The sequence below is a fragment of the Colletotrichum destructivum genome, chromosome 1 (genome assembly GCF_034447905.1).
Source record: "Colletotrichum destructivum chromosome 1, complete sequence".
Lineage (NCBI taxonomy): Eukaryota > Fungi > Ascomycota > Sordariomycetes > Glomerellales > Glomerellaceae > Colletotrichum > Colletotrichum destructivum.
In genome coordinates this window covers 7,080,653-7,184,490 of record NC_085896.1, presented here as the reverse complement: position 1 = coordinate 7,184,490, position 103,838 = coordinate 7,080,653, and the positions used below count along the sequence as shown (strand labels likewise).

The 103,838-nt window shown below is 52.5% G+C and overlaps 36 protein-coding genes across 36 annotated transcripts; 16 read left to right on the top strand and 20 right to left on the bottom strand.

The window, feature by feature from the left end:
• Positions 1-2,085: 2,085 nt before the first annotated feature.
• Positions 2,086-3,066, top strand: CDEST_02133 (Putative Homeobox-like domain superfamily, ribonuclease H-like superfamily, transposase IS630; the record flags this gene model as incomplete). Its single annotated transcript, XM_062918292.1, has 1 exon — positions 2,086-3,066. One exon carries the CDS (start codon positions 2,086-2,088, stop codon positions 3,064-3,066), a length of 981 nt encoding a protein of 326 aa, XP_062774343.1.
• Positions 3,067-3,098: 32 nt separating this feature from the next.
• Positions 3,099-4,455, bottom strand: CDEST_02132 (uncharacterized protein). Its single transcript, XM_062918291.1, has one exon. It carries the CDS (start codon positions 4,390-4,392, stop codon positions 3,124-3,126), a length of 1,269 nt encoding a protein of 422 aa, XP_062774342.1. The 5' UTR covers positions 4,393-4,455; the 3' UTR covers positions 3,099-3,123.
• Positions 4,456-4,887: 432 nt separating this feature from the next.
• On the top strand, positions 4,888-8,486 carry CDEST_02131 (Putative nucleoside phosphorylase domain, NACHT nucleoside triphosphatase). Its single transcript, XM_062918290.1, has 4 exons — positions 4,888-5,057; positions 5,131-6,374; positions 6,420-6,567; positions 6,618-8,486. Exons 2-4 carry the CDS (start codon positions 5,291-5,293, stop codon positions 8,395-8,397), a joined length of 3,012 nt encoding a protein of 1,003 aa, XP_062774341.1. The 5' UTR covers positions 4,888-5,057; positions 5,131-5,290; the 3' UTR covers positions 8,398-8,486.
• A 6,274-nt stretch (positions 8,487-14,760) lies between these two features.
• Positions 14,761-16,151, bottom strand: CDEST_02130 (Putative short-chain dehydrogenase/reductase SDR, NAD(P)-binding domain superfamily; the record flags this gene model as incomplete). The annotated part of the gene is made up of 1 exon (XM_062918289.1): positions 14,761-16,151. One exon carries the CDS (start codon positions 16,149-16,151, stop codon positions 15,288-15,290), a length of 864 nt encoding a protein of 287 aa, XP_062774340.1. The 3' UTR covers positions 14,761-15,287.
• Positions 16,152-16,982: 831 nt separating this feature from the next.
• On the top strand, positions 16,983-17,495 carry CDEST_02129 (Putative prenylated rab acceptor PRA1; the record flags this gene model as incomplete). Its single annotated transcript, XM_062918288.1, has 1 exon — positions 16,983-17,495. The coding sequence occupies one exon, from the start codon at positions 16,983-16,985 to the stop codon at positions 17,493-17,495; it is 513 nt and encodes a 170-aa protein (XP_062774339.1).
• A 6,877-nt stretch (positions 17,496-24,372) lies between these two features.
• CDEST_02128 (uncharacterized protein) lies at positions 24,373-24,996 on the top strand (the record flags this gene model as incomplete). The annotated part of the gene is made up of 2 exons (XM_062918287.1): positions 24,373-24,728; positions 24,771-24,996. 2 exons carry the CDS (start codon positions 24,373-24,375, stop codon positions 24,994-24,996), a joined length of 582 nt encoding a protein of 193 aa, XP_062774338.1.
• Positions 24,997-26,676: 1,680 nt separating this feature from the next.
• CDEST_02127 (Putative ankyrin repeat-containing domain superfamily) lies at positions 26,677-27,597 on the bottom strand (the record flags this gene model as incomplete). Its single annotated transcript, XM_062918286.1, has 1 exon — positions 26,677-27,597. The coding sequence occupies one exon, from the start codon at positions 27,595-27,597 to the stop codon at positions 26,677-26,679; it is 921 nt and encodes a 306-aa protein (XP_062774337.1).
• Positions 27,598-29,983: 2,386 nt separating this feature from the next.
• On the bottom strand, positions 29,984-31,203 carry CDEST_02126 (Putative alcohol dehydrogenase, zinc-type, GroES-like superfamily, NAD(P)-binding domain superfamily; the record flags this gene model as incomplete). The annotated part of the gene is made up of 2 exons (XM_062918285.1): positions 29,984-30,750; positions 30,822-31,203. The coding sequence occupies 2 exons, from the start codon at positions 31,201-31,203 to the stop codon at positions 29,984-29,986; spliced, it is 1,149 nt and encodes a 382-aa protein (XP_062774336.1).
• A 1,095-nt stretch (positions 31,204-32,298) lies between these two features.
• CDEST_02125 (uncharacterized protein) lies at positions 32,299-33,516 on the bottom strand (the record flags this gene model as incomplete). Its single annotated transcript, XM_062918284.1, has 1 exon — positions 32,299-33,516. One exon carries the CDS (start codon positions 33,514-33,516, stop codon positions 32,299-32,301), a length of 1,218 nt encoding a protein of 405 aa, XP_062774335.1.
• A 741-nt stretch (positions 33,517-34,257) lies between these two features.
• CDEST_02124 (Putative cytochrome P450) lies at positions 34,258-36,110 on the top strand (the record flags this gene model as incomplete). The annotated part of the gene is made up of 5 exons (XM_062918283.1): positions 34,258-34,456; positions 34,515-34,714; positions 34,775-35,121; positions 35,251-35,923; positions 35,988-36,110. 5 exons carry the CDS (start codon positions 34,258-34,260, stop codon positions 36,108-36,110), a joined length of 1,542 nt encoding a protein of 513 aa, XP_062774334.1.
• A 605-nt stretch (positions 36,111-36,715) lies between these two features.
• Positions 36,716-38,166, top strand: CDEST_02123 (uncharacterized protein). The gene is made up of 2 exons (XM_062918282.1): positions 36,716-37,433; positions 37,482-38,166. Exons 1-2 carry the CDS (start codon positions 36,890-36,892, stop codon positions 37,601-37,603), a joined length of 666 nt encoding a protein of 221 aa, XP_062774333.1. The 5' UTR covers positions 36,716-36,889; the 3' UTR covers positions 37,604-38,166.
• A 231-nt stretch (positions 38,167-38,397) lies between these two features.
• CDEST_02122 (uncharacterized protein) lies at positions 38,398-38,910 on the bottom strand (the record flags this gene model as incomplete). Its single annotated transcript, XM_062918281.1, has 1 exon — positions 38,398-38,910. Exon 1 carries the CDS (start codon positions 38,701-38,703, stop codon positions 38,398-38,400), a length of 306 nt encoding a protein of 101 aa, XP_062774332.1. The 5' UTR covers positions 38,704-38,910.
• Positions 38,911-41,076: 2,166 nt separating this feature from the next.
• On the top strand, positions 41,077-41,694 carry CDEST_02121 (uncharacterized protein; the record flags this gene model as incomplete). Its single annotated transcript, XM_062918280.1, has 1 exon — positions 41,077-41,694. The coding sequence occupies one exon, from the start codon at positions 41,077-41,079 to the stop codon at positions 41,692-41,694; it is 618 nt and encodes a 205-aa protein (XP_062774331.1).
• A 1,134-nt stretch (positions 41,695-42,828) lies between these two features.
• Positions 42,829-43,995, bottom strand: CDEST_02120 (uncharacterized protein; the record flags this gene model as incomplete). The annotated part of the gene is made up of 1 exon (XM_062918279.1): positions 42,829-43,995. The coding sequence occupies one exon, from the start codon at positions 43,993-43,995 to the stop codon at positions 42,829-42,831; it is 1,167 nt and encodes a 388-aa protein (XP_062774330.1).
• Positions 43,996-44,837: 842 nt separating this feature from the next.
• CDEST_02119 (uncharacterized protein) lies at positions 44,838-45,113 on the top strand (the record flags this gene model as incomplete). Its single annotated transcript, XM_062918278.1, has 1 exon — positions 44,838-45,113. One exon carries the CDS (start codon positions 44,838-44,840, stop codon positions 45,111-45,113), a length of 276 nt encoding a protein of 91 aa, XP_062774329.1.
• Positions 45,114-45,757: 644 nt separating this feature from the next.
• On the bottom strand, positions 45,758-46,165 carry CDEST_02118 (uncharacterized protein; the record flags this gene model as incomplete). The annotated part of the gene is made up of 1 exon (XM_062918277.1): positions 45,758-46,165. One exon carries the CDS (start codon positions 46,163-46,165, stop codon positions 45,758-45,760), a length of 408 nt encoding a protein of 135 aa, XP_062774328.1.
• Positions 46,166-48,714: 2,549 nt separating this feature from the next.
• Positions 48,715-48,999, top strand: CDEST_02117 (Putative cyanovirin-N; the record flags this gene model as incomplete). Its single annotated transcript, XM_062918276.1, has 1 exon — positions 48,715-48,999. One exon carries the CDS (start codon positions 48,715-48,717, stop codon positions 48,997-48,999), a length of 285 nt encoding a protein of 94 aa, XP_062774327.1.
• Positions 49,000-50,368: 1,369 nt separating this feature from the next.
• Positions 50,369-52,177, bottom strand: CDEST_02116 (Putative major facilitator superfamily, MFS transporter superfamily; the record flags this gene model as incomplete). Its single annotated transcript, XM_062918275.1, has 4 exons — positions 50,369-51,085; positions 51,140-51,575; positions 51,640-51,953; positions 52,007-52,177. The coding sequence occupies 4 exons, from the start codon at positions 52,175-52,177 to the stop codon at positions 50,369-50,371; spliced, it is 1,638 nt and encodes a 545-aa protein (XP_062774326.1).
• A 624-nt stretch (positions 52,178-52,801) lies between these two features.
• Positions 52,802-54,556, top strand: CDEST_02115 (uncharacterized protein; the record flags this gene model as incomplete). Its single annotated transcript, XM_062918274.1, has 1 exon — positions 52,802-54,556. The coding sequence occupies one exon, from the start codon at positions 52,802-52,804 to the stop codon at positions 54,554-54,556; it is 1,755 nt and encodes a 584-aa protein (XP_062774325.1).
• Positions 54,557-55,323: 767 nt separating this feature from the next.
• CDEST_02114 (uncharacterized protein) lies at positions 55,324-56,074 on the top strand (the record flags this gene model as incomplete). Its single annotated transcript, XM_062918273.1, has 2 exons — positions 55,324-55,440; positions 55,487-56,074. The coding sequence occupies 2 exons, from the start codon at positions 55,324-55,326 to the stop codon at positions 56,072-56,074; spliced, it is 705 nt and encodes a 234-aa protein (XP_062774324.1).
• Positions 56,075-56,420: 346 nt separating this feature from the next.
• Positions 56,421-57,077, top strand: CDEST_02113 (uncharacterized protein; the record flags this gene model as incomplete). Its single annotated transcript, XM_062918272.1, has 1 exon — positions 56,421-57,077. The coding sequence occupies one exon, from the start codon at positions 56,421-56,423 to the stop codon at positions 57,075-57,077; it is 657 nt and encodes a 218-aa protein (XP_062774323.1).
• Positions 57,078-59,170: 2,093 nt separating this feature from the next.
• On the bottom strand, positions 59,171-60,759 carry CDEST_02112 (Putative ferric reductase, NAD binding domain, FAD-binding domain, ferredoxin reductase-type; the record flags this gene model as incomplete). The annotated part of the gene is made up of 5 exons (XM_062918271.1): positions 59,171-59,337; positions 59,386-59,728; positions 59,790-59,857; positions 59,913-60,600; positions 60,667-60,759. The coding sequence occupies 5 exons, from the start codon at positions 60,757-60,759 to the stop codon at positions 59,171-59,173; spliced, it is 1,359 nt and encodes a 452-aa protein (XP_062774322.1).
• A 1,030-nt stretch (positions 60,760-61,789) lies between these two features.
• CDEST_02111 (Putative serine-threonine/tyrosine-protein kinase, catalytic) lies at positions 61,790-62,538 on the bottom strand (the record flags this gene model as incomplete). Its single annotated transcript, XM_062918270.1, has 2 exons — positions 61,790-61,945; positions 62,002-62,538. The coding sequence occupies 2 exons, from the start codon at positions 62,536-62,538 to the stop codon at positions 61,790-61,792; spliced, it is 693 nt and encodes a 230-aa protein (XP_062774321.1).
• A 1,417-nt stretch (positions 62,539-63,955) lies between these two features.
• On the bottom strand, positions 63,956-64,252 carry CDEST_02110 (uncharacterized protein; the record flags this gene model as incomplete). Its single annotated transcript, XM_062918269.1, has 1 exon — positions 63,956-64,252. One exon carries the CDS (start codon positions 64,250-64,252, stop codon positions 63,956-63,958), a length of 297 nt encoding a protein of 98 aa, XP_062774320.1.
• Positions 64,253-64,424: 172 nt separating this feature from the next.
• CDEST_02109 (Putative cyclin) lies at positions 64,425-65,048 on the top strand (the record flags this gene model as incomplete). The annotated part of the gene is made up of 1 exon (XM_062918268.1): positions 64,425-65,048. The coding sequence occupies one exon, from the start codon at positions 64,425-64,427 to the stop codon at positions 65,046-65,048; it is 624 nt and encodes a 207-aa protein (XP_062774319.1).
• A 3,593-nt stretch (positions 65,049-68,641) lies between these two features.
• CDEST_02108 (uncharacterized protein) lies at positions 68,642-70,130 on the bottom strand. Its single transcript, XM_062918267.1, has 2 exons — positions 69,609-70,130; positions 68,642-69,541 (listed from the first exon to the last, which is right to left on the bottom strand). The coding sequence occupies exons 1-2, from the start codon at positions 69,837-69,839 to the stop codon at positions 68,903-68,905; spliced, it is 870 nt and encodes a 289-aa protein (XP_062774318.1). The 5' UTR covers positions 69,840-70,130; the 3' UTR covers positions 68,642-68,902.
• Positions 70,131-74,296: 4,166 nt separating this feature from the next.
• Positions 74,297-74,882, bottom strand: CDEST_02107 (uncharacterized protein; the record flags this gene model as incomplete). The annotated part of the gene is made up of 2 exons (XM_062918266.1): positions 74,521-74,882; positions 74,297-74,465 (listed from the first exon to the last, which is right to left on the bottom strand). Exons 1-2 carry the CDS (start codon positions 74,787-74,789, stop codon positions 74,297-74,299), a joined length of 438 nt encoding a protein of 145 aa, XP_062774317.1. The 5' UTR covers positions 74,790-74,882.
• Positions 74,883-76,223: 1,341 nt separating this feature from the next.
• Positions 76,224-77,406, bottom strand: CDEST_02106 (uncharacterized protein; the record flags this gene model as incomplete). The annotated part of the gene is given in 3 exon segments (XM_062918265.1): positions 76,224-76,922; positions 76,939-77,000; positions 77,026-77,406. 3 exon segments carry the CDS (start codon positions 77,237-77,239, stop codon positions 76,224-76,226), a joined length of 975 nt encoding a protein of 324 aa, XP_062774316.1. The 5' UTR covers positions 77,240-77,406.
• A 1,177-nt stretch (positions 77,407-78,583) lies between these two features.
• CDEST_02105 (uncharacterized protein) lies at positions 78,584-79,655 on the top strand. The gene is made up of 4 exons (XM_062918264.1): positions 78,584-79,024; positions 79,076-79,126; positions 79,173-79,265; positions 79,317-79,655. The coding sequence occupies exons 1-4, from the start codon at positions 78,684-78,686 to the stop codon at positions 79,420-79,422; spliced, it is 591 nt and encodes a 196-aa protein (XP_062774315.1). The 5' UTR covers positions 78,584-78,683; the 3' UTR covers positions 79,423-79,655.
• A 621-nt stretch (positions 79,656-80,276) lies between these two features.
• On the bottom strand, positions 80,277-81,360 carry CDEST_02104 (Putative chromo/chromo shadow domain, Chromo-like domain superfamily protein). Its single transcript, XM_062918263.1, has 2 exons — positions 81,119-81,360; positions 80,277-81,067 (listed from the first exon to the last, which is right to left on the bottom strand). The coding sequence occupies exons 1-2, from the start codon at positions 81,294-81,296 to the stop codon at positions 80,490-80,492; spliced, it is 756 nt and encodes a 251-aa protein (XP_062774314.1). The 5' UTR covers positions 81,297-81,360; the 3' UTR covers positions 80,277-80,489.
• A 915-nt stretch (positions 81,361-82,275) lies between these two features.
• CDEST_02103 (Putative glycosyltransferase, DXD sugar-binding, nucleotide-diphospho-sugar transferase) lies at positions 82,276-82,638 on the bottom strand (the record flags this gene model as incomplete). The annotated part of the gene is made up of 1 exon (XM_062918262.1): positions 82,276-82,638. One exon carries the CDS (start codon positions 82,636-82,638, stop codon positions 82,276-82,278), a length of 363 nt encoding a protein of 120 aa, XP_062774313.1.
• A 3,873-nt stretch (positions 82,639-86,511) lies between these two features.
• CDEST_02102 (Putative flavin monooxygenase, FAD/NAD(P)-binding domain superfamily) lies at positions 86,512-88,283 on the bottom strand (the record flags this gene model as incomplete). Its single annotated transcript, XM_062918261.1, has 1 exon — positions 86,512-88,283. The coding sequence occupies one exon, from the start codon at positions 88,281-88,283 to the stop codon at positions 86,655-86,657; it is 1,629 nt and encodes a 542-aa protein (XP_062774312.1). The 3' UTR covers positions 86,512-86,654.
• A 982-nt stretch (positions 88,284-89,265) lies between these two features.
• On the bottom strand, positions 89,266-90,210 carry CDEST_02101 (Putative ankyrin repeat-containing domain superfamily; the record flags this gene model as incomplete). The annotated part of the gene is made up of 2 exons (XM_062918260.1): positions 89,266-89,817; positions 89,872-90,210. The coding sequence occupies 2 exons, from the start codon at positions 90,208-90,210 to the stop codon at positions 89,266-89,268; spliced, it is 891 nt and encodes a 296-aa protein (XP_062774311.1).
• A 1,430-nt stretch (positions 90,211-91,640) lies between these two features.
• On the bottom strand, positions 91,641-91,988 carry CDEST_02100 (uncharacterized protein; the record flags this gene model as incomplete). Its single annotated transcript, XM_062918259.1, has 1 exon — positions 91,641-91,988. The coding sequence occupies one exon, from the start codon at positions 91,986-91,988 to the stop codon at positions 91,641-91,643; it is 348 nt and encodes a 115-aa protein (XP_062774310.1).
• Positions 91,989-92,262: 274 nt separating this feature from the next.
• On the top strand, positions 92,263-92,682 carry CDEST_02099 (uncharacterized protein; the record flags this gene model as incomplete). Its single annotated transcript, XM_062918258.1, has 1 exon — positions 92,263-92,682. One exon carries the CDS (start codon positions 92,263-92,265, stop codon positions 92,680-92,682), a length of 420 nt encoding a protein of 139 aa, XP_062774309.1.
• A 2,917-nt stretch (positions 92,683-95,599) lies between these two features.
• Positions 95,600-96,833, top strand: CDEST_02098 (uncharacterized protein; the record flags this gene model as incomplete). Its single annotated transcript, XM_062918257.1, has 2 exons — positions 95,600-95,818; positions 95,886-96,833. 2 exons carry the CDS (start codon positions 95,600-95,602, stop codon positions 96,831-96,833), a joined length of 1,167 nt encoding a protein of 388 aa, XP_062774308.1.
• Positions 96,834-103,838: the final 7,005 nt, after the last annotated feature.

Below are 103,838 nucleotides of genomic sequence, written 5' to 3'. Positions count from 1 at the left end.
CAGAATCAGCTCTGAGCATAAGGCTAATCATCTAGAACGTACTTAGGCATTGCAAGTGACCAGTCAGTAGGACGTGCCGCTCGGAGCAAGTATGGCTTCCTTCATAGCAGATCCTCAATGTCCAAAGCTAGAAACAGGATCTGTCATGTCCCATGTTCCTGCGCCTGATCATCATCTATCGAAGGAAACCCATCGCAACACTTTCTCCAATGCCTCTACTTAATGTTGTCGACTCCAACGTCCTCAACCAACAGACGCACGTTCACATACCATACAACGAACACGAGTCATCTGCAAAACAGCTTGGGTGGTTTATAAGACTAGATCGAATTTTGTATTGTTGGGCATTTCAGCGAGAGAAGAATTAGAAAAGTCTGCTGCTCGAATGCGTCTGTAGCAGCTCGCTGGATGTCCTAGGCACGACTCCCTGGGCCAGATTACTTGTAAAAGTTTCGTCCGACTTCAAAAATCCCTCACCCCAAGTCCGATCTCACAGTTCCACACCTGCAAACGTTCTGCGTAGCGCTCGCCAGCACTCACACTCGCACGCCGTCACGTCTCTGCACTGGCTCTATCTCTATCAGAGATAGGTTCCCAGGCGGCACCACGGGGAGGTTGCAGAGTCCGAATTTCGCCGCCCCATCACATAGTGGCATCGCTGGAAAAGCATCAGCGGGAGGTAGATAGAATCATGCAGAACCGTTGCGGCGGCATCGTTGGAATGGCATCAACGGGAAACAAAGGAAATCGGGGCTGGAGGCCCAGCCCGACAAGAGAAACCCTCAATCCAAGCCGGACAAGACGTCCCTACTTATAGTCTTGAGCATCCGCATCTGGCTCTTACCAGAAGCCAGTTCTGGCCCGTCCTCCCAGCCACACACCAAGGACCTTACCGACCACTCCATTTCCCAGGTCGAAAAAGTTGGATCTGGCTCTTGTTGGGCGCTATTCAGGGTGTCTCCAAAATCCATTTCCAGTTCCCTTCAAACCGGCTGAGTTTGGAGCGAGAGCATCCCCAGCCACACGACAAGGATCTTGCATGCTGAGTTATGTCCCCTGCTCGCAAGATCCAAATCTGGTTCTTTTGGAAGGCCATTTATCACTTTTTGGTTCCGGCTTTGGGAGCTTTGGGAGACAACCTGCCCAGCCACGCGACTAGGCTCTTGCCCTGGTGAGTAGATATGGATGCCCAGACCTAGAGATCCAGTTCCAACATCGCCGCAACGATGAGGCAGGTGCCAGTTTTGGCCTTTGGTGGAGGATGTCCCCAGCCACGTCCCCAGCCACGCAACAAGGAGCTTTCTTCCTCTACTACTTACGGTGACTGTAAGATCCATATCTGGCTCCCCATTGCTATGTTGAAAAGTGCGGAACATGCTAAGAGCCTGTTGGGCTCGCAAGATCCCAAGGTGAGTCATCCAAGCTACACAGCGAGCACCTTGTTGTGCCGTGTATGGACCCCGCAAAGATCCATTTCCGGCTCCTATTAATATAGTGGAAAGCCATGGCCTGGAAAGCCAGTTGTAGCGCACCTGCGATTGGTCGAGAGTCTTCCCAGCCATGTAACAAGGCGCTTTCTTGCTCTGACACGTGTTCTATCTGCACAGTCCATATCCAGCCCCTGCAGGAGCAGGTTCTGACCTTTCATGGAAGGTGTTCTCAACCAGCCGACAACGACTTTAACTGCTCTGCTACAGTAGAAGGCGAATTAAGCGTCGCTAAAATTACAGTTAACATCTTTAGTGGTGGTGGTGTGGGCCTGTGGCTCATGCGGCTTGGCAGATTGACCCTGAAGGGACGAAGTTCTCAAGGAACAATCACTAACAGAGCCAGAAATGGACGCTGACCAGAACCCCACTGGTAATCCGTTTAGGGGACCACCGCAACCGAAATAAGATGTCTTGCACACATTTGTGCTACTGTATCCTTCCTCCCGCAACAGAGCCAGAAACGGATGCTGACCACAATCCCACTGGTAATCCGTTCAGGGGACACCTTAGCCAAAAGGTGCGCAGCACCCATCTGCTGCCCTGTCTGTTGTTCCTCCGTTCCTCGTCGTCTTCCACCTCCCCAAAAGCCACGACCATGGCGCCGCAACTTGATGCTGCAACGCGTCTTCTGGTTGAAACTATGCTGGCGCAAGGATACGATACCAAGCTAGTAGCCTCAAAAGCCTCATGCACAGTACGCACCGTCCAGAGAATCCGTCTAGAAAGACAACATTCCGAAATGCACACCCGAAGAACAGCCCGCGTTGGCCGCCGAAGCCGCATGGCATCGTCCATGCAGAAGGCCCTTTGTGACATGTTAATCAAACAGCCGTACCTGTATCGATGCGAAATGGCAGACTTTCTTTATCGTAACTTCGGGACACGTATATCGGAGCGATCGATCGGTCGGACCCTGCGGTCAATCGGCTGGACTAGAAAAACGATCCGCCGTATTGCCCAACAACGGGACGACGATCTTCGAGACCACTATCTACATAGGATATCGCAGTACAAGTCCTACCAACTTGTATTTGTAGACGAATCTGGCTGTGACAGACGGGCGGGCTACCGGCGTTGGGGGTGGTCTCCGAAAGGGTCCTCTCCGGTGGAGGTCACGAAGTTCGGCCGCGGGAGAAGATGGCACATTCTTCCAGCATACGCCCAAGATGGCATCCTGCTGAGACGAGTCTACCAAGAGTCAACAGACAGTGACTTGTTCGAAGACTTTATCGCTCAACTGCTCCATCACTGTGGCAGACACCCAGAGCCCAAGTCGGTAATCGTCATGGACAATGCTTCGTGGCACCGGTCAGAGAAGATCATGCAGATGTGCCGAGATGCGGGTGTGGTGCTGGAGTTTCTATCGCCGTACTCGCCTGACTTCAACCCTATTGAGGAGCACTTTGGAGTACTCAAGAGGTTTATCAAGAAACAGTGGCATGAGAACGAGGACTTCATAGCAAGAGGGTTCCAAATGTTTTTGGAGTGGTGCGTCGACGTAGTCGGCGACGATGCAGACATTGCGGAGAGTCACTTTCGTCATGCGGGGATATTCATTACACAGCCACCGAGATAAATGCAAACACAGTATTATGTAAGTAGAGTCTAGGTACGGGAAACTTCCTCCTGCGCTTCAACGCCTCTTTGCCTCTTGCTGAAACTTCTTAATATTGCTCACAAATTGCAGTGCAATGCCTGGTTTCACACCGCCCTTGACCATCAATTCGGCCGCGACCTTCGGGTGCTGTAGAATGGAGTTCAGTTCAAGAAACTGATCTAACGCGAACTGATTCGCAGTTTGCAAAGCCCCTCTCCATCGGTCGCTTTTGACTTGTTGCAGAGTCCAATTGCAGTACTCCTCGAGTATGTCACTTCTGTCCCCTTCTACGGGGCCAAGGTCTTCAGTAAGGGTCGCCTCGGCCGCATTACGATGCCTGCCGTGGGCCGAGGCATGGGCCTTGCAGCTGCGACAATCAATGGAGCTCTCTGCCTTTCGCTTGCGGCTGTCATCCAATACGTCTCGCAGGATTGTCGATGGGATCTCGATACCAACGTCGACCTCCTCTTCGTTCTCCCCTTCCCTCATGTTTCCTTTTATATGACGCACAATCTCTTCTAGGTGCCTTGACAACAGCTTGTGGTGGTTTCCTCGTTCGTCCGGCCAGCAATGTGGTCCTTGCTTGCAGTGTCTGCCTCTGCAACGATGATGCTCGTAGACTCGGGTCCAAAGACCAGCGTCGGCCGCTCTCTGAAGCTTTTGAGCCTCGGTGGCATTCGGCTTCTTCCGCTTGCCCTTGGTGGTCGTGGAGTCACCCGAGGCCTCCTTATAAAAAAGCTCCAAACTGAAAGTTAATTTCCTTCCCTTGCTGAACAAGGGACCTAGGCCTTCCATATGATTGTTCACCGTATCCCAATCGATCTCCAGGCCCTCGAATCGCTTCTTCAGACCGCGTTGGCGGCTTCGCTCGACGGATATGTCGATGATCGTTTCTTCGCATGTGTACTTATCTCCTGGGAATTTATTCTTGTCTTTCAATAGGGCTTCGAGTCGTGGCTCGAAGTCGACGTTCCAAAAGTCGCTCGGAGCTAGGACAAGATCGGGGTCTGTGTCTGAACAAACTTGCCTCGCTCGGATTTTCTCACGCTGAGAGACCTTCCAGCGAAAGTCATAGTGAATGCATATAGGGTTATTCTTATCATACTGAGTCGTGCGTTCCCAGTCACTCAATCGGAGGAGGGGCAGTGCACGTTCGTCATTTGACTGGTCGTTGGCCTGTTCGGCAACTAAGCTGGCGCGTTCAGCTGCTGGGCTGACCCTCGTAGAGTCGGAAGTCAGATATTGGGGGGTTCCATAATGTATAGCAAAATTGCTGTCGGGCCAGTCAAAGTTGAGGCTTTCCATGATGGTACATACGCCTTCCGAGACGAGCGACGTTGTGGAAAGATCATGGCCACATCGCCTCGCTACTTGTCGCTGGCTGCGCAGAGGCTACGTGGCCGCTTCATAGACTTTCGAAGGGGTTCCACAGGTTTCTATGGGTCCGTCTGTTGCCAGTTTTTGAACCGCCTGTCCAGGACCACATGAGCGCAATTCGAAGCACTTCGACCAGGATGCTCTTCGCTACGCCCAGCACAGGACTGCATAAAATCATGTTCATGAAGCGTGGTCCGATGCATCCCCTGGTTAAGCTGGCGTAGCAGTTGCTCGTGCATAAACCGAGATCTGAGGTGCGTCAAAACAAGCATAATTTCGTCGTCACAAAATCAACGGAACTTTCCCAGCCATGATTGGGTCTGGAGCCACTCCCGCTGTGGAACCGGATGACGGCATCAGTGGAGGCTGCCATTTGAGCGATGCCTGCCCTGACCATTCGTTACATCCCATTCACATCGCGAGGAAATGCTGCGAAACGTCCCAGCAAAAAGACTCATTCTCCTAGGTCGCGAAGGTCAACTAGCCCTCTTCAACGATGCTTCGGACAATCTCGACAAGCTGCGTGCAGAAGGGCAACGCACGATGCAGTCAGGACAACCGCGACATGATAAGCAGCGTGGGTGGTGCAGATTGTATGAACCAATTGCCGTCCTTACTGAGGCGCCAGCCTGATCTTACGTGATGCACAGCTGACGCCCAGTCAAGACCATGTCCTAATGCCCCCGCAACTGTCACAACCATCGATAACCATCGACAACCATCGACAACCATCGTCAACCGTTGATCTTTTTTTGGTCTGCGCCTGATACTTACCGGCAGCACTTGCACCATAATCCAGGCCACTACCGATCGTTGACGATTCGCCATGAATAGCCACACTCGACGTCGCCGCCGCGAAGACTTCCAAATCGCCCTCATATGCGCCCTACCCCTCGAATACGATGCCGTTGTCTTCGCTTGCGATGAGATATGGGAGGAAGATAGAGCGCAGCTAGGAAGTGCACCAGGAGATTACAACACGTACAGCACCGGTCGGATGGGAAGCCACGACGTCGTTCTGCTTCTCCTCCCTAACATGGGGAAAAGCAGCGCAGCGAGCGCGGCGGCTAGTCTCCGATCGAGCTTTACTGGGATCAAGCTGGCCATCTTGACTGGCATTTGCGGTGGAGTGCCTGGAATCGGTACGAGCAACGAGGTTTTCCTTGGGGATGTGGTCATCAGCAAGAGCATCATGCAATACGACCTGGGCCGAAAGTATCCAAATCGATTCGCTCCGAAAGACACCGTTGAGGACAGCTTAGGAAGGCCTAACAAGGAAATCCGATCGCTTGTTGCGACATTTATGACGCTTCATGGCCGCAGTGTTCTGCAGCGCCGAGCTAGCCACGTCCTGGGGCAGATTCAACAGAGGGCAACCGACGAGGGACATCAGAACCTGTACAGACGCCCTCCCGCAGCCGAAGACCGCCTTTTCAAACCAGGCTGTCTTCACAGGCACTACGATTCTCCCGACTGTGGCTGTAGTGAATCAGATGCATGTGAAATTGCCCTGACCACTTCTTGCGAGGTGCTTCAATGCGACTACTCGTGTCTCGTTCCTAGGAGCCACCTTGAGACAGTGACTTCGCGAGAGCAGACACAAGATGGCACCGTGACGCGGGAGATTCGAGTGGTAGTTGGACGTGTGGGATCGGGCGACACCGTGGTGAAGGCTGGCTTGGATCGCGACAGGATTGCTAAACAGCATGATCTTATTGCCTTCGAGATGGAAGGAGCCGGCGTTTGGGAGGAGATTCCGTGCATCATCGTCAAGGCAGTCTGTGACTATGCAGACAGTCACAAAAACAAGAAGTGGCAGCACTTTGCTGCAGCAACAGCAGCTTCAACAACAAAGGCACTTCTCGAGCATTATGCACACATGGACAGTCCTCCGGCCCCTCACACATGGTGTAAGTAGCTAACCTATGTACGTGGACTGAACTAACAGACATTAGTTCTCGTTCCGTATAACGAAAACCCAGACTTCGTTGGACGATCCGATGTTCTCAATCAAATCAAACGGCTTTTTGGGGACGAACAACAACTAGGACAGTCTCAAAAACTGCGGTCAAGAGTTGCGATTTATGGGCTTGGAGGTATCGGGTACAGTAAGCTGGATCCTCAGAGGCCCTACGCCATCTAACCTCATATAGGAAAACGCAGATTGCGCTCGCTTATGCGCTCTGGCTGCAACACGAGCGCCCAGATGTCTCCGTGTTTTGGGTTCATGCGAGCAATGCAGAGCGATTTCGTCAAGCGTACTCCTCTATCGCTCAAGAGTGTCACATCCCTGGATACGACGATCCCAAAGCTGATATACTTATGCTTGTTAAAACCTGGCTTGAGAAGACTGTGCGAGGCCGGTTGCTTATGGTAATCGACAACGCCGACAACACGCAACTGTTCTTCCCGCCGTCATCTCAGGGAGATAGCATCGACACACATTCGACAGCCGAGACACGAGGTGGCTTAGCACGCTACATCCCCGAATGCGTTCACGGATCCATTCTCATCACAACAAGGAACAAGCAAACTGCATCGAGGCTTGTACGAGGGAACTCACTCCTCGAAATCGGAGGGATGAATGAGAGTGAGGCAAGTGAGCTACTTCGCTCAATACTCAATGACGAGGTTTCCACCGAGGAGGCATCGAATCTCTCCATCCGGCTTGAGCATCTCCCTCTGGCGCTTACGCAGGCCGCTGCATTTATGCAAGAGAACAGCATTTCCATCTCCAAATACATTCGGCTCCTTGATGAAAGCGATGAGAGCCTAGTGGACCAACTCAGCGAGCCATTCGAGGCAATTGGTAGAGACTCAGAGACACCGCACGCACTCACAGCTACATGGATTGTCTCTTTCAACCAGATCCAGCAACAGGAAGCTCTTGCCAGTGACGTGCTATCTTTTTGTAGTCTGTTAGACCGCCAAGGCATTCCCGAGCAGCTTATAGTTAGCTTCTGCGACCAGAGAAACGAGAAGGGACGACAGATCAGCACAGGCAAAATCATCAAGGCCCTTGGGACACTTAAGGCCTTCTCGTTCGTATCGGAGGCAAAGAACAATTCAATTGATATGCATCGGCTGGTGCAGCTGGTCACACGAAAATGGCTAGAAATTCAAGGGGGATTGGCTGGTTATGCGGAACAAGCGCTACGGATAGTGTCAGACCTATATCCGTACGGTCGACACGAAAGTCGACAGGTTTGCCAGGATTACCTTCCCCATGCTAATGCTGTGCTTCAAAACCAGGGGACTGGTTCTGGCGATGAGCGACTTGCGAGAGCGTCCCTGCTACTAGATATGACAGGCTATTTTATATATCGCGGTCAGTGGACACAGGCAGAGCAGGGTGCAGATCAATCCTTGAGGCTGCGGAAGGAAATCCTCGGGGATGAACATCCCTCGACGCTCACCAGCATGGCCAACCTGGCAGCGACGTATCGGAACCAAGGGCGGTGGAAGGAGGCGGAAGAGCTCGAAGTGCGTGTGATGGAGACGAGAAAGAGGGTGCTTGGCGATGAACATCCCGACACGCTCGGCAGCATGGCCAACCTGGCATCGACGTATTGGAACCAAGGGCGGTGGAAGGAGGCGGAAGAGCTAGAAGTGCGGGTGATGGAGACGAGAAAGAGGGTGCTTGGCGATGAACATCCCGACACGCTCGGCAGCATGGCTAACCTGGCTCATACATGGAATAGACAGGAGCGGCAGGTCGACGCAATCCAGTTGATGCGCGACTGCCTCCGGCTCCTACAACGCTGCCTCGGAGTTGATCACCCTTACACTAGATCGTCCCTTTCAGATCTTGAGGAGTGGGAAAGCAATCTAACACAAGATAAAGGGCAGGCTGTAGCTGTGAAGAAGCGATTCAGCTTCAAGGTTCCAATACGGAACAAGCGAGTCATATTTAAGCGCGATTTTTATAGATAGTAAGAGATCAGCTAGACATTGACAAATCCAGGCGATTATAGTGTCACTCTGAATGACCTACTATGCCGACTGATCCAGACGATCATCATGAGGTGTAAGCTGAGACGGCCGGAAGGAAGGAGAGCACAAATGCGTGCAAGACGTTTTTTTTTTTCGGTTGCATTGGTTCCACTGAACTGGTGGTTGTCAGTGGGGTTTGTGGCCAGCTGCCAGTTCTGGCTCTGTTAGTGATTGTTCCTTGAGAACTTCATCCCTACAGGGGTAATCTGCCAAGCCGCATAAGCCACAGGCCCACACCACCACCACTAAAGATGTTAACTAAACTTTCAGCGACGCTTAATTCGCCTTCTACTGTACGTCCCCGTAGTCGAAGATTAGGCCTCTGAGAGAAAAACCGATTTCGGATTCTGCTGTCCGTCTTTTACTTTTTTGTCGTTGGTTTATTGTTTTGAGAAGTTGGTGGTGTGAGTGGAGGTGTCCTACCCTCCCGTCATGGCGGAACCAATTGAGGCGGAGATTGTGGTGGACCCGGATGACGCCCCTTTCTCGACGCCAAAGCGCCCGATTCGAGTAGCGAAGCCGACCATCAAAATTCGAACCACGACCCGACAGGACGAAGAAACAGTGCAGGAACCGAAGCGAACGACCAGGAACACGACGCGATCAGCATCAATCGAAGGAACGGCGGAACGAGTGAGCGAAACTAGGAGAAGCAGTGGCGGCGGCGGAAGTAGCGGAAGCAACGATGGAAGGGCAATGCTCCAGAAAGCGTTGGAGATGCTGGGTGAATCCCGCAACGAGTCCCAATGGCTGAAGGAAGCGCTCAAGCGGCAGATGGAGGTGGCACAGAAGCAGGAAGAAATGATACGCGACTTGAGCTTGAAGTTGGATGAAACCACGAAACAGATGAACGAAGAACTGAAGCTGGTCCGCGAGCAACTCGAAACGATCGCGACAAACGCTACACACTCCCCGCCCATGTCGTACGCCGACGTTGCGCGATCAGCCCCATCTTCCCAACCGACTAACCTCCGCACGATTTCGTCATTCAACACAACGCCGTCCAACCTCTCCGACACGCTGTACTGTACCATCGATACATCCCATGCTGAAAGCGAAGCAGCCGAGCAAATATCGGTCGGCTCAATCCGAACGATGGTAGAGAGCCAGATCCGTGCGAGCGAAGGTGACACCGCGTCTTGGCGGTGCCGAGCAGTAACGAAGGACCCTAGGAACCCCCATCGAATTAGGATTGCTTGCAGAAACGACGACGAACACGCGATGGTGAAGCGTGTGGTGGAAGCAAACCTGGCGTCAGGTGCCCGGGTCCTCCGAAACGACATCTACCCGATCCGAGTGGACAGCGTCAACCGCATAGCTGTACTGGATGAGAATGGGGACATTCGCGCCGGAGCAGCTGAGGCTTTTGGCGTGGAGAACGACGCAACGATTGCGAAGATAGCGTGGCTCAGTGATAGGAGCGTTGCGAAGGCGTACGGATCGATGGTGGTGTATCTCGGGAAAGCGGCGGATGCACGCCGGCTGCTCGGCGAAGGCTTCTTCCACGCAGGAGGAGAGTCTGGCTACACCAGGCCCTTTGAGCGCCGAGAGCGACCGAAACAATGTTACAACTGCCAGGAGATCACCGACCACAAGGCCTACCAATGCATCAAGCCCAAGGTATGCGCGAGATGCGCCGCGGAGGGGCATGGCCACCACGAGTGTAGTGCGACGATCCTGAAGTGCGTTCCGTGCGGAGGACCACACGAATCGTTCAGCAGAAACTGCAGGAGACTCTTCCCCACTCGACATGAGTAAACGTTTTCGAATGATGCAACTTAATGTGATGAAGCGCGGCGAGGTACACGAGAGCTTGATGAACGACGAGGCAGTTCGGGATGCAACGGTGTTGGCCATCCAGGAGCCGCAGGCGAGGGTCATCCAAGGCCGCCTCCTCACAACCCCGATGGGGCACCAGGGGTGGACGAAGATGGTCCCGTCAACGTGCAGAGAAGGTAGATGGGCGATCAGGAGTATGCTATGGGTGAACAAGGAAGTGGAAGCGGAGCAGGTGCAGATGGAGTCACCCGACGTGACGGTGGCAGTGGTCCGGCTCGAGGAGCGGCTGGTGGTGGTGGCGTCGGTGTACGTACCGGGTGGTGAGAGCCATGCTCTGCGGAGCATATGTGACAACTTGCGACGAATCGTGGTGGACACGAGACAGCGCGCGGACAGGGTAGTGGACGTGGTCATTGCCGGCGACTTCAACCGACACGACCAGCTCTGGGGAGGAGACGAGATCTCGATGGCCAGGCAGGGCGAAGCGGACCCGATCATCGACCTCATGAACGAAGTCGGCCTCAGCAGTCTACTGCCGCGTGGCACGAAGACGTGGCAGAGAGGGGAGCACCAGTCGACCATCGATCTCGTATTGGCGTCTGAAGATCCGACGAACTCGCTAGTCAAGTGTGCGATACACGAGACGGAACACGGGTCGGATCACAGGGCCATTGAGACGATTTTCGACGTCTTGATTCCTACACCGACACCACGGGAGCGCCTACTGTTCAAGAACGCACCGTGGAAAGAGATCAACGCTAGGATCGAGAGAGCGCTGGAAACGACAGCTTGTGAGGGAACGGTGCAGCAAAAGACGGACAGACTGATGGCGGTGGTGATGGAGGCGGTCCATACCCTAACACCGAAGGCCAAGCCGTCGCCGTACTCGAAACGGTGGTGGACGGCCGACTTGACACAGCTTCGTCGGATTTATACGTACTGGAGAAACCGAGCGCGTGCAGAAAGGCGAGCGGGACCCGCCAGGGCGGATCTGGAGGAAAAGGCAAAGGGCGCGTCGAAACAGTACCACGACGCGATTCGTCAACAAAAGAGAAAGCACTGGAACGAGTTCCTGGCGGACAACGACAACATATGGAAGGCTGCCAGGTACCTGAAAGCAGGCGATGAGGAGGCTTTCGGCAAGGTGCCGCAGCTGGTCAGGACAGACAAAACGACGACGACGAACCACACAGAACAAGCAGAAGAGCTACTTACCACCTTCTTCCCTGTCCTCCCCGAAGACATTGACGAGGAGGGTGACAGACCGCAGAGAGGTGCGGTGGACATGCCGCCTATCACGATGGAAGAGGTGGAACGCCAGCTGTTTGCGACAAAGCCGTGGAAGGCACCCGGAGAAGACGGGCTCCCGGCGGTGGTCTGGAAGCAGATCTGGCCGGTGGTGCGGGACTGGGTCTTGTCGATCTTTCGGGCATCGTTGGAAGAAGGAACATTGCCCCACCAGTGGAGACATGCAAAGATCATACCGCTCAAGAAACCGGGCAAAGACAACTACACGCTGGCAAAAGCATGGAGACCGATCTCGCTGTTAGCTACACTGGGAAAGGTGCTGGAGTCGGTGATGGCGGAGAGGATATCGCATGCGGTCGAGAGCCACGGTCTCCTACCGACCAATCACTTCGGAGCGCGGAAGCAACGGTCAGCCGAGCAAGCACTCCTGCTTCTTCAAGAGCAGGTATACACGGCATGGCGAGGCCGGCGCGTGCTCAGTCTGGTCAGCTTCGACGTGAAAGGAGCGTACAATGGCGTCTGCAAGGAAAGGCTGATCCAGAGGATGAGGGCGCGAGGGATTCCCGAGGAACTGCTCCGGTGGGTATCGGCCTTCTGCTCCGACCGAACGGCAACGATCCAAGTCAACGGACAATCGTCGGAGAGGCGAAACCTACCCCAGGCAGGCCTGCCTCAGGGATCGCCGCTGTCCCCAATTCTGTTCCTCTTCTTCAACGCAGACCTAGTGCAACGACGCATCGACAGCAACGGAGGAGCGATGGCGTTTGTCGACGACTTTACGGCATGGGTGACCGGACGGACAGCTCGGGACAACCGCGCGGGCATCGAAGCCATCATCAGCGATGCGCTCAACTGGGAGAGAAGGAGCGGAGCGACGTTCGAGGCGGACAAGACGGCCATCATCCATTTTACCCGCAAAGACTACAAGTCTGACCCGGAACCGTTCACGGTCAGAGGACAGGCCGTCCATCCTAAGGAGCACGCAAAGGTTCTCGGCGTCATCATGGACGCTGGCCTCAAGTACAAAGAGCACATTGCGAAAGCGTCGTCCAAAGGACTGAAAGCCGCACTCGAGCTACAGCGACTGAGGGGCCTGTCACCAGCGACGGCGCGACAGCTATTCACAGCGACGGTGGCGCCGGCGGTGGACTACGCCTCTAACGTATGGATGCACGCGTACAAGGACAAGCTCATAGGGCCCATCAACAGAGTACAGAGAGTATCGGCAAAGGCGATAGTCGGCACGTTTCTCACGGTCGCGACAAGCGTGGCAGAAGCGGAGGCTCACATACTCACCGCGAAAGAGCGCTTCTGGAGGAAGGCAGTCAAGATGTGGGCGGATATCCACACACTACCAGAGACGAATCCGCTCCGCAGGGTGACATCCAAAATGCGAAAATTCCGGAACTCCTACCGCTCGCCTCTCTTCCAGGTGGCGGAGGCTTTGAAGGACGTGCCGATGGAAAATATCGAGACCATCAACCCGCTTACGTTGTTGCCATGGGAAGAGAGACTCAAGGTTGAAATCGGTGAGGAGGAGACAAGAGAGTCCGATACGACTAGCACGGTCCGTGTCGCGGTCAGCAGTTCAGCAAGAAACGGAGTAGTAGGTGTTGGCGGTGTCGTTCAGAAAGGGTCGGAGCGGCGAGACGGCCCCGAACTTGAGCCTTTCTCCTTCACGTTAGGCCCGAGGTCAGAACAGAATCCCTACAGTGGACAGCTGGCAGCCATGGCATACGCGCTGCGGAGGTCACTGTCAGGCCTCACGAGCGAGAGGATCACGGTGACGACAAGTAACAAAGCGGCGGCGCTTACGCTGAAACGACCGCACCAACAGTCCGGGCAGGAGTTTATACGGTGCATCTACGATTCTGTGGAAGAGCTTCGAAAGGACGACAACGCCATCACAGTACAGTGGAAGGCCGCTAGTGAGGAAGACGAACTGCTTAAGCAGGCAAAGACACTAGCGCGCGAAGCGACCAAAGAGGGAGCCACTCCGCAGGCACGTTTCCCAGCGGCGAAGTCAACGACGCTCAACGTAGCACGATCAAAGTGCTCACCAGAAAGAGTGCTGCCGGAAAAGATCGGACGATTCTCCAAAAGAGTCGACAAAGCGCTGCCAGGGAAGCATACCCGCCAACTTTACGACAAGCTTACTTGGAAAGAAGCGACCACGCTTGCACAACTCAGAACCGGAATGGCGAGACTGAATTATTATCTTCATCGGATCGACGCAGCGTCTTCGCACATCTGTGGATGCGGACAGGCAGCTGAAACGGTTGAGCATTTTCTCTTCCGATGCACCAAATGGACGACACACCGCAGAGAAATGCTCGAATGCACAGAAACACAGAGAAGCAACATATCCTTCTACCTAGGAGGCAAGGGTCCATCGGACGACGACAAATGGACGCCAAACATGCAAGCGGTCCGAGCGACGATTCGATTTGCGCTGGCAACAGGTCGGCTAGACGCAAGGTGATGGGAGGCGGAAATAGAGATCAACCCCCTAACACATCAAACTCGACATAAACCTAACTACATAACAACCCGTGCCACAGACAGCAGGCACCGCTTCAGCCGCCGTAGATAGGACGCTGAACACTTGGAGAATAGGCTTCAAGGTGGCATGCTAATAATACATCTAAACCACGGGAATCCGAAGCGAGACGGCAGATTTGGAGGTGCAAGCAGGAAATGGAGACATCACTTATGGGCTTCAAGGAGACAAGGACACAAGCTCAGCAAGGTACATGTAATCAGCTTAGGTGCCCTTTCGGCTTTGCCGCCGGGCGTAATAAATTGTGTGTGTGTGTGTGTGTGTACGTCCCCGTCTGCAAAATCCATCTCCAGATCCCAATTGTTACCTTGGAACCCGTGACCCACAAATCGCCTTTCGACGCCGCTGCAATTCCATCTTGAGAGCCGGTTTTTTTTGTTAGGAGTCACTATCCCTGGCCATACAGCAAGCACCTGACGTCGCCGTGTATCCTGTCCGCTGGATCCTCTTCCGACTCCTAGCCTTCGTCACTCTAGGTCGGGCCCCGAAAATCCATTTTGACAGCGATTGTGCACATGGCGGGCAGCAATGAAGCGAGAGAGTCGCCTTTTTCGCTCCCCATTCCTCCAGTTGTGGCAGTGCCCGCTCGCTTACAACATGGGCTGAGTCATAGCGCTTGACGACAGCACTAGCGAGCAAACAAACCTTATCACTGTAATTGAAATGCCCATTTCCGGCTCTGCTCGCCAGCTGGACCATCATCAATCTTCACAACCAGAGGTGTGCGGAGTGGCTTCTTTCGGCAGTAACACCATGTGAAGCGGGTCCACACACTCGGTGCGTATGTTTGTAGGGGAAGCGATGTATGCTCAGAACTGAGTGGCCCTCAAACATGCCGCAATGATCATGGTGTCACGGTCAAACTGCCCAGAAGCATCATGAGCTCAAAGCTTCACTCAGTATTCTCACATGGTGTCAAACGGTGTGTCACATTTCTGAATGACTGAATGACAGGGGTCGCTCGTGGGCAATCTCTGGGCTAAATTCTGCTCTTCTATGTGCGTCTTCTTTCCTGCATCAAGAAGGCTGGCCTTGAGATATGTGAGAGCGTACGAATCAACTATGGGTCGGAGTAGACACTCTAAGAGACAATCGTGCTTATGTGCTGTGTAGGGACCAAGGACGTCGACCAAAACAGCCACGCATCCATTATACCAGTGACAGCAAGGCTGCAGGAAGCAATCTAACGCGTGCTGAGGCTTGGTAAACACCGCCCCTGGCTATATATCCGAACCTTGGTCTATCACTCGTGCCCACCTGATGATAGAACCTCGTGCTTCGATTCCGCGACGGTTCCAGGCCATCGGTGCGTCGACAAGGCGCCACCATCGATGACCAGGTCCGCTCCAGTGATGAACCCTGCGCCCGGCCCGGCCAGAAACGCAACGATCCCGGCGATCTCATCAGGCGTCCCCGTCCTGCCAAGTGGAGTATTGTTGATCATGCTTTGCGCAAAGGGTCCCTGCTTCGATCGCAGAACTTGACCAAGCATAGGCGTCTCGATGGCCCCGGGGCTAACGGTGTTGATTCGCACTCCTTTGCGTCCCCATTCAGCAGCCTTGTACTGAGCACGGACGATGCAACCAAGCTTCGAGACACCATAAGCGTGGCTTGAGTCCGCGTCGTGGTCCAGCTCGTGGTGCGTGATGAGGGAAGCTGTCGGGGCTGTTGCCAGATGAGTCTCCAAGTCCGGGTTGGGAGGGAGCAGGTGACCGGCAACCGAAGCTATGATGGCCAGGGAGCTTCCAGGAGGCATCAGTGGAAGAAAGCTGTCAAGAACGAGAGCGGTGCCAGTAAGGTTAGTGGCGTAGATCAGCCGGGTGTCGTTTGCGGCGCTGGATACACCAGCCGTAAGGATGACGGTCTCGATAGGACCGAGCTCAGCGGCAGTCTTGGCGAAGGAGGCGACCGATGTCCCGGAAGAAACATCGATATTCTTTGTTGTTACGAGATGACCGGCGGGGCCGAGCGAGCCCTTGGCTGCGGACAGGGCAGCGGGCGAATGGTCTCCAATAAGAATATGGTGCGATGAGCCAAGTCGACGGGCGAGGCAAAGTCCCATGCTGCCAGCTCCAATTACGACGAGTAGGGGGCGTGGCTGTGTCATGACGTTGGTAAGTAAGAAGTAATGCGATGTGTTCAGTAGTTGTTGATTAGATATAGTGTTGGTTCAACTGACACTCTGTAGGTAACGGCTCGACCCTTGTTTGACGGGAAACTGAGCGCTGAGTGAGATCTCCGGCGTTACTTATACTGTGTTGATTCTCGTTAGAGCAGAAAGAAACAGAAGTGCTGCAAAAGAGCCATATTCTGATATTGATCACTTAAATGCTCCAGCCCTGGCATGCTTACGCAGGGAGCTCAGAGGTGGAAGCAGCTCCATTAATAGCTAGCGTATAGTGACAGACGATCGGGGCGCGCCCCAGTATCAGCCGATCAGACGAGATGCCGACCTGTTTACGTCAGTACTTGAGTTCTCACAGGCATTAGAGACAGGAACCCCAAATGGAACGCCTGTATGATACATCTATAGCCACTTCTCGTTGCGTACGTGGGGACTCAGCTCGGTCTGGCTCCATACCTAACTATCAGAGTGGCATCGTCTGTTTCCACCCTACCTTCATCTCCTTCACCACTTTTATCTCCTTCACCACTTTTATCATCATTCCCAAAATTGATATCTGTGTTTTTCAAACAGAATGCCAGGTTTGCAAGGTAGCGCGTAAGAGACCATGTCCCTTGATCACTGTAGCTACTAATTGCCGTGCTGCTGTTATGTAGCTCGGAGTACCGAATACATATCGTGCTTCGAAGTTGGTAGTAGCGACAAGGACAGGCACAGTAGCGGGGCACTTTTTTGCGATCATAACATATATCTTACAAAATTCTGCAAGTTGGATTTTCCAAGTTAACTATACCACTTCACGCCTAGCTTGACATGCCATCTCTCGAAGACCTTCGGGTCATTCTTTCTGTGTTGAGGGAAAACTATTGGCCTTACGTCGCTCGCGTACTCGAGGATTCAGCTAGTAGTCCGCTATTCGACCTTGTTAACCCCAACTGCCTTACTCTTCCTACATCCTTCAAAGACCTGCAACAGCGCATCAGGCATAATTTCATTCGATTTCACGCCGCCTACATCGTTATCGTTACTTTCGGTCTCTTTGCCAAGCACTGGCATGTAGCTGCTGCTGCGACGATCATCCACAAGCTAGGCACTTTTATGACCAGTTTTGGTCGTGGAGACGCTTCTCTGCAGTCCGATACTGATCCGAGTGGAATTCCCAGATATGCACATAATCTCGTGCGTGGTATCTGGCTTTCATCATGCCTGTGGTTTTTTTCGTCATTGTACAGCATGATGACTACTACGCTGCAATTTGCGATGGTATTTACGGTTCACGCGGTGATGCTGAACTCGAAGGCAAGGCTGGTGGAGAAGCAGTCTTGACGAGAGCGGCTGTCGATGAGGTCGGTTGATAGGTACACATGTCGTTCTGAACCAGAGCCTCGAGCAATGCCGTCGCTACGGACCATGAATTGGTGAGTAAGTGCTTTCCAAGTCGATTCTGTCAGAATCAACTAACGATGTCTGATCACAGCAACGTAGTGCCCCGTCCGGGCTCATACGTCTCGAATCACACTGCAAAAAGCTTGCCCCGCGGTAGCTCAACTGTCTTACTTCCTAATGGGGATTTGGTTCATGGAGATAGCGAACAGATGCTGGATTGTAGCGGGCTATTCTCATCTTCAGATTCACCCTTGCTGGAACCCCCGAAGCCAATCCTCCCCTCGGTTTAGTTGTTGGCAAATTAGTATCTTAGCACGCTATGGGTCTGTGTGCACAAAATCGTCGTGATTGATGCTTGGGGTTCGTGGGTTGCTGAATAGTCGGTTGGGCGTTGGCGTGGAAGTCTTTGCCATAGATGAGGGGGTTTACGTGAAGGGCCACACGCTGTTTTTCTCGGATCACGCGATAGCGGTTTATGACACCGAGAGCTCTTCGGGCCAGGCTCGGGTGAATCTCCCGTTAGAAGCTGGATAGTGTAAATCCCAACGATAACTCGGACAGTCTTGGTATTCATCATGCAATGGCTTCCTTCCACATTGTGATAATAACTACCCCACCAGCACCTTCTTTCGAAACGTTAAGGTCCATATCCTACGTGCAGCTTGGCGACCAGGTGAGCGTCGATCTCGCTCTTCTCAGTAAGTGACACCGCCTATCCCCATGCTCTGCAAAGGTGTTGTTGACCTCTCTAGTGAGTTGTCCTTGGTCATTATTGGAGCCTGAATTGAAGCCGACGGAGCCGCTACTTGACATTCAAAGGCTTACTAAGGTCAAACCTTACATTGCATTCTGTATCCATTCCTCTTGTTGTGCACGTTGAAAGTGTCACAGTGCTCAGCCACAAAATGCATAGCGAGATGCAGGCTCGGGTGGCTTGCTCCTGAAACGGCTCCGCAAAGAGGATAAATATGTCTGAGAATCTGCCTGTTCGTCTTCACCTTACAGGTACTACTGGACTGTTGTTGTTGTTGTTGTTGTATTTAACGCCATGGCGGCAAGGTTGGAACCCTTGTCGCAGACCTCCCGAAGGGTATGTGGCGTGGAGAGCCGTGGGCTAGGACTATGTACTTCATACATCGCCCTTCCTTTCGTCCTCCAAATCCTGCCTGATGGCTACTATGCCTTCTATCTGTCCCTGGTTCCCGCTGGTTCCCCAGTTTCATTGCTTCCCGTCTATTTCCCTTTAGGGGTTGAGTTGGCTGTCTAGATCCCGTGCCGAAGCCCGTTCCCTAGTAGCGTGGACAGATCTTCCGGAAGAAGTTTGTCACGTGCAGGAAGGCCTCAAAGCCTTTTGGGTCAGTCATTAGTCCCTTGAAGTATCGTTCAAGAGACCCCATAGGTCCTATGGGGTCGAGCGGACCAGTTGGGTAGAGGGTGGGCCACTGCTGCCTCCTCGCCAGGGTCGCTGGGCAGTAGACCAGATGATCTACTTCCTTTGCCTCCCCGCAGGAGCAGGTTAGCAAAGCTTCGGTGTGGTTAAAGCGTCGGTGATAGTGTTCAAAGTCCCCGTGGCCCGACCGGGCCGCTAAGAGGTGGTGAAGGGTGCTCCGTGGTAGGGCGAGTTCGGGAGGGCAGGAGAAGTGTAAGCTCAGTCCAAGCTGGGTGTAGCGTTCTGTCGCCTCTTTACCCCACCACTGTCTGTACTGGTTTCGCAATCGTTCTCTACCAAGCCTCTTGATCCCGGAGAGTGTAGCTAGTTGGCCTAGCGGGACTGGCAGCGCTGTGCCCTCCTTGGCTAGCCGGTCCGCCTCTTCGTTGCCCTTAATCCCCTCGTGCCCTGGCGCCCAGTGGGTGTGGATGTTGTATATCCTAGCAGCAGCTTGGATCTCGAGAACCGCTGCTTGCGAGGTGTCTGGGGCCTCGCCCCGTATTCCTTGGATGACACTGGTGTTGTCGATGCAGATGTGTATGGGTTGGCCTTGGGAGGTTAAGAGGGCCCGCCGGAGTCCTATCCTCGCCCCTTCAGCCTCAGCGTCGAACACCTCTGCTAGACCGAGTCGGCCGCAGCCCTGGGCCACGCGCCTGTTGCTGCGGTAGATGACAAACCCATATCCTGTGGCTCCGTTCGTCGCTTTGGAGCCATCGGAAAAGACAACCATGTGGCTGTCTGGTACGGTCTTTAGCCAGGCCTGGAAAGCTTTGGCTGCTTCTTTCTTAGTCTGCAGGACTATGAGGTCTTGTGAGCCTGGGAGGTGCTGCGGTTGGATGAGTGCTGGTCTCGGGCATTTTGGTGCAAGGTCTGCAGTCCGTTGGAGCTTCGTCTGCTGCCGCCCTCGTTGGGAGAGCCTCGGGACAAGAGGGCGTTGTAGATCGACCTTCTTTAGACGTGCTGCAAAGCGTAGGCGGACTCCTTCTAGAGCCACCTTGCTTGGTGGTAGTCCAGCATCCCTAAGGAGGCTGCGCGTTGGGGTTGTTTTCCAGGCCGGCAGGATAGCCCTTGCTGCCGTCGTGATGACCCTTTCGAGCTTGATTGCAAGACCCTTCTGGCCTGTAGTGACTTCATCTATCGGGAGAGAAACATTGCGGCCGCTATCGATGGCTCTGCCAGGGGCTGGCTTGGTCATGCCTCCATACCAGGTCTCAGCCCCGTAGAGGGCGATTGGCAGGACGCAGGAGATCACAGCCTTGCGTACAGCAGCGGCTGGGAGCCCGCCTTTTGTGTTTGTCAGGTGTCTAAGATGTTGGGCCGCCTTCGTCGCCGCAGCCAGCTTTGTTTCAACATGGTGTCGGAAAGAAAGCCTCTTGTCGAACCAGACCCCTAGCCAACGTATGGGCTTCGTTGATGCTACGATTCTAAGGTGTCTCGCCTTGATCTCTGGCAGATCTCTTTGCTGATTATGTTTCCTTGTGAAGTGGATAGCCTCGGACTTCTTTGGGTCAAAAGCGACCTTGTTCTCCGTTCCCCAGTCGAGGATACGTGTGATCTCTTGGCCGAGGCTCGCAGCATTACTCTCAAGGGAAGGGCCCATAGCCAGAAGGCCGATGTCGTCTGCGTACCCGAACCGAAGCTTCGGGTCTTCTGCTAAGATGTCTGCGATGTAAAGCAGGAAGAGAATAGGAGACAGCGGGGAGCCCTGGGGCAGCCCGCAAGCCAGGGGGAAGTCCTCTGTTGTTGCGTCCTCCAGCCTGACTCTGGCTGTTCGGTTTGAAGCAAAGTGGAATATCAGTTTGGCCAGGCTGTGAGGCCAGCCTTGTTGGCGTAGCCGGACAATCAGCCGGTTCCGAAGGACAGAGTCAAAAGCCCCTTGGACGTCCATCGTCACCAATGTAGCTGTGAGCCCTTTGTCAAGGGCCATTTCGATGTCGTGGGCGAGGCAGGTGGTTAGGTCAACCGCTGACCTGCCAAGTAGAGCCCCTATTTGTTGTGGGCTGGTCACCCCTTCTAGGATGGTAAGGTAGGACATTCTTCTGGCTATCAGCCTCTCGAGACCTTTCCCAAGACAAGATAGCAGGGCTATTGGCCGCCAAGATCCGGCTTTTGAGAAGTCTGCTTTCCCTACTTTCTGGATCATAGCGACCTCTGCTCTGCGGAAAGGCTGGGGGAAGTAACCCGTCTGTATGCAGGCCTGGAACAGTTGTCTGACAGGCTCGGATACAAGGTTCCAGCAAGCCTGAAGCAGCCGTGTTGTGATCCCGTCGATGCCAGGGGTCGTGGTCTTTGTCAGGGTAGCCTCCCTCAGCTCTTCTTTACTGATGGCATCATGCCAGGGTATCCGTCGTCGAGAGACCGTAGGGACGTCGAACGGGTCTCCGGGCAGGTCATCCTGTGCACTGAACCTCTGTAGGAGGGCTCTTCGGAGTGCCTGGGCCTTAGCCTGAGTGTCGTTGATCGTCTGGCCCTCCACTACCAGAGGGGGGGCTTTGAGCCCTAGGCTAGCCTTTCGCCAGCCCATAATCTTGTAGAGTTCTTGGTCCGAGGTAACTCCTTCGATCTTAGCAGCCCAGTAGGCCCGCTTAGCTTTCCTGACTGTACTCAAGAAGACCTTCTGCTCTTCGAGGGTAGCGAGACGTGGGGTCTGCTCTAGTTCTTGGGCTTGTCGGCAGCAGGCCTCGCGGTACGTTCGGTGGGCTTCTGCGCACTCTTGTGTCCACCAAGGGGCCCCCTTCCCATGCTTTCCTCGATTCTTTCCTACAGCCTGGACAGCCGTGGAGAGAAGGTCGACTAGTCGTTCCGCTTGGGTGTCCAACTCGGCAGGGGTAGGTGCGTTCTGGAGGGTAGGTAAGACTAAGACTCCTGCTCTGATCAGGTCTCTAAACCGGGGTAGGGCCGAGTCTGGGACTGATAGTGACCGTGGTTGATCTGTCTGTTGTTGTCGGTGCCTATGAAGCGGGATTGTTGAGACAATTGCTTGATGATCGGCCCCTGGGTGAAGGTGTGGGCTGACCACTGCGTGTGCGAGCGGAATGTTCGAGAAGGTAAGGTCAAGTACATGGCCTTGGGCATGGGTCGCAGTCCCTGTCTCGCCGATGAAAGACAGGCCGTGGCCATCTGCCCAGTCTGCTATGTCGTCCCCCCTATTCCTGTTCCTCGATCCGGGCTCCCAGGAGTAGTGATGAGCGTTCACGTCCCCTGCCACAAGGACTCTTTCTGGCGGCCTGTATCCTAGGAGGGTTGTGGTCGTGTGACTGTGGGGATCTCCTGGTTGCCTGTATACGTTAACCACAGTAATTTCGTTGTTAACTGTGATCCATAAGATGTCCCTTGTCTGTGCGGGCCTCTGCTGCTGGGCCTTCCACTTCCTCCCTTTCCGTATGTAGGTCATTACCCTAGGTCTGGTCTCCCTGTCCTTCCAGGAATCCACTGGGACGTAGGAATCGAACCCTGGGTGTGTGTTGATTTGCATTTTGTCAACATAGCCTATCCAGGGTTCCTGGACCAGTATAATGTCGATCAGCTCAGCCCAGCAGAGCTCCAGGAAAGCTGTATGTGCTGGCGACTGCTTCCCTACGTTGCACTGAGCTATGCGTAGCACCTGTGGAGAGGCCTGCTTCGGCCTACGTCTCCGAGTCGAGTTCCAGGTGGGTGTAGGCATTAGCAACGTTGTAATCCGGTTTCTGGGCTACCCTCTGACTCTCATGCTGCTACTATCGGTGTCCCTGTCCCCGAGGCACACAATTGAGCTCTCGGAAGGTGTCCTTTTGCGTGGCCGCTTGGAGCCGGGCGGTTGATCCTGGTCGGTGGGAGGGAGATCCCCAGGCTGTTGGGTGCTGTTCCGAGAGGCGCTTAGGCCGGCCTCATAGAGGGCGTCATAGGCCTTCTGTCCAACCTTGCGGATCCGAGCCCGCTCCTTCCGGTCTGGGAGGGCAGGGATGCCGTTCATCGTCATAGGCCTAGCTGGGCAATTCTTGTGGCTAGCCTGGAACGGGCCGCAACAGTTCGCACACTTCGGTTTAGCTGTACAGGGCCCAGTCTCGTGCGAGTCTGAAGGTCTGCTGCAGTTGTTGCAGAGCGGCTGTCGGTTGCAGTAGCTGTTTGAGTGGTAGCCCTGGCAGCCGGGGTCGTGTCTGATGAGCGTCTTCCTCTTCTGAATGAGTTGGGACCTGCTGCTTTGGTTGAACAGTCTGAAGGGCTGTACCTCTGTTAGGAATGAGATGACCCAAGAGACTTCGTTCGTAATGGGGTTCGGCCCAAGGCGGGATTGCCGGGCCCGGGTGGGCTTCAGTCTTGTCTGGGCAAAGACCTCGTCTTCGATCAAGGTGGCTGGGTCCAGGGCGTCCCCATCAACGCTCCACAGTTTGGCTGGGCAGCGCGGGACGACGTAGGTAAACCACTTTATCGGGGTCTCTATCTTGTAAGCCCCTAAGCAGCCCGCTAGTTTTTGCTTGTCCGCGAGGAGGCCTTGCTGGATCTGCTTGTTTGACGGCCTCAGTGAGTATCCGGTCGCAATGTGGTAGATATGAGGGATATCTGCCAGTTGGAGGTCGAAGGTTCGGCAAACTGTCTGGCGGAGGGCAAAGGGAGCGTTCTTTCGGGCAGCCGACAGGCCCTCCTCCGGGATGCGGGCGAAGACCCGGAGGTCCTCTTTCGGTTGAGGTTGGGGCTGGGGTGGGGCCTGGGATCTTGTCTGGGGTCTGGCCTGCGGGCGGGTCGGAGCCCGGTGGGGGTCTGGAGCTGTACCTGGTGCCGAGGCCGTGACGGCGGCCCAGCTCCGGCTCAGTGGCGGAGCATGTTCCTTGTTGATGAGCTTCTTTAGGGCTTGGATCACATAGGCCGTAGCCTCTTTCGCGATCTGCTTCCTGGGGCCCTCAAAGCTGGAGACGACATTATCAACAGACTGCGCGATGGTTAAGAAGACGTCCTTGCGGGCCTCATAGTGCCTGGCCTCCTCGTCCAGGGCGGACAAGACAGAGCCAGTGGCGGTCCTACCAGTGGCTGGAGTTGAGATCGGAGTCCCCTTTGCCGTTGGGGGGGCTGGATTGAAGGTGTTAGGCTGGCTTCCCGCGAGACTGGGCCGGAGTGGCTGAGTCTCGGTATTGCGGCGGCGTTTAGCCCTTGGTGGAGAGGTTGGCTCTGGAGGTGGCCCAGAGCCCCGATCGGGGCCGGCCGGTGAGGCCGGCAGCGGTCCGATGCCCGCCGGAGGCTGTGAGGCCATCGCGGAAGGGCTCCGGAGCAGAGAAGTGAAGAGTTTTCGGCTGTTAAGGATTCTAGTGGTTCATCACCTGATTCACTAACAGCGGATGCCAAGAAAAATTAGGCGAGAGAGAAGTTGTACTACTGGACTGTATTGTACTGTAATAGCGACAGGAAACGAAAACAATGATGCCAACCAAAAATGAGCTAAGAAAGCGACCGACACAGCTCACTATCTCCAGGTATGACCAGATGGTCTTGGAAAACGACAAAGACATCGATTGGTGGTGGTCGCTGCTCGCCAAGATCTTTTCATGGTTGTTGCTCGCGGGCTACATCGTCTTCCCTTCCACGTTTGCATCTTTGCGGCGATCGAGGGCCCTCGAAAGCATGGGTGTGGTCGGGTACATAGTGTCGAGGGGACTGAATGATTTCTTAATCTCTCTTGCGTCCATACTCTCAGGCAGTGCGTCTATCGGCCTTGCCTGGTTATGGTTCAAGTGGCGCACGAACTACATTTGGGTAAATCAGCAAATCATAATGTGAGTCCTGCGGCCCACGTGGTAGACGCCGCTAACAATCAGTCCTACGCTGGTGAATTCCCTGATGGGGTTCTTTTCCACTCTGCTCAATCTCTATACCGTCCACGGCGGCGAGTGGTCCACAACGGCGATCGTCACCGCGACGGTAACAGCTTGGTGGCTATTTGCATCTTGCGTTTTATGCCTCATTTATCGATACCTGCTCAACCAGCTACAATGTGTCGAAGTGAACGACGTAGACCAATCGAAACTTCCAGATAAGATTTGATGGCTCTGGTACTATAGACTTCTAGACTTCCTGCAGTTTGACACACTGCTAGTTACTCATCGGTATTGAATAGGTGGCTTCCTACTAGCTTTAGCGACTATCAACTTTTAATCGAAGGCTGCTCGGTAGAATCCACCCTTAGAAGTAGTTATCAAGTTATATGATCACTGCTCTTTCTTTTCGAGTCAAGAAACTGTTGGAATCACAGGGGATCGATACACCGTATACGGTAGCTTGAGTGACGAAGGGGATAACTTTTTTTCGTTATTATCCTCGATTCTGCGTGAAGAAGGGAGAAAGCCATCTGTGGGCTGGTGGCTGAGCTGAGGTTGATAGGTTGAGGTCCTCCCTTTCGGCCATAGCTATCCCGGGCCCGAATCGGCCCGACCGGCCGAGCCGCGCTGGATCACTGGCATCAAGCGATATCATATTCCAACAATCACGTAGGGGCTCTCAAATGAAAATACAATGGCGTCTGCCTCATTTACCTTTTGGTTGTATTGTACAATTCCCCCAATCTATGCCTCCATCAGAAGCCAAAGCAGCACACAACTCTTGAAGGAGGTCTGACGTGCCGTGTGGGGATTGTGTCATGCTCCCGGCGTACAGTCAGCAGTACAGCCTTTACAAAGGTCTTCAGGCAGTACTGCGACGTTTGTACAAGAGCGCAAACTCTCGTCAAAGTCACTTGAGGCCATCGCAAAGCCGGTGATGGTTCAACATGTCGTAGATTCGTGATTATGGCTGTGGCAGCAAATGTCGGAATAGGATATCACTGGATACAGCCATCCAGCGCGGCTAGGCCGATCGGGCCAACTCGGACCTGGGGTAGCTACGGCCGACAGGGAGGACATCAACCCATCAACTTCATCTCGGCCCCAGCCCCTAGATAGCTTCCTCCCTTCAACACGCAGAATCAAGGAAAATAACAACAACAGTATTATCCTCTTCGTCACTCAAGTTACCGTATACGATATATCGAATCCCCTGTGATTCCAATAGTATTAGCTCAGATAACGACAATAGCTAGGCGACCACGGGTAATCAGTTCATAGAGAAAAGACACGCATTCATCAGCAAGTAGCGTACAACATCGTGAAGCCATCCCTTCGCAATAGCCGGATGAGAGAGTCGTTCTTATGAGACGTCCGAATAATCACGATATAAGGCTTTCATTCACGTATGCAGACAAGTTCGACAGTTGTATATTGTGATTAGCTTGGTCGGATCCGGCGAAATTGTGTGGTAGAATGCAGAGTTAATACGCATAGGAGTTCAGCGCGTGAGGGGGCGTTAGTCACTTGATAATCGCTTTCGAGGAGTCTGGCGAATGTACGTGTAGCTAATAGTCTTCTGGGGGTGCTGATGCAGAACAGCGTTTGAGACTGTGCGGGCAGAGGAATCGTCTAGAGCAAGAGGCTTCACATGTTGATATTACGAGGATCTTGAAACCTCAGAGTCTGCATGTCACCAAAAAGTTCTTTTAGCCCAAAGAAGCTCTTCCCCGCATCATGGCTAAATGTAGCTAAAAAAAGGTCAAATTTTCGGGCACCATAAGCTAGATGGTCTGGAAACACACGACGTGCTCATAGCCTGGAAAAAGACGTCGAGTTCGCAAGGAATGTTTATAAACTCCTTGTTAGACATCTACACAGCCATATGAGGTCGGCACTTGGCCATTCAAGAGTAGCAGGACCGCTTTACTTCCTCTTCCATCGCGGCCCAAGATAGGGGCGTTTGGCCAGAGTTATCGCTTAAGTAGATTGGAGCGCACCCTCTACTAAGAAGCAACTTGACGGTTGTTTTACTTCCACTCTCGGCGGCCCAGGATAGTGGCGTTTGGCCATCAATATCCTTTGAGTCGATATCAACCTTGCCGGTATCGACAAGCATTTTGACAACTGCCTCGTTTCCGCTCTCCGCGGCCCATGATAGTGGCGTTCGGCCGTCGTTATCCTTCGAGTCGACGTCAACTTTGTCGGTGTCGAGGAGCAACTTGATGACTGCCTCTCTTCCATACCAAGCCGCATGTGAAAGTGGCGTTCGGCCGTCGTTATCTTTCGAGTCGACATCAACCTTGCCGGTGTCCAGAAGCATTTTGACAACTACATCATCGTGATTCTTAGCGGCCCATGAGAGTGGCGTTCGGCCGTCTTTATCCTTCGAGTCGACGTCAACTTTGTCGGTGTCGAGGAGCAACTTGATGACTGCCTCTCTTCCATACCAAGCCGCATGTGAAAGTGGCGTTCGGCCGTCGTTATCCTTTGAGTCGACATCAACCTTGCCGGTGTTCAGGAGAATCTGGATAAGTGTCTCGTTCTTACTCATGGCTGCATAAGAGAATGGCGTTCGGCCGTCGTTATCCTTTGAGTCGACATCAACCTTGCCGGTGTCCAGGAGCATCTTGACGACTGCCTCCCTATTAAACAAGGCTGCCCATAGAAGTGGCGTACAGCCATCGTTATCTTTCGAGTCGATTTCAACCTCGCCGGTCTCGAGGAGTAATTTGACGATTGCCTCGTAGCCATTCATGGCGGCCCATGATAGTGATGCCTGACCTTGCTTTGAGCGGATCTTAATCTTGCCTGTGTCGAAGAGCATCTTATCTTTTGAACCGACCTCAACCAAGCGTGTGTTGAGGGTGATCTTGATGGGGTTGGAGATGTAGCCTTTGTTGTTCTTAAATACAGTACGCACACGCACACACACACCTTTAATTACGCCTGGCGGCAAAGCCGAAAGGGCAACCCAAGCTGATTACACGTACATTTCTGACTTTGTGTCCTGGTCTCCTTGCAGCCCAGACTGCCTCCACTTTCTGCTTACTCCTCCATTTTCTGCCTTCTCGCTTTGAATGAAGTACACTTATGGGCATATGTCACTTCACGTATTTGTCGAATCTGATGACTTTGAGCTGCTTGCTAGGGCCAAAATCGGATCTCAGCAAGTACAGTCGCATAACATTTCTGCTCACTCGCATTGTCGCCCAGCACGTTGACTCCATAGTTCGTCTAAATCAGGCAGCCATCGCTATTTTTGGCGGTTTGGGGAGCACATTATGGCTGTTCTTGGCTTTCGAAACACTGAGAGCATGTTCAGAGGAGGAAGCAACATATCCCCCAACTGCAATCAAATTCATGATTTTGATCCATCTCAAAATTCGCTGATGCATTATTAGCAGCCACCCGCTTGCCGTCATGGGAGACCGTAAAGTCGAGGCTGCTCCCGTAACTGATTATCTCTGTGTCCCATTCGAGTCGATAGAAAACTCTCCCGATAGGGTTAGTGAAAGTTGGTAAAGACTCAAAAATCAATCTTTCTGTTCCAAGGGATGGTATAACACAATTGTTTGACTCTTGAGTCTTTGCGATTAGGAGCAGGTGATGAGGCGGAGTAGTACAGTATCTCGGTGAATCTTTTGGGAGGATCCTCAGAAAGGCAGTAGTAGCTATGACGGATAGCCTTGGTGTCACTGACATCGGTGCTCTACTCATGTGTTTAGAATAGACATTATGGCACCAGTCATCCATATCATACCTGCATTAGGAGCCATTGCACTTGGTTGTGTGCTTTTCACTTCATTTCCTTGGTGTTTCACGTTCTATCAATCTTCAAATGGACTTTTGCGTCGTAGATTTGATTGGCAACTGTTCCATAGGTGAGCCGTGCGATTTTTGACTTCACTGCCATTGAAGGACCTGTGAATATACTACGCCGAGCCAGCCCTTGCATCACAGCACCCCGACATATGTGCATTCCAGCTGTATTTAGCAGCATAAATTCTCACAGAGTGTTGCAGTTCTTACGGCCTAGACCCTTGCGATTGTAGAACTTCTGCGTCACTAGTGGCAACTTCTCGAGCAAGGTGGTTGCAGAGGTACGGGCAGCGGCCAAAGCCTCCCACGAGGATGTACTCGCAAGCGTCAGTGATAAGTCTCGCAAGGCTTTGAGATGGAATGTTTCTTTTGGTGTCTTGTCGTAATTCAGTTCAATTTCTTGGGCCTGTTCTTTGACTAGTTCCTCAACTTGTTTGGCGATCTTTCGAAACACTGGGTTCAAGTCCGCATGATTTGGTATCAGTGTTTGTTTCCGCAAGATGCTGCTGTTTCCGTTGGTTTGGCGAAATCCTGGTTGATTGAGTAATGCATTCAATAGAATGATTCCAAGGTTGGACTTTACCTTTTCATTATCTGAGCGCGTTTGCCGCTCTCCCGCACTCATTCACTTCGCGCCTACGTCTCGCCAATGTTCAAGCAAAACAGATACATCCACATCACAGAACATCGACTTTAAAACTCTTGAATCCAGGCTGACAGCTGTCACAAAGACCCTCAAGGGATAATGCAAGAACCGTTCGGTAGGCCAGACCTGCGCCCGCAACAAACATCAAGTTGGGTATCCTGGCCCTCCTTCCAGACGACAAGGCTGCTCTTGTGTAGATAAACAAAAATGGCTACTCTTTTGGCGTTAGTGCGTATAGATCGTGGGTGCTCACGCCGACTAGAGAGCGCTTTCGCTTCTTTTGAGTGGGTGGAGGTAGAGGAGTTGGTCCAGGACTCCAGACGTCTTGGAGATCCCGAGAGCTTAGGTTACCGAGAAGGACCTATGTAGCCAGATAGTGGAACAATCGAAAGGCTTTCATCGGAATTAGACTGTTTACTCACCACCCTTTCCAAAAGTCTCAAATCTCTTTCACATGTTTACATAACCTCTCGGCAAAGTAAATCTGGCGTAGTTCGTGTTGACTGGCTAGGCCTGGACTTACCACGTAACGCAGCAGGTTCGGCTTTCCTTGGTGAACAAGATCATTTGGCTGACAGGAAATTCCAACGAGGTTCATTCACAGCGATACCAGATTCACGGCGCGATGCCAATGTGAGCCAGAATCCCACCGCTGGGTCGTTTCTTGGCTAATTGTGGATTATTGTATCGAAGATCGTGATGCTGCTTGCATTCATAATCCAAACCTCCACGTACTCATGCCATATTACTCCGCAAAGTAGATGGCGACCTTTGTCTCATTCTTGCCATTGAAGCGGCTGTAGTATTCTGGCGCATCCTCAATGCCAACGACGGCACTGATCACGAAGCTGGGATGGGCTTTACCGCTGTTGATAAGGTCGATCAGCAGGGGAGCGTACTTCTTTGGATCTACAGCTCCCGCTCGGAAGCTCAACCCCTTGGCGAAAAAGGTCGAGATGGGAAAAGGGATCGTGGGCGACATGGTGCTACCGTACGGCGCACCAGGTGAGCTATCCTGAGACTTGTAAACGCCCAGCTGACCGATGCCTCCTCCGAAGTGAACCACATCAACCATCTGCTGCACGACGACGCTCTCGTCCATCTCAAGGTTGGTGTTCAGAGCCTCCATACCAACACAGTCGACGGCGCGCATCACCCCGCGCGGTTCGCGCGCCAAGATCTGGGAGACGGGATCGTTCTTTGCGAAGTTGATCGGGACAGCTCCGATGGGGGCAGCAAGCTCGAGGCGTTCCTCGATGTGGTCAACAACGTAGACCTTGGAAGCCCCACGCAAGATGGCCGAGTAAGCAGAAAGCAGCCCGACGGGACCGGCCCCGAAGACGGCGACGGAATCACCGGGCTGGAAGCCGCTGTAGTCGATTCCGGCCCACCCCGTAGCGAAGATGTCCGATACAGTGAGGTAGTCATGCTCGATCGTCGAGTTGGCGGTTTCGTGGGTCGGAGGGATAGGGATCAAGTTGGTGTCGGCGAAAGGGACCCTCGCATACTCGGCTATGTGTCCTATTGTCAGCACATTGCGATCTGGCGCGCCGAGAGGAGTTGTTCGGCAGGGCTGCTCGCACCTTGGAGCCCACCGAGACCCATTACGCTGTTACCAAAGCCAAAATACTCCTTCGACGTCGGCTCCATGTCCAGCTGATCGGGAGACACGGTGTCGGGAACAATGACATAGTCTCCGACGGCGAAGGAAGACACGGCATCGCCAACCTCTGAGATATAGCCGACGGCCTCGTGGCCCATCGTCCATGGCACGGCACCGCCCATGTAGCCACGGTAGATGTGCAAGTCGGATCCGCACACGGCCGAGGTTGTCACTCGCACAACGACATCGGTTTCGTTGAGGATTGTTGGCTTGGCGACGTCTTGCACGGTCATTTCGAAGGGAGTGCCATGGTAAACGACGGCGCGCATGGTCGCACTGGGCCACGAAAGATTGAAAGACATGTCTGTTTCGACAACGGGTGTTGGCACTTTGGCGATGTAGGCCCGACTGCGCTCTGGTCTTTGTGGTATGTGTAGTAGTCTGCTGATGCTCTTCTTTCCCACATTGGATGTACATGAGGACTGGAGAGAGCCAATATATAGGCATGTAGACGTGCTAACGTTTTCTTTCTCTATCGGAAGCCGTGTGCTACAGTATTGTTGCGATGTCACGTACGCAGAAAATGCAGCATCCCCAGTTCCTACGGCGGATGACAAAAGCGACAAACGTCAGAAGAGCAGTTTCTGGCTCGCACGCGGCGTCGATACCGTACGTGTCGTCATACTCGGCCCCTTGGATTTTGAGGGCATGGTTTTGGCACCCCAAAACCCACACCGGCGTATACGTTGTCACGGCAAAAGCGGTTCCTGTTCCTGTTCTTCGTCGTAGTGGGTATGGGAAACGAAATGGTCCAGAGCCGTTTTTGGACTCAACTGTTGACAAGTTGCGCTTTGGCCTCTACACCCCTCTTATCAGAGGATAGCAACACCCATCCCACTTGGAAAGGGCCAGAACGAGGCGTGCATTTCCCGTGACAACCAAAGCGGCGGTTCTGGCTCTCGCCGTGGGTGTCATGGCTGGCGATGCCACAAGCAACTGGACGCCGGGCGTCAAGGCCGGTGGTTGGATCTCATCGTGTCAGCGTCACGTATGTTGTGCATTTCGACCTTCGAATGCGTAGCTGCGTACACTCAGCAGGCGAGGAGCAAGATCCCTGGTCGGCATTGCAAGACGTCCAATTTTGACAAACAACACGCTGTCATGTCATCAGGGCCGTGGGAGGAAACGCAATACATACACAGCGTTCATGGTCTATGGGTGCAAAAGCTTCCATGAATGAAGGGCAGTACAGTAGTAAAGGCCCCGAGAAGACATCCAGCAAGTACATCGCAGCACTTTGTGGCTCATGATTGCCCGCACTCCTCCCAGACAGCTGTAATGACCACGCAACACGTGCTTCAATTCTCCTCCCGTCCCGAAAAGCACCATTTCGTGACGAGTGACTGTTCAAATCACACATCCCCCACACCTTGACGGTTGCTTCGTGCCGCTTCGTCTTAGGCATCTTGACTCAGCTGGACATACTCAGGGCCAGGTGCAATGCCCGGCTTTTGGCAAACGCAAGCTTCCATATCTTCGCGCATCACTTGAGAACCTCCTGAGCCATACAGGTCGGCCTCCGGCCCTCCCTTTGCTCTACCTCGGTCAATGACGGGGTCCACGGATCCTAGCAACAGCTTTGGGCCGAGCAGCGGACCCGGGCCGCGTAGTAGCATCTGGCCTGAGTCCAGGTGCAGATGGTCGATAATATCCATGCCGGCCTGCCCGAGGTCATCCAGTTCTTTCCACTGCTGGCCGCCCTTGCTATAGGCGGACCCGAGAGAGACTAGCTGCATGGTATAAAGGTCTTGACGCAGGGACTTTTCGGACTCTTTCACGCGCTTCGCCAGCGGAACGAAGACCGACTTTAGCTGCTTTTTGATGTTGATGAGCGTGACGTTGGGAATCTCGTCAGGCAGAAAACTGATGGCGACAGTAGGCGTCGCTCCGTTGTCGCTGGTCAGACTTGCCTGCGCAACTTGGGCTTGCAGAATGAACTGGGCCTGCAATTTCGATACGCCCGCGGCAACTACGGTCGGGGACTCGCTCATGATCTGATCGTGCGACTCAACGAACTCGCCTAACTTCCAGCTTTTCGCAAAGCGGGAAAGACCGGCAACAACCTCGGGCTCGATCTGGATTTTGAAATCCACATCGCCTATATCCCTGTTCCATCGGACCTTATCAATGACGGCGCTTATCCGCTGCTCGGCGGTTGTGGTCTCTTCGAAGCCTTGGTGAGCAGCTGGCGCCGGTCGTTCGTCCCACCTACGGATGACGTCTGCTTTAGATGTGGCCGCTAGCATGTCCAAATACAGTTCTTTTTCCTCTGCAACATCCGGATCATCGTCGTTGTCGGACAAATAATCGAGACATTTGACCAAAACTCCAAGTCCATGAATGGACGCTAGCTGTTGCATGTGGCCCAGTACTCTCGCCTGGGCCAGCGCTTGCGACTTGTCGAGCAGGTTGTTGTTGATGACATAAACAACATACGTAAAGCTGCGAGACTTTCCGCCTCGAGCTTCCCATAGTCGCAGCACACGACACGCTTCGTTGTGTTCATTCAAGGAGTAGCGGGGCGGATGGGTGATGTTGAGCGGATAGTGGATGGATGGGCCATGGCCCAGGTCCAGTTGTGAACTGTCCGAAGGCCTTGAGGGATTGCAGCCCATTGTTACAGCGTAGCGAGGGGATGAATCTGCGTCGGGCTGCTAGACAAGTGGACACCGGCGGGTTAGTTATCTCTGCGTATTTATACCGACGATGGAAAGATCCAAAAATGGCGCGGTGTATGGAGAATTGGCGGCCATTTTGTGTCTCGTGGTCATGAATACGCGATGAAGCTGGAATGGGGACAGTTATGCGACACGTATGTATTTGGGAAAGGAGGTCGTTTGGTTTTCGGTTTCTTCCCTGCTCTTCCTTCATGCAGCATCGGCACGCGATGCAGTAATTGCGGTGTCGGGTGTTGCTTCACATTCTGCCATGGACTGACTTGGCCTCCCAATCGGGGACTCTTGAACGGCTGGAAACGGGTCTGGAGATTTCAAGCATGCAGGGGGCCAAAATTCGCCATGATGAATGTGTCGCACTTTGCAGCACTTACCTCACGCACACCATGTTGAAGTGGAGTTGGCCGCGCGCGTCCAAAAGCAGCTGATGAGTTGTGTTCTATAAAGCCGCAACTGGCGTCCGCTCAATGGTTCGTAAAATATACCTGGTTCGTCACAAACACCGTGCTATTACGGCATATTTGTTGAGTCCCATCCACCTCGAATGTACAGCGTCAACGCCAACAAACACCACTCACTCAACCTCTGCTTGTCATCCAGGTCTTCGATACGAGAGCCAAGCAGTTCCTGCCACCCATCCACGTGTCACGCAACTGGCGCGACGACCGGACCAACTGCACGATGTGGCATGGCGCCGTTTATATAGCTCTCTTGGTGTGGGGTCCAGTCTTGTACGTCGTGACACAGATCGTTCGTCAGTATGTACGGCTGCGACACATACACGGTCCTCCCTGCGCAGGCTTCTCTCCCTGGTGGCTTCTGCGAGCGGTATACAGCGGCAACATGCACCTGAATTTCTATGAGGCGAACCAGCAATATGGTGACTATACGCAACGGATTCAAAGCCTGTTCGTGGAAGTTGCTGAAGAATCTCACAGGCTCTCTTGTTCGGGTCGGTCCGAAGGATGTTGTGACGAGCGACCCCGACCTCATGAGGCACATGCTCGGTGTGCGCACAAAATACACGCGTTCGGACTGGTACCACGCCATGAGGCTGGATCCCGGCACGACAACGTGCTATCCACCCGAGACGATGCAACGCATACCAAACTTCGATCCCAGATGGCGGGAGGGGTGGGTTACACCTTGCTCTGTGCCGAATGGCTCGTCTGATGGAGCACTGACACCTGCGGCATAGTATTCCGGCAAAGAAGTCACCAATCTCGAAGCCAAGATAGACGACAACATTCTTCGCTTCATGGCTCTGATCGATACCTATGCTTCCGAGAACAAACGGTTTGACTTTGGCTTGAAGACGCAGTATTTCACCCTCGACGTCATCTCTGACCTCGCATTCGGCCAGCCGTTCGGCGACCTGACGTCCGATTCGGATGTTCACGACTACATCCACACGACGGAACAGAACATGCCGAACATCGTCGTTGCGGCCGTCCTGCCCTGGCTGCTGACCATGCTATCATGGCCTTTGCTCCGGCGGCTGTTGCCTTCGGAAAGTGATACCAAAGGCCTTGGGATGCTGATCCGGTGCGTTTTTCCCATGCCGTGTACTAATCAAGGGTTGGCTATTTGTGCCGTTTATTTGCGTGCCGTTCATTTGCGTGCAGTCTCTATTGCACGCTCTTGAAGAGCATCATTGCTGATGACCATCGGCAGGATGGCCAAAGAAATTGCGGGTGAACGCTTTGGGCCGAGCAAGAAAACACAGCAGGATATGCTTGGTGCGTTCGTGGCGCACGGGCTGACACAGGAAGAGGCGTCGTCGGAGATTCTCATGCAGATGTGCGACTCATTGAGTTTCCCTACGCGTTGCTCCTCAAAGACCCCGCTGACTCCGCTTGACAGACTAGCTGGATCGGATACGACGGCCACGGCGATACGGGCTACACTGCTTCACATCATCACGAACCGACGCGTGCTCACGGCTCTTTGCGCGGAAATCAAAGAAGCACGGCCGTCCTGGCCCGTCGTGACAGAAGCGGAAGCGCGCAAGATGAGATATCTGCAAGCTGTCATCAAGGAAGGCTTGCGGATCTTCCCAGCCGTCGTAGGTCAGATGTCGAAAGAGGTCCCAAAAGGCGGCGACACTTTCAAGGGCGTCTACTTGCCAGAGGGAACCCGGATCGGGTACGGGGCGTGGGGGATTTTCCGTCGAGCTGAAGTGTGGGGGCAGGACGCAGACGAGTTCCGGCCAGATCGATGGCTTGAGGCAGATGCGGAGCGGTCGAGGTTGATGGAAACAACGCTGGAGCTCGTGTTTGGGCATGGGAAATGGAAATGTCTGGGCAGAAATGTGGCGATGATGGAGCTACAGAAAGTTTTTGTCGAGGTACGTTGCTGCCGTGTCCCGGTGAATGATCTCCGCGAAGACGGAACACTAACGCTGGACGCAGCTGCTGCGGAGGTACGAGTTAGTTTTGTGTGACCCTACAAAGCCGTGGAAGTCATTGAACTATGGGATCTTCTCGCAGTCCCAGTTCTGGGTCAGGGCATACCAAATAAGCGAACAAAACTAAAGCCAAGATGGATCTACAGAGAGTATGTATTGTTGCGCTGCCTACAGTCGTTCACCGAAGGCGTGAGACTGTACAGTGCCGACCCGGAATTAGCGGGACAAGATTTGTTCCTATTGAAGCTTTCTACTGAAGCTTTTCTATTGTGGTGCAGTTGGCTGCCCCGACCTGCTCAGAACACCGAACCGAGCTGCGGCGAAATTCATGAGCTTGCGGCCGGTGACCTGGGCGCGTTCGGCCAGTGTTCTTTGCATGGTAATTCAAAGTAGGGTGGGGCTCGAACGACAGGACTGGACACTGCTCCTGGTAGCCACTTGTCGCCGAGAGCCCGACCGAAGGGCCCAGGCTCGGCCAGGCTCGTTCGTTCACGCAGAGCAACAAAAGCCTCGGAGGGTCTAGGCGCCCTGTCGTTTGGCCTGGCAAAAAGCGTCCATCGTTTCTGGTTGATCGACTGGTCCGTGCGGACGGAGTCAGTTCTGGCTTCGTGCAAATTTGGCCCATGTACAGAGCATGCAGGAGTCCCAACCGGCTCCTGCGCAGAACAGCCCGCGGGGGCCACCGGAAGCCCGCGCTACGACGTCAGACCCTTACAGCGCCGCAAGACCCAGCCGTTGCGTGCTCTCTTCACCTCAGGTCGCAGCCGCCGAGCCACTAGTGAAGGGCAATTGCGTCTCGTTTGCACCACAACTCCTTAGTGCGATGCAACACCGAGACTACGAACCGCATGATCAGCGGCGCAAAATAGAGTCAACGGCTGGCACACAGTTGACCTACCACGAATCATGGTCGAGCGACAGATCCCCCCAACGAAGACGACGCAACTGGTCACGCCTCAGCAACCCGTCCAAACGCAGCTGGTGTGCAAGAACGAGATCACCGATTGTGACGTTAACACCAAAGCTGAATTGCCAGGCACTGTCGAGGTCCCCGTGAAGCCCTTGTGTGCCGCCGGTACGCCTGTGGTCCATTCGAAACCACCCGTCACCGAGACCGAGAGAGCTGCTGCCGACTCCGCCAGCCCGCGTCCTGGTCTTCTTGCGTTGGTCAAGACCTTCTTTTGGAAGATCAAAGACAGCCTGGCTGACATTCATCATGGCTCTGCCGCCATGACGCTATCCGCCCAGCCCAACGTGACCAGTCCTAGCCAGGGTCCGCAGTCCAAGCACGACAACGCGATTCTTGGCATGGCAAAAACGGCAGTCGACTCCTCATGCGTTGCTACACGCGCTCATGTTGACGCAACGACTTTCGCTGATCAGCCGCAGGAGCGTCGTGTTCTTGATCAAGCAAGCGTGCCTGTCAAGCTTATCAAAGAAGATACGCCAGGTCAATTCCCTCTTCCACGGTTTTGGTCCGCTGCTAATCTTAACATAGCGACTGCTCGAGAGCCGCATCTGCGTTTGGCGGTCACCACAAGCCTCGAATATCACGAACAGAAGCTCAGGTGGCAGTCTGTCCAGCATGACTGTTTTGCAATGATGGAAGGTATGGTGTGAAAAGAAGAAGAGGTATGATGACGAGGTGTCGAGGGACTGCTGGTCGTTGTCGACCACGTCCTGCTTATATATATGTATACTGTCTTTGGGAGCACGTGGGGACATGTGGTGCATCAGGTTTCGTGGGCCCATGTCGAGCAATACAGGCATATCAATTCAATCTATCACTTTGCTACCATGTCAATGCTGCGAAATCCTTGCTACTTGGTCACCGAGAATCAGCACCCCATTGAGTGTCTGCGGTTACATGGAGGCCTCATCGCCAGTAGGCTCGGCGTCCAAAATGCCCTGTCTTTGCATACGGAGGGGCATGTGCACATGATAGGTCGATCCTCGTCTCCATTTCTAGTAATCTACATGGACAGGTGCCTGGAGCCGGTCGTATGGCAGATGTCCCCATCCTCCCGAGCTCGGCTCGATTGTGTCTTGGTTAATAGTTGACGAGATTGGCCATGTCTCCCAGTTCCAGGTCATCCGTCTCCAAGCCCTCCGGCACAACTGATGCTCCAGCTGACTCGAGTATCTTGAGGTAATCTTCCATCCTAGCAGACAAATGGCCGATTCTAAAAACATGTCAAACGTTACCATACATCACCAACAGTAACAGCTTTGCAAGTAGACATACTGTTCGGTGAGGTCGAACAGGGCGTGTTGGATGGCGCCGAATCCGTCGGAGATGTAGGTCCTAAGCCGCGTTTAGACATTGGCGAGCGGGTTCAACATGAACATGAACATGAACATGAACATGGCTCGCGAAATGGAGATACCTCAATTCAGGATCGTCTTCTTGCGTCTCAGAGACTTTTCGAGAGCTTGTTCTGGAAGTATTCGGTAAGCATGGAACGGTTCGGGAGGGTAGGGTTTCCTGACATGGAGGACGCTGACAGCATTTGGGGGTTGATGGAACTGCTGTTGGGGCTGTTTTTGCCTTGCGCCGCGGACGTGACCGGACCTTGTCTCTGTGCTCTCACATCGCCACCAGCAGCTTGTTGGTAGCCACTTTTATAGGGCATGCGCACATTGCGCAGTAGGTAAGGAGACTGGCGAGGTATCTGGCGCGACAGTCTAGGCGGAGCCCTCCCTGTTTGAGGCTGATACATCGTCGAAGGCGAAAATAATAAGAAGGGCACTGTGAGAGGGGCAGGGCAGAAGCGACAACTAGCGCGGCTATGGGGCAGGACTCATTCTGGAAACGTCTTGCGACTGTTGGTCGGGGATGTCCTAAGTAGTCAACGCAGTTGGGAGAACAATCGGTCGTTGTGGCCGCAAGTCATGTTGGTTGCGAATTGGAGCTTATTTGGACGCAACGCGCATAACGCACACTGATCCAGAAATGGAGTTGGGATTGATTCGTGCTTCGGCCACCATTCTGGACCACCATTCTGGACCAACATCTTGTTGTGGCTCAACCTGTGCCGCAGATACGTACTGACCCTTCCAGACGTGGTGAGTGGAGTGGCTGGAACGCCAGGAGATCTAGACCGATGGCCCAGAGCGGCATCTCCACAGCGTTGGAGCATGAGAAACGATTCTAGCCAAGAACGAGGTGGAGCTGTATGAAAAGCCTGCGGGGGTCACGATACGTCACAGCATCCAGGAGCCAGAATCGCCCGTCGATTGAAAAGAAACTACCACAGAGGCAGAAATAGCTCCGGATTGACTTATTGTGCATGTCGGCGTGTTGATTTGGATCTATGTGCAGAGCCGATACTGTATGTCTTGAACGCGGCCTACTGTACCATGTAAGATTTATGGTCAGTTAAGCACATAGGCTCTCTTGACAGTACAGTGACCGAACCTCAAAAGTCGGTTCTCTCCGCCAGGCGCGACCAGGCGTATTGTCGTGGCTGCCACTCTCTAAAACAGTCCCTTCCAGCGTGCACCGCGTCGTAGCAACACCAACGCAATACGAGGATCTCTATGGCTGGTAAAGAAGCGTCCATGCGACGCTCGTGACCGTCCTCACAATACCTAGCTCGCTACACCTATCACCAGCGAAGCGCTGAGCGTCTCTGAAGGCCTCGAAGCCGACTTCCAGGGTTCCGCTCTGGGGATTCTACACTTACAGGTGCTTGAATATGTTCATTTCGACAAGCTACATGACGTTGAACTCGTAGTACCTGGAGACAGCTGAACGTCCATACGGTGAAATGTAGATGACCCGTCAAAGAAGTAGAGCTCTTTTGACGGAATCGTTGTTCTAACCGCTTATAGTACAGTGCAGTTCCCTCATCTGCTTTTAAGCCTTGCCGGCACACAGCGACACCAGAAGATAGACGGGAAATCAAAAGCTTCCGTCTCCTGAATCTTGGACCACCAGGCTTGATGCAAGGTATGCTCCCCACAAGGTTTCCAGATCATGTTATATCCTTCGAGGAATTCTTCCCCACAGTACATACACTTCTTTGTACTTTCAGATATGCTTTCTGCGAACTTATCCGTGGCGACGCAAGGGAATAGCTGCTTAGGATCGAGAGTCTTCCTGTGGATGTGGATCTCGGAAATTATATCAATAACCTTTGAGTATACGTCGGGTGCCCGTTCCCGCATTTGCTGAAGAGCTTCTGTTCGGTATTTCTCTGGGGTGTCATTGAGGGCTAAAGCGAGTGTGCCCAAGTCTCCTCTCGATTCACCCTGCAAATATAGTTCATTCATCTTGACAACGAATTCCTTGAATGATGTGCAATAGTTTCGTATGATGGAGGCCAGGGTCATCTGATCAGTCATTCTCTCCTGGTCGGTGGCCCATTCTAAATGAGACGGGTTTTCGTCGGAGTAATTCATTACTATGTAGGATGTATGATTGGGGAATGATTCCGAGCTTTCGAAGCCTGACGGCCGTAAGGCGAAAGGGCTCTGTTATGTATACTAGCGCTGGCTTTGTACTCTACGTAGCTTAGAAGCTGAAATGTGCCTCGATTGTCTCGTCAGACAACAGCCAACTTCGGAGCAACACAAGTAACGCATCTATTGACATACATCTATGTACAGCAAAAGTCGTAACGGGCTTCGCCAGATTTCAAACTGAACATCTTTTGTAGTGGTGGTGTGGGGTCATGGCCAACGTGGAGGAGCAGATTACAGCTGTACTTGCCAAGTACTGAAAGAGCAGCCGCTACCAGAGTTAAGATGTAAAGGCCAGAAATGGCTTACTGGTACTCCGTCATTGTTCTCGTCCATTACGGTTTTCAGAGCCGGTTCAAACCGTCGTTTGTCGGATTCGATTCTGGCTCAGGTAGCAAAGGCCCCACCAATGGCTTAACAGCCGAAAAAGGACTTTTTGCGCCGAAACTTTCATCGCCTGTAAGTAAATCATCAGACCGCCTGATTAGGCTGCGCTTCGCAAAGCCAGTTTCAGCTTCATCCGTTTCAACTTCTTCCACCATCACGCAGAGGTAATTATAAACCGGTGATCGGCCGACGGCTCCTACTGCTGAAGCCCCAAGAACAACCAAATCATCGTATCAACAACCATGGCCACCCTAACAGCGAGCAACGACAGCAAAGACAGCAAGGACTGGCTGAAGATGAAGCAGCTCATCTTCGCGAACGACACCTATCTCAGAACGCTCTCCAGCAACGGTCTCTTTCTGTTCCTGATCGGCATCGACCTATATGACATTCTCGATGGGGAAACCGGACGCGATTTCCACTTGCTTCTTACACTTGCACACGGCAAAGAGAGATTGTCGGAGCGGTTCCCGAAGACACTTGCGGCCGACGATGAGTTGATGCTTTCGCTCAAGACCTCGTTGAGAGATGGCGATAAAATTGACGAGACGAAAGCCGTGTTGAAGATCGATGCAGCTGGTACCATAGTTCATTTGCATTTGCACGGCCTTCTCCACCCCGGCGCCGCCCAAGGAGAGATGAGCGTTTCTTCCGACGCTTTCGCCACCAACGAAGGGGGACACCCAGAAACCGTGTTCTTGTCCACGCATGACTTATCGAAGCCCGCCGATACATTGGGTTTTTGCTGGACGTGCTCAGAGACCAGGTCGAAAGATGGAAAGTCCGTCGATGGACTTGTTGTAGAGCTGCCGGCGGATGTTTGTCCCGACCACAACAGAACTTGGATCTTGAAGAAGTAGAATGTAATTACGACGGAAAGCAAGTCGTCACGAAGTAGACAGGAAGCTTTGGAGAGGGTGGCCCACTACAGCAATGTTTACATCCATTCATAGGTATAGGCATGGCCAGGTTCTAACAGCATGTTCTTTCAACTCGAGATACGCACCAAATGCATGAAACGATTGACAGGCCCCCATTGGCTTTGCTTTGGACGTCTTGACCTAGTGAATGATGAAATCATCCGGCATTTCCATCCCAGATCAAGGCTGGGCATTCCAGCGTGCTGCGTCCATGAATCTCTCTTCGTTCTTCTTCTGGTAAGAGGGTTCCGATCTCCGAACAGCTTACATTATGGCGGGCTAACGAGTGGCGTATTCACCGGGCTTTTCATAGAGTCTCTAGAAACACAAGCTGCCATTTGTAAATTAGGATAGACCACCCCGGGCTCGAGAAACCATGCGTGCTCTCTTGCTCATGGCTGTTGTCCGGTTAGTCCACAGCTACACGTGACATAGGGATCGCATGCCGTTATCCATGCGATGGAGGGATGATCAGCGCATCGGTGCCTAGTGAGCGGCTTAAAAAGACCGATGATTGATCATCAGGAGGCCAGAGCAAATGTACTCGAACCGTCGCGCTCTTACGTGATCTATGTCGATGCTTCAGCACTCCCAGCACCGTCCAGTCATCCCTCTAAGCCGGCTTTCTTTGGCAGTCTACGCTCTGCCAGTGTTTGGTGCACACAATCGGTGACAGATCTTCAGTATGGTCAGCAGTGGCATAATGAATGGGGATAAGTGTGGTTGTATTGCTTAGAGTAATCTGCTGGGCCTGCAGTAGATCTATAGAAACGAGTGGCGTCTATCCCTTGTAAAGCAACCCTGGCCCGACTATGCCGTTTGGCGAGTAATGAATGTATCGGGTCGGTTTTACTAAAGCGAGGGTATCCCAGGTTCTATCAATCGGCAAGTCGTTACTGAGGGAGGTTTGGAAACACAGTTTCGCACTTTGAATCAATTCGATCGGGACTAGATATCTAAACTAACGAAACAAAGGATACAAAAGGTCATTTTATTGAGAATGAGACGCATCCGGCGAGAAATCAAGCTTCATCAAGTACATTCCTGCATTCTTGAGTCGGGGCCGTCTCTTCATCACTTGGCCGCTCGTTTCGGACCGCGCCTGGTTGGCGTCGGCCGGAGGTCTTCATCCGGAGTGGGACTACGGTCCCTTCCCATACTAGGGTCATTTTTCCACTTCTGGTGACGGTCCCATGAGATGATGGCCGCAGCGAAAATTGCCAAATCTGCAGCCGGCATCCACGTTCCCTTTTCAAGAACGACTCGATCGCCAATTTTGTAGTCCTGTTGAGCGGCCTTGGGTTGTTTGCCATAAATTGAGCGCACTGTGGACCTCGTCTCAAAGGTCTTCTCGACACTTGTGTCGCCGTTGTCATCCGTAGTCACCCATTTCAACTTGATCGAGGTGAAGGGGAACGTCTTGGGTCGCTTTTTGCTTTCGGAGTTGCTTTCGGACTTTCTTTTTTCCCAGTACCTTGGATCCATCAGGACGATCGGGTCTTCAGGGGCTTCGGATGTGACCCAAGCGACGCCTTGTATGTCCACTTGCATCTTGACGCCGTCCACTCTGATTTTGTTTCCCTTGTCGTCTTGAAGAACTTTCCGATTCCGCGTGAGGTTCCTGGGCGAAGCTTTTTCTCCGGCTCTGTGTGACGGGACAAGTTCTAGCTTTTCGGCATTGGCTGGTCCTCGACCTATGACGTCGTAGAATCGGTTAAATCCTGCGCAGAGAAAGCCGTAGTCCTTGGTGTTTTCTTCTGCGTCATGTTCTCCAAGGTGTCCGAACATGTCCTTCCATCTAATTAAGCTGGCCTCATCATCGTTCTCATCGTTTGCGACAAGAAGTGTGGTCCCCCCCGTGCTCTGGGAGACGAAGAGGCCCTCATCTTGCGCTTCTGTCTTGACGTTCCCTCCTACTTCGCCGTCGCTCTCGTCGACAGACATATCGTCTAGGTCCGACTCACCACCATTCGATATGCCAGCCTTTTGCAGGTTTCTGTAGGCTTGCGCGTCGACCTCGTTCTGTTCAACACGCTGCGCCATCTGGGCGATGACCTGCTGGACGTCCTCAGAGTATTTTTGCATGTTTCTTTGCATGTCCTGAGCCACTATCTGTTGTTTTCTGACATACGTCTTCCTGGCCTTTCGTATTGGGGCAGCTGGGGCTTTCGCGACTTCGGGCGTTTGGGCGGCTCCTTTGTCTTGGAGGTCTTGGATCCTCCGGCTTCTGCGTGGTTCCATGTTGTTTGTGAGGTGGCACGACCTACCAAAACTTGGAGGATATGAGAGGGATTGTGTTCCTCTGGCTTAAATACTTTTTCTTTTGCACGAGAGAAAGCTGCTGTCTTCGTGCGGTCTTGAAATGGCTTTTGATCAATGCCAGGAACGGCGGCAGCGGAAATCGATTCCATGAAGGCAGCAGCAGAAACGTGACATGTGTACGCGGCACATTGAAGAAGACCGTAGAGCGTCAACCAGTTACACTCTGTGAGACGAGAAAAGCTCCATCGCCATCTATGGAAGAGGAAGACGAGACTGCATTGGAAGGAGCGCACCAAGCGACAGAAATGGCCGAGACATTGCAGGCGAGATGGTGCTGTGTCTGGTGAGACATTTGCGGACTCGCACAAGAGACAGAATGCTGCGTTGCACAGCTCGTGGAGCACCAGTCACGGACTGAAGCCTGTGAAAGATATTGGCCGGCAGTTGACTGCATTGTACAAGCCGATTGTTGCTTCGTTTTCACTTGCTCTAAGTGATCAGAAAGCCACAAGTGACACCGACCACGCAAAGGCGGATGGTTATCAGTACCTATGTGCACCACTTCAGTACGTACAGGACTCCATGCTCGTCTGTTGTCCGTGGTCTCGGGTGAGCGAGACTCTTGCGGAGACCAGTCTGAGCTTTCGACAGCTAAATAGGTGCCACTGTTGACATTGATCTTATATAGATGCGTAGATGGCATCGCTTTGGGCCCTACATACGTGTGGACGCCGCCGTACGATGCAAGACTTGACATCTGCAGTTTTCAGCTCGAAGCTCAACGGTTTACATATCTCTCATGCGGTCGACAGAAACACAACATGTCCGCCGCATCATCAAACCACGAAAGGGTCGCGCAGTATAACGCTGTTCAACAAGCGATGTTAGAGGCACGAAACAAGAGACGAAAAGTTCAAACACCAGAGTTTCAGGCCCAAGTTGCCAAAGCAGAAGGCAATCTGCAGTTGATCAACATGGTTCTGATGAGCTTCTCGGCCGAGCAGAACGCCTGCGTTGATCAGCGAGTGAGCCTCAGCCATCATCAGCATAGGACAGAGGAGGCTTTACGCGCCATAGTGTATGAAATGAGACAGTAGGGATGCGAGCACGAACACCGTGTCTGGTCTGCCTGCCGTTCTCAACGAGACATCCTTCAACCAGCAAACTCGTCCCAGCTTGTGGTGAGTGGTCCCGGCAGCATCACTACGGCGTGAACAAGATCTTTCTATTTCACAATCAACGAGTCTGGCCAAGGAGTGGCATAGCTTCAATGGGATACTATGGATGCCGAAGACAGGCTTTTCAGCCTTGACACGTGGTTCTATCGATTGATACGACCATCTACTACGCGTTGCTGTTCAGTTGGTTCGTTATACCGTATGTAGTAATAAAAATGCTTCTTTACAGGATCTGAAGACATGTTTATCCACATGGTTGTGTAGTTACGCTATTAGTTACCACCACACGCCGGATTGGTGCAGGTTCATCATATTTGGTGTCCCATTTACTCACTTCGTTTATTTAATTTCAAACTACAAATGGATTCACAGATCTTGTAGACTCGCGGGTCCAATTCCCCGTTTTCCATGACACGTTTCACTTCTTCCAAGTTTCACTTCTTCCAAGTTTTTTCCCTCATCCTCTACTGTCTCTTGTGGCTTGATCAGAGTGACTGCCCAAAGAATATGGCCTTCTGACCCATGGGAGAAGCTGAATTGCAGTGGCACTTGATATGTCGACTTCACAAACACCCGTGATCTTTTATTTCCAACGTTTGCACCGACAGCTTCCCTCTCATGTATACAAGAGCCATTGTTGTCAAAACGGAATTACTGAGATGGAACAGCCAGTCAAAGCCGGTGACTTGTGTAACGCCATGCTTGGTGAGGCATCCCGAGATGTTGATGGTCACGTCGCCAATGCGGTGTTCTTTGCTGTTGCGGTCGAACTTCTGATCCGGACTTGTGAGGCATTCGTGTAGTTCGTAATATGAATGATTGTCCGAGAACTCCAAAGACCGCAGAGCCACGTAGCTTGGCGCGTTTCCGTTTTTGAGCAGACCCTCGAGATCCTTACCAAAGACGGCAAATCCGTTTCTTCTTGCTTCGAGGCATGAGAATGGAGAGGATGTAAAGTCCATCACTGCCATTTCCTGTTTCTTCGTCAAATTTCGGGAAGTCGTTCATACAGTATTGTATACAAATAATGATTTGTATTTTGTGGATTTCGCGAGCAACAGCCAGCCGGAATCTTTCTTACTTACATCAGCTTATGCCGCTCGGGCAGCGTATGCATCCAGAAGAAGCTCTCCGCATGGGTGCAGCGAGACGGGTATTTGACAGCTGCCTTCTATTCAGCCAAGCTTCATTCGCTCGACTTTCTTCGTTTGAGAAAACTTTGGTATGTGGAAAAGTCCGAGGTGACTATGGTATTTTTGACCCGGACATGAGTTTCTGTCATGGCACCGTCACGGTGCTGATGATGGAGTCGAACGTTTAGGCCCTGGTTCCTCGTCGCAGTCTTCAGTAGAATTTTGCAACCGAAATCGGATTCTGGTTATTGACTTTTGGGGACTGGACAACGGCAGCTGTTTGTGGATCTTCTTGCTGACAAGCAATGTTGAAAAACATGGAACCCCTGCTGCATGGCTGACAGTACCTTCTCCCAGAGCAACAATCAGTTCTTAGCACAATTCGACTTGGGCGACTAGAGTGGTGATGAAGCTGTTTCTGGCTTTCACGAAGGGATAGCGTCAGCTTCCTACGAGTAATGCACGCTCGTCTTTGCGTACTATGTCAGCAGCAGCAGCCAGAAATTGCGGCGTCAAAAGATTTGTTGATTCAATTCAAGGGCTAGAACCCGGCTTTGGTTGTGACTGTACTAATTATATCTTGCGTATCGACGCATACACCCGGCTTGGCTCTAGATTCTTTGTCCCTCGCCTTCGATTTATCCGCGGAAATTGGCCAAACGTCGTCCAAAGTCAAAACAGGAATGAAACGGTTCAGATTGGCACCCTTATGCCACCGCGTCACCATTTCTTCGACCATGATGATGGAATTGGAGCAGTACCAAGTCCCATCACTATAGTGTGATGCCGAAGGCATTTTCGGCGAGGATTTCCAAGACCTTGGACCGTGACCTTGATTCCGGCACATCCACGTGTACTCGTAAAAGGCTTTGGGGTTGTAGTCATAGTAGTAGTCGCCAGGTTTACCCCGCAACGAATGTCCTTCTTCTCTACATCGTTGGAGGTAGTTGAGTGCTTGAGTCGTCATGATAGCGCATCTTAGCCATCGGGCCTGCAGACCAGCTTCCAATTGTGGCCAAGCTGCCATTCTTTGCATCCTGCTGGTATATTCTTGTTCGCTCTTGCTGGGATGACGCTGTCGCTCCTCTTCGTCTTCGTTATCATCTCCACTGGCTTGCCGGTTTGCAAGATGAATATTGTGGTCAGGCCAGTTCCAATCACTAGGAATATCTGCCATGACGGTCTGCATCGCGTTTGCTGTATCTTCTGCTTCTTCGAGGTCAAGCAGGACGTCGTCAAGCCTCATGTACGACTTTGGTGGGCGTGTTAGGTGCATTAGCTGCGTAGCCACATCTGCATCCATAGTTGAAATTGATTGAAGTTGGTGATTGAGATGGCTGATCCTGTAGTAAAAGTTGGGTTTTGATCAAGGGGGGAAGAGCAGTGTTATACTTGTGCCGGCTCCGTGGGTGGGAGGTTTTTGGAGAGCCAAAAACCGTCATGTGCGCTTCACACGTCTGCAGTCAGGTGCCCACACTTCAGGCGGCTCGACCTCATACATGCAACACAGGTCAAGGGCTGTGTATCTCGTTTATGCAGTGCAGCCTAAGGCTGATTGATGGGAAACATCACGACTCGTACCCTCGGCTTGCAAATTAAGCTTGATTGCCCAGACTACTTCAAACGTCGCCAGTTCCGTCCACCCCCACGCGGCATCCGGTCCTGCCAAGTGCTAGACAAATAGGAATCAAGACATCTAGTAATAATCAGGGTAATGCGGCGTGGGCCCAACTATGGCACGACTCACAGCATAGGCCGTGGGATGATCACGCTTTTGTTCTCTCCTGATGCTGCAAACGCTGCATAACAACACAGTCAGAAGAAACAGTATGCCTGCGAGTCCTCCAATGATGCCAACTTCGACTGGTGTCATTGCAAAGAAGGTGCTTTGAAGTGTGGCAAAAAAGAGTTGACAGACACTGGCCATAGTGTTTTATACATTGACACAAATCCAGGTTTGGCTTCCCGCCCTCACGCACATAGACGCGCTTCGGCTTAGCTCAATATTCAGCAGAGAAAAGGCCGGATTTGACTTTACGGTGGCTCATGTATCTTCCTTGCTTTAGGACCCATTCCGCGTACGCGGACGGCACATGGCAGGTCTTCTGTGGCCGAAAAGTGTGCCGAATTGAGCCCCTTGAGTCGTCATGTGAGATGTCTGTGCTGTACCACAATACCCATCAAAATACATGCACAATACATGCTCTGCACCCGCAAGGGTGGTTAGAGTCAAAAAGGGACCACGGAAGGGCACCGCTGTGATGTAGCACGTATCCGCCGTGCTCATTGTCACAGTCAATATCGGCTGATGTTCAACGTATAAAGACGTTGCCGTCTCTGACGCGGATGTGTCTGTCTTCGTCAAAAAGTCAATCATTGTGCGTGAGATGGCCTTTTCAGTTACTAAAGCTCTGAGCCGCTTGGCTATTGTATGCAGTCTCTTGGGACACGCAAGAGGAGAATGGACTGCAGCCCAGCTTATAGGAAGAGGGGGCTTCCTCCAACCACGCGGTTTTCTATCTTCTTGCGTTGACTGGGGTACCCTCAGGAACGAAAAGAACAAGATGGCCGCGTACTGCAGGACCACAACAGGCACCTGGCGCTGGTCTGTCCTCGATCTGAACCATTGCCTGGTCAATGATGACGGTAATTTGATGGCACAAGACCAGTGAGTACATCCCCGACAGCCTGTGGCAAAACACCAATCACTTCTAGGGGATACTTTTCTCGGTCGGCAGGCTTTTGTTCGTCCGACAACTCGACAACATCGTGGGCCAACTACAAGTGCAGTACGGAGGATGAAGCCGGCGGCGGACATACTGCTGATCACGGCATAGACCTGAGTAGGATGCACGATCTACCGTGTAGTCGCAAACAACTGACGTTTCTCAGACGACGTGGTCGGGAACGATAGTGGTGTTTTGTTCTGTGGCCGCCAAGGCTTTCACGGAAACGTGGTCAACACAGAGCAAGTCAGCTGGTGGGGTTTTGACATTGTGATTCGTGAGCTTTCCACTTGAGAGGTGTTGATGTGCTTCGAGCGCCAATAGTCAAGCTTCAGGAGAAAAGCAGTGGAAAAAAACAAATGAAAGAAATGAGAGAAAGGGGGGAGAGAAGAGAAAAAAAGGCGGGGAAGGGGAGGGGACAGCAATAGCCACGAGCGAGTGAGAAGCTCGTCTCGATCTACTTATTGTCTCTGGTGCCCCGCGTTGAAGAGCTGCGTTTCATGGCGTAGCGGCATCTTTCTTATGATCATAGCAGCTAAGATGGTAGGCCGACAGCGGAATGGCCCGCCGCATACTTGATCCGTTTGTGACCTTCTGCGATGTCTATTTACAATCACACGTCCTGTTGTGGCTTGCGATTGGGGGGTGTTGTTGGCGCGCGCCCTGAGTCTCTGGGCATGTATCACAGTAATCCAATCATGAAATCAAGTGCGGCGGGGACGACACTGCGGAACTGAAGACCTAACACTTGTTTGCCAACGCGACCCTTGATGATTGGCTTGCGGTCCGTTGCGGTTGGAATTGTGCCATTCTATTGGTCAAGTTGGCCCGTCATACAATGTGGATGTCTGCACGGCTGACTCAGCTCGGCGGAAGCCAATCGCATACGTCAACATTTCCAAATGCGTACACCTTGCCATGGGGTATGGGGACAGTGTGAAAGGATGCCCCGTCCCTGCGCATGGATCACCTTAAAGTCATCGAACTATGCTCCGACTTGTTTTGATGGGGCGCTTCCTGATTGCGACGGCCGCCAGTAGAATGCATGAGAGGTAGCACCGTCAATAGCACAGTTCTGCGATGCTGGAAACCCACGACGGCGCCGGACAAGCATGTTACTTGAAACCTTTGTGTGCAAGATTCCCACCAACCGTGCATTGCTTTTCACAAGACTGCCATTGCCATTTCCTCTTCAGATCGTACGGGGATGCTTGGTATCTAAGAATTGTTTTTGATACATAGAATCTTAGCTTCAGCTTCACAATAACCTTGTGGCACTGCAGGTGTGGGCATAAACACCGGATTAGAAGCACGTTCAATCCTGGGCTTGCTGGACTTCTCCATGCCCCGTCTCCTCAACACGTGTCCCACGTTCGGACTGAAGATCTTTGTTCATTGATACACCTCTGATCAAGAGGCTCATCAAAAGCGCCGCTCCTGACATGCCAACGTACAGGCCGTAGACGCCTCGCAAGCCGTAGACGTACGCATCCAAGATCTTGGGCCGCAGCTCGGGATCGTTGGAAGCGCTCAAAATGGCCGCGACAGCGTCGGCACCTCCGTGTACACCGGCGGCCGACAACCCGTTTTTCTCCAGCTTGAGCAGCATGACGTTCTGAAAGGTGGAGCCGCCAACGCCGACCCCGAGTGCCATGCCAAACTGTCTGAGAAAGGCATACATCGCGGCGGCAATGCCCTCGTCGCCTTCGTTGCAGATGGCATGCGAGGCCATGTTTTGCGCGTTCAGAATGGCGCCGTGGCCGAGACCAAGCAGAACGAGCGTCGGCGCCCATACCTTCGATGGCGTGTCGGCATCCCAGAGCAGCATCAGACCGGATGCAACACTGGCCAGAGTCCAGCCGACCCAGATCGGATACCGGTAGTTGTTCGTTCTTGTCACGAGTCGGCCGGTGATGATGGACGCCGGCACCAGCGTAAACATCACCGGGAAGAGTGCAATGCCGGTCTGGACCGGCGTGAAGGTCCTGACATCCATGAAATAAAGAGGCACGTAGTACAGCTGCCCGTACATCTGTGTTCATCGTTAGCACTCTATCTCGCGCACGCGACGCCATGTCAACCGTACCACAAGCCCCTGGATCGTGCCGCAAGCATACGTTGCGATAGAGCTGGCATTTTGGAAAATTCGCCGACGCAGGAACGGATATGTTGCGAAGCGCGACTCGTAGATCATCGTCCAGACCATGCCAACCGCACCGAGAAACAGAGGCAGGAGACTGCCGACGCTCCTCCAACTGTAGCGCAAGCCGCCCCAAGAGACAGCCACCAACAACAACGTTGCCGAGCCGACGAACAGGGCGTTACCGAGCCAGTCAATCTTCTTCAGTTTCTCACTTATTGCAGCAGCGGGGGGTTCGATGTTGACTAGCCAGGGCACAAGAACCAAGCCGGCGGCGCAGAACGGAAACATGATGTAAAATATCCAACGCCAAGACGTTTTCTGGGCAATGACGCCGCCCAGTATAGGGCCGATACAGTTGCCCAACGCCCACGCCCCCAGACTGTGGATGACCTGCGTGTTAGCGGACCGAAGCGAAAAAATAGAGTTCGCCAGGAGCTGCTCACACTAGACCATACCACTTGGGCCGAAGTCGCAGGGGAACAATATCGGTGAAAACGACCAAGCACAAGACGATGATACCAGCACCGCCGACGCCCTGGAAAGATCGCCCAACCAGCATCAAGCCGATCGAGTTGGACACGCAGCAGAATATGGTACCGAGAGCGAAGAAAGCGACGGAAACGGTCAAGCACGGCCGTCGGCCAAACACATGGCTAAGGTCTGCGATGAAAGGCATCATCACGGCGTTGGCCAGCAGGTAAGCCGTGCCGATCCAGAAGCCGTCGTATGTGCTGAGACCGAGGTCCTCGATGATAACCTGCGACTGTAAGCTTGGTATGTGATGGGAGCGGCCCTGGAGACACAACTGACATGCAGCGAGGTAACAATGACACAGGCGTCGAGAGCAACCATGAGCGATAGCAAAGCCAGTGTCGCCATGATGGAGAGCTGGCGTCCCGAAGGCTTCCATTCGACTATCGAGTCTCTGCCGAGGCCACCATCTTCTGGCGCATGAAAGTGAATAGTCTGCTGGCGATGCATGTTGAGAGGTGGATTCAAAAGTAGAAAGTAAAGCAAGATTTCCCACGATGTGTACTGCAAAGAGGCACTGCACTAGCTCTAGGTCTGAGCTTGGAGGACGATACCGTCTTTATATAGCTGGGATTCATGTCAAGGCACCCGCTTAGAAACCCACCTTCATTCGGCCTTATGGGCATTTTAGGCAAACAGGCACCAAATTCATCTACTGCCCCTGGACGTGAACATGAAATCATTTGAGTCCGGTCATTGGCTCCTCCGGTCGACGGTCGACGGTCGACAGTCGACTTATGCTGTCCTGTTGTCCCGTTCTCGGGGCGGATGGCTGCCAGAACTGCTGTTGGAGATCCGCCCTTTGACACCGTTCCGCTGTTGCCCTGTTTCTTCTCTTGAACTGTCGTTTGTCGCCGTCACTATTGACAGGAGACAAAAGCTGCGGTTCACGTTGTGTCCCTACGCCAAAAGCCAATTTCAGCTATGATGCAGTCGTCGCGTTCGAGGATCCTCGAATGTTCTCCGAGCAAGCCTTTGGAATCCCAGCTTGTACACAGTCCTAGCGCCTAACTATAAAACTCTTCCACACTTCTGAGAGGTTGACCTGAGGTCTCACCGCGCATTCAATTCAACATGGACGAGTACGAAGTTTTCCGTCGTCTTGCTACACAGCCTTTCTCCTCTGCAACGATGGAGATGCTGCAATGCGCTTTGCGGCTCATTCGAAGTCGCTACCCGCTGGCGTTCTGCCACGACGCAGAACGGACAGCCGTAGAGTTCCCACCAAGGGAAAGTTTCTCCCAGCAGGAAAACATGCCATTCCATATTACCGACGAATGGATCAACTACATGCAGACTGTGGGATGTTCTATCAATACCGCAAAACTAGGCGTCACTCCATCGTTGTGGCGTCTTGCCCAAGATGATCACGTAGATGCCGATGTAATCACCGATTATCTCCGGCTACTGCGGTCATCTTACCCCTCTTTCCGCTTTCAAGATCCCATCCATATTACGTCCAGCACCATTGAAACCCTACCAGGGCTTTGGGGAACGCCAGACGTCACAACGCTCGTTCCATGCAGCTACAACAGGACATGGTTTGCCGCCATTGTCTACACAGATTGTGTGCAGTTGTACGGCCTAGACGTTGAAAATGGCTCAAAATTAGAGCAGCAGCTCCAAGTCTTGTTTCCTCGTCGTTTGATTCGTTTCTCCCAGCCTCTCCTTGGGGCGCGTCTCGAAGATTCGGGGGTGCTGATGCTGTTGAGTATGCGAATTCTGGCCGACGGAGGGGTGCCGGTGCAGCTTGTCGACCCCATATTTCTCCGGAACGCGAGAGCACGACTGTTCATGGAAATGTTGATGGAAAGCCTGAACGTGAAGGATTCTGATGTTGTCACCCGCATTCAGGAAGCACAAGCAGAGAATTCTGTCTTCTTCGACGATGCTTTCACATGCGAAGGCAACGATCTCTCACCGGCAGGCTCGGGCTTCACAGCTGACATGGAAGACGGCGGCGATTTTACGTTCGATGCCTCTCCTGGGCCAGCAAGCCGGTCTTCTCTATCGGCCGAGGAACGCCCCTTGTCCAGAGAACGGACTTGTGAAGCGGGGACAATTGCGTCGGCACAAGCCCCGCACAATCCATCGTCGTCCTCGCATCCAACCGGCCCCCCCAATGAAAAGCTCACGTCGCTGCGCAGCGGTCGGGTCCTCGACATGACGATGCCGATGATGCCGATGATGCCGCCAGAAATGTCCCAGCAGTGCAGGACCATTCTTGACATATTGAGCGAGGCCGTGGCTTTTTACCGAAGTGTTCGCATGTCAGAAAGCTCTGAACTGTCAGTGATATGGTCTGCCATCAAGAACGGCTTCAAGAGCGAGTTCTACCGCCGTTACAGTGGCGTGCTGTTTTACCGGCAGATGGCCCGTCTCGGTAGTGACAAAGACGTCGCCAAAAAAATCAAGATCGGCATTTCCAAGCCCGAAATAAAAGAAATGAGGTCTCTTCAGTCACGGTTTGAAATCTGGCACGATATCTGCCAGCTGCGCCACGAGTGGGGGTCCGCTCAGTATGTGCTTCTTTGTGTTCTGCCAGAAAAGCCACATTTAGAGCGTATGAGAAAAAAAGAGCGGCAAGATCAGCTCCAGCAGGTCCGCGAGCGGCTCGATAATACGCACAACGAGCTCTCGAGCTACGTAGAAGCTGCGAAAGCGCTATGCACAGCTTTGGTTCAAGGCAGTCTCCCAAGATACCGACTGATGATTGAAAACTATCATCTGAAGGCAGACCAAGAGTTAACACAGCCCGAATTTGTTGCTTACGCAGGCCTCCATCCGCGGCCAGCCATTCCAATCTCAAGGTTGGTGGGCTCTGGCTAGAGTACACGAGCTAGCCGTCTGCGAGCTGGGATGGATAGGTTACAAGTTGGGTCGAACAGTGCAATTACAATGCAAAGCAGTCACCTCAGACGGTCGTTGATGACGCATAGCGTAGAGTACTATTTGGATTAGAAGAGCTTTCATAATGATCAACTTATTGTCATGGTGCAGTCGATGCAACCTCGTGAAAGTTCATTGGTGGGGTATCACTCACAGTTCTTCATCATCTCGGCCGTTCGTGCGTCGTACAGCGATGAGAAAGACGGCACTTGCATTCTGGCCGTTCCCAATCCATTTTCCTCTCTTGTTCCAGGAACTTCATCGACACAGCCATTCATGGCTACTCTAGCTGGCGTGGTACGCAGAAGTCAAAGAGCAGTAACCGCCGGAAGCTGACGTTACTTCGTTGGGAGTTACAAAAAGTCCGCACCGTTTGTTTGCTAGGTTGGCTTTATGTCCAAAGCCGTTTACTGCTTTCCGAAAGTGATAGCGTCAACCTTGTAGCAGGGGGCCCCGTCCTTCACAGCACCTCCTGTCAGCCAAAAAGATCCATAAACAGCGGTGACGGTGACGAATGCATGCATTTCGGTGTTGTGTACTTTTCAATGTACCCGATGCTGTCAGAAGTAGCTCTAGTCTGTCTACCTGTGCGCGCTGAGGGAGACGATGGACCATACGCGTCACGCTATTTATGCGCTCGCTTCTTAGAGGTCTCCGGTTCGCTTCTCTAGATCGCCCAAGCAAGTCTACTGGCCTTCTTTGTCACAATGATTTCCAGAGTAGCCACAGCCCTCCACGTCATCTTGGCGGTAGCGATACTTGCAGTCACCGTCAGGGTCCTGCAAGATGAACCGAACGAGAAAAAGGGCATAGTGCAGATTTTGGTGCGTTCCCCGTCGACATGAGAAGCCGTGACTAACAGTTTTTAAGCTGCATGAACAAGCTCGACGCTTCGTCCAGGTTCCCGATGTGGTTGGGTCTATTGCTACGGCGGTAAAGAGCGCGGCGTCCAGCGTGGTCACCGCCGCAGTCGCGTCAGGAGAGTCTTTGGTGGCCGCGAGTTTGCCGTCAAGCGTGTCCGTGGGAACAAAGTACGCATGTGTGGATTCTCGGTGCGCCGCCATCCCCGGCTCTGCCCTGCGTCTGGTCCAAGACCTCGCCCCGTTCCTCCCTTCGCCCCAGGAAATCGAAAAGTTGCAAGGACTGGTGGACAAATGTCCGAACTTGGAGACCGTTCTGTCCGCCGGGCTCGCGTTGGTGTTAGTTTCGGCTATACTCTTGCTTGCCGGCCTCAAGTTTAGGCTGCTCAGCTTTGTCTCGTTCGGGTTGAACGTCGTTGCTGTCGTGCTCTTCGCGGTAGTGACGGGTTTTGTGGTTTCGCTGCATACAACGTCTCAAGCTGTCGCAGACTTGCTCGGCGTCGAAGCAAGCAAGGGGGATGTTTTTGGAGCATCGATTGGTGATTTGGTGGCGAGTTTGGTTATGTGTGCGTTGGCCCTCGTCCAGATCTTCCTCTAGAAAGGGAATCGGCGGGTTGGAAGCGTTCCAATGGGTGAAGTGCGGCTTTCTTTTCTCATAATCTCAGTCAATTACGACGGCAGCAGTAGTCAACGGGTAGACAAGATGTACATCCGTTCTTGTAGTCGGTCCAAAGGTGTATGGCGAGGTTGGCTACTTGCTTGCAGTCATATGCCGCAGCAATCACGTCTCAAGAGGAAATGCACATGCGGAAGGCTGCTTTCCATACAATTGGACATCGCTTTCCGATTACACTCCAAGCCACTAATGGCTGTCGAGAAGACACATCAGGCGAGTGGCGCATTTAACCTGCTTGTCGGACAAGGATCGTGCCGAGGAGGGTGCCATGGGTACGCCACCGAGCGAAGTATTTCATCAGTCCGCCCTCCCGCACTTTTTGAACGTCATCGTACTACACCTCCCTACTCTCCATGTAAGGCGTTTGACAACGCATCCTGCCAGAATGGAAATTCATGGCGTCGTGTCTCTCAACATCACGATCATATTCACTTCAGGTGGGGGTGGGCTGAGCGGCAAGAACTTCGATCACCTGAAAAATTTCGTGTGCCGCAACACGGACATTCGCCCATCAGAGATCGAGAACGACGCTCCCGTGGTGGTCAGTCAGCAGGCTCTAGAGAAGACGTTGACTCGCCTCGGCATCTCGGCTGAACGGGTGCGCTCTGCAAGTCATTCGAGAGGCAAGCTTGCGACTCTCGTAGACTGTCAAGCTGCGGGCTCAGCCGAGCAACACGGCAGCACCAAAAGAGATACCATCGAGGCATCAAAGTGGAGGAACACAGCGAATGAACTGCAGCCAGTCATCGATCGCATCGGTTCAAGCATCCAGAGGCTCAACCATCAATGGCAGATCTTGGACGGCACACAAAAGCGACTGGAAAAATTGTTCATCTTAACCTCAGATGAGGTAGACTGGGACGATCCAGTCAGAAGGATTCAATCGGAGCTGGATCTCTTTGAATGTGAAGAGACGGATCCATGACTCTCGAGTAACTTTCTTTGACGACAGCAGGGTCTTTATTGCTTGGGTTCCTTGTAAAAGCATCAACCAGTAGCTATCGGGACCATTCTCGGTGTTTCACATATCTAGGTCTAGGTCAAGGTTACTACAATAGAAATCGTACTTGGAATGTCACTGGTCGTCTGAGCCCGTCCTTGCATGGACAACCTGTGCTTCCTCACTGCTGTGCTATGACTATCCGTGTCATTACCATGTGTCGAGCAACGAAGCTGCTCGACATCCGACATGACCCCACACAGATGCCACCCTTTTTCCTGATGAAAGACGCATTACTTGCAGCGGTCCTGCTCGAAGGAGTCCCGAGGCGAAAAACACGGAGTGTTTCCTTCGCACATGGTAGAAGATACGTGATGATCCCTCGTTCCAAGTCTGACTGGCGGTTCGCAAGCTTCTGCGTGGCTGAAGGATTCGGTCTGGGGAGGCAGGCGTGGGTCTGCTTGAGCGCGTCGGTGGGCATTTTCCAGCGCTCGTCGAAGCAGACTGTTTACTCGCTCTGTGGATCTGCCGCCGACTGAGTCACCAACGATCGATGGCATTGTTTAAGGAGATATGATGGTGGTTAATTGACGGTTGTGTGATATTTCTGGAATGCGGCTTGGGTCTTCTTCAAATTTGTCACCGGGATGGAAAGTGAGCGAGCGAGCGCCAACCATTTTTGGCTGCACAAAACGCAAGGAGCAGGGAGAAGCCGCTTCCGCCGCTAGAGCCACAGCCGACTCCAATCACAGGCACGGCGGTTGAACAGCGCTTCATTATGCTCACGTCGTTGGTTCTCACAAGAGTCGAAATTGCGACGGAACGAGTCTCTTCCGTAGGTGAATCCATTAATGAAGCCTAGGCTTGCGAGCTGAGAGCATGACCCCTGCCGGTTCAAAATATAGCTCTATGTGGACGCCTTCCCAGAAGTTGATTTCGGATTTTTCGATGGCGCGGACACATACTGTGACGTTCACTTGCTCCTTGGACTTGGTCACAACAAACGACAGATAACGGATCTATTTCCCAACGAATTTCTACACGGCGAGCTGAAAAAGGCGCTGAACAGCTCATTGACATATGGCGGCACGCTGGAGTGGATGAAATCTGTGTTCAAGATTGCTACAGCCAATACGACTATCCATCTTCATCTTGACGGCCTTCTCCGTCCGGGCTCTGGCGAAGGAGAGATAAGCGTTTCCCCCCATGTTTTCGTCGAGGCAGAGAATGGCATCCCACGGTCTATGTTTCTGTCTACGCAGGACTTGACGATGCCCGCGCGAGACCTATGTTTTAGCCATGCATCCCCAAGAACCACATCGAAAAGTGGAAAAACTATCAGTGCATTTTTTGCTGAACTTCCAGACGATTTCTGCCCCGACAACATCAGAAGCTGGATATACAGGAAATAGATCACGTATCGGGAAGGCTTTTTTGTGAAGCGGACAGGATTCAGAGAAGAGCGACCTACGAAGTCGTTTCTTTCACGTGCAAAAAAGGGCGCAATGGGTTTCGCCAAACTTTTTACTGAATGTTTTCGTACTGCTGTTCTGGAGCTGTGGCTCATGTGGCCTCCCAGATCACGCTGGCAGCTACGAACTACCCATGGACCAGCCACTGAACCGAGCCAGAATCCGACAGAGCCAGAATCTGACAGAGCCAGAAGTGAGCATAGATAGAAATGGGACAAATTCAGATGCACACGCCTGGAAGTGGCTAACCAGTAAGCTGCCAGAGACCCAGCCAGTCCCACAGCTGTTTGGCGCCTGCTTCTCTCGCCTAGCCCTTGTTCCGTAGACACAGCTCTGTTGGCCAATGTAAGTCGACCGTGTTGGAGAACCCCGGTCTCATAACCATGAATCAAGTGAGCCCCAATGAGGCATAGCCTGTGGCGGCAATGGACTGCCAGCTGCCCACGAGCGCTGCACGTATGAAAGGCACGAATGAAAGATGATTAAATTACTTGTTTAGCAACTGGCCATCTCTTTTCTGAAACCATGGTACGATATCTAACGGTCGTGTGGAAAGTCGTTATCGGGAACGTGCTCGCAGATTGACCAAGTACACGTTTAGGTGCATCAATCCGTCGGCTGATAATCAAGCTCCCGCAGCCAGACATTGGTCTCAAGGTATTCCCGGATAGCTTGTTCTTTGCGATACTCGTCGTACAGAGGATGGTTTTTTTCGATCAGGAAACCTCCCGCAAGGTCGCAAAGTGCGTCCCGTGTTTTGTTTGCGGCGGATACTACGGCGCTGGTGAGAAAGGATTGGCCACCCCAGAAACAGCTCTTACCAAGAATCAACATGTCTCCCGTCTTTCCAACTGCTTCTTGTACTGTGCGATCGACGATGCGTGATGCCTCGCTCCATAGGCCTGCCGCGAGATCGGGACTGCCCACGTAAAGTCGCGCTCTCGTCCCGAAATCCCTCACACGAGTCGGCGTACCGTGTGACCGACCGGTGCCGCCGTAAAGATGCTTGGTCACCAGCCGTTCGACATCAGACGCGCTCAGGGTGTGCGTCGAAGCGCTTTTGGTTATCAGCTCGTCGCTGGTGCAACCCGGGATCAGCATCTTGACATCTTCGACGGACATTCCTTGTTCCCGCATGTCATAGTAAATGGAAATCTCGAGGATCTGTTTTCAGCTTGGTCAATAAGGTCGGCCAACGCTCAGGAGGGGACTCATATGTGTGTACGTAGCCATCGTCGAGCGTGTCATCGTTCAGTATAGGGTTGAGGATTGACTCGGCCGCATGTACGATCCCTGGTATAGTCAGTCCGTAAATGACGTATTGAGTGCGCGTTTTCCTTGGACCTACCAAGGTTGGTTACCTGCCAAATAAGGTGTATCTGCCGCGTGCGGCCTCTGCAGTGGTTGTATCCGTACACAAGCTTCTTCAGGTACGGAGCCTGGGCAGAAATCCCGTGGTCCGTAGCCACCATGAGCACCGCCTCATAGTCCCACACCGGCACGCTGACGCCGTGTGGCCCAGAGAGGAGGGCCAGTCGGGGCACGACGTGCCCGTGAGAATATCGGACCAGGCTGGAAGTGAATCCTCGTCGGGGCTTGATGAAGAGATCGACGATGCTTTGTTCCGCTTCCGCCCACGAAGTCACGACGAAGGGATGGCACTCAAACAGTCGGACTCTCGGGATCCACAACAACAGGTACTGTCCCGCCTCGAACTTGAGTGGCCTCGACAGCTTGATTGATACCTGCACGGTTCCCGTAACGTGGTCGATGTAGGCTCGTCCAAACGTTTGTCCCAAAGCCTTGTTGCGAAAAGCCATCAAGCAGCCCTGGACCAAGGTTGCCAGTGTCGTCACAGCAAGGTAGATGTACACCCACAGCCTGAGCCGGCCAGCAACCGATAGCAAGTGCAGCGCGGCCCCCACCGCTGCCAGCGCAGCAAGTGCTTGGTGGGTCCTCAGACAGAGCTCGTAGATGCGACGGCGGAAAAAGGGTAGAAAGGAGATTGTCGCCGCTGCCACCATTGCGATGGAACCCTACGAGAAAAGGTCAGAACTTGCAAGTTCACGAGCGGGAGACAACAAAAAAAGAGTCCCCATTACAATTAGCAGGAGAAGCTCGTTGATGCCATCCGGGACCTGGACCTGATACTTGTCGTTCTGCATGGCACTGACGATGTGGGCCGCAAGAAGCATCGCTGCTACGCGACCCTGCCACCTGTGCATCGCCGCGTAGTGCCGAAAAGGTAGAGCCAGTATGTCTGCGGTAAAGTCTAAGCAGGAACTGGCAAACAGTGGGAGTGTGTTGAGGAGGGCCAGGTTCCCCGAGCGAGAGAGAAAGGTTGACGGTCGGAATGCCAGGCAGAACGCGTTGACGCCCATGTACACTGCTGGAAGCAGCAAGGACACGACATTCCAAGGACCGAATAAAGAATGACGATGAACCAGAAGTCGATAGAGCAAGTGCTTTTCGAGCAGGTGCGCGAGTCGTCTTCGAGCTCTGCTTGTGCGAGACAAGACGTTCACAAGAACGAGGCCGGCAGTCATGCCTGCAAGGCAGATTGCATACAAGGTGGTGACCCAATCCATGACGAAGTCGTGGTCAGGGTGGCAGAAGGGCACGGAAAATGATTTCGCGCGTGTTGCATGGAAGAACGAGACGAAAAGAATGGATTGAAAAAGAACGGATTGGGAAGAATGGATTGGGAAGAATGGATTGGAAAGAATGAATTGCTGAAAACTAGAAGCCTAAGAGTCTAGTAGAGAAGAACACGTAGGGTTATCTGTTACGGGGCAGGAAACGGCTGATAGAAGCTCGATTCGGCGCCGGCGTTGCCTAGGCCTTGCACTCATACTCTCTTGGGAAGACTGACACACGTGCCAGACTGAGCAGACCGAGGAGACAGTCGGTGTCGCGGTGTCTCACGAGCGGATGCTGCAAGTACCAGTGAGAAACGTGGCCACAGAGGGATGCGAATACCAAACGGCGGGCACTACCAACGTTTTGCAACTCGTCGATGGACGACGCCGAATCGATTGCGACCAGGAAAGCAAACCCGTCCGAGTCCGGAGGCCAGCGGTCGAGGTCGTCGATACCTGGCGTCTCCTTGCAATACTTTTGCATGAGAAGCTGAGAAACACGGCACACAGTGTCGATATGGTGCTGGCTGTGGCCCTCGAGCGGCCGGCAAAGCTCTTGGTTGGCTGCTCCGTGTCAGACGTCGGATCAACAGCCCAACAGCATCAGGCTTCCGTCGCTCCAGTTGCTAGGAAAGTACTTGCCAATCTTCACTATTCCCGCATCGGTCACCAATATGCTGCCGCTGTCGAGCGTGGGATGTTCAAAGCCTTCGGCTTCTAGATAGCTGAGACCGTCTACGACCTACAACGCAGAACACGTCACTCTCGATCCTCGAATGCTTGCCTTCCGTCACTTACCTGACCAACGATGGCACCCAGCTGGGCTTCGTCGGGATATTTCGGGCATTTCGCCAAGTGATAGAGGCTGAACGTCGTGGGCTCGAACACGGCGTGCAGATAGGTGTCTGTCATGTACGCGTGGACAAACTCGACAACGTTCTGGTGGCGGAGCCTTCTGAACTTTGACAGAGCGTCTTGCGACTCCAGCAGAGCGATCTTTCTGATGTGTACTTGCGTTCCCTGTCTTACCGCCACTGTCAGGCTACCCCCGAGATCGTGTAGCTGGAACTCCTCCCGGTAGTGTTTCCAGGGCGAGTTCCATTCGATGTCCGACGTCTGGGCTGAGGAATGGGTCTTCTGCGAGCGAACGATATTCTGTGCTGAGTCCTCAAGCGTGGCGTCAAATTTTCTCTTTGGCCGCAATGCGATGTGCAAGCTATCGCTCGTTGCCGGCGTATCGGCCGCAGAGTATGCCCTATGATCTGGTGCAGTAGCATTTTCAACGGTATGATGAGCCGGAAACATAGCAATCTGTGTCTTTCGGTTGGGTTTCATGATGTTTATTTGAACGTCTCGTCCTGCTCATGTGGTGATTTCACGGTGTTTCGATTGTGTATAAGTAGACTTGCTGGAAGCAGATTTCGGCGGTTGCGCAAGGCATGCGGGTAGAATATCAGCTCCAAAACTGGTGACGGAAAAGAGACAAGTCTGTCTCACACGACCAGCCACCCAGCTAGGCTTCTCAATCCGAGTCGTGGCTGGTGATTCGACCATGGCGTCTGCGTGGAGGGACGACCGAACTGCTGCTGTGCGTATGTTGTTCACCTTGACAGGGGAAAGAAGCAAGTTGCAGATCGGTGAATGTCTGCATTCCACTTTGTGAGGTCGTTTTGTAGACACAGCCAACTATGTGATGCTCGATTGCGTGGTACGCAGTGAAAGGGTGGAAACCCTGCTGCTGATAGAGTTTGGCTGTGTCGCAGAAAGCAGAATAAGGCATGAACCGTCTTCACTTATCCAGAATACAGTAGAGGCATGATCAGATATAGTGCATGACAAAGCGATGCGCGTTCTGATTACTAAATGAGCCAACGAATCCAGCATACGAATCCCATCGATGTGCTTGCACCAATACCAATTGCCACAAGCCACCAACCCGAAGCCCGAATCAGTTACGAATACGAAGGGAGTGTAAGCAAACAAGACGCTCAATAATCCCCCTGGATGCATCATTCCATCTTGCGACGTAGACCCTTCAGCAAATATCGATACACCACACATAAAAGACACGAGACGACAAGCCACCAGCCCGTCAATGTTGCAGTAGCCATTGATGTTGCGACCATTGGCCTCCGTGAACCGTGCAAATGTTGCGAATGATAGACAGACATCCAACCAGCGAGCTCACCACCGTCGGACTGCGTTCTTGTGAGCGACGACAGCCACGAAAATATTTTCGCTAGGAGGGGCCACCGCCACTCTGTCTCTTTCTCGTTTTCCAGCACCATCTCGTCGTATCCAGAGACCGCATAGGTTGCGACTCGATCGTCAATGGCGTATCGAGGAGGGGGGAGCCGTCGCCCTTCATCGTCTTCAGCTACACGTACAATACCTTGAGAGAACTGAAGAGCGGAAAACAGCATCAGCGAAGCGGATGATCGATGACTTGAACAGGAGCGAAAGCCGGCCCAGAGGGGGAAAACCTCGAAGCTCATACACCGTTCAAAAGCATGAAAAGAAGCACTTTAGAATTGTGAACAAGCTCTGGTCTATTCCGGGAGATTTCCCCTTGTGACTGCCTACTCCAGCATGTGTCGAACTGATGTCTGCACTCCATGCAGGGATGAGCTGGTTCTTCGGGGCGCGCATCTCTGTTTCAAAGAGTTGTTCGTAACCACGTCTAGGAGAACATGCATCGTTGCTAGGTGCGCATGGATCGGACCGCCCAAACGGTTTATAGTACTTTGACAACCTAGAATGCGGTGCAATTCGCCAGATAGCTGATTCTTTCCTGCTCCAATGTCGACTTCGTCGTCCTCAGCAACGCATGCAGCTGATCTGCCAACTCGAAAAGCTCCCGCACCAGGCCAAGCATGGTCCTCCACAGCTCACGCGTCGCCGTGAGCTTGCGATAGAGAGTCATGTTCTCCTGAAGTAGCAGGGGTATGGCCGTGTCATACTGTTCATCAGCCTGCTTTGTGAGCCTCAGCAGCAGGTCATCGAGCTCGAAGGTGTCGGAATAAACGCTTGACGTGCGACGAGGTTCCATCGTTGCTGCAGCACTTGTCTGGTCATGGCCCGTTTAAGTACTTTGGAGGGATCTACTTCTGGCTTAACGGCTAGCGTTAAGTAGGGTCAGTCGCCCAACCAATTATGTACTGTCATAGGCCTTTCTCCCGTAATCGCGAATATTTGACAGCCACCGGGCATGCAGAACGCCAATGCATCGCTCCGCGATAGTTCCTTGCCAATCATGGCTGCCGTCTGGTGTTCACGTCGCCGTTGACCATCACCAAGCAGCTGTATCCGCCCCAATCACGAACACACCAGCGGACGCCGAGCGGTTCGAAGAATTCTGTCGTCGCCCTCTTCCCCCACGTAGTATTCACAGCGTCGTCGAGCGCTTTCTCGCAAGGATTCTGCCCGTCAACGCTGATATATGGAACTTCCTCTCGGGTTTGGAAGCCTTTCTGCGCCATCTGCTGTCATGGGCCGACATAAGCGGAACTGTATTCTGCGGGAGTCTGATCTACCTAGAGCGGGCTGCACACCGCGGACAACAGACTCCGGTGACTGAGATAGGCCGGCGTCTTCGGTTCTTGGCGGCAATCATCCTCGCTCGGAAATATCTTGAAGACGAGACATACGAAACGCGGTTCTGGATCGGCCTGACGGCCAGGATGTGTTCGTCTTATTTCACAGACGACGACATTCATGACGCTGAAACGACACTTTTGGAAGATCTCATTTGGGATCTGAGAATACACCAACATGAAATTTATGTAATGAGTACGCTGATCCGCCATCCGGACACGATCTCTGTGTTAGACCACAGGGCGCTCTGACGTCAGCCTAAGACCGTTTTTCAGTGTTGGCATGCCCGAACCACGCGTTATAACGAGCGATATGTCCTGCACATACAGTACTGTACACATCAACTGCAATCTCTTCTAGTTGGAGATACAGCTCTACTGTCGTCGGATAGGGAAAGACCGGTGCGACAGTCTCGTCGCAGTAGCTCCAACTAGGGTTGTACGCGTCGGCGCAGCGAAAGACCGCGAACGTTGATGACCCACTTCAAACGACGGCATGAAAGCTAAGCCCCCCCCCAATGTAGCGCCACCAGATGCTAGCGCCAGATTTGGCCACAGCCGCCGCCATCCGGGCCACTTTCTCTTCCTTCTTCCATCCTTCCAACGAGTCCAGCCCCGACACCCCGGTTATCCCACGAACATGTCGCTTAGTCTAGGCCTGGCCTAGGCCTAGTCTAGCCTGGTCCATCTAGGGCCAAATGCGGCCGTTTGCTCATTCGGTGACATCTGACCAAGAGCCTAGAACGTGTGTTAACGCAAGTACTGACAGCAGTTTGGTGACGTCGTTCTACAAGGGGCCGACCAGCCTCCTCACATCGAAGCCTCGCAAGCGGCTAGAGAGAGAGGAGCGGGGGAAAAACATAAGTAGGAACGTCATGTCCGGCTTGGACTAAGGAAATTTCCTGTCGGGCTGGGCCTCTAGCCCCCATCTGCTAAGATGCCGTTGACGCTTTTTCAACGATGCCACTAGCGATGTTGTTCTTTGCTTCCCCGTTGACACTAGCCAGCGATGCCGCCGCACCGGTTCTGCACGTCGTTTTTTGTTTTTGCTTCCCCGTTGACACTAGCCAGCGATGCCGCCGCACCGGTTCTGCACGTCGTTTTTTGTTTTTGCTTCCCCGTTGATGCTAGTCAGCGATGCCGCCGCACCGGTTCTGCATGTCGTTTTTTGTTTTTGCTTCCCCGTTGACACTAGCCAGCGATGCCGCCGCACCGGTTCTGCATGTCGTTTTTTGTTTTTGCTTCCCCGTTGATGCTAGTCAGCGATGCCGCCGCACCGGTTCTGCACGTCGTTTTTTGTTCTTTGCTTCCCCGTTGCTACTAGCCAGCGATGCCGCCGCACCGGTTCTGCACGTCGTTTTTTGTTTTTTGCTTCCCCGTTGATGCTAGTCAGCGATGCCGCCGCACCGGTTCTGCACGTCGTTTTTTTTGCTTTCCCGTTGATACTAGCCAGCGATGCCACCATGTGATGGGGGCGGCGAAATTCGGACTCTGCAACCTCCACGTGGTGCCGCCTGGGAACCTACCTTTGATCAAGGTAGAGCCAGTGCAGAGACGTGACAATGTGTGGGTGCCAGTGCTGGTGAGCGCTACGCACAACGTTTTGCAGGTGTGGAAGTGTAGGATCGGACTTGGAGTGAGGGATTTTTGGAGTCGGACAAAATTTTTACACACGCGCTACCATCTACCAAAACACCAGCAAAACCGGCGCGACGACGAATCGAGAGACAGAACACGAACTACAACAACGAAGCTGCCCATTTTCGATCGAACCAGGCAAACACCACCCGATACTGCTTTCCAAGGCATGAATAGAGCACCGTGGCACCTCCTAGATCCAGTGAACACCTCCAGACAGATCGATAACGACGTTGGTTCGTCGTGAGACAAACAGGAGCTACGCTGGCTAGATTACCTTCCAGTTAGCCCAGGGCAAGACATGGCCGGCCTATCAAAACCAGCTGCAAGGCTGAAAACACGGTCGGAGATGGCGGCAGGCAAACCGTGTCTGACCCAGAGAGTCGTGCCCCGGACAACCAGTGGGCTGTAATAGACAGATGCGAGCAGCAGGCTTTTCTGATCCTTCTCTCGCTGAAAGGCCCGAGTCACAATGCAAGATTCGATTCTGGTCTCGTAGAACCAGCCAAGCTGTTTTGCAGATGATTGATGTTTAATGTATGATATGTGAGCGTGCTTCTATCGGTTGGGGGCCTTTGGAGCCGACAACATGAGGCGTTGAACAAAGTTTTCCAGTGGGTTCCATCGCTGGATGATGATCTTGCGCAGGTACATGGGAGATGGCGGGGACGTGGGAAATGACAGGTCCGAGATGTATGTCATGCCAGGAGAGGCGTGCTGTGACGACGCGTGGGGGTGGGTGTCTGCCGGGTCTCGTTGAAGTTGCAGGAGCTCTCTTACATGGAGAATAGCTCAATGAAGTTAGCTCCCTCGACCCAATATTTGTGGTTGGGCTTGGGCTTGGGCCTTAAATGCCTGGCAATGGCGGTGTTCGCTCACATACCATACTTGACGAGAAATATTCCGTTACCGAAAACACCATGCCAACTGTTCGATGGAGTTATTCGGCCTGGGCATTGCACTGCGTCCTTTCTTCTCTTCAGGCCACTCAGGGGGTTTTCCGATTTGTGGGGCTTGGTGTCACGCAAGACGGCTCCCAGCGCCACAAACGGATGCTATGAGCTAGAGCCACAACTACCTTTTGCTCGCCCGCACTGTCTTCGAGCATTCTGGCTTTGTGGATCGCCCAAAAACCAAGGAACGCCACGACTGAGAGTCTGGGAAAACAACCACACCGCGGCTGTTTCTAGCTTTGGACATCGAGAAGCTGCTTTGAAGGAAGCCATACTTGCTCCGAGCGGCACGCCCCACTGACTGGTCACTTGCAACGGCCGACTACTTTCTAGATGACTGGCGTTGTGTTTGGACCCGATTCTGACTTTCAGTAGGAGCTATTTTCAGCCACGCAGCGAGAACCTTGCTTGCTCTACCGCGGACCCTACCCGTGAGGCTCATATCTGGCTCGCAGCTTGTTTTTCCACAAGACACGATCCAGAAGCGCTTCCATAGCAATCAAACAGTCACGTTCGGGCCGCCTATGCACGTACATCCGAAGCAGTACATAGTGGATCGGCCTTTTACAGAAAGCTGAAGCTTGGAGCAAACGTGCACAGCTTCCTCTTCGGAAAGACTCGCCTAGTCTCTAATCATGCTGTGCACAGTGCCGTGATTCAAGAAAATGACTGTGCATGCCGACTGGTGCTGTATTCGGGGTTGAAGCGGGTGGCCGGAGCCGTAAATGGACGTTGTCAAGTATAGCAACCTCCTTGCCGGCCTGTTCGTACTATCATCATGCTCCAAGTCAGGATCGTGGGTGGTCGCAGCGACGACTGGAGATCCGAGCAGCAGAGTATGGCTGTTTCCGGCTTTGAAAAGATTGACAGACAGTGTGTGTAGAAGAAGAAGCTACATCTCCCAGCCAAAGAGCTCATCACCCCCACAGACATGCATTCACCAGTCTCCGTCATGTCTATGCCTACGATTATCAAGCTTCGTTGTATGCACTGTCGCAAGCTGGCCGAGCTCACCTCCACTGACGACCTCGAAGACGCGAACATGGTCCAGGTTGGATACAACTTGTTTTATTGCTTCGATTGTGCCAAAGCAACCGGGTACACGGAGGTGCACGGCCGCCGAAGCACATCGGCCTAGGAACAGGCGGATACCGCCCGCGCATCAGTCCTGTCTTCGACCTCTGAGAAAGACACAACGAGGTTGATAGAAATAACAACGATTACTCAATACACCCCACTCTATAGTCGCTGTCTCGTGATGATGCTACGTTCTACGGGCGATGTATCGTGCAATGGTTTTTCTTGGGAAGGATTCGTCAACGCGGTCTGCCGCCTCACGGCACGCACTGGGACGATCTCCCATGAAAAAGGAAAAAGGAAAAAGTAACTACATGGGTAGGCGAGGGGGCCTAGCTGATCATCATCCCACTGCATCATGACAAAATCCATTCCACTGCAAAAACTAGACGATTCGCCCGGCACACCATGCGTCAGGTTCCGGCGCCTTCCAATAAGCTACGATCTACTTCTCCATTTGGCTTGGTGAGCGATCCGGTGTAGCGGTAGCCGTTCCTGTCTGGTTGCGAGCCGCATGCGCAGAGACACTTGTCTCAAAAACCGTTGCACTATCCGCGCTTGGTTTTCGGCGGAGCCAGCACGCGTCACTTGTGCAGTCGGGGCTTTCGCATTTTTTGCCATCACCGTTTGCCAATGTGAGAGGTTCTTGGATCGTCCGGTCTGCATTTTGTTTCCAGCCTCCTCCATCCCAAAGACGTCCTGCCTACCGACGTCAAACATGCGGATTGACGTATCATGTCCACCCACACCATCAGCGACGGCGCCATCGGGCATTTCGTGGTTTTCGAAAGCCCGGCTCGCACCCCGGACGGCCCAATCGTTTCCCACACCCCCGTTACGCTGCGTCTCATCATCGCAGTCTCTTGTTGCTGTGAGAGTACCGCCATGACCGGCGTTCGGATAGCCGGCCGAAGTAGCGCTGTTCCTGTCGGCAGCGATGTAGTGGGAGACGTCTGCGGCGTCGATCTCGACGCCGCCGCCTCCTTGTGTGGCCTGTGCGGGCTGATCTTGCATCTGGGCCCGCTGTGGGTCGCGTGTTCGACTCGTGCTGTGCAAGCCGTTCAGAAGTTCCGCCAACTAGTTCCGAGTCGCATCAGCTTTTGCTACCTCCGAGGGTGGGCAGGGGGTTCCCGCTGGAGCTTACAAATCCGTTCACGTCCGGAATGCTTTGGCCTTCGGGGACGTGTATGGCCCCGTCTAGACGTTCATGTGTTGGGTTGAAGTGGACGACAGCCGAAAAAACGCGGGCTCCTTCGCCTAACTGAACCGCTTTCCTTTTGGCGCTGTCACCAGATTTTCGGACCTTGTCCTTGGCCCTCTTGTCGTAGGTGTATATAGTTGTTTCCGAAGACGCACCAGCCATGGTTTCGTTCATCTAAAATCGTCTCACAGTGAATGTGTCTATCGCGCTTCTCTGGAGCGTTGAACCGACTCCTTATCCTACGACACCATCGCATTGCTCCCGGATGTGGCGCCAATCTAGTATAAAGTCATTTACAGTTTCGCCAAATCCAAAAGTTGAGCCTTTGTGTTTCTGCAGGACCTCCTGCATCTCCAGCGGATGATGGGAGGTTTTTTTTTTGCGTGATGGTCTGGACCTGCTTCCATTTCCCCGTCTTCTCTCACTTCGCGAAAGGTGGCATTATGACCTAAAGCCGGATCTTACTCCTGGTGGGCGTGCAGATCCGGCAGAAAGTGGCACTCTACGATATGATTCATGACTCCTTCGAGGTCACATAGGCCCACACCGGTCTCGATGGCAGACCATGGCCCAGGCCGAGCCGCCCTGGGGCCGAGAACGTGGTCCATTATCGTCTGCATCCATATCTGTCTGTGTCACTTTTGGCTCGTCCATTACTGCCTGGGTCCGTATCTGCCTGCGTCCATATATGCCTGCGTCACTTTTGGCTCGTCCACTATTGTCTGCATCCATATCTGCCTGCGTCACTTTTGGCTCGTCCACTATTGTCTGCGTCCATATCTGCCTGCGTCACTTTTGGCTCGTCCATTATTGCCTGCATCCATATATGCCTGCGTCACTTTTGGCTCGTCCATATCTGTCTGTGTCACTTTTGGCTCGTCCACTATTGTCTGCATCCATATCTGCCTGCGTCACTTTTGGCTCGTCCATTATCGTCTGCATCCATATCTGTCTGTGTCACTTTTGGCTCGTCCATTACTGCCTGGGTCCGTATCTGCCTGCGTCCATATATGCCTGCGTCCATATATGCCTGCGTCACTTTTGGCTCGTCCACTATTGTCTGCATCCATATCTGCCTGCGTCACTTTTGGCTCGTCCACTATCGTCTGCATCCATATATGCCTGCGTCCATATATGCCTGCGTCACTTTTGGCTCATCCATATATGCCTGCATCCATATCTGCCTGCATCCATTATCGTCTGCATCCATATCTGCCTGCGTCACTTTTGGCTCGTCCATTATCGTCTGCATCCATTACTGCCTGTATCCATTACTGCCTGTATCCATATCTGTCTGCGTCACTTTTGGCTCGTCCATATCTGTCTGTGTCACTTTTGGCTCGTCCACTATCGTCTGCTTCGATATCTGCCTGCGTCACTTTTGGCTCGTCCACTATTGTCTGCATCCATATCTGCCTGCGTCACTTTTGGCTCGTCCACTATCGTCTGCATCCATATATGCCTGCGTCCATATATGCCTGCGTCACTTTTGGCTCATCCATATATGCCTGCATCCATATCTGCCTGCATCCATTATCGTCTGCATCCATATCTGCCTGCGTCACTTTTGGCTCGTCCATATCTGTCTGTGTCACTTCTGGCTCGTCCATTACTGCCTGCGTCCATATTTGCCTGAGTCCATTTCTGTCTGCGTCTATATTCGCCTGGGCGTCACGGGATTGTTTGCCAGGGTAGTGTCAAACTATCGCGAGTCATGGTTTCGCCATGACCCCTTTTCTCGCGGCGACGCGCCGCTCGCATAGCGCTATTTCTCCTTCCTCTTCTTCGCATTACGTCTTGGACTGTATCTAGACCTCACCGGGCGTAATAAATTGTGTGCGCATGTGTGTACTAGACCTGAACCTACGGGTCATGAGAATCCATCTACTTCATTGAAATTGCTTCCTAAAGCCGTGACCCTCATGTGCGTCCATTTCTGTCTGCGTCCACTACTGTCCGTGGAGGCCACAGTCGAGGCCTGACTCAATCATCTGAACTACCTATCATGCCGTTCGTTATTGGCTGGGGAGTGGCTTACTTCGTGAGGTGGTTTCGTTCGGCATTATGTTCTCTGGCCACAGGCTCGATGTGCCTAGTGGGCCCCCAACCATCAGCTTTTATCACGGTTCGCCTATAGGGTAGCTTGGGGTTCGGTCTGCTGACCGAACATTGTGCTTTTTGGCCCGCTGGCTCAACGGTAGTAAACCCAAGCACTGTCGTTTCGTCACAGCTTCAGTCATCTTGTCAGTGACCCATTCCACCAGTTCTGGCAGCCAGTAATAGCCAGCTCCCCAGGTCGGCAAATTGTCACTAAGAGTATTGTCTTCGTTTGAGGGTCTTGATTACACACATTTGTGCTTACACCCTCATCTGCATCATGACCGCGTTTAGGCCCATCATTTGCCTCTGCAACATCGCCAATCTCCTCCATTTCGCCATACGCATCCTATAGAAAGTACGACACACTCAACAATGTCGATCGAGCAGTACCGCTACGCCGAATGCGGCGATAGACGGGAATGCATCTCGGTCTGGTTATGTCTCAATCATCGAACATGCTATAGACCGTGATCGTACTGTACGACACAATGATTGAGATGAACTATAATACAATTGGTTCTACTCGACCCGTTCGTAGTAATCTTGTATGGATATCATGCACGGTCGTGCCGTCCCTGACGAGCAAACCCAACCAAGAAGAGTAAGCCCCAAGCATGGAGTGCACACACACGTCGTTCTCATCCGACTACCGCCCAAGAGAGTGGACTCATCGCTTACGACTGCCAAATAGCGATGAGAAAAACTTGAAAAAGCGACCAAAGCAAGTTCATCAAGCCAAGAGCCAATCAATGCAAGCAAGTGGAGCCTTTCCCGGCCCCCATTCAAGCAAATCTATGGCCTGCGTTGACTTGGTTGACTTGGGCTCGGGGAAAAAGCCCCTGGTAGTCCGATAGGCCAACAGGAGGCGGTCGGTTCATCGGACGTACTCTCTCTCCATCTACTCCAACGGTTAACGTTAGACTACTTAGCAACGACAAGAAAGGCATGGGAGTGTAGAGAGTAGACGTCCAAAGATTTCATTCTCGGACAGTGAAGAATTTTGACCAGGTGTCGCCGGTCCAAAGGGGGAATCTTGGACCACAACGAGGGTAATTTGCATACCGTGTAAAGCTCCAAGCGACCGTGACTCAGATACATGTCACTGTTGGGTGGTAAGTCGTGTTGTGGGTTAAACCAACAGACCTTTCAGTCGAGGGGTTTGGGAAGAGCCGAGACGCGACTGGTCTCTTAGACAAGGTCGATTGATTCAACCTTGTACCTGTATTTTTATCAAAACAGCCGGCGTCAGAACGCAAGGGAAGATATTCCTGTGCAAGCAGGCTCGTCCGGAGCTATCGAAGCTCTTGTGGGTCTGTCATACCGCGGAACCTGAATTTGGTCCCGGAAATAGCATAGATCGGCCTGGTCCCCTTGTCGTTGATCGGCGCAAAGGGTTCCGGACTTTCTGGCAAGGATGCCGATATTCAGAGACCAGCCCATTTGGCATGCTGTCAAAACAGCCTTGCTTGTTGGGGGTGACCCCGTGACTCTTGACGTATGCAGGACCCTGTGTGTCTTGTTGTCACCTGCCACTTCGGGAGAAGACAAACCCTAGAAAGTACTGTACTGACTCGATGGCTTCGTGCGTCATCTATGAAAAGTGGTTCTATCGATTTCCAGCCCTGCAAGGCTTGCATCCTCGGTCAAAAGCCGTTGACCTTCGCTTGCGACCGAGTAGACGCGCTCGGCTCGAGCCACCCGCCGTTATGCAAGCAAACCTTCTTCCATCTGGACTTGAAAGACACGGCTGGTTCCCGCCTTTGTTCTGACTGCCCAGTACGTTAGACCCTTTCAGACCCTCCGAGACCCCTTGAGACCCAGACCCCAAGTACCTATGCGACTCACCTCGCTTGCCGCCGAGTTTTCTCTTTCGACATTAGAGGCAGGAAGGGCACTTACGCACGCCCCTGCCTCGACCCGACAGTATGGTAACGGCGTAAACCTTAGTACCCACAAGTTTCAGGCTCACGGCCAACCCTTGCGGATGACTGGATGCCGAAATGCAGGGGCACTCAATTACATACGAGCGGAGAATGGCCAAGCACGCTCAGAAACAAGACCAGCGATGGTCGGCTTGGCAAAGAGAGGACTGAAAGAAAACGGTTGGAGGTCGGCATGTGCCCTGCTTGTTTGTTTCCACGGAGTCTCGGCCTCACAGATCGCCATGCGAAGCGATGTTTCTTTGTTCCACGGGCTTACTGGCGCAATATTTTGGCATTAGGAATTCCCCAACAAAACAATCTTGTACACGCAACACCGCGTCCCAGCTTGAAAAACAACAAACGAAGCACTGGTTAGATGCATGCTTTGCTTCTGTCGCGCCTGTTGGTCCCATTCAGTCATTCCATCCCAAATTGGCAGGGCTCATCCCAAAGCAATCAGTCAAATTTGATTGGCCAATGGAAGGGCAGACTCTATTTTGATTGGGCCAAAGATGAGCCCCGCAAAGTGGCGTCAGGGTCGCCGTGTCTTCGACGGCAACAGCAAGCATGGTCAACTTGGATTCCAACTGGTCAAGTCTACGCAAGATGTCAGGCCGCGTCATTCTGGCGATGTAATTGCTCAACGTACAGAAATGTAGTGGCTTTGAAATGCTTCTCGTTCGCCTCTTCTATCTCGGCAACAGCACGTTCGACAGCAATTATGTGGCAAAACCAAACGCTGGGAGGCTTTTTGAACGCCGAAGACATTGACACGGAGCTAGAATTGTCAGCTTTCTGCGGCGTTCAGTAAGAAAGGAGTGCCTAACACGGACGCTTGCTCGAAATCCTGATATTCGCGGGGGTCTTGGTCTTGTGGGCCATTGGAATCGTGCAGACGTTCTGTTGTTGAGGACATCAGTGGTTTTTGGATGATACTCTTAGGCCAGTCGATGCTCTCGGGGGAGAGGCCTTTGTTCCGTTGGAGGGCTTGGACCAGTCGTGTTGTAAGAATGGTTTCACGATGCCGGACCTGATTTGTGGGTATTTGGGCCCGGCGCTGTGATTTGCCAGGCCGTTGAGAACGTTGCTGAGATTGATGCATGATGTCACTCTTGGAACTTTAAGACAGATCGACGGTGTCAAAAAAAGGATGGATCAGAGTCAGCCGCTAAAAACGATAAAGTTGGCGTGCACGGTCTTGTCATTTTTCACGCGACCAGGACGATGCTTTTACTCTTTTATACGGCACGAGACTTAGGCGGCACGACATCGTGCCATGATTCAGGAAGCAGAAGCAAATCTCAAGCGTGCCAATTGCATTTGATACCAGCCGGCTGGAACAATGCTGGTCGGGTTTCTTCTATCTTTTTCTTAGAAAGGAAACGATGTTCCGGCTATGTAGACGTCCGTCGCTGTTGGAACTAAATGGTGCAGGTGCATCTTACCATTTGCTCAGTCCGCATATCACACTCAGCCGGCATCAACATCCGCATATGGCTGACTGGGGGCCGATGGGTTAGGCGACAGACAGACTAACAAACGGTCAAACCTCGGAGTTGGTGCCTGTGCAGTTCCCCGCCAGCCCGTGCACCCTGTCAAGATATCCAAGCCTACAGGCACAAGGCCCAGAAGGGTTCGCTGGTGGGTTCAATGAGAAGCGGGGCCTCAAATACGAGGGCAATTTAAAGTGCTGATCTTATGTAACCGCCTAAAGGTTACATCTCGTTCCAACAGCACCCGTCTTTCTGAAATACGCGGTGGACTGCATATATTATGGCATTCGTGTCAGGGGACGACCTTGATAGGCTGGTGCATGATGCCATTTCAGTGCCCCAAAGACGTTCAAAGTGATGGCGAGAACAGGCGGTGCCGTGACCTGACGCTGATAGCACGTAAGTTCGTGAACTGCAAAATGAACAAGTGATGGTGCTGTGGCGTTAGAACCGCTACCTCGAAGAGAACGGGTAGAACGAGTGTTTTCAGCTCAAGAGTCTCCCACATTCCGCCCCACCCGCTGCGCCGGAAGGACATCCCCACCATCGCATTCAGACGAACTCCTGGCCCTTGCAGCCTCTGACTAAACTGGGTTGGTCCTGTTTACCACGGAGATGGACGGATCGAAGCCGAGCAAGGCCTTGGCTCACTTAGATGAGAACCTGGACACAGCGTTTTCAGGGTCTGTGATTGATCTGTCCGAGTGGCGCTCGGCACAAGGAACGTTTGAGCTGCGCCTAGCCAAACCTTTCAGCCAGGCCGAGCAGAGTTCACGTCGTGTCGTTGCCAGATGATTCCAGCTGACATAACCAATGCAGATGACGGCAGGTTTGAACAAGAAATGGGGGATTACGCTGCTTGCGTGCAGAACGGGATCTAGTCTCCTTGCCACACGCTCTAACAAGTAATGACCCGATCTGCTTAGTGGTCACTTTCAGAGAGGGAATGTTCAGATTTGATTTGCGTATGACTACGGACATGTTCTATGTCTGGAACCAAGCAAACAGGGAGTTTTGACGCAAGGACATGGACAGTAATAGACCTAGTCACGGCTGTCGTTCGGGGCTTGCTTGCATTTCTTCTGATGGGCTGTTGCTTCATGCTGCCATTGTCTTGCACGGCCTGCGTCCTCATTGTCATCAGCATTGGTCCTGTTGTGGTTAGCCAAGGGTATAAGACTCATACCAACGCTTTCGCATTGTCTCTTGTGATCATGGATGGACATCTGCCTGTTTTTGCGGTAATATACGCCTTGGAGACCTTGGGCTCCACGTTTATGTCCTTGCTCGGCGTCACCAGGGAAGATGGAAGCGTACTTTTCCGCAAATTCTCTCCATGATAGACCGCAGTCGTCGCGGAGGTAGTCAATGCACTCTACTTGTTTCGGGGTATACCTGACGTTGCAGTGGGGGCGGCTCGTTGAGCGGCGGGGCCGGCGCGAGGTCGTTGCGCCAGTGTGGAAGCTTACCGGAAGCCAGTCAGGAAGACAGCTTCCGACGACCAAGGACAAGTCTTGGAGCCCATGCTGGTATTGCGGGGTCGCCTGAGGGAGAGGAAGACTGTGATAGTATTCGTACGTCGTCAGTGGCATGGATCTTTGGGTCTCGGAGGAGAGCGTGGCGGATCTGGGAAGGCTTTCACAAGATCCGATGGGATCAAGTGAGTAGGTTGTTGAGTTTGACAGTGCAGCTGGAGGTAAAATGTCCAGTTCGCGCAGGCGTGGGAGATTGACTTGAAAACCCTGAAGCGAAAAGGACGGGGGGCGCGGAGACATGTCCGAACGGAAGCTTTGGTGCTTGAGTCATTTCGTCGTTTCCTACTGTTAAGAGTAGAGGATCTCTTACCTCCTAGCTTGCCGGTGACAGTGTCAGTCGCACAAGGCAGAGAAAGTGGTTTGCTACTTGAGTAGTCTGTCAAGGAAAAGGTGGGCACTGTCTTTGAACCGTGACGCTGGTCCATCGAAGGTGTTGGCTTTTTGGGATCGCAGTAGACATTGATGTCCATTGCGTTGCCCTGTACCATGAAGGGAGGAAGGACTTGAGAGCGCACTAAGAACATGACGAGGGTACGTTGGAGCAGAACAACTTGTCGATAGTGTCTTGTTTAAAATGTTCTAAATCGGTGCTTCCGCAAACCAACGGAAGTGATGTCCAGCCTCTCTTGTAGTTGGGTATGTTCTTGGCAACGAAAACATAAAAGGAGATAGCAGAAGAATAAGCAAATCGATGGGTCAAACAGAGTCTGGCACCATCGGCATTGTCGTCGATGCAAGACATTCGACAGGGTCCAGGTGAGTGAGTCGACACGACTTGACGGGGCACCGGCAATGAACAAGCCAGGAAGTACTACTTGTCTCTGTCGTTTCGACCCCTGACCTTACTCCGCTCCGCCCGTCATCGCTCACTCAGATACTCCCAGAAACCAACAAGGAGTATTGTGCGTAGTCAGGCTAACTTGGCATTACTGAGAACAAGCCAATCAACACGACTTTCTGTGGCGCGGTCGAGAACGGCGCGAAGTATTTTTTCGCTGTTGGTTCTAAGTAAGGAATCCTGGAAACCAGGGTTCGCCTTGAGGGTCCTGGGCATACAAAACATCCTTGGTTGGTCAAGTCGCCCCTGGATAATATTTCCGATCCACTTTGAGCCGTCAAATGCGGTTGGATCATACTTGTTGGAATCGCAGCCTTTCGGCAACATTGCCATCGAGCTGGACCAACAGACAGATGGTGTGATGTTGTTGGTTCAACGGGCCATCGAAAGTGGATGTCAATATGGCTAAAATCCGGTTCCGAATGAAAAGGGCCGTGTTCAAATCAAACATGGGCTCTCTGAGGCAGAGGCCGAGCAGTCGTCGAGATTCCGAGGCGGTTTTCGCAGTCATCACTTCGCGGCAAAATCACCGCCAACAGAGAGGCTAGCTAGGTCTCGAGTCATGAGCCAGGAGATCGCATGCCTCTCGAAAGGGTTTCCGTGCTTGTACCAGGCTTTTGCTCGCCCTCATTCCACCACCAACATTCGATTCATCCCAGGGCGGCGACGTCGTTTCAATGTGTCATTTCTTGCTACCAACTACGCAGTGAAGTGAATATCTGTATGGATGCCTCAGGGTATCTCACGGATAGAAAAGCCGTCAAACCGAGTATGGTTCAAGTTCGCTGTCGGAAAAGCAAACCCTTTCTGGCGATTAGATTCCGAGTCCGCGATTGCGCCTCAGCGACGGAGTGGATCGCGAGACCATCGTGCTCGGGCTGGCAGTACCGAAAGGATTCTGAGGTACTTGCGCGGCCAAACATGTCTTTTTGAGCCCGTTGCGACATGACACCAGTCTCTTCATTCCCCTGAATGACAGCCTTGCCAGCCACTCCATAATGCAAGCATGAACAGCTCTACCTTTTTGCCGTCTTGCTTTCCGCAACGCCGGAGCAGGGCCGCAAAACACTGGATACCTTCCGCCCTAGTGGCTATAAATCCCCTTCAGCCGTCTTGGATCTGTGCTGACCATGTCCGCATCAGACGGCAATCATCTTGGCCCCCAGAATTTTTCACAATTTCACAAAATGTCTCAATGTCCGACTCAGCCAGCGCGTCGGCTGGCAGAGTACTTGCCATATCAAAGACAACGGGCCCAGGAACAAGCGTCCGCCGTAGGTAGTTTCGAGCAGGCCGACATCTCGTTGGACGCCCGAAGAACCGACCATCGATGTCTCACCAACGGCTCGCCAAATACGGATACTCGGTTCACCCTTTCGGACATGCAACAGCTCATGCTGCCGTCTGAAACATTTGAAATCGCTGGTGTATCGGCACAATGCGATGGAGATCCAACAACAGGGCACTCAAGGCAAGTCACATGGGCCTACCTCAGGTCTGCTTGATGACTGATTGAAACCAGCTACCTGGCGGACCTCAAGGCACCTGAAGCACAACCACGTTTTTTGCCCATGTAAGCACGACTGCAAGGGACATAGACAAATACTTATTGACGACAGCAATGATTTCACGGGTCGATTGAGCGCAGTCGGTGACCGACTAGAACGAGTCATAGAAGTAGCAATACAAGAAACGAGCCGCGGTATAGAGCGGTGAGTCACCTTGGCTAAGGACACTTTCAAGATACGTTCTTACTTTAGTAGAATTGCACGTCTCGAGGCTCAAGCGGAAAGGATCACGGATTCCATCGACGCTTTGCTATGCGGGACTCTGCCGGGCGGAGAAAGTGTTGGGCATGGGAACAGATGAGTACGTACAGGAGCGCTCGGAAGGATGACAAAGTAGTTCATCTCCTTTCCGTCACTCTTTTTAGCATGATTGCTGAATTTATGTTTCTGATGGCTATCTCTGTGGCAGATGTCAATGGCGGTCGCCAGTCCTACTGTACGTGGCATGCGCGCTCAGCAGGTAGCACTTGACACAACGTAGTCCTAGCCAGCAGCCCACAAAATGCAAGGCGTATCCTGCGTGCTTATGCGTCGAACTCGGCTTCACCCTACCCTCATGACTTGGCGTCGAACTAGCGAAGATCCAAACGTTATCCTGATCTTTCGATCCGCGAGGAACATACAATCCCGTCATGTTGATGATCTTCACGTGTTCTTGGATAAGACTGCTTTCTAAAAGGAGCGTCTTTAAGAGGCCTCGGAATGAATGTTGATATGTTCAGCGACTCGGATGTGATCGTGGTGTACGCTCTGGTTTGGTCCATCCGTCATAAGCAACTGTTGTCTGACCGGTCACGAACATTTCTGCCAGCCTCATGGACTTCATTCCAAGAAGGGATCTATGTAATTACGTCGACAACCGCTATTCTTCTTGCGGTTTGCGCTCGTGAATGCTGTGCGGCCAAGTCGGCATTGGTGTTTGTGGCTGACATTCGCAGACGCGCCGTCAGCGGATAGAAATGTATTCATCAACCTAGCAGAGGTAGCAGTGGCCCTGGAGCATCGGCTTTGTAGGAATCCAATTCATCACACACGTAGCGACCTTGTTACGCCCCTAAAGTTCCACAGTCTCGACAAGGCCGTAACAAGCTTATATGGACAGTGCTGCAGTAGGTCGCATCCACAAACCGTGACATCAAGGAAGTGCAGGTGAGTGAAAGTAAAGCCTCCTTTCTGTCCTTTATATTTGACGCCCTCTTTGACGACTTCTCTATGGCCTTTGCGTATAGTGATCAATCACGGCGACAGAACCCAGTGCTGCCATATTCCCATGCGGAATAGGATTCAGAAATCGAAAACCGACGCAGGAACTCGGCCCCTCAAACGTTGACCTGGAGCTGATTGTACCGCCTTTCGACTGCTCCGCTCCTAGCTGCGTGCACTCCTTCCTTTTCTTCCATCACTCGGAACACCTAATCTACCTGAAAAATGGGGTAGCTGCATCATCTTGCGCCTCTTGTTCATCAACCCAGTCGCATCCTTTACAAAAGACCCAGCCTCGGCCGGTCTCGCCATTGCCCCCAAGCGGCCGACGACAGAGCGCCAATAATTATCCACAAGTCTGCCGGCAGCTTCCCGAATATTCGCTTCTGGCTCCCACGATGTATCAGGAGATCCGACCCAAGCGACCTGCAAGTAAACGTTGCCATCGGGCTTCGTCTCATGAGACATGATTTTGAAAACGTGCCACAACTCCCTGTCCACCATTGCACTTTCCCGTCCGCCCTTCACACGGCTCCAGTAGGCGAACAAGGTCAGTGCAGCATCTTTCTGGAGATTGCTCTCGGGCTCCCAGGTCTCTTCGTCTCCCTCCCAACTGACATTGATCTCGAAAAGAGTGTCACAGGTAGGGTCACAGCGATGCCCAAGCAGTTCCTTGATAACGAAGTAATCGGTCTGCAAGCCAGCCGTGGCTTTTGTGACACTCTGCTCGGCCTCTTGAGCGACTGTCGACAAGTTAACATTGAAGTATGCATTAATCAAACAATGTATCATACCTGGCGGTACATCCTCCCAAAAGACGGTGGTAGCTTCAGGGTCAGGGGTAGAGTTGTCTGATTCCTCTGGACAGTTCATCTCGGCCACCGGGGCACTGGCGGCAGTTGTCGACACATCGAGTTTCTGGGCAGAAGGGCACGCCATATTCAGATCGGGGAGGATATAAGTGATGTGCATTGTGTAGGAGAATCTGTGTTTCGTGTGTGAGAGGATTAGAAGCGTCAGATGCAGGGCGTTGGATAAAATGAATGAAACAGGCGGCCAGCCAAGCTATTTATCGGGTTGAGCAGCTGTCCAACTAGGCCTTCTGCCGACAGGGATCTGGTGCATCCCTAAAAATGGGCTGCTTTTTGGAGCGAAGCTCGAAATCTGGTGTGTGTGGGGGGGGGGGGGGGGCACGGCCCAATCAGGAGCATCGGTTTACTCTCGCGACGGAATTGTTCATCTTGTGACACTGATTTCCTGCTGAACATGGAATGGCAAACACACTCATGGCTATGGTGTCAATATCCCGTTTTGCTGCCACAGAGTGAGCATGGATCGAACACGCGATTAGTTGCGCAGCCTCCGTGTCTGTCATTTGGCTGAGCTCCGGAGTTCGGCGCCCGGTGGTCATCGGCGCCCCGGCTGGGATCTCGGTCGAATGTGGGGCCATCCGTTCCAAGCAGGACCAGTAGGCTTTCCTGATCATGACCAGTTTGCGCACCCCGATTGACTCGACTCTGCCACAGGGTTTCCTGATCCTAAATGCAAGATGCTTGGCTTGTGTCGTGACTTTCGTTCTTGCATGCGACACTCAGCGCAGTGAATCCATTGTTGCTGGGATACATGGTAATTTTTGGACTCATGTCGTTGATTGATTTGACTTTCTGCTGTTGGGTTGTGGCCGAATGTAGAACATGATACGCCAGAGGCTATTGCGTAACGATCATCGTGTTTCATGGTTGAATAAGAGCCTCATCTCCGGTGTCTCTATTGTCGCCGAAGGGAGACCGTGGCCAGGACATTGTTAGAGTTTACATGATGGCGAAGATAATGCTAGCCGGCAGTACTTTGCGACTACTCAAAGCACCGTTTGTGAAACATCCTAAGATATGCGACGTTGACCCGTCAAATCTGGATTGACGGGTTGCAAATACTCAAATACCCCATCGGTTCATGCTGCAGGACCGGTGGAGTTCAGAAACTCGAAGCTCGTGGGCCTGAGCTCGATCTCCCGAACCCCATACCGGCGCACCGGATCCTTCACGGACATAACTACGCGATCTGCCATTTTCTGAAGCACAGGATGTCTAGGTGCTGAGGCAATCGTCCACTGGGCAAACTGCAACGGATGAGGTAAGTCTTCCCATCGCCTACCATCACGCTGGTCATTCTCGGTGCCTATGACCAGGCGGGTGTTGTCTCGCAGATGGGATGGAGTCCATGAGTCGATGGGTTTGAGGGCTATAGTATCGGTCTCAGTGTAGACGACACCTTCGGCTTCAAGCAGAAGATATCGGAGGAAATCGGATCTCATACCGACGTTCACGTTAACCCACCCACCCTATTTACGAACCACCCCCACATCCGAACCACCATCACCACCCATATGCCACTATTCCCATCCTCTATTCCTCCACCCTACCACCTACCCAGATGCAGCTTTCGGCTTCACTAGGCATTTCTGATGCGCTGGATTCGTCTAGACTATCCTCTGCTTCGCTGGAGGACAATAGAGCCTGTTGAATCTGCTCTATCCTTGCGAACCTGCTGTTGGGCGACATAGGGACCTTTCTCCTCCGACGTCGGCGTTGTTCCTGTACCTGGCCCTGCAGTTGCTGGACCTATTACTCTAGTATTACTAGTCTAGTTGCCTGTTCATCATAGCCCTTCTGCACCTTTCTAGATAGGTGACGAATAGTATGGGTATCTAGGTCATCCTTACCTAACTGGGTTAATAGGTGTAATTGATGTTGCAGATCAGCTGGGCGACGAGGAGTTGACTATGGGGCAATAGATACAGCTTCGTCCTACTGTTGGCTGGACTTTTGGCTGGACTGTTGGCTGGACTGCTGGCTGGAGGTTGCCTTGATGACCATAGTGTTAGATAGGGGATGCCTTGAGGAGACAGGCCATAACCCAGCCCACTTCCAGCCTGTTTTTATGTTCTGGCTAGTTAGAGCTGCCCTTCTAGCCTTATAATAACAGCCTAGAAAGATCCTCTTGCTAATGACTATTGAGTCACTGCACTAGTTAAAGACATCTCTAACCTCCTTCCTATAGGCCTGCTTTAATGGTCCGAAGACTGACACATCTAGAGGCTGGAGGACAGCAGAGGTATGGGGGGGCAGATATAACAGATAGATGTTATGCTGGAAGCACTGCCACATGAAATCTGTTGTTGTATGGCTGTAATGCCCATCCATAAGTAATACTCTGGCCTCATCTGGCTGGGCAGGTCTAGTCCTTGGGATAAAGACCTTCTCCAGCTAGTCAAGGGCAGTCTGGTCGTTCGTCCAGCCATTGTCTGAATAGGTGAAGTGCCAGCCATCATAGGGGGATAGATCTGATGGAAACCACTGGGCCTGGACTGACTTGCCCTTATAGATAACTATAGGAGGCAAGGAGCTTCCAGCAGCCGAGATGCATTCGATTAGTGACACCCATGCCCTGGATCCAGGCTGTTTTTTCTGGATGGCTCGTGATGCTGAAGATCCCAGCACTAACCCATTAACTCCCCTGCCCTCCATAATACCAGTCTCATCCATATTCCATCTATTAGATGGATGGATGCCCTGGATGGCAGGGATGTTATCTAGGCGTAGGAACCAGGCCTGGATAACGTCAGCAGAGTGTGCTTTATATCGCCTAGAGTCCATGGCCTTAGGTCTCTTAGTGATGATAGATGGGTTTCTCTGCTTAAATCGATGTATCCATCTCTTTCCTAGTGGCTGTTGGGCATCCCTAGTGCTGCCCAGCAGACGCTCTGCTAGACCCTTCACTTGTTGATGGGTAAGGGAGCAGCTAAGGGATTCTTGAGTAGTTATATAGGCAGCTAGGCTGCTCTCCTGTGCCTGGGATAATCGCTGATAATTAACCCAGGCTGTATTTCTGCTTTGCCTGCTACTGCATAGACGATGTCGAAGTGAAGGGTATAGTATGCCCCATGCGCGAGCAGCCTGGCGAATAGGGCGCCCATCTGCTACATCTGCAAGGGCTTGTTGGAGCTGATCTTCGGTATATTGCTTCATTGTATAAGAAGGAAGGTATCCTGGAAAAAGGGCGTTGTTTGGTTAAAAACTGCAATTGTTGTGATAGTCTGAAAAAGGTGGTGATGTTGATGAAGGAGGAGAAATGCAGGGTTTTCGGATGGTTCGGATGTGGGGGTGGTTCGTAAGCGGGGTAGGTAGGTTACTTGTCCATCTCCCAGCAGTTCGTCAACGTAGGTGTGTTTCGGCAACATATGGCCTCAATTAATCAAAAAGTCACTAATACACCACAGAAGAGTACGCATGTGGTTTTATCTTTCCTTCTCATTTGTCTTAAGTTTTGGAGAGGAAGAGGCCGTGAGGAAACAGCGTTGAAGTGGGGTCATGTCATCGCGACCCATCCCGTCGCAACGACGCGATGCTTGCGCTGCGGCTTGGCTATTCCTGACTTTGGTTGTTTTCCTTTACTGTGCACTACAGCAAGTACAAAGTCGCCGTTTACCCTCGATGTGGTGAAATTATACAGTACACGTATGTACACACGTATTCCGTGGATGACTCAAGCCGCATTCGGATGCAGCTACAAACTGCTCAACGAGTAAATTCACAACTCAGTGTCATCCGTGCAGCAGGAAGGTTAGCGACGAGAAAACAACAACAATCCAAAATGCCTGCTTCCATTCGGCCACGGTACAACATACAGCCAGTCAATCACATGTAGTGTGCTCTCCTAGGCACCCCGATGAGTTGCCTGTGGTACTGCATCAGTTGATTGGAAGGTGACATGGGACCGACCTCTCGTCACTTGGTCAAATCTTGCCTCGGAAATGCATAATTTCCACAAATGTATCGACTTCTTCCTCATCACTACTCTCATTCAAAAATGTCATTCCATGTTGGTGTCTTCCCAGCTGTTAAACTTGAGCCCAGAGGGTGTGGGCTGCCCAACATCATAGATTTTCGAGCAAGCCTGCTGCAGCCCATGGCCCGTCGCAGACAAAGCATGGAAGACGACTAGTACCCTTCCAAGAAGTGTTTTGCAACTGCCATGCGACTCGTCACAATTGTCGCTCTCCATACTCATTGTGGCGACAGTAGTAATCATTGGCTCATTCATAAACCACCCTCGTTCTGGTGTCACCCCAGCCTGCCTGACCCGTGTGACTGTTACGAGAAGAGTCTGCCAGCACTTGGAAAGTATAAATTCGCGGTTGCCCACACAGGCTGTCACTCCCTGAGCTATCTCTCTTACCGATCTTCTTTCAAAACCATATAGCCCATTGTCATTTTGCTAGCGCACTTCTCTCATCATCTTCGTGCTGTATCACTCCTAAAAGGTCGGGTTACTGCAATGAGTGGCCGCCGCTGCAAGAGCTCGAGGATGACTCCCTGGGTCAATAAGATCACAGCAATCGTTGAAGTGGTCGCCTCCTGGTTGAAAACTTCAGGTGCGTCAAGACCATCGCTCTGTCAATTCCAAAGCATTCTGATCTTTACCATAGTCCCCCCACTCAAAGAAGTCACAAAACGCTTCAAGGCTACCAACAAAAGCACCAAAGTATGTTGAAATAATTCACCCATTGCCATCGGCTCGGGTCTGACAAAGGTCAGGATGTCCCTCAGCAAGAATCCCCTTGGTGGGAACTCAATGGTCCGGCGCCTCCAGGACTTACCCCTAAAGCCTCGAGTCGGAACTGCCGCTAGGAAAACATCTTCCGCTGCGTCTTTGAATAGGTCATCGACTTCCTTGTCGAATAAGAATTCAACGTAGTAGTTATTACATCCACTATACAACTAGCAGCGAGCTTGGAAGGCAGTTGAATCGCCTCTCGCGTGGCTTGGAGTCTTGTCACTTGTCGACGCATACCAAGACTTCCAACGACCTTCGGTCCTTGTTTTTACTCACCTTCTCTCACCAGTTGTACAAGCCCGATTGGGATACACAACGACACATGTGGGCTGCGACCTTCCAGGGGAGACGTGCGTTGAAACCTGACCTTAGCTATTGCTACGGCTGTTTCAAGCCAGTGTTCTCTTGGGGTATGTCAGTTTAAAGAGAGGAGAGCCGCGAAAGGAGACCAATTAGCTAGACGAAGTGAGTCTGTGAGATACCTGGCGGAAAGCTTGTGTTGAAATAACAAGGGTTGGAGAGGGCAATAAAAGGTTGGTTGACCGCATCCCGTCTCCCAACCCTGGATCATGGGATTCATTGCGGGATCCATCGAGATATCGCAACTTCGTATGTGAGGATTACACATTAAAAAGTATTCAAGACAGCATACTCAAGTTCTTCACACCTTTCAGACCAGACCACTAAACCCAGACCAGCCTCATCCAATCCTGACTACTGGGATACGACAAAACTTTCCCAGTCATCTAGCGAACGACTACACAGATGTCTCCATTGCTGAACCCCACCTAGAAAGACAAGTGGCTCAACGTTCTTGTGCGGGATGTTCGCGCCAGTCCACCACGCAGTGCTGTCGCGAAAAAGAGTCGACTCGAAGGCATCCATCACAAGACTTTTCCACGAGCGGCAAGACTCTTCCGATGGCTCGATCAAATGCAGGCCGTCTTCGCGCATCCGCTCGAGGAGGCTTACCACCCAGTCAACCTGAAGCTCAATGAAGGGCGGTGCGTTGGTTTGCGTTGTCGGCCCTTGCGGCCCGTACAGCATGAATGCGTTGGGCATCTTGGGAACCATCATGCCAAGATACGTGCTGATGCCGCTCTTCCAAGCGTCCCGTAGCCGGACGCCGTGCTTGTCGTGGATGTTCATGTCAAGCAGGCTACCCGTCAAAGAGTCGTAGCCGGTGGCCATGATGATGATGTCCATATCGTGGTGTATGGAGGCGTCTGAGGCCTTGGTGACAATCCCCTGCCTGTCGAAAGACTGGATCGGAGTCTTCTTGAGATCGACCAGTTTGACATTCGGTCGATCCAGCATCTCGTAGTAGTCCATCTCAAGATTGACGCGTGTCGCTCCGAACCATTCGAACTGATCCAGAGGCGCGACGATGTCCCTCTTCTCGGGGTTCGTCATCCGGCTTCTCGTTTTGCGGACCCAGAAGTCGTACAAGCATGCGTTGGCCGTCTTGTCAAACGCGATGTCGCGATAGTTCGACTGTGTGAGACCGAGGCCACCCCTATTCCACAGTCGCTCGAACAGACCGGCCCGTTCTGCTTCAGTCGTGCAGCGAAGCAAATCGGTATTGTGATTGTAGGGCAGCGCCGAAGACGAGCCGAACTTGGCCTCGCTGAATATGGCGTCGTAATAGTTCTTCATCTCTTCCGACTCTCGGTTCGACAGCTGTCTTTGGTGCATGGGGATCGCGATACAGGGGTTCCGAACGAAGACTGTGAGCTGGCAGTCCACTTTAGCAAGCTCCTGTACGATCTGCAGACCGGACGCTCCCTGCCCGATGACGCCAATCTTCTTGCCCGTGAGCTGGAGATCGCTGGGCCATGCGGACGGATGGATGACGGGCCCACCGAACATGTCCTGGTTTGGAAAACGAGGCATGTACGGTTTGTTCATCGGGCCGCATGCGAAGATTGCGTACTTGGAGGTCGCGCACAGACCCTTTGTCGTGCGAAAATGCCAGCGTCTGCCCGCAGGGTCGTACTTGACCTCGTCCACTCGGGCGTCGAAAATCGTATCCTTGCGCAAGCCGAGAGTGGCATCGACGTGATGAAAATATCTGCGGATTTCTTCGTGCCCGGGAAACCGCTCGGTAAAATGGAAGTCGGCCCAGACTTCGGACAGGCTGAACTGGTAGGAGGGCGTGTCGGAATCGACCCTGGCTCCGGGATACCGATTGAAGTGCCAAACGCCCCCAAAGTCGTTTCCACGTTCAAGAATCTTGGCCGAGTACCCCGCCTGTCGAATCTTGAACAGTGAATAACAACCGCTGAAGCCTGCGCCAACAATGATGACGTCTGTTTCAAGTGTGTCTGCCGTGTTTCTTTCCATTGTAACGAGGAAGGGAGAAAGACGGGGTGGCCGATTGCTGTGGTCGCAGGTATCCGAAGCAGTGATCAAAGCTGTATGGGTGTGAACGAACAGTAGCAGGATCTGTAGATCAAATCTGCTTCACTTGACTTTTATTTCCGTGCCTTTATACGTGGCTTGGTGTATGAACAGCCATGATGTCGTGAGTCACCAACGAAAGGAGCTTCTGGCTCTTTGGCACCGAACATTCATGGCAAGGTCTTCCGTAGGATGTCGCAAGGGAACGGCGGTGGACCCAAGGGTAAGCGGCGACGGGCTCGCAGCAAGCTGTTGTTGTTGGCCATATTCCGCCGCTGCGGCAGGAGCAGTTTCTGGCGCATCAGTTTCCGGCGCGTCAGTTTCCGGCGCGTCAGTTTCCGGCGCATCAGTTTCCGGCGCATCATTTCACTTGCTGCCTCCCGTGCACAAACGTCAGTGCTCGAAGACCTCTACCAACTAGGAATGATGGGATGCATGGCTGGGCGAAGCCTGGAGAGGGCCAGATCAACTGCCCGCCATACACCCACTTTGAGAGGTCAATTAGCGGCCAGGTCTCAAGCGTCGGAATTGGCGCAAAGAGGGCCTGTTTTCTCGGGTATTGGCGTCATGACCCCCCAATAGGCAAAGGTTGGGGCCAAAACAGCGCCAATCTCAGCGCAAAAGGGGCGGAGATTCTAGAACTCTTCGTAAAAATGGAGACCCGGTATCTAGTGCTGCGAATGCCGATACCGACAAGCAATCAGACACTCGCGAAATTTGGCGCCGCAGCTTTGTGAAGTGCATGCAAAGTCTCTATGGTAAAAATCGTCGGCACCTTGTCGGCCAGCGATTGGCCTGCCTGCCTCGCCGCAAAAAGCACAATAGGCTTCCCTGCCTACAACACACATCGATGCTTATCGATCAATTGCGTGAGACTGGCGTTCTTTGCATTAGGCGTTGTGTCTGGCCAAAAGCCGGGGTTTCGTCAAAGGCAAGCTCCGTAGGCGGTCAGCAGTTTGACTGCTTCTTCGCTGTTGTTCCGAGAGGCAAAGAACAGCGGACGCTGTCCCCACTCCCCTGGGACGTTTGCACCAGCCCCGTGCCGAAGCAGAAGCTCAGCGCAGGCGAGTTTGTTGTATAGAATTGCAACCCCAAGGGGCGTGTGCATGAACGGTTCCGCAGGGGCTCCGTCGGTCATGCAATACCCGTCATTTTGCGAATCGATCATGGATAGACAACAGGACTTCACTGACGGCCCGAAACCGTCTGGCCCAATGTCGAAGAGCCGCTGGAGGATGTCGTAACCCTCGGTTTCCACAAGCAAGTTCGGCAACCCAAAATCGCCTGCCAGTGTATGCAGGATCGTGTCTCCGATCGAGTCTCGTAGAAAGAGGTTCGTAGAACCCGTCAGGACATGGTGTAACGCTTGAGTCTTCCGCCCACAATCGAGTTCATGCTGGTGCCAAGCATCCGTTGACACCTCTCGTCTGAAGAAGCGCTCTGGCGTACGCACTAGAACATGGAAGATGAAATCGTTCTATCGGGCATGTCAGAGTAACTGCATTCAGTGATGGGTCCTTGGAAGTGGTACCAAATCTGTCCCATCGGCTTCTTGTTGTTCTTGATACCCATGCCAATCTCCCGATGAGGCAAGTGTCAAGTCGGCAGTCTCACTGCTGCCGTCGAGGGCTCTCCAAGCCGAGGGAGACTCGGATGGATCTGGATATTCGTATTCCAGGTAGGACAGCTCATCCATTGGCACATCCTGTGTTGGTGTGACACCTCGCTCGGCGAGACTGTTGCCGCTGGAAGATGGCGTGTTCACGCCGGACGACCATGAATCAGAAGAGGCAATCGTCTCTTCAAAGTCCAAAGAATACGGATTGGAATCGATCAGTACGTCCGATGAGTGTTGGTCCAGATGCTCCATTGCGTGAGGCGAGGCTTTCGTCCATCTACGGGCGAAACGAATAGTCATAACAAGACAACCTGTCAACCAAGTACGTTCCGGATGCTGAAGCAGAGCGAGAGAGCATCTCGTCATGACGGCATGATGTTTAAAAGTTTGTCCGTCGTCGAAGCGTCTATTCAGATAGCAGCAACTGGCTCTCATATCCAGGCAGTCTCTCAAAAAGGCCCTCTCACCCCATCAGCCGCCATCGGAAAACGCCACAACGCAATTCGCGTCCGGCAACGGACTTTGCGCCATATGCAAGACCTATCCCAAACCGGCTATCTTGCGTACCCCAAAAGCTTGTTTTGGCCCTGTTCGGCGCACCCAGTCAGACTGGCAACAATGCAACCACACAGTGAGAAGGATCGAAGTCAAACTTCTGGTAATGTTATAAGTACATCCGTTCCACAGCAAATCCCGTCATAGCAAAGTATACTTGGAAAAGACTCGAAACATTCTGGGCCAGAAAATCAGTGACGACCTTTGGCGCTGACATCACTATTTCGTGGTATGTATTAAACATCCCTACTTACGAAACGTATGACCTGCGTGAAGATGCAGGACTCTGCGCCGAAGAGTGAGTTTTGATCGCAGCCCAAGCCCTCCTCAGGTTCATGGCAATAACTCCCGAAGCCGAACTGGACCCATGCGACAGATCAGCCCGTCTGGAACCGCCGCCTTCCGCCCGAAATGAGAAAGAAAACCCCCCAGGGCAACGGCTGCGTGGTCCACGGTACGTGTCTGACGTTACAGTTTCCATAGAATGAGGGACTGACTGCTTGGCAGCCGTCAGAGATCGAAGAAGGGTGAACGTCGCAGTGTCGTTCAGTGCGAAGCAATCACACCCGGCGCTACGTTCGGCTAGATGACGAATGGTAGGCTTGTCATGGAACTTGTCAATGGCAGGATGGCGTACTACTTTGTGGCCGAGGATGGTCGTATGATAGGTGTCTATCCTGGCGTTTGGAGTTGTCCACCTGTGTTCCAATGGTCGCCGAATTGAAGGTCCGTGAGCCATTGTTGTAGACCGTGTCACCAGACAAAAGTGTTATCTGATATCACTCATGTCAAAAGCATCGTTATGTCGGTGTATTTAAAGCAGCATAGCAAGAAAATGAAGAGCATGCTTATAACAAATGACAAGAGTCAATGCTGTCCGTCTTCGAATCAACACCCGCTCGGCAAAGATGTAATGCGCAAGTTACACGGATGTATGATATCATTTCCCTTCCATATCTTACTTAGGTTCAAGAGAAAGTGAGGTTGCTCCGCGCAAAACGTTCTGGCCTTGACTCAATCCGCTCCACGGTGGCTCCCTTCTTGTCGAATGACACTACGCATCCGTAACAGCGATGAAGTTGATTAGAAGCATGACCGAGAGCTCGCGCGATATTCTACTCGCTTCGCTACTTCTTCGTGTACTCTGACCCCAAAAGGGTTGACCCAGATCCCTTCGTCACCTCCAAGTCTCTAAGGCATACTGTTAGGCCTGACGCCGACGGTGTAGCCACTGACGAAAACTTGCTCTCCGGGCGAAACGGCGACCTCGGATTGTTTCTGGCGCTGCTAGCCACAAAGCTGTTCGCTTCTTTCAGCCTGAGTTGGACCGCAGCGGTGCCCGGCAGGCTTCGTGATTGTGCCGCCGAGGAAGAAAGGCTTGTCGCACCAGGGGAGAGCAAAACGTCCTCGTAAACGTCAGCTATTGTTCGCCCGAACTGGAAAGGAGCTGGCTCTTGCGGAAGTAACGGTGTCATTTTTGATGTTGCAAGCTCGCGATGGCGAAGGGGTCAGTGTCTCACGACATCAGGGCTGTATATAACAGCATGCCAAAATGAGCCACATCTGGCAGCGCTCTCATCGCCTTCCATTTTCGAGACAAACAGAAACGTGCTTTTGTGCACCATGGATACAGCTGTAGGTTTCAGAGCCATTTTTGGCTTTGGGAAATGAATGCCATATATAACAGGTCGGTTGAAGGATTACTTTGCAGCCTCACTTGTGCGTTGAACCTAATCGGATTCCGTTGCAATGGAGGTCTGGGCGGTTGCCAATGTGTACACTGCTGCTGCTCCGAGAGTCAGTACCTCTCAGCCGCCGTTAGAAACAGTGACTGGGCTTCCTCGAATATGCACGTGGGCCACCGAGGGCAATGCGTCCACCACGACGGCAGCACATACAACCGCGCTACCTAACACCTTCGTACCAAGCCATCGGTTCTGGAATGCTAGTTTCGACCACGAAACATCAAACGCTAGCGCAGTTACCAGTCTTACGACGACGACATCTAGTGGCAACGTTGAACCTTCTTGGACATACCATAAACCAACGGTGCATACCACCGCGACTATCCCCGTCGGCGCAACCGCTTCGCATGGCGCTAGCTGTAGTCGCTTTGCAATCATTCTTGCTTTCTTTCTGAGCATCTCGCTTTGGGACCGTCTTCGTTAGACCAATCTTGCTCTTCCTGGTGGCCGGGACAAGACGATCGGGTGATTCGGGGTGGCGCTGATGAGAAATGAAAGCACGTATGAGATCTGGTTTATGTCTACTGCTGGATTTTCTACTGAGAGAAAGCGGTGGACGCTGTTTTAGTTACGCACGTATCATGACTTTGACGCAACAAAGGACATGAAATCCTGGCTCTGAGGGCCCGACAAGATTCCTGTGTCACATCTGTTTGCATGGGATTTATGTTAGAAAAAGATGGCGCTTTCGAGATTCGACTTCCAAAGCACACCAGCTAAACATACAGACGAACCAACCAGATAACACATGTCAAAGTTAGTTCACAAGGCGATCTTCAGAAACGTTGCCAACCTATTTACACGTATGATGAGGAATTGAATGATTGATGATTACAATATCCTAGGAAGAATAGCTGCCGACATCTTGATCGAAGTTCCCTCCCTCTAGCAACTCGATTTACTCGCAGATGATCCACGGATATCAGTATCGACGTTTCCTTTGTCTCTGTACTTTGGCACCCTTGCCTGTCTTACACTGCACGGTGTCAGACTAAACGAGTTGTAATGCTTTCGACAGGACTAACCTCGTCATCGCTTAACTAGGCTTTGGACGAGGCGGCGGCTTCGGAACGCCAGTGGTATCATATGCTCCGCGTCCTTTGTCTTTGTTCTTGATATCAATGCCGGCAATAGACATGGTTCTTGTTGGAGTGATGCTTCGTTCCGATGTTGGTGTAGATGATCGTTCTGCGAGGTTTCACGTCGGTCGACCCGTGGACTTTATACGTGTGTTCCTTTCCCCTATTCCACGCAAACATAATAAGTTACAAATGTACCTATGCGGAATCGACTGAATCCCTGTGACAAGAGTTGCATAACCCTGGCACCAAACGCCCCCATGCAAACTCCTGGTTCGTCAATCTTTCAGTCAATGGCATTTACCCCTGAGTGTTGTCACTCTTCAAGCTCCTTCGGGACCATTCATACCGTACATCAGATGGACCAGCATGCACAACGTTTCGACTGGCAAGTGTGGTCTTCTGGAATTGGTTCAAGTGGTCTTCCTGTACTTCGGAACGCTGAAGAGGTCGTTTTCACAGCCAATACGTATGCCAATGGCGTGATGATTTATCAGCGTCACAGTCGTCCAGCTTGCCACTTTAATTTGCTAGGTTTCTCCCGACGAATCAGCTTTGCCTCAGGTGTGGGTTGGCTAAAGCGGTTGACAGGTTTCTGATAATGTAGCAAAGCCTGGACTAGGTTGAAATTGAGAGCAATCTTGGATCCCCAAGACAGGTGGGCGCTGTTCTTGGTGACTTGATTCTCAGGCAAAGCTTGTGCAACGAGCGCTGTGAACCATGTCGCAAATCAGTACACTGTCCACCTGCCCTGGTAAAGAACCTTTGTAGAACTGGGTCTGGAACACACTGAGAATGAATGTACGTTCCTGGCGCTGCACTACGGTATCGTGGGGGCACCAGGGGAACTTTCCCATGCTACATACCTCCACTGTCCATGCTATGCAACAATGGGCACCCAAGGAACGGAGCGGGCGAATGACGTCGGCCAAAGCCGAGCAACGTCTTCGCTACCATCTTTTCTCTCGTTGTTTCTATCGTGTCATAGAAACTTGTTCACGCCGGTCTTCAGTCTCTAATAGAGAGAGGCAGGACATCGAGGTCGCTGATGCCAGACCTGTAAACAGTCGCGTTCCAGCTCATGTAAGGCTTGAACCTCAGTTCTTGCTGAGGGGATATGACGACCATCGGATGTACCGTAGATGCAGGGCTGGCGTGCCAAACTGATGTTCCCTCTCTCCTTGAGCTGTCCCTTATCATTCTTTGGCATGAGTCAACAGCCTGGAGCCACGTGCTAGCGTGGTCTTGTTGTGCCTTCCGAAATGCAAACGGTTTCAAGTATTCTGATAAGCCATCGTCTGGTACGCCGAGAATCGTGCAACCCTATCATGTCAGAGTCTCCGATGGGCCTGTGTCGTTTCGGAGTTGTACTTCTCTGTGTGCCTTGTGGACGAGCTTCCTCACCATCCCTTCGGCAATATCGAGCTCGAACTTGTGAAGCCCTATTCACTACTGATTAGTCTAATTGGGCTCATCAGAGGGGTGACATAAGCGGGTTGATACGTCGATGGAGATTTGGAAATGGGGGTTTGCAGGCGAATGGGAACTGCTTGCAATTCAGTCATCATCCGTAAGACCACTCGAAGTCTGTCCCATGGGCCAACACATCCGGAAGAATGCGATGGGGTCGCGTTCATCGCGTCGCCTTGCGCAAGCAGAGAACGTTCAGTGACAACCCGAGTAACGAGGCCAATCGAGTGGCCAGCCTCAGCATGCAATAGGCCGGAGCAATTGTGGCTGAGAGATCTCTACCAGCTTTTGGCATCCATGCTTCGGTGCTGCATACCGTATCTTCGCTCCCGATGATCTGCTACAATGTAATTGAGTCAAATACCGGCTTCTAGTTGTTGACTTAGAAATTTCTTCACCTCAGCCACTTGTGGCTGTTCTTGCTGAAAAGGTACGCGAAATTCAGCATGCAAGACAAACGGCTGCGATGAATTGATTCCCAGAAGGCAAGAATCGGAAACCGAGTAAAAAGCCACTTATTACAGCTGCTTGGCTTGCGGATGGCAGAGCAAAAACCGGCTCAACATTAACAAAGCACTGCGACGTACGAGCTGCAAGGGGAGTAAATCGGTGATGAGCGCTCAAACCGGCTCCATCACACCGTACCACAGAGCTCGTAATGGCTTCGTCCGAGGGAAGTCATATTTGAGGGCGATGCAGTCACATCACGGCATGCAGTCTCGACCGACACCGTGATGGATCAGATCGTATTCGTACCCAGATTCTGTTCGGACTACTCAAAATCACGAAGCCATGGCCCCTCTGGCGTCGGACGAGATCGTCTTCACATACGACAAAAAGGCAAAAGAGAAGGTCCGAAAATGCGGGGGAAGCGCGAAACGCAAAGCCCTGAAGCTGGGCCAGGGGGCCCGAGTGTTTTCGGCCGTCGTCCATTTCAATCCGACCTATGGAAAATTAGACGGTGCTGTCTACGTCCCGCAAGGCCAAAGTATTCCTGACGTGAACCAGTTCGTGAGTCTTGGCAATCGACAAGTCTTTTGGGGTTCGGACGGTTCGAACTGACGCAAGTCTGGACCAGCTGACGGAACTCGCCAACGGCATGCAAGGAATTGGAGGCCAACGTCGGGTCACACGCCGTCGACGGGGGGAGACCACCCCCAAGCCCAGTCAAACGACGGTGGAGGCAAGCGACAATAAAGTGGGGGAGCTTACAGGCAGTGCAACAGGAGAGGGCGATGCCAGCGCAGCCGAAGTCGCAGACGCGAATGAAGTCGCGAACGAAGACTCGGATGCTCCTCACGAGATCGAAGCCAATGACAATGGTGTCGCTGATATCTGCGGCATCGCGTTGGACGCCCAACAGGACGACGCCCGTTTGGACGAAGATCCGGTCAACCTGGCACAACATGAGATACCCACAGAAACAGCGCTGTTCGGCGAAGATCGCAACGACATGACGGAGGACTTCGCCATGGTTGACACCGACCCGGCGGCTGAGACTAACGCGGGCGAGGAGGACTCCTTCATCGGGTTCCTTGAGGTTGGCATGCATGATCTGTTTGAGATGGAAGCCGAGACGACCAGTCGCTTCGATCTCACGGACGGCGGGTGCCTGTCAGCTTCTGGGCCAGACGACAATAGCGGGCAGGAAGAACGGCCAAACACCACCATGCCTGATTGGGAAAATGGGGATGTGGAGAAGACAAGAGGCGACGCGGTGATGGAAAATGCAGCGGAAAGCAACGAGGGAGCCCCTGGCCAAGAGACGAAAACCCAGAAGACGCCAACTGCTGCTGTTGCGCCCGTTTTCCGGACTGCAAGGAACACACAGAAGATTCACCGCTTCTTTTGGCAAGTGTCCAAGCAGATCCGACTTGCAAGACGGCAGGGAGACCTTGACATCGGGCACTTCCGCCAGATCCGGCTAGGTGTTAAAGCAGTGAGGGAAGTCCGAGCAACGGTTCAGAGTCGAGGAACCCGAAATGTGAGGCCGGCTTATGGTCCCAGAAACCCACCGCCACTATGAGTTGGTAGAAAATCAAGTAGCCATTAAGCAAAGAGGAGCAATCCATTTATACAGTAATCGCCATCACTGGTCCAACGTTGACCTGGTGTCAGAACGAAAGGATGCTGACATTCTTAATTGACTTAATTGAGCAACGACTACAAGGGGACGACGAGGGTGACAGCGGCAAGCGACAGAGAATGTTTCAAATCTTCTAGCAAGTACACCTGCAACCGTAGCTTACCAGACATGGTCGCCAGTGTTAATTACCGCCGCGTCAAATGCGGACTTCGTAATTACCTGGGGGGTCAGCGCTGGGGGCACCCGCGACAGCACGCGCATCCGTGCCGTGTGCCGCGGCAAGCTGACATGGCCAGCACGGAGGCTCTCCCGAGGACCCAGGACGGAGCTCATAACTTCGCCCGAGTCCGTTGACAAAAGACCGGACATTCAACACATGGGAAGTTGATACCGCTGCGGCGACCTGGGGGCGCCGCTAATTATGGATTGTCGCCACACATCTTCGCCGTTCATGCCACGGTGAGGCTAGGGTAGCGGATTATGGTCAGCTGAAGTGACGACCTGGAGGGCATGGTCGATGGATGTGATGTTTTTTAACCCATCCTGTCGGCTGTAAGGGCACCGCTAGGTGGTCTGTGTACTGAGCGTCTTCCGACACCACGTGCGAGACTCATTGCTCCCATGCGTTGGCCAGTGCCAAGCCAGCGCGAACCACTGATGCATGATTGCAACCTTAATCTCTCGAGTGCTCACTAGGAGGCGATTGGCAGACAGGCCTTGCGGAACCTGACTTCACGGCAGAAGTGGCCATTTGGGCAAGTTTTGAGATATAACGCGAAGTTACCGGCTACTTTGTGACAGCCAATGGGAACGTGAGCGCTACTCCCGACGAGGGCAAATTGTAAACTTTTGAGGCATCGGTATCTCGAGCTTTTCATAGTACGATGTCGGAAGACCGGCAACATTGGCAGTGAGCGGTGAGCCTTCTTCGTCTCCGAGTCTTGCGTGGCATTCCATAACTCGGTTCGTTGTCTCGGCGAAGATACGATCGGCTCTCTGGCTGTGTTCAAGCTACGGCATCTGCAGAGGCGATTCGCCTGGTTCGTGTGGAATATTCATCGCGCGTCACTGGGAAATCCTTCGTGGCCGAACCAGGCGCGCGCCTGCCGGTCGTTTGTCTTGAGAGCACATTCAATTTATTTGGATTGGTGTAAACACATCTGGGAAACATCGGACAGGAAGCGAGCTGGGCACACGCCGCATGTGGCGGGTGATTCGTTCCTCGTACGACCGACGGACGCTCGCGGACGCCCCAAGAAGTCATGGGCGCCATGTTGCGTTTGCTATCGATGTCGGCCCCAGCGGAAGACTCACTGGAAGGACGTGCAAAAGTGTTACCCGAAAGAGTGGGGATCTCTGGAGGCCTGCTCCCTGTTTGCCCCTGTCTTGGAACATCCATTTTTGACCCACGTATCCAAATCTTGAGAGAGAGCAGCTACTTTAGGCTGTATGACGGTTAGTCAGGGTGGCCAGCGGAATATGCATATATGAGTGAGCAGAAAAGAGTGTCTTATTCGTACTAAAGAGTGGATGGGATCACCACAGGCTTGTGGGCCTAATGCTATCCTAATAACTGTTCCAGAGCTAGGGCCAGGTGGAAATGACAGGCTGGCCTGTTTAAGTACAGTCAGACCATCCTGGATGGGTTATGTCCATGACTCGCATAGAAGCATGCATGGATTCTGTCACACCCCCTCAGAGAGGCAACTGTTGAAGTTGTGTCTCTGGATAAAGAAGAGCTTTTGATAACTGACGATTAGCGAGAGCGACAGAAGGTAGGGTAATGTAGTGTTGAAGACCCAAGATTGGGATTTCCCTTGATCAAGTCGTGTGGTGTTGTGACCACTGCTGATCTGGTCTGCAGATCATCCTACCCAAGCATCTAAGCTGCCTGAGCTATCTCGGCTTCTCTGAGAGCCTTGACTTGTTGCTCAACGTTTGCCATACCTAGCTGGGCTAGAAATCGGCAGTGCTTCTGAGCTGGCAGTGCTTTGGTGAGTCCGTCTGCGACCATCTCATTGGTTTTGATCCAGTTGAAGTTGATGAGACCATCCCTGACTTCCTGACGAAGCCAAAGATTGCTGATATTGATATGACGAAGCTTGCTAGTCACTTGAGGTCTCTCGGTGGTGAGGAGTCTCAAGGTTGCTTGGTTGTCGCACTGGAGAGAGTAGTCACCATCAAGATCAAGCTGAAGTTGTTCGACTAGTCGGATAGTGGCCTTGTATTCCTTTGCAGCTTGCGTGAGGGCGACCAGCTCAGCCTCAGTACTCGAGGTAACAACGCGACGTTGCTTAGATGACCTCCAGCCAATAGGGCCACCAAACATCATCATCATATACCCTTGGGTGCTCTTGCGAGTTGCGAGGTCGTCAGCAAAGGAGGCATCTGAGGCACAGAAGAGAGTTCCTGGTCCTTGAGAGTTGTATTCGATCGCGAGATAACGAGTATGATCGAGGTAGTCAAGGCAAGCGTCGGCTGCCTTCTTGTGGTTGGCTGATGGGTTGGTGAGGAATTCAGAGAGTCTAGATGAAGTTCTAGAGATGTCTGGTCTTCCAACGACTCCTGCATAGTTTAGGGATCCAATGAGTCGCTGGTAGTGATGGATTTCTGCTGTAGTTGCTTGCTGATCATTAGGAACAAGATTATCGGCAGCCATTGGCGTCCCGGTTGGCTTCTTCCTCTTGTTGGCTCCGAATTCGTCACAGACCTTGGCAATGTAGTTATCAAGGCTGAGCCAAAGCCTGCCAGCCTTGCGGTCTCTGATGACTCGTATGCCTAGAAAGATGTTCATTTCTCCCATGATCTTCATCTCGTAGATCTCTTGAAGTCCCTTGACGACTTGCTCGGCCATCTTTTCGTTTTTCTTACGATAAATCACCGCAATATCGTCAACAAAGAAGAAGACTAGGACTCCCTTGCCAATGAGGATACAGTCGTCCTCATCAAGGGGAGCAAGTCCAAGTCTCTTGAGAGTGTCGGAGAGGCTCTTCTGCCACAAAAGAGGGCTTCTCCTCAGACCATAGAGTGCCTTGCGAAGGATGAGGCAGGATCCCGGCCTGCTGTAGCCCGGAGGGAACCAGACATAAACCAGTTCATCAAGAGTAGCGTTAGTGAAGGCATTTACAGCATCAAGCTGCATCGTCTCTAGGTTGAAACGTGCCACAAGGGCCATCACGCTGCGAAATGATCTTCCAGCGAGTGTCGATGCGTAGGTTTCCAGCCCATTGAGTGGTTGAAGATCTCCTCTAACACAGATCCTTGCTTTGAATCGCTTGAGAAATCCATGCTTGTCGAATTTGTAGGTATATACCCATTTGAGAGGAAGAATTCGATGGATCTTCTGATTGACGTCTTCCAGTCTGGTAAGCTCGAAGGTGCCCTTCTTCCAGACTGTTCGATATTCCACGTTCATTGCCGCCAGCCACTTGGGCCAGAACTTGTGCTCTTTTGCTTCGGAGTATTTCTGGGGAGGTGAGGGGAGGTCTCTGCGATGAATTTGACCTAGATCATGAGCGAAGTCGTCCCATCTATCCTTTTCCTTGGTTGAATCTGTCAACTGGAAGAAGGAAGATCTGATTGATGAAGATCTATCCTTAAGTCGGCGAGAGGATCTTGTAGCTGCCTCTGGTTGATGATTGGTTTGACCAATTGGCGTTTCCCGATTGTAAATAGAGTTATTGCGACTTCCTCTTGGTCGTCCTTTTGGTCTCCCTGTACCTATAGTAGGAGGTGGAGCATCCGAAGAATCAGCGACGTGGATTGTTGACTCAGCGGTCGTTGCTGAAGAAGATAATAATAAGGCGGAGGGCGAGAGATCCTGAGTTGCAGTCTCCGGAGTGGGTGACTCTTCATGGGCTGTTGACTCGGGAGTAGGAGGGTCCTGAATGAGAGGTTGATCTGAGTCTGAAGTTGTTTGTGGTGACAGCTGTTGAGTAACTGTCTCTTCTTCTGGGTCTGTATAGGTTAAAACATGCTCTTCCACCCCCTCAACTGAAGGAGTGTGTGACTCCTGAAGTTGTGTTCCTGGAGAGCCAGTAGGAGTAGGCAGTTGAGGCTCTCGCTGTTGGTCGAAGCACTGTTCCCTGGCATCCCTCGGTCCAACTGCAGCAGCTGAATGATGCTGGAGGTCTTCGTCATTCCACAGTCGTGAATCCATGGGGAGATCTTCACTCTGAGGATCAGGAATCGGAATCTCCAGAATAGAGAAGACTCTCTCTAGCTCCGTTCGATGAAGGAGACTGGTATCCTCCTGGCTGGGATCGTATAGCTTCGTTTCGTCGAATGTGACATCTCTGGTCCTCATGACCTTGTTGATTGCTGGGACCCAGATGCGATAAATGTTGGTACTGTCATAACCACAGAGATACCCAACGTGGGCTCTAGGCTCGGTCTTGTTCGCCTTCTCTTCCCCTCTAAGGTATGTTGCAGTGAGAGGGTAGGCCTTACAGCCGTATCGTCGTAGATGAGCAAGTTGGGGGAGCTCAGCTCTCTGATGAGTAGTCCAGGGCCTAGAGTTGAGCCAAGAATTGATCAATCCCTCTGGGGTTTGCCAAGCGTGCCTCTTGCGGGGCATTCTGTTGCTGAGATAATTTGCAGCTCTCACAAGTTCAGGGGCTAATTCCTCTGGGAATCGTGATTGATATCGTAGGGCCCTGGTGATCTTGAAGAGAATCTCACCAGCCTTCTCTGCTGGATTTTGAGCCCCAGTATAGGCTGCAGATCGCTCAATAAGCTTGCCGTTATCTGCTGCCCACAAGTCGAAGGCATTTCGAAGAGCTGTTTCCCAATCAAGGCGAAGGATCGAGAGTTTGAAGTGGTATTGTTGCTCAAGAAATGTGGCCATCTGAATGATCGCCTGGAGTCCCTCCTTACGAGAATTGAGGAACCGGACCCATGTAAACCCACTCCATTCGTCCCTTACGAGCAGAACGATCTTCTCACCATTATAGGTCCTTCTCAGTGTGAAGAAGTCTATGGAGACGTAATCTCCTGGGGCGGTCGGATTGTGGTCAGGCCTCCTTCTTGAGACTTTACGAATCGCCTTGCCTGTGCTGCAAGCCTCGCATTCGATGGTCGTCACCCCCTGAATCTTGATTCCCCGGCTGTTCTTGAGCAGATGCTCGAGAGCTTTCGCACTTGGATGGCCGAGACGTTCGTGCCAGATCATGGCCTCTGCATTGGAGGGCGTAAGGGGATCCCTAGAATTAGGTTGACCTCGCTTTACAGCAGGCTGGGCGTCTGAAAGAACGAAGCTAACATGTTTATCAGGGGTTGGATTTGTTGGGATTGACGTCGAGGTGTCATTGTTGTTGAAGGATGAAGCTTGAGCAATAGTCGAGTCATGATTGTGGTACTCCAGGAGATATTGACCATGTTTCCAAGGTGTGTGGTACAGGACCTCTCCTGTTCTGGTCTCAAGTCCTGGATGGCGAACCGTGAAGATCAGGCCTTTTTCCTTCAGGGGCTCAGCTCCAATGAGGGTTACAGGGTAGTCTGGGCAATACCAGGCATCCCGTACGATAAACCCTTTCTTCCTGAGACCACCTTGGTTAGGGCGGATCTTCATAGTCCCGCGAGCGATAGCTGTCATTCTTCCTCCTCCAGTAGTGAACTCTGTTGAATGGCTGAAGTCTAGATCCTTCATTCTAGAGCGATCGTTGCAGATGTGGAATCCAGTCCCAGAGTCGACGATAACACTGTTCCGGAGTGGAAAACCAGCATATAGACTTATTGCTGGAGCGCTGTTTGGGGCAGCATAGAAGGACGAGGAATCAGAACTGTGTTCGGTGTCCCTATCGGAGTCTGACTGCTCTTGGTTGAAGTAGGAAGAACTTTGACCTGCGTTCTCCTTGTACGGTGGAGAGGAAGATTGAGTAGCCGGCTTGTCTGACGAGGCTGACGAGGAGACTTTAGCGTTGTTGAGTCGCCCCTGCGCCCTTGGGTTCTTCTTAAGCCAGGCCTGACCCCGTTCAATAGCCTTCTTGTTCTGAGGATGGTTTGGGTCGTAACTAGCCTTCCTCTTCTCCGGGTTGAAGTGAGGACAGTCAATGACCCAGTGTTTTATATAACCAAGGCAAGCAGGACACTTGGGAACCAGTATCTCGTTTCTTTTCCCTTGTGACTCTGTTGGATTGCCCTTCTCATCTTCTCCTTGCCAAGTGGCGAAGCTAGATGCTTTGGCATCTTTGAATAGCCAGTCAGGATGGAAGGACCTGACCCATTGACGGAAGAAGTTGGCTTGTTGAATTCCAGCACATTTCTCTCCTGCCTTAGGGGGTTTCTTTATGCCGTTTTGGTTGAAGGAGAAGGTAGCAGTTGTATAGTAGCTGGGAGCGAGTGGCTCGACTGCCTTAAGGAAGTCAGCAACTTGAGTGGTTGGGTCAAGAAGCGCTGGAAGTCCAACGTCAACGACCTCATCCATGATGTCAATGTAGTTGCTGAGCCAATCAGACAGCTTGGATCGCTTGATTGAGCCCATGTGAGCTTGATAGCGACGAAGAATGAGTTGTTGCCTCGCGTAGTTATCCGGGGCAAGCTCGTCTCTGAGAGCGATGATCATTTCTCTGAGACTCTCTTTACCACTGACGTGGTTGATGTACTGGGCCTCAACTGTGGAGGTGACCCAGGAAAGAACGGCAATGATGCCTTTGTTAGCCCTTTTGTAGTCTTCCATTCGATCGGCATGTCTGGCCTTAGCCAAGGCAAGCTCGTTGACGAAGTTCTCGGCTTCAGGGCTTGGTTCAGTAAGACGGGGCCTGATGTTCACCACTTGTTGGTCTGGATCTATATAGTTCCAGACCTCATGGATCCTAGCCACCAGCTTGAGGTTTCCGTACCATTTGGTCCAGTCAGCGTCAGAAGTCAGCTTCTGAGTGACCTTAGATGACTCCATGGTTGAGGAAGAGGCAATTGTAGCCTTGTGGGGTTGTATCGATATCGTTA

Bases quoted from the DNA above. Each gene is read 5' to 3' on its own strand.
- CDEST_02123 (XM_062918282.1), top strand. From the start codon at position 36,890: ATGGTCGAGCGACAGATCCCCCCAACGAAGACGACGCAACTGGTCACG. The intron at 37,434-37,481 runs GTCAATTCCCTC...ATCTTAACATAG, and splicing joins TATCAAAGAAGATACGCCAG to CGACTGCTCGAGAGCCGCAT.
- CDEST_02132 (XM_062918291.1), bottom strand. From the start codon at position 4,392: ATGGAAAGCCTCAACTTTGACTGGCCCGACAGCAATTTTGCTATACAT.
- CDEST_02108 (XM_062918267.1), bottom strand. From the start codon at position 69,839: ATGAACGAAACCATGGCTGGTGCGTCTTCGGAAACAACTATATACACC. The intron at 69,542-69,608 runs GTAAGCTCCAGC...ACTCGGAACTAG, and splicing joins TTCCGGACGTGAACGGATTT to TTGGCGGAACTTCTGAACGG.
- CDEST_02105 (XM_062918264.1), top strand. From the start codon at position 78,684: ATGTCCGCATCAGACGGCAATCATCTTGGCCCCCAGAATTTTTCACAA. The intron at 79,127-79,172 runs GTAAGCACGACT...TATTGACGACAG, and splicing joins CAACCACGTTTTTTGCCCAT to CAATGATTTCACGGGTCGAT. The intron at 79,266-79,316 runs GTGAGTCACCTT...TTACTTTAGTAG, and splicing joins ACGAGCCGCGGTATAGAGCG to AATTGCACGTCTCGAGGCTC.
- CDEST_02104 (XM_062918263.1), bottom strand. From the start codon at position 81,296: ATGCACATCACTTATATCCTCCCCGATCTGAATATGGCGTGCCCTTCT. The intron at 81,068-81,118 runs GTATGATACATT...ACTTGTCGACAG, and splicing joins TTGGGAGGATGTACCGCCAG to TCGCTCAAGAGGCCGAGCAG.
- CDEST_02131 (XM_062918290.1), top strand. From the start codon at position 5,291: ATGAATAGCCACACTCGACGTCGCCGCCGCGAAGACTTCCAAATCGCC. The intron at 6,375-6,419 runs GTAAGTAGCTAA...AACAGACATTAG, and splicing joins TCCGGCCCCTCACACATGGT to TTCTCGTTCCGTATAACGAA. The intron at 6,568-6,617 runs GTACAGTAAGCT...AACCTCATATAG, and splicing joins TATGGGCTTGGAGGTATCGG to GAAAACGCAGATTGCGCTCG.